Source organism: Loxodonta africana, chromosome X (assembly GCF_030014295.1).
Source record: "Loxodonta africana isolate mLoxAfr1 chromosome X, mLoxAfr1.hap2, whole genome shotgun sequence".
Classification (NCBI taxonomy): domain Eukaryota; kingdom Metazoa; phylum Chordata; class Mammalia; order Proboscidea; family Elephantidae; genus Loxodonta; species Loxodonta africana.
In genome coordinates, this window is record NC_087369.1 from 52,645,227 (window position 1) to 52,789,405 (window position 144,179).

The 144,179-nt window shown below is 41.2% G+C and overlaps 1 protein-coding gene across 1 annotated transcript; it reads right to left on the reverse strand.

The window, feature by feature from the left end:
* Positions 1-22,655: 22,655 nt before the first annotated feature.
* Positions 22,656-85,753, reverse strand: DIPK2B (divergent protein kinase domain 2B). The gene is made up of 5 exons (XM_003417973.3): positions 85,521-85,753; positions 75,959-76,223; positions 27,116-27,289; positions 24,154-24,442; positions 22,656-22,996 (listed from the first exon to the last, which is right to left on the reverse strand). Exons 1-5 carry the CDS (start codon positions 85,751-85,753, stop codon positions 22,656-22,658), a joined length of 1,302 nt encoding a protein of 433 aa, XP_003418021.1.
* Positions 85,754-144,179: the final 58,426 nt, after the last annotated feature.

Genomic DNA, 144,179 nt, shown 5'->3' on the forward strand with positions numbered 1-144,179 from the left:
CCTTTCGTGACAATTTTGCCAGCTTCCCTCTCTCTCTATCCTCCCATCCCCCCTCCAGACAAGAGTTGCCAACACACTCTCAAGTGACCACCTGATATAATTAGCTCACTCTTCATCAGCATCTCTCTCCCACCCGCTGACCAGTCCCTTTCATGTCTGATGAGTTGTCTTCGGGAACGGTTCCCGTCCTGTGCCGACAGAAGGTCTGGGGACCATGGCCGCCGGGATTCCTCTAGTCTCAGTCAGACCATTAAGTATGGTCTTTTTATGAGAATTTGGGGTCTGCATCCCACTGATCTCCTGTTCCCTCAGGAGTTCTTTGTTGTGCTCCCTGTCAGGGCAGTCATCGGTTGTGGCCGGGCAGCATCTAGTTCTTCTGGTCTCAGGATGATGTAAGTCTCTGGTTCATGTGGCCCTTTCTGTCTCTTGGGCTGTTAGTTGTCGTATGACCTTGGTGTTCTTCATTTTCCTTTGCTCCAGGTGGGTTGAGACCAATTGATGCATCTTAGATGGCCGCTTGTTAGCATTTAAGACCCCAGACGCCACATTTCAAAGTGGGATGCAGAATGTTTTCATACTAGAATTATTTTGCCAATTGACTTAGAAGTCCCCTCAAATCATGTTCCCCAGACCCCCGCCCCTGCTCCCCTGACCTTTGAAGCATTCATTTTATCCTGGAAACTTCTTTGCTTTTGGTCCAGTCCAATTGAGCTGACCTTCCATGTATTGAGTGTTGTCTTTCCCTTCACCTAAAGCAGTTCTTATCTACTGATTAATCAATAAAAAACCCTCTCCCTCCCTCCCTCCCCGCTTCGTAACCACAAAAGTATGTGTTCTTCTCAGTTTTTACTATTTCTCAAGATCTTATAATAGTGGTCTTATACAATATTTGTCCTTTTGCCTCTGACTAATTTCGCTCAGCATAATGCCTTCCAGGTTCCTCCATGTTATGAAATGTTTCACAGATTCGTCACTGTTCTTTATCAATGCGTAGTATTCCATTGTGTGAATATACCACAATTTATTTACCCATTCATCCGTTGATGGACACCTTCGTTGCTTCCAGCTTTTTGCTATTGTAAACAGAGCTGCAATAAACATGGGTGTGCATATATCTGTTTGTGTGAAGGCTCTTGTATCTCTAGGGTATATTCCGAGGAGTGGGATTTCTGGGTTGTATGGTAGTTCTATTTCTAACTCTTTAAGATAACGCCAGATAGATTTCCAAAGTGGTTGTACCATTTGACATTCCCACCAGCAGTGTATAAGAGTTCCAATCTCTCCGCAGCCTCTCCAACATTTATTATTTTGTGTTTTTTGGACTAATGCCAGCCTTGTTGGAGTGAGATGGAATCTCATTGTAGTTTTAATTTCCATTTCTCTAATGGCTAATGATCGAGAGCATTTTCTCATGTATCTGTTGGCTGCCTGAATATCTTCTTTAGTGAAATGTGTGTTCATATCCTTTGCCCACTTCTTGATTGGGTTGTTTGTCTTTTTGTGGTTGAATTTTGACAGAATCATGTAGATTTTAGAGATCAGGCGCTGGTCTGAGATGTCATAGCTGAAAATTCTTTCCTAGTCTGTAGGTGGTCTTTTTACTCTTTTGGTGAAGTCTTTAGATGAGCATAGGTGTTTGATTTTTAGGAGCTCCCAGTTATCGGGTTTCTCTTGATCATTTTTGGTAATGTTTTGTATTCTGTTTATGCCTTGTATTAGAGCTCCTAGGGTTGTCCCTATTTTTTCTTCCGTGATCTTTATCGTTTTAGTCTTTATGTTTAGGTCTTTGATCCACTTGGAGTTAGTTTTTGTGCATGGTGTGAGGTATGGGTCCTGTTTCATTCTTTTGCAAATGGATATCCAGTTATGCCAGCACCATTTGTTAAAAAGACTTTATATTCCCCAATTAACTGACACTGGGCCTTTGTCAAGTATCAGCTGCTCATACGTGGATGGATTTATATCTGGGTTCTCAATTCTGTTCCATTGGTCTATGTGCCTGTTGTTGTACCAGTACCAGGCTGTTTTGACTACTGTGGCTGTATAATAGCTTCTGAAATCAGGTAGAGTGAGGCCTCTCAGTTTTTCCTTCTTTTTCAGTAATGCTTTGCTTATCCGGGGCTTCTTTCCCTTCCATATGAAGTTGGTGATTTGTTTCTCTATCACCTTAAAAAATGACATTGGAATTTGGATCGGAAGTGCAATGTATGTATAGATGGCTTTTGGTAGAATCCACATTTTTACTATGTTAAGTCTTCCTATCCATGAGCAAGGTATGTTTTTCCACTTAAGTATGTTCTTTTGAATTTCTTGTAGTAGAGCTTTGTAGTTTTCTTTGTATACGTCTTTTACATCCTTGGTAAGATTTATTCCTAAGTATTTTATCTTCTTGGGGGCTACTATGAATGGTATTGATTTGGTTATTTCCTCTTCGGTGTTCTTTTTGTTGATGTAGAGGAATCCAAGTGATTTTTGTATGTTTATTTTATAACCTGAGACTCTGCCAAACTCTTCTATTAGTTTCAGTAGTTTTCTGGAGGATTCCTTAGGGTTTTCTGTGTATAAGATCATGTCATCTGCAAATAGTGATAACTTTACTTCCTCCTTGCCAATCTGGATACCCTTTATTTCTTTGTCTAGCCTAATTGCCCTGGCTAGGACTTCTAGCACGATGTTGAATAAGAGCGGTGATAAAGGGCATCCTTGTCTGGTTCCCGTTCTCAAGGGAAATGCTTTCAGGTTCTCTCCATTTAGAGTGATATTGGCTGTTGGCTTTGCATAGATGCCCTTTATTATGTTGAGGAATTTTCCTTCAATTCCTATTTTGGTAAGAGTTTTTATCATAAATGGGTGTTGGACTTTGTCAAATGCCTTTTCTGCATCAATTGATAAGATCATGTGGTTTTTATCTTTTGTTTTATTTATGTGATGGATTACATTAATGGTTTTTCTGATATTAAACCAGCCTTGCATACCTGGTATAAATCCCACTTGATCAGGGTGAATTATTTTTTTGATGTGTTGTTGGATTCTATTGGCTAGAATTTTGCTGAGGATTTTTGCATCTATGTTCATGAGGGATATAGGTCTAAAATTTTCTTTTTTTGTAATGTCTTTACCTGGTTTTGGTATCAGGGAGATGCTGGCTTCATAGAATGAGTTGGGTAGTATTCCGTCATTTTCTATGCTTTGAAATACCGTCAGTAGTAGTGGTGTTAACTCTTCTCTGAAAGTTTGGTAGAACTCTGCAGTGAAGCCGTCCGGGCCAGGGTTTTTTTTTGTTGGAAGTTTTTTGATTACCGTTTCAATCTCTTTTTTTTTGTTATGGGTCTATTTAGTTGTTCTACTTCTGAATGTGTTAGTTTAGGTAGGTAGTGTTTTTCCAAGAATTCATCCATTTCTTCTAGGTTTTCAAATTTGTTAGAGTACAATTTTTCGTAGCAATCTGAAATGATTCTTTTAATTTCATTTGGTTCTGTTGTGATGTGGTCCTTCTCGTTTTATTCGGGTTATTTGTTTCCTTTCCTGTATTTCTTTAGTCAGTCTAGCCAATGGTTTATCAATTTTGTTAATTTTTTAAACGAACCAGCTTTTGACTTTGTTAATTGTTTCAATTGTTTTTCTGTTCTCTAATTCATTTAGTTCAGCTCTAATTTTTATTATTTGTTTTCTTCTGGTGCCTGATGGTTTCTTTTGTTGCTCATTTTCTATTTGTTCAAGTTGTAGGGACAGTTCTCTGCTTTTGGCTCTTTCTTCTTTTTGTATGTGTGCATTTATCGATATAAATTGGCCTCTGAGCACTGCTTTTGCTGTGTCCCAGAGGTTTTGATAGGAAGTATTTTCATTCTCGTTGCATTCTATGAATTTCCTTATTCCCTCCTTGATGTCTTCTATAACCCAGTCTTTTTTCAGGAGGGTATTGTTCAGTTTCCAAGTATTTGATTTCTTTTCCCTAGTTTTTCTGTTCTTGATTTCTAGCTTCATTGCCTTGTGGTCTGAGAAGCTGCTTTGTAATATTTCGATGTTTTGGACTCTGCAAAGGTTTGTTTTATGACCTAATATGTGGTCTATTCTAGAGAATGTTCCATGTGCGCTAGAAAAAAAAGTATACTTTGCAGCAGTTGGGTGGAGAGTTCTGTATAAGTCAATGAGGTCAAGTTGGTTGATTGTTGTAAGTAGGTCTTCCGTGTCTCTATTGAGCTTCTTACTGGATGTCCTGTCCTTCTCCGAAAGTGGTGTGTTGAAGTCTCCTACTATAATTGTGGAGGTGTCTATCTCACTTTTCAGTTCTGTTAAAATTTGATTTATGTATCTTGCAGCCCTGTCATTGGGTGCATAAATATTTAATATGGTTATGTCTTCCTGATCAACTGTCCCTTTTATCATTATATAGTGTCCTTCTCTATCCTTTGTGGCGGATTTAAGTCTAAAGTCTATTTTTTCAGAAATTAATATTGCTACTCCTCTTCTTTTTTGCTTATTGTTTGCTTGATATATTTTTTTCCATCCTTTGAGTTTTAGTTTGTTTGTGTCTCTAAGTCTAAGGTGTGTCTCTTGTAGGCAGCATATAGATGGATCGTGTTTCTTTATCCAGTCTGAGACTCTCTGTCTCTTTATTGGTGCATTTAGTGCATTTACATTCAGCGTAATTATAGATAAATAAGTTTTTAGTGCTGTCATTTTGATGCCTTTTCATGCGTGTTGTTGGCAATTTTGTTTTTCCACCTACTTTTTTGTGCTGAGACGTTTTTCTTAGTAAATTGTGAGATCCTCATTTTCATAGTGTTCGACTTTATGTTAGTTGAGTCGTCACGTTTTTCTTGGCTTTTATCTTGAGTTATGGAGTTGTTATAGCTTTTTGTGATTACCTTATTATTTACCCCTATTTTTCTCAGTAAAAACCTAACTTGTATCATTCTATATCGCCTTGTATCCCTCTCCATCTGGCAGTTCAATGCCTCCTGTATTTAGTCCGTCTTTTTGATTATTGTGATCTTTTACATTTTGACTTCAGTGATTCCCTGTTATGAGCATTTTTTTTTTAATTAATCTTAATTTGTTTTTGTGATTTCCTTATTTGAGTTGATATCAGGATGTTCTGTTTTGTGACCTCGTGTTGTGCTGGTATCTGATATTATTGGTTTTCTGACCAAACAATACCCTTTAGTATTTCTTGTAGCTTTGGTTTGGTTTTTGCAAATTCTCTAAACTTGTGTTTATCTGTAAATCTCTTAATTTCGCCTTCATATTTGAGAGAGAGTTTTGCTGGATATATGATCCTTGGCTGGCAGTTTTTCTCCTTCAGTGCTCTGTATATGTCGTCCCATTCCCTTCTTGCCTGCATGGTTTCTGCTGAGTAGTCTGAACTTATTCTTATTGATTCTTCCTTGAAGGTGACCTTTCTTTTCTCCCTGGCTGCTTTTAAAATTTTCTGTTTATCTTTGGTTTTGGCGAGTTTGATGATAATATGTCTTGGTGTTTTTCTTTTTGGATCAATGTTAAATGGGGTTCGATGAGCATCTTGGATAGATATCCTTTCGTCTTTCATGATGTCAGGGAAGTTTTGTGTCAGGAGTTCTTTAACTATTTTCTCTGTGTTTTCTGTCCCCCCTCCCTGTTCTGGGACTCCAATCACACGCAAGTTATCCTTCTTGATAGAGTCCCACATGATTCTTAGGGTTTCTTCATTTTTTTTAATTCTTTTCTCTAATTTTTTTTCAGCTATGTTGGTGTTGATTCCCTGGTCCTCCATATGTCCCAGTCTGCATTCTAATTGCTTGAGTCTGCTCCTCTGACTTCCTATTGCGTTGTCTAATTCTCTAATTTTATTGTTAATCTTTTGGATTTCAACATACTGTCTCTGTATGGATTCTTGCAACTTATTAATTTTTCCACTATTTTCTTGAATAATCTTTTTGAGTTCTTCAACAGTTTTATCAGTGTGTTCCTTGGCTTTTTCTGCAGTTTGCCTTATTTCATTTGTGATGTCTTGAAGCATTCTGTAAATTAGTTTTTTATATTCTGTATCTGACAATTCCAGGATTGTATCTTCATTTGGGAAAGATTTTGATTCTTTTGTTTGGGGGGTTGTAGAAGCTGTCATGGTCTGCTTCTTTATGTGGTTTGATATGGACTGCTGTCTCCGAGCCATCACTGGGAAACTAGTTTTTCCAGAAAATCCGCTAAAAAAAAATGCAGTCAGATCCCTATCAGAGTTCTCCCTCTGGCTCAGGCTATTCGGATGTTAATGAAGCCGCCTGGGGAGGGTGGGGGAGGGATCAGAGAGATAGGAGAGTAGCACCTCATAATATAGCCAGAGTTGCTTGTCTTGCTTGGAATGACTATTATATCTGAGATATCTGCGGGGCGCGTCGCCTATGTGTGCTGGCTGTGTGGAGTTTGCCCCCGGGGGGTCTGGCCTGCTGGAGTCACGGTCAGATCCTCAGCTGTCAGCCCCACGCCCAACGTCAAGTTTGCCCTACTGGGACGGTGCACTCCCGACTCCAAAATCAGTCGCTGCCTCCCGGGGACTCCCCGTCCTGCCAGCCGCGTCGCCGCACCGCCCCCGCGAACCGGCTGGCCGCCCCCTGGGGTCCGCTCAGGCGAGCGGAGCAGCTCCCCGCCCCTGCGCCAGGACTGCGCGTCCCAGCTGGGACGCCGCTCTCCCCACTCCAAGACCAGTCGCTGCCCCCCAGGGACCTCCCCCACTGGCCGCTTCACCTCGCCGCCCGCGCGAAACGGCTGGGCCCCCCCCGGGGCTAGTTCAGGGGGGTGGAGCAGCTCTCCGCGCCTGCGCCGCGACCATTTGTCCCGGCTGGGACGCCGCTCTCCCCGCTCCAAGACCTGTCACTGTCTCCCGGGGACTTCTCCCACCGGCTGCATTGCTACGTCACCCGCATGAACTGGCTGGGCCCCCTCCCGGGGTTAGTTCAGGGGGGTGGAGCAGCTCCCCGCGCTTATGCCGTGCCCGCGGCCCGCCAAAATCCCAGCGGGACGGCTCCCCGGCTGGGACGCTGCTCTCCCTGCTCCAAGAGCAGTCACTGCCTCCCAGGGACTTCTCCCACCGGCTGCATCACCACGCCGCCCACGCGAACCGGCTGGGCCCCCTCCCGGAATGAGTTCGGGGGTCAGAGCTGGGCCCCTTGTTTGTGCCGTCTGCCCCCCTGGGCTCTGCCCCAAATCGGGCGCCGAAGGTCACCTGACTGGTACGCTGGCTCCAGGCTCTGAAAACAATCGCTGTCTCCCCGTATTTGTTCGTTCTCCGTCTCTAAATCTGTGTTTGTTGTTCAGGGTTCGTAGATTGTTATGTATGTGATCGATTCACTTGTTTTTCCGAGTCTTTGTTGCAAGAGGGATCCGCGGTAGCGTCCACCTAGTCCACCATCTTGGCCCCGCCTTCACAACCGTCACTCTTAACAGAAACTCAGCGCCCCTTAAGCAAGAAGTCCCACCCACTCATGGTAACCACTGATAAACTTATCTCCACATATGTGCCTATAGATAAGATTTTATTGAGACATGCAATCATAGAATTTCCCCCACTTCTGACAGCATCCAATCCAGAGCAAAGCCCTGCTTCCTTGAGCCTTCCCCAGTCATCTAATGAGTCCAAATTCTATGTCATTTCTCACACCCTCTTACTCAGATGACTCTTGTATCCTCCTGGTGTGTGTTTTCCATTGTGGGAATGAGAAATAAACCCAACCTATTCATTATAACAGGTATGTTCCTGGTGGTTTTCGGCTGTGGAGTATTGATACCACTGATGTCTTTTGTCTGGTCCAGGATCCCACATTGCATGTAGTTCTCATGTCTCCTTAGTCTCCTCCAATCTGGGGTAATACCTTTGTCTTTGTTTTTCATGGCTAGTTATTCTGTAGAATGCCCCTCCACTTGTCTGATGTTATCTTGTGATGAAATTGAGTTTATGCATTTAGGACAGAAATGATGTCGTGTCTTTCTCAGTGCATCATAGCAGGTGGTACATGGTATCAATAAGTCTTACTACAGATGATGTTGACTTTGTTTACTTAATGTGATGTCTGTCAAGTTTCTCCACTGCAAAGTTACTATTTTTCTCTTTATAATTAATAGTATTTTTTAGGGAGATAACTTCGAGACTATGCAAATATCCTGTTTCTCGTTGAGCGCTCATCCACTAGGTCCACTAGCCTCCACTGGTAATTCGTGCTTGCAATGATTATTACTGTAGCTTTTTTTTTTTTGCCTAGTGGTGATTTTCCACTTCCATCATTCCTTCTATGTTTATTAATTGGAATTCTCCTATAACGTGAAGCTCCTGTCTTCCTATTTATTCAGTTATTTATTTATATCGGTATGGTCGGACGGCATTGGTGATTCAGTGGTAGAATTCTCACCTTCCATTTTGGAGATGCAGGTTTGATTCCTGGCCAGTGCACCTCATGTGCAGCCACCAACCATATGTTAGTGGAGGCTTGTGTGTTGCTATGATGCTGAATAGGTTTTTTTTTTTAATTGTGCTTTAAGTGAAAGTTTATAATTCAAGTCAGTTTCTCATACAAAAACTTATACACACATTGTTATATGACCAGGCTTGTTCTCCCTATAATGTGACAGCACACTCCTCCTCTCCATCCTGTATTTCTTGTGTCCATTCAACCAGCTACTGTCCCCCCTGCCTACTCATCTCACCTATAGACAGGAGCTGCCCACATAGTCTTATGTGTCTGCTTGAGCTAAGAATACTTGAGCTAAGAAGCACAGTCCTCATCAGTGTCATTTCATGTCTTATAGTCCAGTCTAATCTTTGTCTCAAGAGTTGGCTTTGGGAATAGTTTTAGCTCTGGGCTAACAGAGAGCCCGGGGACCATGACCTCGGGGGTCCCTCAAGTCTCAGTCAGACCATTAAGTCTGGTCTTTTTACTAGAATTTGAGGTCTGCAGCCCACTTTTCTCCTGCTCCATCAGCGATTCTGTGTTGTGTTCCTTGTCAGGGCAGTCATTGGTGGTAGCTGGGCACCATCTAGTTCTTCCGTTCTCAGGCTGAGGGAGTCTCTGCTTTATGTGGCCCTTTTTGTTTCTTGGGCTAACATTTTTCTTGTGTTTTCAGTACTTCATTCTCCTTTGCTCCAGGTGGGTTGAGGCCAATTGATGCATCTTAGATGGGCGCTTGCTAGCTTTTAAGACCTCCGGTGCCACTCACCAAAGTGGGAGGCAGAACATTTTCTTAATAAACTTTGTTATGCCAATTGACCTAGATGTCCCCTGAAACAGTGGTCCCCAGACCCCTGTCCCTGCCACTCTGTGCCTTGAAGTGTTTGTTTGTATTCAGGAAACTCCTTAGCTTTTGATTTAATCCAGTTATGCTGACTTCCCCTGCATTGTGTGTTCTCCTTCCCTTCACCTAAAATAATTCTTGTCTACTATCTATTTTTTTTTTTTACTATCTAATCAGTGAATACCCCTCTCCTTCCCTCCTTGCCCTCGTAACTATCAAGGAATGTTTTCTTCTGTGTTTAAACCTTTTCTTAAGTTCCTAGAATAGTGTTGTCATACAATATTTTTCCTTTTGTGACTAATTTCACTCAGCATAATGCCTTTCAGATTCCTCCATGTTATGAAATGTCTCACGGATTCATCATTGTTTTTCATCATTGCATTGTATTCCATATGTGTGGATATACCATAATTTGTTTATCCATTCATCCGTTGATGGATACCTTGGCTGTTCCCATCTTTTTGCTACTGTAAACAGTACTGCAAGAAACGTACGTGTGCATATATCTATTCGTGTGAGGGCTCTTATTTCTCTAGGATATATTCCAAGGAGTGGGATTGCTGGATTGTATGGTAGCTCTATTTCTAGCTTTTGAAGGAAGTGCCAGATCAATTTCAAAAGTGGTTGTACCGTTTTACTTTCCCACCAGCAGTGCATAAATGCTCCAGTCTCTACACTCCCTCTCCAACATTTATTATTTTGTGTTTTTCGGATTAATGCCAGCCTTGTTGGGGTGAGATGGTATCTCATTGTAGTTTTGATTTCCATATCTCTAATGGTTAATGATCGTCAGCATTTCCTCTGTTAGTTGCCTGAATGTCTTCTTTGTTGAAGTGCTTGTTCGTAGTCTTTGCCCATTTTTTAACTGGGTTACCTGTCTTTTTGCCATTGAGCTTTTGCAGTATCTTCTAAATTTTATAGGGTTGCTGTGAGTCAGAATCGACTCAATGGCAATTTTTTTTTTTTTTTTTTGTAGATTTTAGAGATTGGGCACTGATCGGATTTGTCGTAGCAAAAAAATTTTCCCAATCTGTAGGTTGTCTTTTTACTTTCTTACTGAAGTCTTTGGATGAGCATAAGTGTTTGATTTTTAGGAGCTCCCAGTTATCTAGTTTCTCTTCTGGTGTTTGTGCATTGTTAGTAATGTTTTGTATACTGTTTGTGCCATCCTAGCATTGTCCCTATTTTTTCTTCCATGATCTTTATCATTTTAGATTTTATATTTAGGTCTTTGATTCATTTTGAGTTAGTTTTTGCACATGGTGTGAGGTATGGGTCTTGCTTCTTTTTTTTTGCAGGTGGATATCCAGTTATGTCAGCACCATTTGTTAAAGAGACTGTCTTTTCCTCATTAAGCAGACTTTGGGCCTTTGTCAAATATCAGCTGCTCATAAGGATGGATTTATGTCTGGATTCTCAATTCTCTTCCATTGATCTATGTTTCTGCTGTTGTACCAGTACCAGGCTGTTTTGACTACTGTAGCCATACAATAGTTTCTAAAATCAGGTAGAGTGAGGCCTCCCACTTTGTTCTTCTTTTTCAGTAATGCTTTACTTACCCAGGGCCTCTTCCTTTTGCATATGAAGTTGGTGATATGTTTCTCCACCTCATTAAAAAATGCCATTGGAATTTGAATCAGCATTGCATTGTATGTATAGATCGCTTTGGATAGAATAGACATTTTCACAATGCTAAGTCTTCCTATCCATGCGTAAGATATGTTTCCATTTATGTAGGCCTCTTCTGGTTTCTTGCAGTAGTTTTCTTTGTATAGGTCTTTTAACATCTCTGGTTAGATTTATTCCTAAGTATTTTATCTTCTTGGGATATTTAAATGGTATTGATTTGGTGATTTCCTCTTGGACATTCTCTTTGTTGGAGTAGAGGAATCCAACTGATTTTTGTATGTTTATCTTGTATCCTGATAGTTTGCTGAACTCTTATTAGTTCTAGTAGTTTTCCTGTGAATTCTTTAGGGTTTTCTGCTTGTAAGATCATATAGGTCTGCAAATAGAGATACTTTCACTTCTTCCTTACAAATCAAGATGCCCTTTATTTCTTTATCTAACCTAATTGCTCTGGCTAGGACCTCCAGAACAATGTTGAATAAGAGGTGATAAAGGGCTTCTTTCTCTGGTTCCTGTTCTCAAAGGGAATGCTTTCAGACTCTCTCCATTTAGAATGATGTTGGCTGTTGGCTTTGTAAAAATATCCTTTATTATGCTGAGGAATTTCCCTTCTATTCCTATTTTGCTGAGAATTTTTATCATGAATGGGAGTTGGAGTTTGTCCAATGCCTTTTCTGCATCAATCGATAAGATCATGTGGTTCTTGTCTTTTGTTTTATTTATGTGATGGATTACACTGATTGTTTTTCTAATGTTGAACCATCCATGCATACCTGGAATGAATCCCACTTGGTCATGGTGAATTATTATTTTTTTTTTGATATGTTGTTGAATTCTACTGGCTAGCATATTGTTGAGGATTTTTGCATCTAAGTTCATGAGGGATGTTGGTTTTTATTTTTCTTTTTTTTTGTGGTGTCTTTACCTGGTTTTGGTATCAGGGTTATGCTAGCTTCATAGAACGAGATCGGGAGTATTCTGTCCTTTCTTATGCTCTGAAATACCTTCAGTAATAGTGGTGTTAACCCTTCTCTGAAAATTTGGTTGAGTTCTCCAGTGAAGCCATAAGTGCCAGAGGTTTTTTTTTTTTTATGTTGGGAGTTTTTAAATTACCTTTTCAATCTCTTCATTTGTTGTAGGTTTATTTAGTTGTTCTATCTCTGTTTGTATTAGTTTAGGTAGCTAGTGTGTTTCTAGAAATTTGTCCATTTCCTCTAGGGTTTCAAATTTGTTAGAATACAATTTTTCATAGTATTCTGTTATGATTCTTTTAGTTTCATTTAGGTATGTTGTGATATATCACCCGTTTCATTTCTTTTTCAGGTTATTTACTTCCTCTCCTGTTTTTCTTTTGTCAGTTTGGCCATTGGTTTATCGATTTTGTTGATTTTTTCAAAGAACCAGTTTTTGATCTTGTTAACTCTTTCAACTATTTTTTCTGTTCTCTATTTCATTCAATTCTGTGTAATTTTTGTTATTTGCTTACTCTGGTGCATGAAGGCTTCTTTTGCTGGTCTCTTTCTATTTGTTCTAGTTGTAAGGATAATTCTTTGATTTTGGCCCTTCTTTTTTTTTTTTTTTTAGATGTGAGCATTTATTGCTATAAATTGATCTCTGAGTACTGCTTTTGCTGTGTCCCAAAGGTTCTGAAAAGAAGTGTTTTCTTTCTCATTTGATTCTATGAATTTCTTTATTCTGTCCTTAATTTCTTCTATAACCCAGTAGTTTTTGAGCAAGATGTTGTTCAGTTTCCATGTGTTTGATTTTTTTTTTTTTCCTGGCTTTTTCTGTGATTGATTTCTACTTTTGTGGCTTTATGGTCAGAAAAGATGCTTTGCAGAATTTTGGTGTTTTGGATTCTGTTAAGACTTCCTTTATGAACTAATATGATGTTTATTCTGGAGAATGTTCCATGTGTGTTGGAAAAGAAAGTGTACTTGGTGCTGTTGGGTGGAGTGTTTTGTATATGTCTATGAGACCGGTCAAGTTGGTTGATTGTGGCACTTAGATCTTATGTGTCTTTACTGAGCTTCTTTCTGGATGTTCTGTCCTTCACCGAAAGTGGTGTGTTGAAGTCTCCTACTATTATTGTGGAGCTGTCTATCTCACTTTTCAATGCTGATAGAGTTCATTTTATGTATCTTGCAACCCTGTCATTGGGTGCATAAATATTTAATACGGTTATATTTTCTTGGTGTATTGTCCCTTTAATCATTATATAGTGTCCTTCCTCATCCTTTCTGATGGATTTAACTTTAAAGTCTATTTTGTCAGAAATTAATATTGCCACTCCTGCTCTTTTTTGATTTTTGTTTGCTTGATATATTTTTTTCCATCCTTTGAGTTTTAGATTGTGTCTTTAAGTCTAAGGTGTGTCTCTTGCAGGCAGCATTTAGATGGATCATGTTTTTTTCATCCATCTGCCACTCTGTGTCTCTTTATTGGTGCATTTAGTCTATCTCAGGCCTAGGGATTTCAGCCGCTGAAGCTGGCTTGGGGGTGGGGGGGGCGCGGTAAAACATACACAAGTACTTATCTTTTGCCCAGAGTGCCCTTCTCCTCAGGTTCTGGAGGTGTGAGTGGGCTGTGTGGCTGGCTGATTCTCCCGGAGGAAACTGCGGCCGAATGCTAGGACCAGCCTGCAGCAGCAGCAGCTGCTCCAGGAATGGTGCCTGAGGGCTCCCCACTGTTCGAGTCCGGTAACTCCTCTCTGCTTCTGAATGGTCTCTTCCTTCCCCTTGCCCCTCAGTTCGTTGTCTAAGCTTGCCTTTGATGCTCAGGGCTCTCAGCCTGTCACAAATATACTAGTTTCACTTGTTTTTGGGGGTCTTTGTTGTAAAGAGTGCTCAACGGAAGCGTCTGTCTATTCCTGCGTCTTGGCTCTGCTGACATTCTGATGTATTTTTGTGTGTGTGGTTGACAATTTTTTTTCCACTTCACTTAATTTTTATATATTGTCTTTTCCTCTTTTTCATTGTTGTTGCTTTTGTATCTGCTGAGTCTTTATGTTTTGTTTGTTTTTTATTTTGATGTGTAGGGTTGTTAGTTTCCACTGTGGTTACCTTAATATTTATCCCTATTTTCTAAGTTTAAACCAAACTTTTATTTCTTAACTTCCTCTCCATATGAAAAATCTATAACTACATTTTTTAGTCTCTCTTTTTTTATTTAATCTGGTCATGTTTTACATAATGACGTCTCTTTTCCTTGTTTTGAGCGTTTTAGCTTTATTTTTATGATTTGCATATCTGGGTTGATATCTGTTTGTTCTGTTCTGTGTTCCAGTCTTGGGTTTTTATCTGATGTTAACTATTTTCTAACCGGAGGACTTCCTTTAGTGTTTCTTGTAATTTTGGTTTGATTTTTGCAAATTCCGTAAACTTCTCTTTATCTGGAAATGTCCTAGTTTCATCTTCATATTTGAGAGACAGTTTTGCTGGATATATAATTCTTGGCTGGCAGTTTTTTTCCTTTAAGGCTTTAAATATGTTGTCCCATTGCCCTCTTTCCTGCATGGTTTCTGCTGAGTAGTTCGAGCTTAATCTTACTGACTCTCCTTTGTAGGTGACTTTTCGTTTATCCCTAATCCCTAGCCACTCTTAAAATTCTTTATCTTTGGTTTTGGCAAGTTTGAATACATCTTCATGATTTTCTTTTGGGATCTACCTTGTGTGGAGTTTGATGAGCATATTGGATGGGTATCTTTGATGCTATCAGGGAAGTTTTCTGCCAACAGATCTTCAACAATTCTCTCTGTATTTTCTGTTATCCCTCCCTGTTCTGGTACTCCAATCACTGGTAGGTTATTTCTCTTGATGGAGTCCCACGTAATTCTTAGGGTTTCTTCATTTTTTAACATTCTTTATCTGATTTTTCCTCAGATATGTTGGTGTCAAGTGCTTTATGTTCATTCTCACTAATTCTGACTTCCATTTCCTCAGTTCTTCTCCTATGACTTTCTATTGAGTTGTGTAATTCTGAAATTTTATTGTTAATCTGAGTTTGATTGCTATCTCTCTATGGATTCTTGCAGCCTATTAAATTTGTCATTATGATCTTCTCTAATCTTAAGTTCCTTTAATGCTTTGTCTGTGTGTTTCTTGGCTTGTTCTGCATTTTGCCTGAGCTCCTTCCTGATCTCTTGAAGAGTTCTGTATGTTAATCTTTTGTATTCTATGTCTGGTATTTCCAGGAAGTTCTCTTCATCCAGAAGATTTCTTGATTCTTTGTTTTGGGAGCTTGCTGAAGCCTTCATGGCCTGCCTGTTTATGTGATTTGATATTGACTGTTGTCTCTAAGCCTTCAATAAGTTATTGTATTTATTTATTTTATGTTTGCTTACTGTGTCCTAGCTTCTTGTTTTGTTTTGATATCCCCAAATAGGCTGCTTAAATGATCTAGTTTAATTATTGATGCTTTTGAAGCTCTCATATCTTGTCACCAGGTGGTTAGAGGTATTACCAGGTATATGATTCCAGGAATCTGTTTACTTTTCTTGTGTGGATTCAGTCAGTCACCAAGTGCGTAGAGCAGGCTCTCACCTACAAAGAGCAGGTGTAATTGGTATAGGCACAGGTGTCTTGCTGTGGTAGGGGGTCAAGCACTGAGCAAGGCAAGGGACTGACAACTGCCACTGGTCGTCTGTGAGGAAAGCAAATCCCTGTTTCCTGGAGTGCCTAGGCGGATGGATTTTGCAGCTGGACTATGGGCACCCAGTGCTGTTGGCTGTAAGGGCTGGGAGGCACCACTTATCCTTGGATTCCTGTTGAGGGTGGCTACATGGTGTGGGTGGAGCCACCAGCCCTCAGACCCCTGATGTGGGTAGGTGAGGACCCTGCTTAATAGGCAGAGCAGTGTCAAATGTCACGAACCTACCTCTCCACCATATAGCTGAAACAGTTGAAGTTAGATTTCAGGTTTATACCCTGTTGTACTGTGCTAATGAGGGCCTACACTGTCGAAATGGGCCCACACAGGTTAATGCAGGGGTGAAAAGCAAAGTCTGTGGACCACTTATGCCTGTGCCTAGGCAAAGGAACTGTTTCTGCCCTGAGTTCTCAGCTTAGGGGAGCTGGCAGATTATTTTCCCCCCTCTATTTGTTAATTCGTTTCTTGTCCAAGGCCGGGAGAATGGTTTAGGGTGTGTGACAGGTCCTACTTCCAGCCCAAAGTTGCTATAACTGAAGCCGGCTCAGGACCTGGTGCAGAGTGGGGAGGGATCAGTTAAATGGGAGAGAATTTTTTCCAAATGGGTGTTTTTTGGTCTGCGTGATAGATTAGACACAAGTACTCATCTTTTGCTGAGAATGCTGCTTTTCGCTGATTCTGGAGGTGTGAGTGAACTCTCTGCAGCTCAGTCTCTCCTGATGTAGAGAATGCTTCCTGAACGCCTCTGCTTGCTTCACTGTGCTCACACCAGTGGATCCAACCTGTAGGGTGCTGGTTCCTGCAGGGTCAGGTCTGGCAACTCTTCGTTGCCTCTGAACCATCTCTCCATTCCCTGCCACTCAGTCTGATTCCTCAACTTTGCCTTTGATGTTCAGGGCTCCTAGATTGTCATGTATAATCAATTCATTTGTTTGTTTGGATCTTTATTGTAAGAGTGACCACCAGAAGTGCCTGACTACTCCACCATCTTGGCCCCGCCCTTCTGAACAGGTTTCAGTGGAGCTTCCAGACTAAGATGGAGTAGGAAGAAAGGCTTGGTGATCTACTTCAGAAAAATCAGCCAATACAAGCCTTATGGATCACAATAGTCTGATCCACAACTGATCATGGAGATGAAGCAGGACTGGGCAGCATTTCGTTCTGTTTTGAATGGGATAACCATGAGTTGGGGGTGACTTGACAGCAAATAACAACACAATAACAAGCAGTATGGTTTCATAAAAATTAATTTTATTCTATGGATAATAATCCATTACTGTCATTTATTTCATAGCTCAAATTGTCCCAGCTTTGGCCACTGGGAGCTTCTTCAAGTTGACTCCTGTGTCCTTTCAACATGTCCCCCCAGTTTTTCGAGCACTTCCTTTCTTTCTGGCAACAGAAGTATTCCAGGCTCATGTTGTACTTTCCCTGCCCTAGTACTGGAATCAGCCATGTCTCCAAGGAGCTCTGGTGCCTTTTATTGGAGAAACCAAGACTGGGCACTAGATACTGGGGTATCACTGCTTATAGGTCCTCTTGGCAGGTTTGAATTTTGTCCCCGCAAAACATATGTTGAAATCCTCACCCCGTACCTGAATGTGACCCTGTTTGAAAAGAAGACGTTTTGTTTTGTTATGCTAAAGAGGCAGTACTGGAGTAGGGTGGGTCCTAAACCTAATTATTATTAGTATTATTATTTGGGGTAGTTGGCTTTTTTTTATTGTGCTTTAGGTGAAAGTTTACAGCTCAAGTTAACTTCTCATTTAAAAATTTATACGCATATTGTCTTATGACATTGGTTGCAATCTCCATAATGTGACATCATGCTCCCCCTTTCCACCCCAGGTTTCCTGTGCCTATTTGTCCAGCTGCTGTCCCTTCCTGCCTTGTCATCTTTGCTTTTGGACAGGAGTTGCCCATTTGGTCTCATATATTTGATTGAACTAAGAAGCATGTTCCTCCTGTATGTTATTTTTTATTTTATACCCGTTGCTGTCGAGTCAATTCTGACTCATAGCAACCCTATAGGCCTGTCTAATTTTTGTCTGAAAAGTGGGCTTTGGGAATAGTTTTGGTTCTGGGTTAGCAGAGTGTCTGGGGGCCGCAGTTTTGGGGGTTCCTCCAGGCTCTGCCAGACCAGTAAGTCTGGTCTTTTTTCATGAATTACTTCAGAGTTATAAAAAGAGCAGAATAGACACAGACACACACAGGGGTAAACACCCTGTGAAGATGGAGGCAGATGAATCTACAACCCCAGGAATGCCAAAGATTGCTGGTAGCTACTAGAAGCTGAAAGAGCCAAAGAAGGACCTTCCTCTACAGCCGATTCCCTGAATTCAGACTTCTAGCTTCCAGAATTATCTCATGAAATCACTTATAGCAAGAAGTTACAGGGGAGGACCGGAAAGCAGGAGACCTATAAATTGTCACTTTGAGCAAATCACTTAACCAGTTTCCTCATTTAAAGAATAGCACTAGCTGACTTGAGACCACAGGGTCCAGTCACTGACGGATTGTAGAGGAAAAGTTGGACATGAACTCCAAGGACCAACAGGGGCAGGGCTTTGGCAGGAGCTGAGGCAATTGATGTTTTGTGAAACACACTCCAAATGTTTATGTAGATAGTAGCTGCAAAATAATGGGAGAGATGGTGCACAAGCTGGATGTAGAGTTTACTGGGGACCCAGTAACTCTCTAAATGTAGGTGAGAGGGTTTCTGGATGACAGACAAACCAAATGGTAGAACTGAAGGCAGCCCACAAAGCAAATGAACAAGCAAAGAGCCAAAATATGGATAAACTCATCTTTGAAACTGATAGCAAGTTTGTCATCAAAGGCATGATGGAATGGATTGTTAACTGGAAACAAAATGGTTGGAAAACAACCTCTGGAAGAGATGTTGTCAACAGAAATTATTTTGGGAAGATTGATCAAGCTTCTGAAGGCATGGATATTCAGTGGAAGTATGTTCCTGGTTATTGAGGCATCAAAGACAATGAAGAAGCTGATAGATTGGCCACAAAAGGGTCCAGAAAATAAGATTCATTTTCATCATAGGTGTTACCTTCTCTCTTGGAGTTATATCTGCTGATGCCAACTTCCCTTTTTCTCATGGGCATCTGGAATCTCCATATAAAACTTTTTTCATTTTTGTTTCTGCCTTTTTCTACCATTGATATTAACAACTTCTTTGTCAATTAATTACAAGAGACTTTCTGCTTGGAAAAAAAAAAGTAGCACTTGCCTGCAAGAATGTGGTTATGCCCTCCTGCTAGCTGCTGCCAATGGAGTCTGTTCTAATACGTCAGTTCTTTTACTGTGATGGGTGTGGGATATTCTGAATCTCCCCCCTGGTCCCACACCTACTCCCCTTGGTTGTGGAGGCTAAATGAGACCCCAGTAAACCTCAAGAATACTCTACACCAAGCTTAAGGAAATTAGTATTCTCAGGTAATCAGGGCTGGCTTCATGGGTGTAGAACCTGGGCAGTTTAGTGCTCCGCTGTCACCATCTTGAAATTCAGGGGACCCCACATTTTCATTTTGCACTGGGCCCCACAAATTGTGTAGCTGGTCCTGCAGGTGATAAGACAATGACTAGCAAAAGTCAGAAAAATAATGTCCCCAATTAGATTCTTGGGGGCTTAGAATATACCACGATAATTTCGTTCCGGCTGAAGCCATTTAAGTGTTGACTCTGTCTCCTGGCTGTTGAGGGGAAAGAACTGTTCTGCTCTAGGAAGTGGCTCTGTCCTGTATATGGCCAGCATGGTACAGGTATGTGAAAAACACCGAGCCAATAGGGCTGAAGATAATCATTATCCTCAGCAAGAACATTTCCTGAGCATCAGCTCCATGGCTCTCCCTGTGCCAGTGGCTGTAGGAAATACACAGGGTCTCACACTACTGCCATCTTCAGAGAGCTCCCAGCTGGATGAAGAAGGTGGGACACAGATATGTCTGAGATAACCTTGAGATTAGCTCCAAATGAGGCACAGCTCTATGGCTCAGGAGTTCAGAAATGGGAAAGGGATCGCTGGTCACTGGGCTTTCAGGAAAAGCTTCAGGCAGGGTCTTAAGTGATACATGGAACTTTCTAAGTGGAAGAGTGAAACAATCCAAGCCTCAGTCCTGGATATGGACACAGAACACATTCCCTCATCTGTGTCCACCACGGTGAGTGAGTGGGAGATAGGGTCAGCAGATGGCCAGGGCCCAGGTCAGGGGTGGGGAGGAGGATGTCCCCTGAAGGCCTGTGTTGTGGAGTCATGGGCTCATGGTTTTCAGGCAGTTGGCAAGAAAAAATTTGCTCTGTAGGAAAGTGTTTCAGAAGGGGGACCCCGAAACCTCCTGAACCTGGGGAAAGATTCTAGCTGGCGAACAATTTCTAAGTCATTCCTAAGTATATGTAGGCCTTGCCTAACATCGGCCCTGCCTTATCAGCATTCTGCCTGCACTGTAGGTATGAACACTGCTGCTCACACAGTTTATTATTTATACTAAAAACTCATCTCCCAACAGCCCCAGAGTGTGCCCTGATGTAGTTTTGTTCTTTGCTTTCTTCTGGGATTGTGTAAGTAGGATAGAGGATCTCTTTATCCTGATTATGGAGGAGTCCAGGGGGTGCATTTCCTGCGTGGACTCAGGAGCTCCAGGGGGAAGAGGATGACTTTGAGGATTCTTCAGAGTTTCAGGCGACTGTTCTGGAGGAGAGAAAGGGGCAGCTGCTTTCTCTACACCTGTGCAGATTGGATAAACATGTGGTTGAGGAGTTAGACGAGGGTTACCTCAAGACCACAAGCCTGCACCGAGCAGGGGCCATTTCCAGAACTTACTGGGAACCTCACTCAAAGTCACTCATCGAGTAGAAGCACTTTGTGGTGCAAAAACACCCAGGCCCAGCACCTGGCTGGTGCATCAGAAGGTCTCTGTGCAAACAGGGGGCAGCATGGCTGCTCTTATTTCTCTGTGGAACTCTAGAGGATCTGGAAGCTGCTGTCTCTTTTCTGGTTTCTGGTCAGGCAGCAGGCTAGGACACTCTGCAGCCAAGCCTGCAGGGAGGAGGAAGCGTGACTATGCACCCAACAGACAAAAATCAAAAGAGAACCTTTCAAAGACCCTTAGGCAGCCCAAGCCAGCTCTTCCAGAAGCTTCATTTGCCATTATCACTGTCATGGTTGCCCTGGGGGCAGTGCCTGGAGTAGTGGAAAGACAACACCAAAGACAACCTATTGTACCACAAAATAGGATGTTTCTGGGTCCATCTTTCAAAGTGGTTGGTGCAGTGGAGCCCTGGTGGTGCAGTGGTTAAGAGCTCAGCTGCTAACGAAAAGGTCAGCAGTTTTACTCTGTCCTATAGGGTCACTATGAGTCAAAATCAACTCTACAGCAGCAGGTTTGGCTTGGTTTGGTGGAGTGAAGGGACCAGAATTGGTTAGAACAGGTGAGAGTCAAAGGCTGAAGGGGAAGGCAAGAGGGGCATAGATTAGTAGTAGGAGTTCTGGAACTGCCCGAGCAAATCACTCTTCCTCTCCAAGCCTCAGTTTCCCCATTTACAAAGTGAAGGTGGCGATTCACTTTAAGGTGGCAATTAAGAGGTAGAAAAGAGGAGGTAGACCGTTAGGTCCCTGGGGGTAGATTGTTGGCACGGAGGCTGGGCACAGGCCCAGAAGAGTCCTCCACTAATGTTTGAGGGGCCAAGGCAAGAGTATAAATGAAGTGTTTAAATATTTAAAAGGTATAAAGCAAACTAACAAACTGTTAAATAAAATATGTTCTATTTGCCAACTTTGAAAAAATATTTTCACGTTGAGCTGGGAGGTCAGGCTTCAATGAGAATTCTTGGACTCCTCAGAGAATTCTGAGCATGGAGCATGGCAGTGTGGAGAGAGCCGACCCCTGGGCCCTGGCTATGGCTCTGGTAAGAATGTTCTCCCACTAACAGACCTCCTGTCCCAGGGAACAGAACTAAGTGCCCCAACCCCTGTCCTTTGAAGTCCATCTTTGCTTCCTAAGAGCTGTTCCCCATCAATGGTAAGTGTGATATGGATGCTAAGGCGGCCTGTTCCTGGGAGACATGGGACTACCCTGATGGCCAACTTTGGCTCAAGGACCCCTGAGAGCTTGGCTGAACCTTTCTTAGACTGCACAGCCAGAAGTCTATGGTACCTCCACCTAACTTTCTCTCCCTCTCTTCTTTACTCAAACTCAGGTTTACAGCATGGTCACAGTCTGAACACTCTCCCAGCTTTCTCTAGCTCCTTCCTTATTTCCTTGCACACAGACATCTCGCTTGATAAAATCCTTGCACAGTTCACCCTGCCTTGACACCTGCTCTTGGAGGACCTGAAATAACATGTTGACCCCCAACCCACTCCCCTCCTTATCTTATCCCTGGCTCCTTCCCACACCATGAGGTACCTCATGTGCGTGTCTAGGGAGTCCCAGGTACCCAGAAAATGGTCTAGAAGCAGCCCCTAGTAGGCAAGTCCCCTCGGTCTGCAGTCTCTTTGCCCTGTCGTGGTATGGGGGGGGGGCGTGGTGGAGGGCTAGAGCAGGGCCCTCTAAAGTGTGGGAAACAGGCAGGGGGCTTCCCTTGTCCAAGTCTAACATGATACTGGCCAGGAGCCTCCCCTTCACACTGCCTTCCTGCCATGCTCTGGCTGGGACAGCTCATAGAGTCATGCTCTTGACCTCCATGGTTCTTTCTCATTTGCCGTGCCTGTGTGGCTCCTGGACCATGCTTTGTAACCTCCTGGGCTAGGGTTGTGATCATTGTCACAGGCCCTTCACATCTTTTGTCTTCTTTCACTTTAACGAGAGTCTATGGAAAACATAGGTTTTCCTCTGTTACCAGGGAGAAAACTGAGGCTCCAAGGTCAAGTGAGTGTCCATACTCGGGTCTTCTGATGCCCACTCCTGTGCTTAGCCATGACCTGCCAGCCAGTGGTGGCATTCATGTGGTATCACAGAACTCCCCTCTGGTAGTTCAAGTATTCCCTAATCCCTGGGAAATCAATGTGCATTTGAACTGAAGTTCTTCTTTCAACCTTGCAGCAACCTCACTGGGGGAATGGAAGGTCAAGACTGTTGTCCCCCAAGCCAGCTAGTTCCAGCCCCTCAGAACTTAGCATTATACCTGCAGTCTGGGTAGCGGTAAGCAAATCTGGGGTCACAGGTCCTCAGGGGCCTCAAGATGTCCTTCAGCCGGCTGGCGGCCCCCAGGACTTCAGGATCTGGGCGAGTACCCTCCGCACACTGAGTGAGCGCAGCATCTATCTCCTCCTGCACGGGGGAAGGGAATTTCCCCTGGAGAAGTCGGGGCAGCAACTGCCGACACACCAGCACCAGGCTCTGCTTCTCTGGGATGGCATTACAGGAGGGCAGCTCGGCCTGGCAGCCAGAAACCAGGCAGCTAAAGATGTCTTTATTCTCTTCTGCCCTGGTGGCTACCTGGCTGCCTGGAAGAGAAACGGAAAATATTACATGCCCCACTGCCTGTTCTCCTTGGGGAGAGTGCCACTAATCAGAATCCATGGGCAAAGCAGGTTTCATTTCCTAGCATTTCCCTATCATCAGGGCTCAGGGTCACAGTGGCCCCTGATGAGATCAACATGGGAGTTCTCTCTGCTATAATGTCTGTCTGTGTCATAATAGTCATGGAAAATCCACTTCTCCCTCTCAGAAGCTGGGCCTGTAATTGTAGGAATCACATCCATGTTGTTCTACTCCTGTAAGTACTGAATTAAGGAACTCAGGAAAGTATTAAGACTGGTATTACTTGGCCTTTTTAAATAAAAAATCAGGAGAAAGTACAGGTAACCCAGAATATGCATCCAGTGGTTGTACTGGAGTGGTGTTCAGTACTGATGTCCTGAATATTCTGGAATCAGCCTGATTTCTTCTAATTTTATTCTCCTTGATAAAGGCAAATCAAGAAATGAGTAAGCACGGTTTAATTTGTCTATGTTTGTAGACCTACTCATATAAATACAATAAAAAATCAGAAAAATTTTGGGCTCAGAAAATTTGGTCACTGTTAGAGATGGGGATGTTCAAAGGGTTCTAGAACCCTGGATGAGCCCCTGCACATATGATTCACTCATGCATCTCCTTTGGTGCCATGCCTTTTAATTAGAAAACTTTATATTAAAAAAAAGTGCCAAAATAGATTGTGAAGTATACCAGCAAGTCAGCCAGATATTTAAATTTTAGATAAAGACTAAAAACATCTGATGAGAAAGGCTCTAAGAGAGATAGACCTGTGAGTTGTGTGTGTATATGGTGGGGAGGGAGGCACGTCCCTGGGCCACCTCACAGACCGAATTGGACAACAGCACTGCCCCTGGTGGGCACAGTCGGGGTTGTGCAGGATGGGAAATGCCTCTCATGGACAGGGCTAAGTCCAGGTCCCCTTTGGAGTTGGAGGTGGAGCAGAGACTCAAATGGGTAAGGGGAATATTTTACATGGCAGCTAACATCCCCGAACTTGGGTTGCTCTTTCTGTGTCACACAGAGACTGGAAAGGCCCGTGGTATAACCCCTGACTACCCCTCCCTAGCTTCTGTCACCCTGAATTCTCCTCTGACAGCCACTCATCCAGGCCCATGCTGGTTACCTTCCTGCTTGTCAATGACACCCAGTGTGCTGGCATTCCGGATGAACAGATGCCCGTTGCTGAAGATGCCAAACATGCCTGCATCGATGTGGGTGAAGTAGAAGAAATAGTTCAAATCGTTGTTCCTCAGAGACTCCAGGACACCAAGGAGCTGGTAGGCGAGGTCGGCTGCCTGGTCTGGGGGTGCACCATAGAATTCCTGCAGTGGTCTGGTGCTGGTGCTGACAAGGAATCTGCCACAGGAGCCCAGATACTTGGGCAGCGGCCATCCCTCTGCCCCAGGGAAGATCTGCCAAGCCAGAAGGAGGAGGCAGGAGAAGACACTCAGAAATCTCAGTCTCTGCCTGTCACCATGAGCACACAGAAAGATCAGCCTTACCCAGGCATCCTCCGTCTCCAACCCCCTCTGTCTCCAAACCCGTCAGCAAAAGTCTCTCAACCCTTTCTATACCTCTTTGAAACTGACAATACCCCCATCCCTCCCTCCACACACATTTTTTTTTGTTCAATTATTAAAAGATTTGGAAAAGGAGGCACTAATTTCCACACTGTGGATTGTATTTCAACAGAGTTTCTCCAAATGTGGAGTCCCTGGGTGGCAAAAATGGTTAAATGCTTGGCTGCTAACTGAAAGGCTGACGATTCATACTTGCCCAGAGGCACCTCAGAAGGAAGGCCTGGCAATCTGCTTCCAAAAGGTCACAGCCATTGAAAACCCTATGAAACAGTTCTACTTGTGCACCTGTGGAGTGGCCGTGAGTCAGAATCGACTTAACAGCAACTGGTTTTGTTTTGGTCTCCAAGTGTGGTACAAGCCTCCCGATGGACTTGCTGTGTTTTTAGATGGCATACAGGATTTAAGGGAATACGTTTTAAGAGTTGTGTAGTTGACAAAACATGAATAATATTTGAGATTTGACAGATATCATTGCTTAGGAAGAGACTATGGGAAAAAAAGAGCATCAACTTAAGGCTTATTTAAAGAAAAATATTACAAAATAACACTATAGGTGGTTTTGGGATATGGCAAAAATCATGAAGCTGGCCCTTGGATGACCCACATTTAGGAAATCACTGTACTGGCCTGAAATCTTTCCTCCTGGCCCTGGGTGGATCAGCCTGGCTTGGGTAACTAGACACTCACAGATGCTCTCCCACTGACTGGGAGACAGCTTAAGCTGGTCTACGAAGCACACAGCCCCAGGCCTGTCTCTTCTGTCTCCTTGTAAGAGCTCCAAGCATGTGGATATGTGAGGTGAAAAAGCAGGAAGGGAATCCTGCCTGGTCTTTTCTTGACTATTTATTGAAGCAGGTATATCTAGAATGGCATTTCTTTAAACTATGAGAGAAATGAAGTAGCCCTGGTGATGCAGTGGTTAAGAGCTTGGCTGCTAACAAAAAGGTCGGTGGTTTGAACTCACCAGCTGCTCCATGGGAGAAAGATGTGGCAATGAGGGAAATAACAGAAACTTTAAATACGTAGCACCTTCTTCCTTGCTTTTCCTTCTTCAAAAAATGAAGCCATCCCCCTCTCTGATGAGTTTCTGTTATCTTCTGTGCATGCTCATCTACCTGTCGCTTTTGTAAAGAACCCATGTCCAAGTGCTTCTTGGCATTTCCCATGCCCAGAGGGGGCGTTGGGCCTGCTGGTGATGCCCACATATGTGTCCACAGAGCCATCCCCAGGTGGGTGGCAGGTCCCTGCCAGGCTGAGTGGAGGGTCCCAGCCCCATGGTCCCCATCCCAGGCCTCTCAGGAGCCAGGGCTGTGAGTAGCTAGTGTCTGCTGCTGCTGCCAAGGTTAGAAGGATGGGAGAAAAGACCTCTGAGACAACACGCATTCCTTCTCCTCTAGTGTCTAACATGCCAATTTTCCTAGAATCGTTTTTGTAAAGAGTCAGAGAGCTCTGGGTTTGGGTTTCATCTTTGACTTTGGCTAAGTACTTAACATCCCTGAGCCCCAGTTTCCTCATCTGGAAATGGGGACAATAATGATATTCCTGTGGGGTTAGCATTTTTTTTTTTTTTTTAGCATAAGCATTAAACGAGACAACGATGTAAAACCCCAACATAATGCTTGGCACATAGCAAGTGCTCAATAAATGAGAGCTGTTATATATTCGGTTGTCATCCATTTGGCCTATATTTTATTAACTGTTTTTACTGTGGCTTCCTCTTTTCCCTCTCCTCTTTATCTCCTTCCTCCTCTTTCTCCTCTCCGCCTCTCTTTCCTCCTCCTCTCTCTAACTTCCCTCTTCTTCCTGTTGCTCCCTCCCACTTCCTAGTTTCCTTTGTGCCTATTATGTGACCCCTGTATTGTGACCCTTGGGGTTTGGGGGAAATTGGTGTGGTTGGACTGCACATGGTCCACGAATGCTTGTTTATGTAACTGCCTGTCTACTACTGGACTGGAAGCTGCAAGAAGGCAGAGACCTGTGCCTGTTTTGTATCCCCAGGCCCTAATGCATCTTCATTTATTCAACTATTTCCCATATTGACGGACATTTAGGTTACTTCCATTTTCCTCTCTTTTCCAAGTGTAGCTTCAGGGCACACTTCTGCAAGGGTTTCTTTGGCTCCTTTCTCTGGAGTCTCCAGAACTTGCTCAAATCTTGCTACTCTTTGAGGCACAGGTCAAACTTACCCTTCAGGGCAGCCTCAGACAGTGAAGGTGGCCATTTAGCCACCCCACCCTTCACCTACCCGCTCCCCTCCACCCCCTTGAGCTCTCCTACCGTACTTCCACAGTGAAGAAGCCAAGGAATGCCACAAAGATTCTAAAATGGGCAGGTGGCCCCAAGGCATGCAGTAATGGATAGAGCGCTCAACCCTGGGCCCGCCTGAAAGTCTGAGGAGGCTGCTCCCCTGAATTTATGCTCATACCCTCCCGGGCCCACAGCAGAGTTGAACCCCTCTTTTGAGAGGCTTTCCCAGGTCTGCGGCGTTGGAGGGTCGCTGCCTACCTGTAGAAGGATGGGGTGCGCGTTGACTGCCAGCGTGTAGAGCAGTCGCAGCTTGTCGCGGTCGGTGAAGTGGTCCATGAAGATGCTGCCGGCGTCTGCCACCTCAGCATACCGACGGACCACGCGGTCCAGGAGTCGCTGCGACGGGCAACGCAAAAGGGGGCTGGGCAGGCCCTGCGGGGGTGTGGGCGAGACCCCCAGGACGGGGAAATGGGTGTTGAGCGCTGGCGGGGGCCGGCAGGAAGGGCGGATGAACAGGCGCTGCGTGTGGGGGAGACCCCGCAGGTGGGGGCCTGGGAAGGAGCGGGCTGATTGCTACTAGAGGGCGGGGCAGGAGGGGGAAAAGACCCCTGGGGCAAGGAAAGGGGGCGGAACCCTCGTGGGGGAGGGGGAGTTACTGAGGGGCGGGGGAGGGGGGATCACCACGGGGCACGAGGTGGGCAGCGAAGGGCGAGAGGGAAATTACTGCGGGGCAGGAGGAAGCGGGCCCCTTATCCTCTTAGTGGGCTCTCCTCACCCCACCCCACCCCTCACCCGGCAATCCAGCCTTAGAGCGCCAGTCTGTGTCTCCTTCCACCATCACACTCCCACCCTGCCCATGTTATCAGGCTGAATTAATCAGAGCGCCCTCCTGTGATCAGCTCTTTCGATTTCTTCCACCATTTCACTGCCAAGTTGTTATTGTGGATTTGGACTCATAGCGACCCTATGTGACAGAGTAGAACTGCCCCATGGGATTTTCTAGGCTGTTTTTTTTTTAAATCTGTACAAGAACGGATCTCTAGGTCTTTCTGCCACGGAGCCGCTGGGTGGGTTCAACTGCCAACCTATTGGTTAGCAGCTAAGCGCTTAACCATCCCCTTTTTCACTGCTACAGCGCCGCCATTATTATGTCACGCATGAGCATCTTTATATGTGCCACTTTGTTCTTTTTGTGGGGATTAAAATTTAGAGATATGAACCTAGGCTTATTTTCCATAACCTTTCAGCCCTCCTCTATACCTTTCTTCACACTCTGAACAAAAAAGATAATGAGCCTGTTAATAAAAGAAAAGAAATATAGTTATGGACACGGCCCTGGTGCCAGTCAGCCAGAATTCAACCTGGCTTCCACGCTTGCCAGCTGTGTGACCTCGAACAAGCTACTGAGTCTCTCTGTACCTTGGGTTCCAATCTTAAGTGAGGGTGACAATTGTAACACCCTATTTTTTTAAGGAGACACAAGGATCAAATAAGTTAAGAGATGTAAAATATCTAGAACAATGTCTGGCAGGTAGTGAGTACTCAGTAAATGCTAGCTATTGTTATTAAATTAATTAAGGAAGAAAAAATTCCCAGCAGAGAGAGCAGTTGGTGATAGCCAAGGAACGCTGGCTTTATGAATTGAGAACAAGATTTTCAAGTTCTGAGAAGCTAGCTTTGAAGATCACAAACCAAGCCCGAAAGATCCAGGACATAAAAGTGTGTCCGCAGGCTGTGGGTTTGCAGGATGCTGGCCTAGTGGAGGCCTGGCTAACTGAGTTGTTGGGGTAGGCAGCTAAAGGCAGTCTCCAGAGCCCTGGGCACCCAGCACGGGGTGGGGACAGCAGCCTGGAGCCCTGGGTCCCCCCCAGTAGGGGCACAGGAGGGTGGGAGGACCTCTGAGAGACTTGACGTAGGAGTTTGGAGGTTGGAGAGGATATGACCAGCCATCCCAGTTTGCCTGAGACTGAAGGGTTTCCTGGGAAACAGAGCTTTCAATGCTAAAACTAGGAAAATGAGTGGGTTGGTCACACTACAACCAGGCCACTGCTGGCATGGCTGTGGTCAGAATATGCTCCTGCCACCAGATGAGGACTAGAACAGTCTGATAGAGGCTAATGTGCATGCTCGTCAAACCACCATAGTGTGCGCAATTGGTGAGCCCCTGGACTCCCCAGGGAGGTGGGGAGGGGACTGGTCAAGATTCTGAAGTGACTGGGCAAGATGAGATGTGACTGGGGTTGCCTAACAGTGCTTGGATAACTCTTTCCATGCCTGAGAGGAGCGGGGCACAGGAAGCTCAGCTCAGGCAGAGAAAATTAAAGAGGCTCTCAGTCTTCGAGCTTCCAATTCATGTGTGCTTTGTCCTGTGGAAGTGTTTACAGTTGGGAGGAGAGGGAACTAACCCACCACGTGCCAGGCAGTGGGCTGGGTATTTCCTGTACAGTTCCCTGTTTAATACTCTCGGGTACCCCACTCCGCGTGCATCTGGCAGTTTGTCATACTGTGGGGGCTTTCGTGTTGCTGTGATGCTGGAAGCTATGCCACGAGTATTCAAATACCAGCAGGGTCACCCATGGTGGACAGGTTTGAGCTGGGTTTTCACACTAACATAGACTAGGAAGAAGGACCTGATGGTCTGCTTCTGAAAAGAATTAGCCAGTGAAAACCTCATGAATAGCAGCGGAACATTGTCTGATACAGTGCCAGAAGATGAGCCCCTCAGATTGGAAGGCACTCAAAAGATGACTGGGGAAGAGCTTCCTACTCAAAGTAAAGTCTACCTTAATGGCATGGATGGAGTCAAGCTGTCAAAACCTTCATTCGCTGATGTGGCACGATTCAAAATGAGAAGAAACAGCTGCAAACATCCATTAATAATCGGAACATGGAATGGACAGAGTATGAATCTAGGAAAATTGAAAATTGTCAAAAATGAAATGGAACCCATAAACATTGATATCCTAGGCATGAGAGAGCTGAAATGGACTGGTATTTGGTCATTTTGAATCAGACAATCATATGTTATACTACGCTGGGAATGACAACTTGAAGAGGGATGGCATTGCATTCATTGTCAAAAATAACATTTCAAGATCTATTCTGAAGTACAACGCTGTCCGTGATGGGATAATGTCCATATGCCTACAAGGAAGACCAGTTAATAGACTATTATTCAAATTTATGCACGAACTGCTAAGGCCAAAGATGAAAAAGTTGAAGATTTTTTACCAACTTCTGCAGTCTGAAATTGATCAAACATTCAATCAGGATACATTGATAATTACTGTTGACCAGAATGCAAAAGTTGGAAACAAAGAAGAAACAGTAGTTGGAAAATATGGCCTTGGTGATAGAAATGATACTGGAGACTGTATGATAAAATATGCAAGACTAATGACTTCTACATTGCAAATATCTTTTTCAACAACATAAATGGCAGCAACCCTACGTATGGACCTAGCCAGATGGAATACACAGTATCAGATTGACTACATCTGTGGATAAAGGTGATGGAAAAGCTCAGTATCATCAGTCAGAACAAGGCCAAGAACTGACTGCGGAACAGAACATCAATTGCCATGTGCGAGTTCAAGTTGAAGCTGAAGAAAATTAGAACAAGACCATGAGAGCCAAAGTATGACCTAGAGTATATCCAACCTGAATTTAGAGACCATTTCAAGGATAGATTTGACGTGTCAAACACTAATGACTGAAGACCAGATGAGTTATGGAATGACATCAAGGACATCATACATGAAGAAAGCAAGAGGTCATTAAAAGGACAAGAGAGAAAGAAAAGACCAAAGTTGATGTCAGAAGAGACCCTGAAACTTGTTCTTGTATGTTGAGTAGCTAAAGCAAATGGAAGAAATGCTGAAGTAAAACAGCTTAACAGAAGATTTCAAAGGGTGGCTCGAGAAGACAAAGTAAAGTATTATGATGACATGTGCAAAGACCTGGAGATAGAAAACCAAAAGGGAAGAACACTCTCGGCATTTCTGAAGCTGAAAAAATTCAAGCCTCAAGTTGCAATACTGAAGGATTCTATGGGGAAAATATTAAATGATGAAGGAAGCATCAAAAGAAGATGGAAGGAATTCACAGAGTCACTATACCACTATACCATTTTGGGAGGCAACATATGATCAGCAACTGATAGTAATGAAGGAAGTCCAAGCCGCACTGAAGGCATTGGCGAAAAACAAGGCTCCAGGAATTGACCGAATACCAATTGAGATGTTTCAACTAATGAATGCAGCGTTTGAAGTGCTCACTCATCTATGCCAAGAAATTTGGAAGACAGCTGCCTGGCCAACCGACTAGAAGAGATCATATTTATTTATGCCCATTCCCAAGAAAGGTGATCCAACTGGATTCGGAAATTATTGAACAATATCATTAATAACACATGCAAGCAAAATTTTGCTGAAGGTCATTCAAGAGTGGCTGCAGCAGTATATCGACAGGAAACTGCCAGAAATTCAAGCCGGATTTAGAAGAGGACGCGGAACCTGGGAGATCATTGCTGTTGTCAGATGGATCCTGGCTGAAAGCAGAGAATACCAGAAGGATGTTTGCCTGTGTTTTATTGACTATGCTAAGGCATTCGACCGTGTGGATCATAACATAACAAATTATGGATAACATTGCAAAGAATGGGAATTCTGGAACAGTTAATTGTGCTCATCAGGCATCTGTACCTGGATCAAGAGTCAGTCACTCAAACAGAACAAGGGGATGCTGCATAGTTTAGAGTCAGAAAAGAGGTGCTTCAAGGCTGTATCCTTTCACCATACTTGTTCAATCTGTATGCTGAGCAAATAATTTGAGAAGCTGGATTATATGAAGAAGAACCAGGCATCAGGATTGGAGAAAGACTCATTAACAACCTGCGTTATAAAGATGACACAACCTTGCTAGCTGAAAGTGAAGAGGACTTGAAGCATTCACTGATGAAGACCAAAGACCACAGCCTTCAGTAGGGATTACACCTCAACATAAAGAAAACAAAATTCCTCACAACTGGACCAATAAGCAACATCATGATAAACGGAGAAAAGATTGAAGTTGTCAAAGATTTCATTTTAATTCGATTCACAATCAACACCCATGGAAGCAGACATCAAGAAATCAAAAGACACATTGCATTGGGTAAATCGGCTGCAAAAGATCTCTTTAAAGTGTTAAAAAGTAAAGATATCATTTTGAAGACTAAGGTCTGCCTGACCCAAGCCATGGTGTTGTCAGTCACCTCATATGCATGCGAAAGCTGGACAATGAATAGGGAAGACTAAAGAAGAATTGACGCTTTTGAATTGTGGTGTTGGAGAAGAATATTGAATATACCATGGACTGCCAAAAGAATGAACAAATCTGTCTTGGAAGAAGTACAACCAGAATGCTCCTTAGAAGCGAAGATGGTGAGACTATGTCTCACATACGTTGGATATGTTATCAGGAGGGACCAGTCCCTGGAGAAGGACATCATGTTTAGTAAAGTAGAGGGTCAGTGAAAAAGAGGAAGACCTTCAATGAGATGGATTGACGCAGTGGCTGCAACAATGGGCTCAAGCATAGCAACGATTGTGAGGATGGCGCCGCACTAGGCAATGTTCGTTCTGTTGTATATAGGGTGGCTATGATTTTTATTTATTTATTTATTTTATGATTGGAACTGACTTGAGGGCACCTAACAATAACAACAACAAGGTATCCCAGGAGCTTCATTTTGCAAATAATGAATTAGAAGTTTGCAGGGTGTAGGTAAGGATTGGAGGGGTTGGATACAGGATTTGAATCCAATGGGTCAGACTCTAGTATCCACACCTTCTTCACTGTAATAGGCCCTGTCCCACCCCCATCCCCATAAGCTACCTTAGAAGATGATTTTAGAGGCTATGGGAACATCTCTTTGCTTCTGAACGTCTTATAACACACAGCCTGAAATTCTCCCATTACAGATGATCATAGAGGGGGAGGAGTAAGTAATTCTTTCTTCTCCAAGAGCCAACTCTTAAATGAGAATACCTCTGGGAGAGGTAGTAATCATTATCTATTATTATTGCTGTTCTTGTTATGGCCAATCAGCATCCTACCTCTGATTGGCCATAACAAGAACAGCAATAATAACAGATAATGATTAGTGAGAACTTGCTATACAACAGGAACTGTTCAAAGTCCCTCACAGGTACAGTGTCTTCTTTCATTTACTCCTCACAAGAACCTAATGAGGTAGATACTATTATTACTTCCATTTTACAGATGGCAATACTGATATTTAGGGAGATTAAGTGAGTTGCTCAAGGTCACACATACCTAGTATTTATACCAAGACAGCATGCTGGGTAAGCGATAGGTGTAGCCAGGTAAAACCTGCACCATTTGTCTTTACTGGGAATGAGATGACCACATCATGTAACACCATAGTTAGCTGAGATCTGGTCATTCATTCATTCACCCCATCAATTTTTTGGAGCATCTACTAAGCATTAGGCTGTATTCTAGGCACTGGGGATAGAAAGGGGAACAAAATAGGCCCTACCCTCCTGGGGCTCCTGTCCAGTGGGGGAGACCAACAAGCGTCCAGCAGTCACAATGTGGTGTTGGAAGTGCTGTGACTGGAGTGAAGCCAGGGAACTACTGGAGCCCATGGGAGCAGAGCCACATTATAAGTTTCGTAGGCCCCAGGTACTTTTGCCTTCATGGGCTTCTTCCTCCACTAAAAAGAAATTTAAAATTGCATTTTACAACTGCATTGGCATAAAGACAAATACATTAATATTATGTATTAAAACATTTTCTTGGACCTGAAAGTTCATTTTTTTATTTTAAAAGAAAATAAAACATTTTTGTGGGCTCCTAAAAGGCTTCTTGGGAGACAAGGAAGTCTAAGCTGAGGGCTGAAGCATGGGTAGAGTAAACTTGCAAAGTGGGTGGAAGGGTATTTTATGCAGAGGAACAATGTATGCAAACACTTCAAGATGAGAGAGAATGTGCTGGAAGCTATAAGTAGGACAGTCAGTACTCCTTGAAGCTAGAGTGTCCCTAGTAAGAGTGGACAGAGAAGTCCAAACAGGAAGAACATTGAAGTCATTCTAAGGAATTTTGATTTTATCTAGATGGGATATTTTTGGGATAGGGACCCATTAAAGGCTTTAAGCAGGGACATACTTTGATATACATTTTAGGAAACTAATTCTGGATGCGATGTGGAGAATAGATTCAGAGAAGTGTGGCCAAGACTGTTCTTAAGTTTTGGTCTGTCCTGAGGGAAAACGCCCTCTCTTGTGCTACCAAAGGATGAACTTTCTTATCTATAGCTTCTAGAGAAAAACCACATGAATGACACCTGGATTTTAGCCAGGCATATGGCTGCCCAGAGTAAAGATTCCATTCTCAGCTTCCCTTGCAGCTGGGTGTGGTAACGTGACTGGGTACAGGTCAATAAGCTATAAGAAGAAATTTCAGAGAAAGGCCTTTAAAGAGAAAGGGTGTGGCTATCTTCACCCCTTTTTAACTCCTGGCTGGAATGTGGAAGCAATGATTGGTGCTTGGACAGCTATCCTGGACCATGGCATGCTAAGAAATGTGGGTCAGTAAAATTAAAATAGGCTGGATCTCTGACAATCACAGAGCCTCTATCCCAGCCCTGGGCCACTTATTTATTTATTTGATGTTAGTACTTTATTTTTATTTATTGCACTTTAAGTGAAAGTGTACAAATCAAGTCAGCCTCTCATATAAAAACTTATTCACACCTTGCTATGTACTCATAGCTGCTGTCCCCCTAATGAGACAGCACATTTCTCCTCTCCACCCTGTATTCCTCATGACCATTCAACCAGCTCTTGTCCCCCTCTGCCTTCTCATCTCACCTCCAGACAGGAGCTGCCCACATTGTCTCATGTCTCTACTTGAGCAAAGAAGCTCACTCCTCACCAGTACCATTTTCTGTCTTATACTCCAGTCCAATCCCTACTTGAAAGGTTGGCTTTGGGAATGGTTCCAGTCTTGGGCTAACAGAGGATCTGGTGACCATGACCTCTGCAGTCCCTCTAGCCTCAGTCAGACCATTAAGTCTGGTATTTTTGTGGGACTTTGAGGTCTGATTCCCACTCTTCTCCTGCTCCATCAGGGATTCTCTGTTGTGTTCCCTGTCAGGGCAGTCATCCGTGGTAGCCGAGCACCATCTAGTTTTTCCGATTTCAGGCTGATGGAGTCTCCGGTTTTTGTGGCCCTTTCCGTCTCTTGGGCTCATATTTACCTTGTGTCTTTGGTGTTCTTTATTTCCTTAGCTCCAGGTGGGTTGAGACCAATTGGTGCATCTTAGATGGCCAGTTGCTAGCATTTAAGACCCCAGATGCCACTCACCAAAGTTGGATGCAGAACGTTTTCTTAATATATTTTGTTATGCCAATTGACCTCAATGACCCCTGAAACTATGGTCCCAGACACCCACCCCTGCTACTCTGGCCTTTGAAGCATTTGGTTGTATTCAGGAAACTTTTAAACTTTTGTTTTAGTCCAGTTGTGCTGACCTTCCCTGTATTGTATGTTGTCTTTTCCTTCACCTAAAGTAGTTCTTATCTATTATCTAATTAGTGAATACCCTTCTACCTCCCTCCCCACCCTCATAACTATCAGATAATGTTTTCCTATGTGTTTAAACTTTTTCTTGAGTTCTTATAATAGTGGTCTCATGCAATGTTTGTTCTTTTGCAACTGAATAATTTCACTCAGCATAATGCCTTCCAGATTCCTCCATGTTATGAGATGTTTCACAGATTCATCGTTGTTCTTAATCATTGCGTAGTATTCCATTGTGTGAATATACCATAATTTCTTTATCCATTCATCCATTGGTGGGCACCTTGGTTGCTTCCATCTTTTTGCTGTTGTAAACAGTGCAGCGGGAGGTGGTGCCAAGATGGCAGAGTAGTCAGATGCTTCCAGTGAACCTTCTTACAACAAAGACACGAAAAAAACAAGTGAAATGATTATATTTATGACAAGCTAGGAGCCCTGAACTTCAAAGGCAAAGTTAGAAAACAGACTGAGTGGCAGGGGGAGGGAGAGACAGTTCAGAAGCGGAGAGGAGTTGCCGGACCTGAATTACTGGGAACTCTTAGGCTGCAGTGGGCTGGTGGTAGTGTTCGGCCTCGGTTTCCTCAGGGAGAAACAGCCAGCCGCAAAGCCTACTCACACTTCCGGAACCAGAGAAGAATGGCGCTCTCAGCAAAAGCTAAGTACTTGCGTGTATTTTACCGTACCCCCAGCCCCCAATCTGACTTTAGTGGCTGTCGATTTCCCTGGGCCTGAGATAGGTTCTGCTGCACGTCCTGAGCCATTCTCCCAATCTTGGAGAAGAAATAAATTCACAGTTGGGGAAAAGATCATCTGCCAGCTCCATTAACCTGGGGAGCTCAGGACAGAAATGGCTCCTGTCCAGGCACAAACAGTCCATGGACTTTGAATAACTTTCCCCCCGCATGGACCTGTGTGGGTCTATTTCAGGAGAACAGGCCCTTGTTGGCAGACTGTAACTGTTTCAGCTATGTGGTGGAGTGGTGTGTGTTTGATATTTGACACCACTTTGCCTATTAAACAGGGTCTTCACCTACCCACATGAGGAGCCTAAGGACTGGTGGCTTCACTCAGTTCACCCAGCCACCAGCAACTGGGGTTGAAGGATAACTGGTACCTCCCAGTCCTTAAAACCCAAAGTTTTGGGTGCCCATGGTCCATCTGCAGAACCCACCCACCTGTCCACTCTAGGGAACAGGGACTCACTTTCCACACAGACACTTGGGGGACAGTTGTCAGCCCCCTGCCTTGTTCAGAGCATGACCCCCTGCTGCAACCAGATACAGGTACCTATACCAATCACTCCTGGCCTTCTAAGACTGTAGGACCGAGGCTGTACCACACACTTGGTGACCAACTACCAGGACACTTGAGCTGAAACCATACAAGAAAAATGAATGGACTCCTTAGGCTCATATACCTGATAACAGCTCTAGCCATCTGAAGACAGGACATTAGATCTTCAAAGGCAAAAATAATCAAGCTGGCTCACTCAAGCAACCTATCTGGACATATCAAAACAAAACAAAGCAAGAAGCTAGGATACAGTAAGCAAATGAAAAATAAACTAATACAATAACTTATAGATGGCTTGGAGACAACAGTCAATATCAAATCACATAAAGAAGCTGACTGTGATCGCTTAAACAAGCTCTCAATACAAATAATTAAGGGATCTTCTGGATGAAGGTGCCTTCCTGGAATTACCAGATGCAGAATACAAAAGATTAATATACAGAACTCTTCAAGACATCAGGAATGGGATCTGGAAGGAGATCAGGCAATACACTGAACAAGCCAAGGAAAACACAGATAAAGCAGTTGAGAAATTTAAAAAAGGTTATTCAAGAAAATAATGAAAAATTTAATAAGCTACAAGAATCCATAGAGAGACAGCAATCAGAAATTCAGAAGACTAAAAATAAAATTACAGAATTACTCAACTCAATAGAAAGTTAGAGGAGCAGAACTGAGCAAGTGGTAGGCAGAATTGGTGAGATTGAAGATAAAGCACTGGGCACCAATATACTTGAAGAAAAATCAGATAAAAGAATAAAAAAAAAAAATGAAGAAACCCTAAGAATCATACGGGTCTCCATCAAGAGAAACAACCTATGAGTAGCTGGAGTACCAGAAAAGGGAGGGATAACAGAAAATACAGAAAGAATGGTTGAAGTTTTGTTGGCAGAAAACTTCCCTCATATCATGAAAGATGAGAAGATATCTATCTAAGATGCTCATCGAACTCCACATAAGGTAGATCTTAAAAGAAATTCACCAAGACATAATGAAATTTCCCAAAACCATAGATAAAGAAAGAATTTTAAGAGCAGTTAGGGATAAACGAAAAGACACCTACAAAGGAGAATCAATAAGAATAAGCTTGGACTACTCAGCAGAAACCACGCAAGCAAGAAGGCAGTGGGATGACTTATATAAAGTAAAAGAAAAAAATTTTTTTTTTTTTTTTTACTGAAGGAAAAAAATTACCAGCTGAGAATCAGATATCCAGCAAAACTGTCTCTCAAATATGAAGGTGAAATTAGGACATTTCGAGAAAGACAGAAGTTTAGTGAATTTGTAAAAACCAAACCAAAGCTATAAGAAATACTAAAGGGAGTTCTTTGGTTAGAAAATCAATAATATCAGATATCAACCCAAGACTAGAATGCCGGACAGAGCAATCAGATGTCAACACAGAAAGGGAAATAACGAAAATAAATCAAGATAAAAGAATGCTCAAAACAGGGAAACAGTGATGTAACTAGGTAAAAGAAGACAACATTAAAATAATAAAGAGGACTAAGAAACGTAGTCTTAGATCTTTCATATGGAGAAGACAAGGCGATATAAAGAAATAAAAGTTAGGTTTAAACATAGAAAAATATGGGTAAATATTAAGGTAACCATTAATGAGATTAACAATCCTACTCATCAAAATAAAATACAAGAAAAAAATACTCAGCAGAGAAAAAGATCAACAACAACAAATAAGAAGAAAAGACAATATATAAAGATAAACTACTCAGCACAAAAAATTAAGTGGGAAAAACAAACTGTCAACAACACACAAAAAACGACATCACAATGACAGCACTGGACTCACACCTACCCGTAATTACGCTGAATGTAAATGGACTAAATGCACCAATAAAGAGAGAGAGAGTGGCAAAATGGATAAAAAAACACAATCTGCCTATCTGCTGCCTACAAGAGACACACCTTAGAGACACAAACAAACTAAAACTCAAAACATGGAAAAAATATACCAAGCAAACAACAATCAAAAGAGCAGGAGTGGCAATATTAATTTCTGAAAAAATAGACTTAAAGGGCGCCAAGATGGCTGACTAGGTAGACGCTACCTCGGATCCCTCTTGCAACAAAGACTCGGAAAAACAAGTGAATCGATCACATACATGACAATCTACGAACCCTGAACAACAAACACAGATTTAAAGAGTTGACATGAGTGACAGAGACAGAGAACGAACAACTACGGGGAAGCAGCGACTGTTTTCAGAGCCTGGAGCCAGCGCCCCAGTCAGGTAACCTTGGCACCAGGCTTAGGACTGGGCACAGGGGAGCTGAACACAACATCCTGTGACAGCGCAAACACGGGGCGCAACCCTACCCCCCTGAACTGACCTCGGGAGGGGGCCCAGCCGGTCAGCGCAGGCGGCGCGGCGACGCAGCTGGCAGGAGGAGAAGTCGCCGGGAGCCAGAGACTGGTTTTGGAGCCGGGAGTGCAGCGTCCCAGCTGGGGAACCTTGACGCTGGGCTTTGGATTGGCAGTGGAGGAACTGACCGCGGCTTCTGCGGGCCAGACCCTCGGGGGCAATCTCTTCACAGCCAGCACACATAGGTGACACGCCACTCGGGAATCTCAGATAAAATAGTCATCCCAAGCAAGATAAGCAACTTTGTCCATATTCCGGGGTGCTACTCTCTCCTGTTTTACTGAACCCTCCCCTCGCCTTCCCAGGCGGCTTCATTAACATTGGAATTTCCTGAGCCAGAGGGAGAACGGCTCCACGGCTTTTCTTTCCCCCTTTTTTTTTGGTCTTTTCCTAACCCATTCTTCCGGCCTGAGAGAAGGAACCACAAAAACACCAGGGAACAAAAATCCTTCCCTAATTGGACTAAAAACACAGAACCAGCTCCAGCCAAGCATATGTGATCCATATCTCCGGCTACAGGGAAAAAGGTGGCTATTATAATGCAAAGGCATTTCTTATAGGGATCTGACTGCATTTTTTTTAGCGGATTTACTGGAAAAACAGGTTTCCCAGGTCTGATACCTCTGCGCATTCAACAGAGCCCTCACTGACCCACAACAGGGAACTGAGGGCTGAAGCTACCCCCAGACCGCCTAGCCTCCTGCCTTAGGGGTCTAAGGAGGGTGACACCTACCAATCTGTAGAGGTACTTGCACTGGGGGCCTAAGGTACAGCTGCAGAGCCCTCCCACCGAGGTGCTTTAGGAATAGAGACACACCTACCTCACTGACACTTGGGGGAAGCCTGTCAGCATCCTGCCCCCCCTGGAGTGTGAACCCCAGCTGTTAATAGAATCTGGTGCACACAACTATCACCATTACTTCTCAACGTGGATAAGTGTTAGGGTGCAGCACACACTTGATGACCCAAAATCAGATTCTACTCAAGAATAGTGAACAGACTCAGGCATATATATCTGGCAACAGCCCAAACCAGCTGGTAATAGGTCATAAGTAAGTCAAGGGCTACAACAATCAAGACAGCACAATCTAGTAGCCCATCCACGTATATTGAAAGAAAACAAACCAAGATAAGACTCAGTGAGCAAATATAGAATAAATCACTACAATATCTTAGTGATGGCTCAGAGACAGCAGTCGATATCAAACCACATAAAGAAGCAGACCATGATTGCTTCTACAACCCCCCAAACAAAAGAATCAAAATCTTTCCCAAATGAAGATACAATCCTGGAATTGTCAGGTACAGAATATAAAAAACTAATTTACAGAATGCTTCAAGACATCAGGGATGACCTCAGAAATGAAATAAGGCAAACTGCAGAAAAAGCCAAGGAACACACTGATAAAACTGTTCAAGAACTCAAAAAGATTATTCAAGAACATAGTGGAAAAATTAATAAGTTGCAAGAATCCGTAGAGAGAGAGCATGCAGAAATCCAAAAGATTAACAATAAAATTACGGAATTAGACAATGCAATAGGAAGTCAGAGGACCAGACTCGAGCAATTAGAATGCAGACTGGGAAATCTGGAGGACTAGGGAATTATCACCAACACAGCTGAAAAAAAATCAGATAAAAGAATTTAAAAAAATGAAGAAACCCTAAGGATCATGTGGGACTCTATCAAGAAGGATAACCTGCATGTGATTGGAGTCCCAGAACAGGGAGGGGGGACAGAAAACACAGAGAGAATAGTTGAAGATCTGCTGACAGAAAACTTCCCTGACATCATGAAAGACGAAAGGATATCTATCCAAGATGCTCATCGAACCCCATTTAAGATTGATCCAAAAAGAAAAACACCAAGACATATTATCATCAAACTTGCCAAAACCAAAGATAAAGAGAAAATTTCAAAAGCAGCCAGGGATAAAAGAAAGGTCTCCTACAAGGGAGAATCAATAAGAATAAGTTCAGACTACTCAGCAGAAACCATGCAGGCAAGAAGGCAATGGGATGACATATACAGAGCACTGAAGGAGAAAAACTGCCAGCCAAGGATCATATATCCAGCAAAACTCTCTCTCAAATATGAAGGCGAAATTAAGAGATTTACAGATAAACACAAGCTTAGAGAATTTGCAAAAACCAAACCAAAGCTACAAGAAATACTAAAGGAAATTGTTTGGTCAGAAAACCAATAATATCAGATACCAGCACAACACAAGGTCACAGAACAGAACATCCTGATATCAACTCAAATAGCGAAATCACAAAAACAAATTAAGATTAATTAAAAAAAAATGCTCAAAACAGGGAATCATTGAAGTCAATAGGTAAAAGATCACAATAATCAAAAAGAGGGACTAAATACAGGTGGCATAGAACTGCCATATGGAGAGGGATACAAGGCGATATAGGACAATACAAGTTAGGTTTTTACTTAGAAAAATAGGGGTAAATATTAAGGTAACCACAAAGAGGTATAACACCTCCATAACTCAAAATAAAAACCAAGAAGAATGTAACAACTCAGCAAACATAAAGTCAAATACTATGAAAATGAGGATCACACAATTTACAAAGAAAAACATCTCAGCACAAAAAAGTAAGTGGAAAAATGAAATTGTCAACAACACACATAAAAAGGCATCAAAATGACAACACTAAACACTTATCTATAATTACACTGACTGTAAAAGGACTAAATGCACCAATAAAGAGACAGAGAGTCTCGGACTGGATAAAGAAACACGATCCGTCTATATGCTGCCTACAGGAGACACACCTTAGACTTAGAGACACAAACAAACTAAAACTCAAAGGATGGAAAAAAATATATCAAGCAAATAATAAGCAAAAAAGAAGAGGAGTAGCAATATTAATTTCTGACAAAATAGACTTTAAACTTAAATCCACCACAAAGGATAAAGAAAGACGCTACATAATGATAAAAGGGACAATTGACCAGGAAGATATCACCATATTAAATATTTATGCACCCAACGACAGGGCTGCAAGATACATAAATCAAATTTTAACAGAACTGAAAAGTGAGACAGACACCTCCACAATTATAGTAGGAGACTTCAACACACCACTTTCGGAGAAGGACAGGACATCCAGTAGGAAGCCCAATAGAGACACGGAAGACCTAATTACAACAATCAACCAACTTGACCTCATTGACTTATACAGAACTCTCCACCCAACTGTTGCAAAGTATACTTTTTTTTCTAGCGTACATGGAACATTCTCTAGAATAGATCACATATTAGGTCCTAAAACAAACCTTTGCAGAATCCAAAACATCGAAATATTACAAAGCATCTTCTCAGACCACCAGGCCATAAAAGTGGAAATCAATAACAGAAAAATTAGGGAAAAGAAATCAAATACTTGGAAAATGAACAATACCGTCCTGAAAAAAGACTGGGTTATAGAAGACATTAAGGAGGGAATAAAGAAATTCATAGAATGCAACGAGAATGAAAACACTTCCTACCAAAACCTCTGGGACACAGCAAAAGCAGTGCTTAGAGGCCAATTATATCGATAAATGCACACACACAAAAAGAAGAAAGAGCCAAAATCAGAGAACTGTCCCTACGACTTGAACAAATAGAAAGTGAGCAACAAAAGAATCCATCAGGCACCAGAAGAAAACAAATAATAAAAATTAGAGCTGAACTAAATGAATTAGAGAACAGAAAAACAATTGAAAGAATTAACAAAGCCAAAAGCTGGTTCTTCGAAATAATTAACAAAATTGATAAACCATTGGCCAGACTGACTAAAGAAATACAGGAAAGGAAACAAATAACCTGAATAAGAAACGAGATGGGCCACATCACAACAGATCCAACTGAAATGAAAAGAATCATATCAGATTATTACGAAAAATTGTACTCTAACAAATTTGCAAACCTAGAAGAAATGGATGAATTCTTGGAAAAACACTACCTACCTAAACTAACACAATCAGAAGTAGAACAACTAAATAGACCCATACCAAAAAAAGAGATTGAAATGGTAATCAAAAAACTCCCAACAAAAAAAAGCCCTGGCCCGGATGGGTTTACTCCAGAGTTCTACCAAACTTTCAGAGAAGAGTTAACACCTGTACTACTAAAGGTACTTCAAAACATAGAAAATGACGGAATACTACCTAACTCATTCTATGAAGCCACCATTTCCCTGATACCAAAACCAGGTAAAGACATCACAAAAAAAGAAAATTACAGACCTATATCCCTCATGAACATAGATGCAAAAATCCTCAACAAAATTCTAGCCAATAGAATTCAACAACATATCAAAAAATTAATCCACCATGACCAAGTGGGATTTATACCAGGTATGCAAATAAAAAAAAGGCTGGTTTAATATTAGAAAAACCAATAATGTAATCCACCATATAAATAAAACAAAAGACAAAAACCACATGATCTTATCAATTGATGCAGAAAAGGCATTGACAAAGTCCAACACCCATTTATGATAAAAACTCTCACCAAAATAGGAATTGAAGGAAAATTCCTCAACATAATAAAGGGCATCTATACAAAGCCAACAGCCAACATCGCTCTAAATGGAGAGAACCTGAAAGCATTTCCCTTGAGAATGGGAACCAGACAAGGGTGCCCTTTATCACTGCTCTTATTCAACATTGTGCTAGACATCCTAGCCAGAGCAATTAGGCTAGACAAAGAAATAAAGGGCATCCGGATTGGCAAGGAGGAAGTCAAATTATCTCTATTTGCAGATGACATGATCTTACACACAGAAAACCCTAAGGAATCCTCCAGAAAACTACTGAAACTAATAGAAGAGTTTGGCAGAGTCTCAGGTTATAAGATAAACATACGAAAATCACTTGGATTCCTCTACATCAACAAAAAGAACATCGATGTGGAAATAACCAAATCGATACCATTCACAGTAGCCCCCAAGAAGATAAAATACTTAGGAATAAATCTTACCAAAGATGTAAAAGACCTATACAAAGAAAACTACAAAGTACTACTACAAGAAACTAAAATGGACCTACTTAAGTGGAAAAACATATTTTGCTAATGGATAGGAAGACTGAACATAGTTAAAATGTCTATTCTGCCAAAAGCCATCTATACATACAATGCACTTCCGATCCAAATTCCAATGTCATTTTTTAATGTGATGGAGAAGCAAATCACCAACTTCTTATGGAAGGGAAAGAAGCCTTGGATAAGTAAAGCATTACTGAAAAAGAAGAAGAAAGTGGGAGGCCTCACTCTACCTGATTTCAGAACCTGTTATACAGCCACAGTAGTCAAAACAGCCTGGTACTGGTACAACAACAGGCACATAGACCAATGGAACAGAATTGAGAACCCAGATGTAAATCCATCCACATACGAGCAGCTGATATTTGACAAAGGACCAGTGTTAGTTAATTGGGGAAAAGATAGTCTTTTTAACAAATGGTGCTGGCATAACTGGATATCCATTTGCAAAAGAATGAAACAGGACCCATACGTCACGCCATGCACAAAAACTAACTCCAAGTGGATCAAAGACCTAAACATAAAGACTAAGACGATAAAGATCATGGAAGAAAAAATAGGGACACCCTTAGGAGCCCTAATACAAGGCATAAACAGAATACAAAACATTACCAAAAATGACGAAGAGAAACCAGATAACTGGGAGCTCCTAAAAATCAAACACCTATGCTCGTCTAAAGGCTTCACCAAAAGAGTAAAAAGACCACCTACAGACTGGGAAAGAATTTTCGGCTATGACATCTCCGACCAGAGCCTGATCTCTAAAATCTATATGATTCTATCAAAACTCAACCAGAAAAAGACAAACAACCCAATCAAGAAGTGGGCAAAGGATATGAACACACACTTCACTAAAGAAGATATTCAGGCAGCTAACAGATACATGAGAAAATGCTCTCGATCATTAGCCATGAGAGAAATGCAAATTAAAACCATGGTGAGATTCCATCTCACTCCAACAAGGCTGGCATTAATCCAAAAAACACAAAATAATAAATGTTGGAGAGGCTGCGGAGAGATTGGAACTCTTATACACTGCTGGTGGGAATGTCAAATGGTACAACCACTTTTGGAAATCTATCTGGCGTTATCTTAAAGAGTTAGAAATAGAACTACCATACAACCCGGAAATCCCACTCCTCGGAATATACCCTAGAGAAATAAGAGCCTTCACAGGAACAGATATATGCACACCCATGTTTATTGCAGCTGTGTTCACAATAGCAAAAAGCTGGAAGCAACCAAGGTGTCCATCAACGGATGAATGGGTAAATAAATTGTGGTATATTCACACAATGGAATACTACGCATCGATAAAGAACAGTGACGAATCTGTGAAACATTTCATAACATGGAGGAACCTGGAAGGCATTATGCTGAGCGAAATTAGTCAGAGGCAAAAGGACAAATATTGTATAAGACCACTATTATAAGATCTTGAGAAATAGTATAAACTGAGAAGAACACATACTTTTGTGGTTACGAGGGGGGGAGGGAGGGAGGGTGGGAGAGGGTTTTTTACTGATTAGTTAGTAGATAAGAACTGCTTTAGGTGAAGGGAAGGACAATACTCAATACATGGAAGGTCAGCTCAGCTGGACTGGACCAAAAGCAAAGAAGTTTCCAGGATAAACTGAATGCTTCAAAGGTCAGCAGAGCAAGGGCAGGGGTTTAGGGACCATGGTTTAAGGGGACTTCTAAGTCAATTGGCAAAATAATTCTAGTATGAAAACATTCTGCATCCCACTTTGAAATGTGGAGTCTGGGGTCTTAAATGCTAACAAGCGGCCATCTAAGATGCATCAATTGGTCTCAACCCACCTGGATCAAAGGAGAATGAAGAACACCAAGGTCACAAGATAACTAAGAGCCCAAGAGACAGAAAGGGCCAAATGAACCAGAGACTTACATCATCCTGAGACCAGAAGAACTAGTTGGTGCCCGGCCACAACCGTTGACTGCCCTGACAGGGAGCACAACAGAGAACCCCTGAGGGAGCAGGAGATCAGTGGGATGCAGACCCCAAATTCTCACGAAAAGACCATACTTAATGGTCTGAGACTAGAGGAATCCCGGCGGTCATGGTCCCCAAACCTTCTGTTGGCCCAGGACAGGAACCATTCCCGAAGACAACTCATCAGACATGAAAGGGACTGGACAGTGGGTAGGAGAGAGATGCTGATGAAGAATGAGCTATTTATATCAGGTGGACACTTGAGACTGTGTTGGCATCTCCTGTCTGGAGGGGGGATGGGAGGATAGAGAGAGTTGGAAGCTGGCAAAATTGTCACAAAAGGAGAGACTGGAAGGGCTGACTCACTAGGGGGAGAGCAAGTGGGATTACGGAGTAAGGTGTATATAAACTTATATGTGACAGTCTGACTTGATTCGTAAACGTTCACTTGAAGCTCAATAAAAGTTAATAAAAAGAAAATAGACTTAAAGTTAAATCCACCACAAAGGATAAGGAAAACACTATATAATGATTAAAGGGACAATATACCAGATTTTTTTTTTATACCAGAGGGATATAACCATATTAAATATTTATGCACCCAATGACAGGGCTGCAAGATATATAAAACAAACTGAAACAGCATTGAAAGTGAGACAGACAGCACCAAAATGATAGTAGGAGACTTCAACACACCACTTTTGGTGAGGGACAGAACATCCAGAAAGCAGCTCAATAAAGACACCGAAGATCTAAATGACACAATCAACCAACTTGGCTTCATAGACGTATACAAAACACTCCACCCAACAGCAGCCAAGTATACTTTCTTTTCTAGTGCACATGGAATAGTCTCTAGATAGACCACATATTAGGTCATAAAGCAAGCCTTAGCAGAATCCAAAACACTGAAATATTACAAAGCATCTTCTCTGACCATAAGACCATGAAAGTAGAAATCAATAACAGAAAAAGCAGAGAAAAGAAATCAAACACTTTGAAACTGAACAATATCCTGCTCAAAACGATTGGGTTATAGAAGACATCAAGGATGGAATAAAGAAATTCATAGACTCCAATGAGAATGAAAACATTTCCCATCAGAACCTTTGGGACACAGCTAAAGCAGTGCTCAGAGGTCAATTTATATAAATAAAAGCACACGCACAAAAGAAGAAAGGGCTAAAATCAAAGAATTATCCCTTCTACTTGAACAAATAGAAAGAGAGCAACAAACGAAACCCTTGGGCACTAGAAGAAAGCCAGTAATAAAAATTAGAGCAGAATTAAATGAAATGGAGAACAGAAAAACAATTGAGTTAACAAGACAAAAAGCTGGTTCTTTGAAAAAATTAACAAAATTGATAAACCATTGACCAAACTGACAAAAGAAAAACAGGAGAGGAAGCAAATAAGCCAAATAAGAAATGAGATGGGCCATACTACAACAGACCCAACTGAAATAATAAGAATCATATCAGATTACTATGAAAAATTGTACTCTAACAAATTTGAAAACCTAGATGAAATGGATGAATTTCTAGAAACACACTACCTACCTAAACTGACATAAGCAGAGGTAGAACAACTAAATAAACCCATAACAAAAGAAGAGATTGGAAAGGTAATTAAAACACTCCCAACACAAAAAAAGCCCTGGCCCTGATGGCTTCACTGCAGAGTTCTACCAAACTTTCAGAGAAGAGTTAACACCACTACTACTAAAGGTCTTTCAGAGCATAGAAAAGGACGGAATACTCCCAAACTCATTCTATGAAGAGAGCATACCCCTGATACCAAAACCAGGTAAAGGCACCACAAAGAAAGAAAATTACAGACCTATATCCATCATGAACTTAAATTTAGATGCAAAAATCCTCAACAAAATTCTAGCCAATAGAATTCAACAGCATATCAAAAAAATAATTCACCATGACCAAGTGAGATTCATACCAGGTACGCAGGGATGGTTCAACATTAGAAAAACAATTAATGTAATCCATCATGTCAATAAAACAAAAGACAAAAACCACATGATCTTATCAATTAATGCAGAAAAGGTATTTGACAAAGTTCAACATTCATTCATGATAAAAACTCTCAGCAAAATAGGAATAGAAGGAAAATTCCTCAACATAAAAAAGGGCATTTATACAAAGCCAACAGCCAATATCATCCTTAATGGAGAGAGTCTGAAAGCACTCCACTTGAGACTGGGAACCATACAAGGATGCCCTTTATCACCACTCTTATTCAACATTGTGCTGGGGGTCCTAGCTGGAGCAATTAGGCTAAAGAAATAAAGGGCATCCAGACTGGCAAGGAAGAGGTAAACGCATCTCTCTTTGCAGATTACACAGAAAACCCTAAAGAATCCTCCAGAAAACTACTGAAACTAACAGGAGAGTTCAGCAGAGTATCAGGATACATGATAAACATACAAAAATCAGTTGGATTCCACTACACCAACAAAAAGAACATCAAAGAGGAAATCACCAAATCAATACCATTTACAGTGGCTCCCAAGAAGATAAAATACTTAGGAATAAACCTTACCAAAGGTGTAAAATACATATACAAAGAAAACTACAAGACACTACTGCAAGAGACCTACATAACTGGAAAAACACACCTTGCTGATGAATAGGAAGACTTAACATTATAAAAATATCTATTCTACCAAAAGCGATCTATAGATACAGTGCAATTCTGATCCAAGTTCCAATGACGTGTTTTAATGAGCTGGAGAAACAAATCTCCAACTTCATATGGAAGGGAAAGAGGCCCCAGATAAGTAAAGCATTACTGAAAAAGAAGAACAAAGTGGGAGGTCTCACTCTACCTCATTTTAGAACCTATTATACCGCCACAGTAGTCAAAACAGCCTGATACTGGTACAACAACAGATACATAGACCAATGGAAGAGAATTGAGAATCCAGACATAAATCCATCCACATATGAGCAGCTGATATTTCACAAAGGCCCCAAAGTCAGTTGAATGAGGAAAAGACAGTCTCTTTAACAAATGGTGCTGGCATAACTGGATATCCATCTGCAAAAAAATGAAACAAGACCCATACCTCACACCATGCACAAAAACTAACTCTAAGTGGATCAAAGACCTAAATATAAAGTCTGAAACGATAAAGATCATGGAAGAAAAAATAGGGACAATGTTAGGAGCCCTAATATATGGCATAAAGAGTATATAAAACATTACTAACAATGCAGAAGAGAAGCTAGATGACTGGGAGCTCCTAAAATTCAAGCACCTATGCTCATCCAAAGACTTCACCAAAAGAGTAAAAAGGTTACCTACAGACTGGGAAAAAGTTTTTAGCCATGACATTTCTGATCAGCATCTGATCTCCAAAATCTATATGATACTGCAAAAACTCAAGTACAAAAAGACAACCCAATTAAATAATGAACAAAGGATATGAACAGGAACTTCACTAAAGAAGACATTCAGGTAGTTAACAGATACATGAGGAAATGCTCATGATCATTAGCCATTAGAGAAACGCAAATCAAAACTACAGTGAAATTCGATCTCACTCCAACAAGGCTGGCATTAATCCAGAAAACACAAAATAATAAATGTTGGAAAGGTTGTGGAGAGACTGGAACACTTAATACATTGCTGGTGGGAATGTAAAGTGGTACAACCACTTTGGAAATTGATTTGGCGCTTCTTTAAAAATTAGAAATAGAAGTACTATACGATCCAGCAATCCCACTCCTTGGAATATACCTTAGAGAAATAAGAGCCTTTACATGAACAGATATATGCACACCCATGTTCATTGCAGCAGTGTTTACAATAGCAAAAAGCTGGAAGCAACCAAGGTGCCCATCAACAGATGAATGGATAAATAAATGATGGTGTATTCACACAATGGACTACTATGCATTAATAAAGAACAATGATGAATCCATGAAACACTTCATAACATGGAGGAATCTGGAAGGCATTATGCTGAATGAAATTAGTCAGTTGCAAAAGGACAAATATTGTATGAGACCACTCTTATAAGAACTCAAGAAATAGTTTAAACAGGGAAGAAAATATTCTTCATGGTTATGAGAGCGGGGAGGGAGGAAGGGAGAGGGGTTTTCACTAATAAAAAAAAAATTAAATTGTAGTTAAGAAATATTTTAGGTGAAGGGAAAGACAGCACACAATACAGGAGAGGTCAGCACAACTGGACTAAACCAAAAGCAAAGAAGTTTCCTGAATAAACTGAATGCTTCGAAGGCCAGTGTAGCAGAGGCGGGGTTTGGGGACCATGGTTACAGGTGACATCTAAGTCAATTGGCATAATAAAATCTATTAAGAAAACATTCTGCATCCCACTTTGGAGAGTAGCACCTGGGATCTTAAAAGCTAGCAAGCAGCTATCTAAGATGCATCAACTGGTCTCAACCCACCTGGATCAAAGAAGAATGAAGAACACCAAGGACACAAGGTAATTATGAGCCCAAGAGACAGAAAGGGCCACATAAATCAGAGCCTACATCATCCTGAGACCAGAAGAACTAGATGGTGCCCGGCTACCACGGATGATTGCCCTGACAGGGAACACAACAGAGAACCCCTGAGGGAGCAGCAGAGCAGTGGGATGCAGGCCTCAAATTCTTGTAAAAAGACCAGACTTAACGGTCTGACTGAGTCTACCCCAGAGGTCATGGTCCCCAGACCTTCTGTTAGCCCAAGACAGGAACTATTCCCAAATGGTTGGGCTTGACTCTGGAATAGAAAATGATACTGGAGAGGAGTGAGCTTCTTGCATCAAGTAGACACATGAGACTATGTGGGCAGCTCCTGTCTGGAGGGGAGATGAGAGGGCAGAGGGGGTCAGAAGCTGGCCGAATGGACACGAAAATAGAGAGTGGAGGGAAGGAGTGTGCTGTCTCATTAGAAGGAGAGTGACTAGGAGTTTTTGTATGAGAGACTGTCTTTGCAAACTTTCACTTAAAGTACAATAAAAAACTTTAAGTACAAAAAAAAAACAAAGTACAATAAAAAAAAAACTGTGCTGAAATGAACATGGATGTGCATATATCTGTTTGTGTGAGGGGTCTTATTTCTCTAGGATATATTCCAAGGAGTGGGATTGCTGGTTGGTATGGTATTTCTATTTCTAAGGAAGCGTAAAATCGATTTCCAAATTCTACATTTCCACCACCATTGTGTAAGTGTTCCAGTCTCTCCACACCTCTCCGACATTTATTATTTTGTTTTTTTGGATTAATGCCAGCCCTATTGGGGTGAGATGATATCTCATTGTAGTTTTGATTTGCATTTCTCTAATGGCGATGATCGTGAGCATTTCCTCATGTATCTGTTAGTCCCCTGAATGTCTTCTTTGGTGAAGTGTCTGTTCATATCTTTTGTCTGTTTTTTAATTGGGTTATTTGTCTTTTTGTTCTTGAATTTTTGAGGCGTTTTAGAGATTAGATGCTGATTGTAGTTGTCATAGCCAAAAAGTTTTTTGCCTTCTGTAGGTAGTCTTTTTACTCCTTTGGTGAAGTCTTTGGATGAGCACAAGTGTTTGATTTGTAGGAGCCCCCAGTCATCTAGTTTCTCTTGTGGTGTTTGTGCATTGTTAGTAAAGTTTTGTGTACTGTTTATGCCAAGTATTAGGGCTCCTAGCATTGTCCCTTTTTTTTTTTGCTTCCATGGTCTTTATCCTTTTAGGTTTTATATTTAGGTCTTTGATCTATTGTGAGTTAGTTTTTGTGCATGGTGTGAGGTACGGGTCTTGTTTCATTTTTTTGCAGATGGATATCCAGTTATGTCAGCACCATTTATTAAAAAGACTGTCTTTTCCCCATTAAACAGACTCTATGCATTTGTCAAATATCAGCTGCTCCTGTGTGGATGGATTTATGTCTGGATTCTCAATTGTTTTCCATTGTTCTATGTATCTGTTGTTGTACCAGTACCATGGTGTTTTGACTACTGTAGCGGTATATGTTCTAAAATTATGTTGTGTGAGACCTCCCACTTTGTTTTCCCCATTCAACTGACTTCGGGCCTTTGTCAAATATCAGCTGCTCATATGTGGATGGATGCAAATGAACATGCATTCTTGATGGCAGGGTGTGGACGCTTGGTGAAGACACGCTCCCATCCCCGCCCCCACTCTTCAGACATCCATCACCTTTCCCTAAAACATTTTGGCTGCTAAAACTCCATAGAGCTCTCCTTTAAACAGGGGTTGTTGTTGTTGTTAGTGGATGTTGAGTTGGCTCTGACTCATGGTGACCCCAAGCACAACAGAATGAAATGTTGTGTTGTCTTGTGCCATCTTCATGATTCTTGGTATGCTCCAGCCCATCATTGTGGCCACTGTGTATTTTGAGTGCTTTCCAACATAAGGGACTCATCTTCCAGCACCATATCAGACAATATTCTGCTGTGATTCACAGGGTTTTCATTGGCTGATTTTTGTAAGTAAATTGTCAGGCCTTTCTTCCTAGTCTGTCCTAGTCTGGAAGCTCCACTGAAACCTGTTCAGCAGGTGACCCTGGTGGTATTTGAAATAATGATGGCATAGCTTCCAGCATCATAGCAACATGTAAGCCACCACAGTAAAACAAACTTTCAAATGGGTGGTGGTTAAGTGGGAGTATACACACTGTAATAAGGGTGCTCCAAAAGACCAGACAACCATTGAAACCTAACCAAATGAATATCTCTGATGCTTGGAGGAGACATGGATGAGCTGACCTCTCAAATTACATCACAGAGCCTGCTCTGCCTTCTCAGGAGGTTTGATTCTCTCTTCCAGAGAGCAAGGAGGGCTCAAGCTAAAAGAAGAATCCAGAAGACCAAGTTGCAGCTGGAAAGGCATCAACTCTCCAAGGGCCACATATTGACTCAAATTAGCCTTTAGTCCCATGCTACAGCTCTGGGTTACAAGAACAAAGGAGAGCTGGAATCCTAGTTGCCTTGATTTTTATGCTTCCTTTTTTTTTTTTTATGTTGAGTCAGGAAAGGGTAAAGATACTAGGATTGTCGTTTTGGTCATTTCACTCAGAAAGAGGTGTCAGAAGTCATGCTACTGAACAGTACATTTCAACGTGGTGGAAAGACTGGAGCAGTTCGAATTCCGTACTACTGCCTGTCCTACCAGCCCTTTGGGAATTGAGCACAGACTTAGCTTCAGGGCTTCGAACCAGTTAGAAGCCCTGCTGATAATCTGCATTTCTAACAAGTTTCCAGGGGATACTAATGCTGCTGGTTAGGGACCAATTCTGAGAAGCACTAATAGAGCCGTGGTTCTCAAAATTTATCATATGTAAGAATCACCTAGGGATCTTGTTAAAATGTAGATTCTGATTCAGTGTATCTGAGGTGGAAATGCAAATTCTCAGCAGGGGTTTGAACTGGGAACAAACTGGTTTGAAGCCCTGCCCAGTTTACAAGCCTCCCAGAACATGCATGTGAAAGGCTTGGTGTGGTGAGAGGCACATACTTTGCACTTGGTACCCATCATGGTCACCACCATCATCATCATCATCAACATCAGCATCATCACTGTCATGTTATAGATGTGCCTTCTAACCAATCATGATATTTTCCATGCCCTATGTCCCCTTCTTGCTGAAGTTTCCCCTCCCATGGCCCCTTGCTTAGGGAAGCAGGGTGAAGCTGTCCTTGATGGGGTGGGGATGAGGTTGCCTGATGTGACAAAGCTCTGCTTAATGAGGTGTTGATGAAGAGTTAGGCCAATTATTCAGACTCCTTTTGAGATTTAGATTTGGGATCCATCTGAGAAGGAGGGGACTGGGCAGACCAATGGAAAGAAGCAGAGACACCATGAGCCAGGGTGACTGGGGGCCATGAAAGAAGGGTTGAAGTACTAGATGCATGGCTGCTAGATGCCAGAGCTGCCTCAACTTCTGGAAGCTTCCAGGCCTGATTCAGGATCAGGGATGGCCTTACCACAAACCCCATTTCCAAAGAGTAATCTTACTGAGTCTTTGTTCCTCACCCCCAGGAAAGCCAAGCAGCCCAAGAACCCAGAGAAATGTGGCTTCACTGAGGCACGAGGAAATGGCAATGGGTTAGGAATGGAAGTCCTGGGCCTACTGGGACTCAGCTCCCACCTCTGTAAGAAGGCATGATGATGTCTCTCCTCCTACCTCACAGGAATGGCAGGAGGAGTGAAGAAAATGATGTATGTAAACCTCTTTAAGGCATTCAACATCCTGGATCCCCATATACCCGTTGCTGTTGAGTTAATTCTGACTCATAGCAACCCTATAGGACAGAGTAGAACTGTCCCATAGGGTTTCCAAGGAGTGGCTGGTGGATTCAAACTGCTGATCTTTTGGATAGCAGCCTAGCTCTTAACTACTGCACCACCAGGGCTCGATCCCATATAGCCATATGATTATCAAGCTCATTTCCCATATTAATCATCCAACTTGGTTCTGATTTGGCTGTTTCCAAAAGCAAATATTACTTAAAAGATTTTACCATCGCTGAACATATTTGAGCATTTGCTCCAATGGAAATAAATGTGTGGAAGAAAAGAACACCAACTGCTCTTAGAAAGAAAATATAAGACCAAAGAAATAGAGATTTTCTCTTTAAGATTGAAAGTCAGCTTTTCTCAAGAAGAAAGTTGCCCTGGCCAGCTAGATTTGGCAGGCTGAGGCAAATCTCAAAAAAATGAATTTTTTACTTTGCATGGACTTACTGTTCTCAAGCTTCCCTGGCACCAAGAGAGAAGAAGATAAAGTTCTAGCACTGATAAACCTGTGAGTTTACTTTCCGGTTACATACATTAGCACGTTTTATATGATTAGTTGTTAAATATGCTTGCGAAACACAGCTTAGGTTAATTATGTGACTTAGCTTATCAGTGAGTCCCTGGGTGGTAGAAACAGTTAACATGCTCAGCTGCTAACCAAAAGGTTGGTGGTTTGAGTCCACCCAGAGACACCTTGGAAGAAAAGCTTGGTGATCTACTTCTGAAAAATCAGCCATTGAAAACCCTGTGGAACACAGATCTACTCTGACTAACATGGGGTTGGTTGTCAAGAGTCAGGGCTGACTCCGTGGCAGCTAATGACAACTACAGTTAATGTGTCATCATTAAAACAATGATGATTCAATAACTGTATCAGTTGTTGTGGATAATTACACCAAAAGTTACTGAAAATATCTTCAAGCCTAATTGTATTTAAACCCATGGGAACCCCTGTTTGGTATATGCTATCAAAAGTAGCATATACCAAAAGTCAAGAAATCAAAAGACGCATTGCATTGGGCTAATCTGCTGCAAAGGGCCTCTTCAAAGTGTTGAAGAGCAAAGACGTCACCCTGAAGACTAAGGTGTGCCTGACCCAAGCCATGGTATTTTCAATCACATCATATGCATGTGAAAGCTGGACAGTGAATAAGGAAGACCGAAGAGTTGACACCTTTGAATTGTGGTGTTGGTGAAGAATATTGAATATACCATGGACTGCCAAAAGAACAAATAAATCTGTCTTGGAAGAAGTACAACCAGAATGCTCCTTAGAAGCAAGGATGGCTAGACTGAGTCTTACATACTTTGGACATGTTATCAGGAGGGATCAGTCCCTGGAGAAGGACATCATGCTCGGCAGAGTACAGGGTCAGCGGAAAAGAGGAAGACCCTCAATGAGGTGGATTGACACAGTGACTGCAACAATGAGCTCAAGCATAACAACGATTGTCAGGATGGCTCAGGACTGGGCAGTGTTTCATTCTGTTGTGCATGGGGTCGCTATGAGTCGGAACTGACTCGACGGCACCTAACAACAACAACAAATCAAAAGTAGATGGATTTTTTTTTTCTTTTCACCACAAGCCCTTCTGAAAAATTTTCCCCTCTGAAACCCAAATATGATGTGAGGCTTTTTGGTCTGTTAATTTTTTATTCTACAAGTGCCTGGCCACCACAGTGATTCTTTTGGATGATTATTCATTTGGATGATTTTAAGTTCAGAAATCCAGAAATGTTCTCATAACTCTTAGTCACCTTACGTTATAGGCATAACTCATCCTTTTAGCTCACTGTTACTGATACCACAGGAGGGAGGGAATTGTGTACAGAAGAGAGTCTCCAAATAATTTCAACTTTGCTTTGAAATATATAAACTATGGTAACCAGTATTGGGGTATGGGTGGTAGTGGTGGTTCAATTGTAGAATCCTTGCCTTCCATGTGAGGGACCCGGATTCAATTTCCAGCCAATGCACCTCATGCACAGCTGCCACCTGTCTGTCAGTGGAAGCTTGTGTGTTGCTATGTTGCTGAACAGGCTTCAGTGGAGCTTCCAGACTAAGACAGACTAGGAATAAAGGTCTGGCAATCTACTTTTGAAATTTATCCAGCAAAAACCCTATGGAGCACAACGGTCTGACCTACAACTGATCACAGGGATGGCACAGGACTGGATAGCATTTTGTCCCATTGTACATGGGGTCACCATAAGTCAGGGCCAACTTGATGGCAGCTAACAACAACAACAACAACAATAAGATATGGTAGATTTACGATAGGACCCTTCCCCTCTTAGGGAGTTTCTCTCTCCTACTTTTGTTTGCTCAGGCTGATCAACTAAGGTTTCCTGAAGCCTGGTCACTACTGAGAAGCCAAGCAGAAAGGGTAGAAGCAGAGAGGGGAAATGAACCAGAAGTGGGTCCAGAATTTAGAGTTTACCTTGGATCATCTCAGAGTGGATAATAAACTCAGGAGGGTTTAATAGATGTTAAAACAACATTAAATTAAAAACTAAACAGACTTGGGTGTGTGTGTGGCGGGGGGGGCAAAGAATATGAAGTGTTTTGCTTGGCACCATAAGTCCTATCTTTCACAGAGCTCTGGCTTCTACATAAAACACATCCTCTAACTCTCAGTGACACCCTTTCCTTGGGCAGGGCTTCTGTTTGTTCGTTGTTGTTAGTTGCCTTCCAGTCATCTCCAACTCATGGTGACCCGATGTACAACAGAAAGAAATGTTGCCTGGTCCTGTGCCATCTTCATGATCATTGTTTCGTATGTTTAAGTCCATTGTTGTGGCCATTGTGTCAATCCATTTCATTGAGGGCTTCCCTTACCTTCACTGTCCTTCATCATATCCTGATGATGTGTCCAAAGTAGGTGAATTGAAGTCTTGGACAAATCTGTGATCCATAATGTTTTCATTGGCTAATTTTCAGAAGTAGATCACCAGGCCTTTCTTCCTAGTCTGTCTTAGTCTGAAAACTCCACTGAAAACTGTCCACCATGGGTCACCTTGCTGGTATTTGAAATATTGGTGGCATAGCTTCCAGTATCACAGCCACGCGCAAGCCACTACAGTATGACAAAATGACAGAAGGGTGGTGGTCTGTTTGTTCAGATTCTTCTTATTCCCCAGAGTTTCTGGGCCAAACTCTTAGGAGCAGAGGACTTAAGAGAAGCTCTGTTTAAAGTGTTGGAAAGAGTTTCCGGGAGAGGAGTAATGAAGTTAGCCTGAGCAATGGAGTTCCAGGGCTTTATTCTGAGAGGTCATCATTCTCCTGCCTTACCTCCTCCTGGTGGGTCTTCTTCATGCTTGACCACTCCAGCCCAACTGCCAGCTTACATTCATTCTAGTTTGTATTCCATCAGCCTGTGGAGGGACCTCTCCCTGGATGGATGGCGAGCTTCGCCTCAAACTTCAAAGGTGAAAAACTGGATTCGACACCACCTTTGGAGGCAGTATGATGAAGTAGTTAAAAGTATGTCCTTTAGAGTTACACCATCTGGCTTCAAATCCCAACTCTGTCCCTTAATAACTGTGTGACCTGGGGGAAGTTATTTAATATATTGGTGCCTCAGTTAATAATAATTAAGGTACCCATATGTCTTGGTCATCTAGTGCTGCTACAACAGAAATACCACAAGTGGATGGCTCCAGCAAAGAGAAATTTACTCTGTCACAGTCCAGCAGGCTACAAGTCCAAACTCAGGGAGTCAGTTCCAGGGGATGGCCCTCTCACCCTGCCGGCTCCAGAGGAAGGTCCCTGCCATCAATCTTCCCCTGGTCTGGGAGCATCTTTGCACAGGAACCCCAGGTCCAAAGGGCGCACTCTGCTCCAAGTACTTCTTTCTTGGTGGTATGAGGTCCCCAACTCTCTGCTTTCCTTTTATCTCTCGTAAGATAAAAGGTTGTGCAGGCCACACCCCAGGGAAACTCCCTTTACATTGGATCAGGGATGTGGCCTGAACAAGGGTGTTACATCCCACCCTAATCCTCTTTAACTACAGGCAGACATTATGATTTATAACACATAGGAAAATCACAAAATATAGGACAACCACACAATACTGGGAATTATGGCCTAACCAAGTTGACACATATTTTGGGGCGACACAATTCAATCCATGACACCATATAACTTATCTTCTAAACCAACATATTTTTGAGAATGAAAAGGGTGATATTAATAATTAAGTTAAGACAACGGGCATAAACTGGGACTGTCTCAGTCAAACCTGAATGTATAGTTATCCTAATAATTACAACACCCATTTCATGAGGGTGTCGGGAGGGTCAAATCTGTGAGAACTGTCTGCTACATGGTGAGGGGTCTGTAAGTATTAGCTGTTATTATTTGTCCCAAAGACAATATTCTTTCCCAATTTTTCCATTTCTGTAAGTGGCCCCATCATTCCCCCAGTCTTCCAGGTTAGAGTAGTTGGGGCTATTTTTGACTTCCTTATCTTAATCACTGTCGTAGTCACCTCTTCCACAGCTTGCACTCTGGGCATAGGTGTCTGGGGTGTGTGCCTTTAGACAAGTCACTTTCCCTATCAGAGCCTCTGTTTTCTCCTCTATCACATGGAGATAATGGTAGATTCTCTGCTGACATCCAGAACATCATTTCATTGCCTGGCTCTAGGTTGGTCTCTGGGACATAGTAGGCACCTGATACTATGCATAATAAACATGTTGCTGTGCTTACAGACTGTGGAGTGCTTTCCAGACATAAGGTACTTGTCAGTTTAAGGGGTTGATGGTAACATGCTCCCTCCCAAAATTTGGCAATAAGGTGGATCTCTGGGTAGGAAACAAGGTAGCTTTCACCACTGTGTCCCTAAGCACCTGGTAGAAAGTTCACATGCAATACATATTTGCTATATGTATCAGTGAAGGAATTATTGAAGGCCAAAGTCTGGACAGATTAGGAAGGAAGGCCTGGCAATCTTCTGAAAATCAGCCAATGAGAATCCTATGAATCCTAACCATCTAATCTGCAACCCGTCATGGGGATGATGTAGGACTGGGCAGCATTTAGTTTTGTTGTACATGGGGTGGCCATGATTCAGGGGCTGACTTAACAGCAGCTAACAACAATGAAATCTGGACTATGATGAATTTACCATGGTAAAAAAAAAAAAAATTTTTTTTTTTATATGCCAGCTGGAAACCCTGGTGGTGTAGTGGTTAAGTGCTATGGCTGCTAACCAAAGGGATGGCAGTTTGAATCCACCAGGCGCTCCTTGGAAACTCTATGGGGCAGTTCTACTCTGTCCTATAGGGTCGCTATGAGTCGGAATCGACTTGACCGCCCTGGGTTTGGTTTTGGTTTATATGCCAGCTTCTGAGCCCCTTTGGAAGCCAGCAGAAAGGGTGGCTTTCTAGTGACACACCTGTGTGTTGGTGTGTATCATGACCTTTCACATTGACGCTAATAAAAGCAATAGGTACCATCCGTGGAGTGTTTGCTCTGTGTCAGGCATGGTGCTCTGCACCTTACATGTGCTGCCTCAGTTCATTCTCATACTTCCATGTGGTAGGCACTGTGATAGCTCCCAATGAGGGGTCTAGGTGCTAGGAAATTTCAGAATGTACCCAGGGTTTCATACTTAGTGGTGGAACTAGGTTCAAACTCAGACTTGTTGGAGCCCCAGGCCAGGCCAGACTGCCTTCTTACCTTGAACCTGCTGCAGCTTCCTTGTTGGGCCTTCTCTAATACTGCCAGGTGGTCCATGCCTCAAGCTCAGGACTTGAGTTCCACACTCCTCATTTCTATAGGAAGCCTGGGTATCATCTGGCCTCTGGCCCATGCCTCATCTCTTGGATGTGCCCTTCCCTCCCTCCTTCCTGTGTCAGCTGTGGCCCTGCCCCACTTTTGCCACGTAGCTTCCCTGACGCCATTCTGGTCCCTTGGCCATTCACCCTGCATACCATTTGTGGAATGAGCCACTGTCCTCAAGTCACTTTTCTTTAGAAAAGCAAATTCTCGGGCCCTGCCCCAGACCTGAGTAATCAAAACCTCTGGGGCTGAGGCCCAGTGATCTGTGCATTAACAAGCTCTCCCTGTGAGTCTTGATGCACACTCAAGTTGAATAATCCCAGTCCTATAGAATGAAGTTTAAACACCCACCCCCCTGCCCCACCCAGTCCTGCCGTTTCAGCATTTACCCACTGCTCTCTGACACTTGCTATAATTGTGGGTCATGACACTCACTACTTCCTGCAATTGCAACTTATTCCTACGTCCATGCCTTTGGCTGGAATGCTCTTCCTTTTATCCAATGGACGATCTATAACTGACATTTTCGCTATTCTATACTTCCGCTCCCAGTTCAGGCTGCACCTACTCCAAACAGCTGTCCTGTCTCCTCCAGGCCTCATGTTCTTCCCTCTCCTGGAGTCCCTTCATAAGCAAATACTCGTTTACAGACTGATGGGTGTGCTGCAGTGGGCTTACTGGGGGTGTCTGCCTCAACCCAGGCAGCTGGGGGAAGGCCAGGAACTGTGCCATCATGTAATGTTGGGGGGGGGGCAGGGGGCATGATATAAAGAGAGATCCAGTCTGCAGTTTGCTGAGAAGGTAAAGGAACAGACATCCAGAAAGGAGCAGTGATGAGAAGCTCTCCCTGGAGACAGAGAGGTGGACCAAGTAGGTACCTTACAAAGTTCTAGTTTATATGATGTGTTGAATGGATGTACTTCCAGTGCAATAAACCCTTCTCTGCCTTTAGTTGATCTGAGGAGGCTTCTGATCCTCCCAACCAGTGATCTCTGATTAAGACATAAGCAAATGGTTCCTTTTTGTAGATATGCATTATTGTGGTTAAGTAGGTGACCAACTTAGCTGAGGAGGTGAGCAATTCCCAACAACGTTACTCACTGATAGGGCTACTTCCCCTCCCTACCTGTGCCCCTTGCTGTCAAACTTTCTGTAGCCAGAGGCTTATGTGGTAGGGATCATGCCTCCCCCCGACTCATTTTAAAGAAAATCTTGGTAAAATACACACAACATAAAATTTATCATTAGTGACATTTAGTACATTCCCAATGTTGTGCAACTATCACCACTATGTTCCAGAACATTTTCATTACCCCCAAAGGAAACCCCATACCTATTAAACAGCCACTCTGCATTCCCACTCCCCCATCTCCTGGCAACCGCTAATCTGTCTTCACAGCCTCCTTTTTCATGAGGTAGCCAACATCTTGGACGACCATGATGGTGGAAGTGGTGGCTAGCTTTCCCCTCTTATTGGAGTCTCTCTCTCTCTTTCCTTTTCACTTCCCACTTTCTGCTCCACCTCCTTCCATTCTAGGGTCCCTGAGGCTTTACTATTGAAGCATTTATGGACTGCTTAAAGATTTTCACTGTGGCAGATGAGATAATCATTGTGGCAGGCAATTCAGCTGATAGTTGGGGAGGCAGGGCTGCTGACGCAGAGCATAACACATTATTTCATGGTCTGTCATTTTGATTCAGGTATGCTAAGGCTGGTCATAATTCTCCATTGGGCATTTCATTTTATAGGCTGCTGTTTTTTATTTTTCTTTCTCTGTTTTTTTAAATCAAAAGACTGGAAGCCAAGTGCTTCTGACAACTTCTCTGTGCATCCAAGCTCGCAGAAATTTTCATAGGAGCTCAGTGGCTTCTGCTGCACAAAGGTCCTGTAGTCCTGAGGCCCAGAGAGAATTCTGATTATCAGGAAACCCTCCAACCAGCCTCCAACCAACCAGCCTCCTGTCTTGGGGAAGGGAGTGAGCGGGCTTCAAGTCTCTTCTCCCCCTTAGCCTTTCTGTTGAAGTTGTACAACATGTATCAGCTAGGGTTCAATCAGAAAAAAATTTTTTTACAACAATTTGGCATTACACAATTGTGAGAGCTGGTTAAGCAGTGTCTGTAAGGTTGTTGTCTTCTCTTCTAATGCTGGAGCTTGGAGTCCACAGGTCAGGCAGTCAGGAGAGGGAAATGGATATAAAGTGGGGGAGAGCAAGAACAAGGTAGAACCCACAAGCAAGAACTGGTGCTCATGAGAACAGACTGGAACCCCTATCAGTTCTTGTTGCCTCTGACTGTGATGGTGTGGGTGTCCTGCAGAAGCCAAGGTCCCTTGTCATGGAGCTAAACCATACACACTTGGTCCAGAAGTCACAGAAGCCAAAGAAAGACCAAGGGGAAGTGAAGTAGTTGCAGACCCAGCTGCTACCACACACCAATAAGGTGAGTCAACAGATCAGCAACAACTTGTGTGAGCTACAAAATGGTTGCTGCCTCCCTTCCGGCCTTCAAATCTCCCAATAGAATTTCTTTGTGGCCCACCCTAACAGGGAACATACAGGGAAGGGAATTCTGGGAAATATAGTTTGGCCTGGGCAAGTTGACACCTTATAAATCCATCATAACACCTTTGGCTTTCTTTGCCTGTCTCATGGTTACTTTTGTTTTCTTTAGCCTGATGGAGGTATCTCACTGGTGCCTACCTGCCCTGGGTATATATTTGGGGTGTGTGTCTGTAGCAGGTCTCAGGTGAGGTACTCTCCATCAGACTGACAGAGTGTAGACAGCTCAGAGGGGAGCTGGTGATGTATTCTCTGGGTACCTTAGAGAAGCTCCTAGCAGGCTAAGCCTCCTTATTATTTATTCTCCCCCTCTTTACTACCCCTGGAGCCCTGGTTGCTCAGTGGCTATTTGGCTTAGGCCTCCTCTCCTGGCCCTCAGCCCCTGCTCGGGCCTTGCCTCTGCCCTTCTCGGTCAAGTGTTACGAAGATTTTTAGCTCTACAGATAATTGCCCATAGTCACCCCACTCTGTCAGTAATTCTTGGGCCCAAAGACACTCAGCTCTCTCTGTGGGTCAGCATGCCCACTGTAGCTGCCTTGCTCCATGGGTTGGAAAGCCTACCACACTGTCTCGTGCCAGTCTCCTGGTTCTGTTGCTGCGATTTCTCTGCTGCTACTTCTCTCCGTCTCCAGTGTTACAGCTCTGTCTCTCTGTTTCCTGGGTCTAGGAGGTTCTCAGCACAGGGACCCAGGTCCAAAGGACATGCTCTGCTCCTGCCTCTGTTGGTGGTAGTGAGATCCCCTCTTTCAGTTCCGGGATTGGCTTCCTTTAAGCTTAGCGGGATGGCAAAACTGACAAATCCCCTTGTTAGGGTTCCATACACCTTATTTGCATGGTCCACCTCCCCTCTCAGCAGAGATTCCATGCACCTTATTTGCATTATTAGCAGGCTGCCCAATCCCCCTGGTGGGCCACAAGCACTTTATTTGCATAGTCCCACCCAATCATTGTGTGGGAGTCACAAAGACTATGGCTAGAAGGAACATATTGAGTAACTGGCAGATGGAAATAGCTCTAAAGCCTGGATAAAATATACAAAACAACTGTTTACAGGCATTGGACCACCACCACTTAGGGCCATGATCCTTTAGAGAAAGGCTGCACATGAAGTGTGCCCCATATTCACACTATCTTTCTCCCTGAGTGTGAAAGGTATTCACACTAACTTTTCCTCACTTATAATAGCATCAAAAATCACAAACATCCAAGACATCTAACAATACCATTTATAATAATATTAAAAACATGAGATATCTATCAAAAGATGTGCAGGATTGCCTGCTGAAAACTACAAAACGTTACAAAAAAACAAAATCCACTGCTGTCGAGTCAATTCTGACTCATATCGACCCCAACGGGTTTCCAAGGCTGTAAATCTCTACAGAAGCAGACTGCCACATCTTTCTCCTGTGGAGCTGCTGATGGTTTCAAACTGCTGATCTTTCAGTTAGCAGTCGATTGCTTTAATTCCTGCACCACCAGAGTTCCTTTTATAAAACATTAGGAGACAAATTAAAGGTGACGTAGATAAATAGAGCCTTATTCCGTGTTCATGGATTGGGGGTCTAAATAATGTAAAGACGTCACTTCTATCCAAATTGCTCTACATACTTAATGCATCAAAATCACAGCAAGTTTTTTGTGGAAACTGACAAAATGATTCTAAGATTTATGTGGAAATACAAAGGAGCTATAATTTCCAAGGTAATATTGAAGGTGAAAGCTGAAAGCCTTACAGTACTGGTTATTGCTATAAAAAAAAATAGGTCTACAATAATTAACACTGTTTGGTATTGGCACAAGGATGGATTATACAAAACAATGGAATAGAATACATAGTCCAGAAAAGATTCACACATTTATCATCACCTGATATCTCACAAATAGTCCACCGAAATTTAGTGGGGAAAGTATTGTCTTTTCAAAACATGGTGCAGGGTCAATTGGATATTCAGATGGGAAAAAATACTTTGACCCTTACCTCACACTATTTACAAAAATTAATTTGGGACAAATGGTAGACCTGTACACTAGAGATCAAACATCAAAGCTTCTGAAGGTAATCAGGAGAATACTTTCTTGACCATAGGATAAACAAGACAGTAAAAGCACTAACCATAAAATGAAAGATTGATTAGTTGGACTTCATTAAAATTAAGAATTTCAATTCATCAAAAGACACCAGTAAGTTAGTGAAAAGGCAAGTCAGAGACTGGGAGAAGATATTTGTAATACATACATCCAACAAAGAACTTGCATCCAGAATATAAAAATAATTTGTACCAACCAACAGGAAGAAAACAGACAACTCAATAAAAAATGGGCAAAAGACTTTAACCAGCACTTTATGAAAGAAAAAATCAAAGCAGCTAATAAATATTTGAAAAGGGGCTTCACTTCATTAGTTATCAGAAAAATGGAAATTCAAACCACATGGTGAGATACTGCTAGATACCCACCAAAATGACAAATTAAAAACTAAGAATATCAAGTGTTGACGAAGATGAGAAAAAATGAAACTTTCTCTTTCATTGTTTATCGGAGGAGATCAGTACAGCCACTTCAGAAAATTTTTTGGCAGTATCTATAAAATCTGACCATATATACATGCTGTGACCCAGCAGTTCCATTTGTGTGCTTATGTTCACCAGCAGACTTGTACAAGAATGTTAGTGGCAGCTTTAAATATTTTTTTGTCTTTTTCCCCCAGCAACATTAGTTATGTTTATAGTGTTGTTCAAGCATTACCATTATCCACTTCTAAATTTTCCCAATACCCTTAACAGAAGCTCAGTGTCCCCTAAGCAATGAGTCCCCCTTTTGCCCTCTCTCCCACACACCTCTGGAAACCATTAATGAGCCTTGGTCTCTATACACTTGCCTATCCTAGATGTTTCATATACATACCCACCAAAATTTCGTATACATACATAGCAGCTGTAATTCTTAGTAGTTAAAACTAAGTACAATCCAAATACTCATCAACAATAAAATGAATACATAAATTGTGACACTTAGCACTAATGTGGGAACAATTTCAAGCAAACTGGGATGGTTGGTCACCCTAGGAGAGGGATCTTTTAAAGGAGGGGACCTGAAAGAGCCTTCTGAGGTGCTGGAAATGTTCGCTATCTTGGTACGGATGGTGGGTACATGAGTGAACACGTTTAAAAATTTATCTAGCTGTACACTTCAGGTTTGTGCTTTTTATAGTATATAATTTATACTTTGATTAAAAATCTTTAAAAATAGCTATTTTTTTCTTTTTTTATTGTGCTTTAGATGAAGGTTTACAGAACAAACTAGCTTCTCGTTAAACAGTACACTTATTGTTTTATAACACTGGTTAAGAACCCCACGACATGTCAACACTCTCCCTTCTCAACCTTAGGTTTCCTATTACCAGCTTTCCTGTTCCCTCCTGCCTTCTAGTCCTTGCCTCTGGGCTGGTGTGCCAATTTAGTCTCATTTTTGTTTTATGGGCCTGTCTAATCTTTGGCTAAAGGGTGAACCTCAGGAGTGACTTATTTACTGAGCTAGAAGGGTGTCTGTGGGCCATACTCTCTGGTTTCTCTAGTCTTTGTCAGGCCAGTAAGTCTGGTCTTTTTTTTGCGAGTTAGAATTTTGTTTTACATTTTTCTCCAGCTCTGCCTGAGACCCTGTATTGTGATCACAGCAGTCAGTGGTGGTAGCCAGGCACCATCTAGTTGTACTGGACTCAGTCTGGTGGAGGCTGTAGTAGTTGTGGTCCATTAGTCCTTCGGACTAACCTTTCCCTTGTGTCTTTAGTTTTCTTCATTCTCCCTTGCTCCCAAAGGAGTGAGACCAGTGGAGTATCTTAGATGGCAACTCACAGGCTTTTAAGACCCCAGATGCTACTCACCAAAGTAGAATGGAGAACATTTTCCTTATAAACTATGTTATGTCAATTAAGCCAGATGTTCTCCCAGACCATGGTCCTCACAGCCCTCAGCCCAGTAATTTGGTCCCTCAGGGAGTTTGGATGTGTCTAGGAGCTTCCATGATCTTGCCTTGTACAAGTTGTGCTGGCTTCCCCGGTATCGGGTACTGTCTTATTCTTCACCAAAGTTACCACTTATCTATTGTCTATTTAGTATTGTTCCATCCCCACCCCTCCCCTCCCTCGTAACCATCAAAGACTGTTTCTTTTTGTGTGTAAACCTTTTCGTGAGTTTTTATAGTACTGGTCTCATACAATATTTGTTTTTTTGTGATTGACTTAAAAATAGCAATATTTTACAAAGTACAGAGTACAAAGAAACTAAAGACCTGTTGAGTGGCAGGATGGGGAGAATTTGGGTGGATAACAAAATGGAGGCCCAATTTTCATTCCTAATGTTTGTTTGTCTTCTGTGGTCAGGTGTTGGGCCTTTGATCTGAAAAGGAAGGAGCAAAAGTAGTGAACAGCAATGGAAAGCCAGGATGGGTAAAGGAAGCCTTCATTGTTCTGAGTGAGTTTCCTGGCCTGGAAAATTCACAGAGACCTTGCAAATGATATTGCTGAACCATAGGCAGTGAAATACAGAGAATAGAAAAGGCATAAAAATCCATTTCTTATATTCAAAAGGAGCAAGGGTGTAGATTTCACGAATTAGTGGACTGATCCTGGATCACAGGAAATATTCTAAAACAGATTATTAAAAGGATGATTTGTGAACCTCTAGAAGAAGGAATGATCCTATGGCAGTACTGGGAATTCATTTAATCAAATCATGCCATACTAATTTCACTTTTTTTCTTCGACTTGGCTCTTTGATTTTTAATCAGAGAAATGCAATAGCCTTAGGCTATACAGACTTCAGTGAGACATCCAACAGTGATTTTCATGATAACCTTGTAAAGGAGATGGGGAAGGAAGATTTTGGCTGCGTGGAAATTAAGATGATTAGTTAACTAAGTTTACCTAACAATTAATGGATTAGTCCCCATAGAGAAAGAAGGCTTTCTCTTTGGTCCTATCCCATTTAGCATTAAAAAAAATTTTTTTGCATTAGATGAAGGTTTACAGAGCAAATTAGTTTCTCGTTAAACAATACACATATTGTTTTGTGACATTGGTTCTCAACTCTACAACATGTCGACACTCTCCCCTCCTCAACCTTGGGTTCACCATTACCAGCTTTCCTGCCCCCTCCTGCCTTCTTGTTCTTGCCCCTGGGCTGGTGTGCCCATTTAGTCTTCATTTTGTTTTATGGGCCTGTCTAATCTTTGGCTGAAGGGTGAAACTCAGGAGTTACTTCAGTACTGAGTTAAAAGGATATCCAGAGGCCATGCTCTCAGGGTTTCTCCATCTGTTCAACATTTTTATTAATGAGTATGACATATATATAAATTGCCTTCATCAAAATTGAGGATGATATGTGGTTGAGGTGATAGTGAATATGATAAGCTGGAGCAATGTATTTCATCTAAAATCATACATAATGAGATAAATCAAAGGTTCTGTCTTGAAAAATAAAATCTAGCCTCATAAGGGGTTTTCATTGACACATGTAATATGCATCAGTAGGAGGAGAATGACCAAGATGGGAAAGGAAATTGAGATGTTTAAGCTGGGGAAGCCAGGATTTAGGAGGAAGATACATGGAAGAAGGAAATGTCATATGTACGGTAATCTGTGTAACTCCAAGGAGTAGAAATAATTTAAATGAATGAAAGCTACAAGAAGACAGATTTGAGAAGAACTTTCTAACAATCTGTTCTGTCCAAAGAAGGAATGGGCCATCTCTGAAGATAGTAAGTTTCCTGTCGCTGTATGATCCTTATAGAAAGGATTCGAATGTTTTGAAAGTTTGAATTGATGAGCTTTTTAAATTTATTTCAAGCACAAGAATCTATGACAGTGGGTAGAAACCTACTTTGATCTTTAACAGATTGAGATATTATTCTCTTATATATAAGCCAGGATAAATATACTTGTTCCCCATTTTGCTCACAGATCAAGTCTTCTATAGAACTCTTGGTAATCATTAGAAAAGCTAACAAAACTGGAAAAATTATTATTGTTTCCTGAGGCCCTGAATGAGGACCAAATTGAAATGCAATTTCCAATTTTTATAACTTTTTGTATTACTCCTCCACATTAATGATCAAACTTGTAGACAGTGACACAACTCTGGATTGATTTCCAGTTTTCCTCTGAGCAGTGATTCATTGTTGTTGTTAGGTGCTGTTGAGTCAATTCTGACTCATAGCGACCCTAGAATGAAACACTGCCTGGTCCTGGGCCATCCTCACAATCGTTGTTATGCTTGAGCCTATTGTTGCAGCCACTGTGTCAATCCATCTCATTGGGAGTCTTCCTCTTTTTCACTGACCCTCTACTTTACCAAGCGTGATGTCCTTCTCCAGGGACTGTCCCTCCTGATAACTTGTCCAAGGATGTGAGACAAAGTCTTGCCATCCTTGCTTCCAAGGAGCACTCTGGCTGTATTTCTTCCAGGACAGACTTGTTTGCTATTCTGGCAGTCCATGGTGTATTCAACATTCTTCACCAACACCATAATTCAAAGTTGTCAATTCTTCGGTCTTCCTTATTCATTGTCCAGCTTTCACATGTTATATGAGGCAATTGAAAATATTATGGCTTGGGTCAGGTGCACCTTAGTCCTCAAAGTGACATCTTTGCTTTTTTTAACATGTTAGAGAGATCTTTTGCAGCATATTTGCCAAATGCAATGCAGTGATTTAGCAAAGGCTAAATAATAGATTAGGAGTCCACGGGTGGTACAAATGGTTCAGGTACTTGTCTGCCAACTGAAATGTTGTAGGTTCAAGTCTACCCAGAGGTGCCTTGGAAGAAAGGCCTGGCAATTTACTTCTGAAAAATCAGTCATTGAAAACCCTATAGAAACACAATCCTACTCTGACACACATGGGGTCACCATGAGTCAGAGCTGACTCCATGGCAATTGGTTTCAAATCATAGATTGACGATATATAAAATTTTTGTCTTTGTATTTTCTTGATATTATTACAATGTCAGTTATTTATGTTGTGGTTCAAAAGATAATGTTTTTAAATTCCAGGTTTGGTAGGGTTTTTTTTTTCTGCCTTTTTATTGTTGTTAATGTCTAACATTACTGCCTTTTGATCACAGAAAATGATCTTTAAGTATTTCTACTTCTTAAAAATTTTTGAGGCCTAATAAAAAGTTTTTAGAACATAACCAACAAATCAATTAGTTCTATCATTAATTTTTCCAAGTGAATATCCTTATAGGCATATATATTATATAGTTTAACCCTGTTTACTTCATATTATGTGGACATCTGTAGAGGCACAGCCAATCCACGGACCTCTAAGCCAAGTCACATTGATGGCAAAAGCATTTATTCCAGGATATATCAGAATAGGGATAGTGAGATATCACAGGAAGAAATTTGTAGTAAGAACAAAGGATGGTTTGATTTAAGAAGGGACTTGGTTGGTTAGCATCTATATTCAGGACAAGCTGAGAGCTCTGTAAGGCAAACCTGCTTGGGGTAGTCTGTTTTGATGATGGTCCAGGCTTACGTTATGTTTTGGGTGGGGGTTACCACCCAAAGAGACTCATCAGGAAGGAGGAAGCCACTGGTGTGACCTGTCTCTTTCTACCTTTCTCCAACTTGTCTGTGTCAATGCTGGCAAGCCTTTCACTGTCCCCTTTTCATTAATGAGATTAATCAAGAATGATTTAGTGGTCATTTTAGCAGACAGAGTAGGTGATCTGTTAATCCCTTTTCTACTATTCTATGACATGGTGGCCACCACCTGTCAGATTGTCATACTGTGGTGGCTTGCATACTCCTGTAATGCTGGAAACTATGCCACCAGTATTTCAAATACCAGCAGAGTCAGGTGGTTTCAGTAGAACTTCCAGACTAGGACAGACTAGGAAGAAAGGCCTGGTGATTAACTTCCAAAAATTAGTCAACGAAAACTCTATGGATCACAATAGAATATTGTCCCATATAGTGTTGGAAGATAAGTTCCTAAGTTGAAAGGTACTCAAAATACACAGTGGCTGCAACGATGTAGCTAAGCATATGAACAATGGTGAAGATGGCACAGGACTGGGCAATACTTCATTCTGTTGTACATAGGGTTGTCATGAGTTGAAGCTGACTCAACGGCTACTAACAACAACAAAATGATATGATGGAGGCCTGGAAATTAATAGGTTATTCTTTGCCCCATTCAAAAAACCCCCTTGCCACAAATGCTGAGGTGGTGGAGTCTCAGGGGTTCTAACCCTAAACAAATTCTATGATTTGAAGTCTTAGGTGTTTCAACTCTCAATGATTCAATTATTTGAAAGAGAAAGTGGACTGTGGGGTGCTCTCTCATACACGCTCCTCTGTGGACAATAAACAAGGCACTGTAACTACTTCCTAAGGATCACAGGGAAAGAGGCCTAAGGATCTCACAGTCACAGAATACCTCTGATCAGGCTTGGCTTTCTTGAGACTGTTCATCCAGAACATGCACTGATGTGGGGGGAATATTGCCCATGGGGGTATTGGCAAGGCATTTCTAGCTGCTTAAATTTCCCCTTTCGCTAATTGTCATTTGATCTTTGACTCCAATATAGATGAGCATGAAAATGATACAGCCAAGAGTCAGCTGTTTTGTTTTTAATCAGCATCAATATAGTCATGTTATTTTTTAAAACATAATGTAACTTTTTAGAAGCATCCTTGACTTGATAGCTTGTGAAAGATTAAAATATTTATAGTCTGAAAACTAGTTGAGAAATCAAATATAAATTTTCCATCCCTATAAAAACAATCATAACCTGCCTTATGTCAGAATAAATCAGATATGGTATGTCTCCCTCATTGAGGTGTGGTGAAATGAGTTCCTTTATGTGGCCTTTTGCCTTGGTTCTTTGGAAAAATAGCTTGAGATATTTTCCCCTTAAGTCCTGAGAAGTTAACTTTGCCCTAGTTTCTACCACAGAGGGTTTGTTACTTTTGTCCCGGTTGATAGTCATTTCCTGGGTAAGCTGTAAACAACTTGACTTTTTGTCTGCCCCTGGGCAGCAGCCTGCCCTGTGATTCGTATGCACCTTGCAAGGGTTGGTCAATAGACTATGCAAATGAGGTGAGTTGTAGCCTACTATGCAAATGAAGTGTCTGTGGCCTACCAAGAGGGAACTGGTTAGTTCATGGTCCTGATAGGAGTGTAATGCCTTGAAATCAACAAGGAGTATTTAAGCAACCAGCCACAACAGAGGTTTTTCAGACAGAAAGAAGCAGGAAGAGAGGCAGCAGGAAGAAGCAGAAGGAAGAAAGAAGAGAGAAGAAGCAGAGAGAGAGAGAGAGAGGAGGCAAGGCACCTCCTAAAAGAGCTGCAGTACATGGTCAAGGGCTATAACACTGAAGACAGCAAGAGGCTGGGAAGGGGCCCAGCGGAAGAGCTGGCAGTGACAGATGGCAGGGCCAAGAGGAGCCTGTTTTCAGGGGGCTAAGAGGAGCTGGGAGAGCTGTTCTGCACTGAAGAAGGGTGACTGATCCCGAGTTGTAGCCTGTTGATTCTGATCCTGAGTTGTACCCCGTTCCTTAATAAACCACTTAACTCTAAGAACAGTTTGCGAGTTCTGTGAGATGTTGGAGAGAATTACCGAACCCAAAAGGGGGAAGAGGAGTGCTGAGGGGAGGGAAAGTGGCCAGTGTGAGAGATGGAGTGGTCCAGCAGCTTGGAGAATGTGGACATCCGGGGTCTCTTTGACCTCCACCTCATAGGAATTGGCTTTGTGCTGATTCTTATATTTGAAGTTATTCGTACAGGGTGTAATCTCCAAGAATTCAGGGACCTTGTCTTGATACTCTGATACCTTTCTAGTGCCTAACATCTTGTTGTTAGTTGCTGTCATGTTGGCTGTGACCCATGGCGACCCCATGTGCCTGGTTTTGTGCCATCTTCATGATCATTGGTATGCTCAAGTCCATTGTTGTGACCACTGTGTATTTTGAGTGCCTTCCAACCTAGAAGATTCATCTTCCAGCACTATATCAGGCAATATTCTGTTGTGATTCATAGGGCTTTCTTTTCATTGGCTGATTTTTGGAAGTATATCACCACGTCTTTCTTTCTAATCTGGAAGCTTTGCTGAAATCTGTCCACCATAGGTGATCCTGCTGGTACTTGAAATACCAGTGGCATAGCTTCTGGCAGCATAGCAACACAGAAGCCACCACAGTACAACAAACTGACAGATGGGTAGCAAGTGCCTAGCATAGGTCTTGTAAACACGCCTTCAGTATTTTTTGAATTGAATTTAAGCAAGTGAATTTTCCTTGTTTAGTAGCTACTTTTAAATGTTATAATTTAGACCCATATTTAGGTTAAATGATTCACGTGCATTTTGGTTGATGTGCTTATTTCCCTTACTCTATTTATTTAAAAAATAATTGAGGCTTGGGAAGTAAAATTGCAGAAGTCCTTGTTTAAACAAACCTGCCTGAACACTCTTTATTTACTGCCATCTAGTGGGAGGAATGGCTCCATTGCTGTCTAGTCCGTTCCCCTTTGAGGAAGTAACATGGTCTGTGTTTAGAACAATGTCAGAAGGATATCATCATTGAGGGGATGGGAGGGGAACACGATGGAGGATATGTTTTTTCCACTGATTTATCAGATGCTGCTTATGCTGGTTGCCTTTGTGCTTGGCATAATAGCAAAGGAAGCCTTCTTTGTGGTTTTGCAAACAAACACATCATGATTAACTCTGGGTGGTGTTCTTGGCTGTGGTTCTATTTATGGGTTAGTAATTGAGGCTCTTGGATAGTCCCATCACAACAATGCAGCTTTTAGAGGAGAAAAGGCATAGTTAATTAGCATAAATGCTACATGCGTGCACGCACAGTGCATTGTTTCACCCTCTTCCTGAATTTAGGTCCTGTTGCTGCCTCTCCTTGGCAGCCCTGGCCATAGTATACTGCCTGTGACTCAAGAGACAGTGTTCTTAATACAAAGCTGCATTTGGCCCTGCAGAAGGGGAGCCACAGCCTCCCTAGCTCAGCCTCTGATGATGACTACTGGGGCTTTTCATCCAAGCTGACTTTATTCATAAGCAGGACTGCCAGTCAAAGTTCTGAGGCCCCTGCTCCAGTCAAATCCCTCCTCCTTTCAATTTTCTTTCATTTTTTTGATTTCTCTCCTCTCTTCTCTGCTCGTGGACCCTTGCCAGTTCTCTGAACAAAGCCTGTGAGTTCCTTGTAGCCTCTTTTTCACCCCCAAACCACACACCAATACACACACACACACACTCACACACTTTAGGGTGCTGGCCTAGATCCGTGTTGGAATGTGGCTCTTGAGGAAATCAGGGAAAATCCACTTAAGCCACACACCGAGAGAACCCCAGGCCTGACCTTTCTGATGAGCTGAGCTGGCACTGGGCCATTTGGTATGAGTTAAAGGAGAAGGCAAGTTTCCCTAATGACCACCCTATAATATCTTCTCTGTTGACTCCTGAAACTCATATAAGCATAGAAAGCCCATGATTTCCAAACCAGAAATTAGGACCCATGTCTGACAAATTATCAGAAAAACAAATAAAAAAACCAAACCCATTGCCACTGAGTTGATTCTGACTCGTAGAGACCCTATAGGACAGAATAGAACTGCCCCATAGGGTTTCCAAGGAGTGGCTGGTGGATCAGAACTGCTGACCTTTTGGTTAGCAGCTGAGCTCTTAACCACTGTGCCACCAGGGCTCCTAGATCAGAAAAATAGGGCAGAGCTATTCTGCTGAATCTGGGATGAATGGTCGCTCAGGAATAGATTTCCTCTCTTATTCCAACTGAGATCAAAGGCAGAGGCCACCTGCTTGGAAGAAAATCGAGAAGGATTCTGGGGACAGATCTGGATTTAGTGGGGGAAGAATGCAGGGATGAGATATAAAAATCAATTGTATTTCTATATTCTAGCAACAAATAATAGGGAAGGGAAATTAAAAAAAGTACCACTTACAGTAGCATCAAAATGATCAAATATTCATGTTATCAACTCCCAGATTAAAGAGTACAGCTCTCTTAAGGCCCTCTCTTCAGACTAACTCCACCTGGGACCCTGGACAACATACTGAAGAGCAAAACCTTCTGGTGCCCAAGATGCACTTGAAACCCCAAAGAAGGTGGGTAGACTGGCCTTAAGCTTTGAACTAAGGAAAACTCCCACTTTCTGTCACCTTCTGGATACTTCCATAACAACTATACAGTGAGGAATATTCCAGGGGGCTGGAAAATTCAAAGCAACCTTCCAGGTACATCTAATGTCACCTGCCTTGATAGGGAAAAGGTCCCTGGGGCCTAGAAACTGTGGTTTAGTCCTGGCTCTGCCACTAAAAGCTGTGGCAGAATGAGAAGTAGGGGCAGCTACCCAGGAAAAACAGAGAGGTTCCAGTTCCTGTTCATCCATTCAACAAGTTTCAACAACTGTGTTACATCCTGGGGATACAGAGTTGAATAAGATACAAGAACACAAATCTTCACAAAGCAATGTAGGTGATATTTTGACATTTTGCACAGAGACATGGGACAGACTATTGATGCAGGTCTCTTTCACTCATCGACCGGTTGACTTTGTATTTAAACTCAGGGTATCCCCATTCTTGCTCTGACGTTCATTCTCCAAAAATGGACAGGGGAAGGGCTTCTGGAAGATCTCAGTGACCCTTCCAGCTCTGATACTCTTTGACTTGACATGACTCTGCTCCATTTATTTCACAAATATTTACTGAATGCCTACTATCCCCAGCCACTGTGCTGGGTATCTTAATTTTCTTGTTTCTCAAATGGCAGCAAATAATACCTGCTCTACCAGATCCATCCATCTTACTGAGATGGGAAGATGCTTTAGAAAAAGTCCATCGCTATAGAAATGCATGACTGTGTCCTTGTAATAAGTGGGTCCCTTTCTTCAGTTTGTAGTGCTAAAACACGCTCTACCAATTTTGTTACCTTTCATTAAAACAAAATTTCCTTCTTTCTGCCAAAGAAGCATCCATTAACAACAGCCTGTGAAGACACAGCCAGAACCATAACCATTTGAACAGTACTTTGGCCCTCCCGTAACCCTTGTTTTCATCCCTCCCGGAGATTCTTCCCTTCCTTATAAAAAATAGAAAAATACCAGCAGCTATTTTATGAATCTTGGACAAACTCTATTTTGCTGCCATGTACCACCTCTTCCCCCAATGGCCTGCACACTTACCTGCACCAGGTCTGGCGTGAGGCGCTTGGCCTGCAGCCATTTCTGGAACCTCCCAGTTTTCCGCAGGACTCGCTCAATGCTGCAGGTCTTTGGGGCTGATGCGGAGGCACAGATTCTCCTGTCAGAGAGTTCATTTTGGTATTTGCTGACCAACCTAGTGATCTCCACAGGGCGCCAGGTTTTGGAATCATCTGAGTAATTGGCAGGGTAAGAAGGCAAGTAGTCAGGAGGAAGTTGGAGGGGGGAAGCCAGCCAGTTGCCAAACCTGTTGGAAGAATAGCCCTTTTAGGATTGGCCTGAGAGCTGGAGAGGTGAGGCAGGGACTAGCAGGGGTAAGCAGCATTGCCAGAGCCAGAGGCCAGCACAACCAGGGCACAGGGAGACAGGGGATGAAGCTGATCTCATCCATTTCTCCTCCTAAGGCTGGAGTGCTTCAAACTATTTTGGTGAGATCATTTTTGTTTCCTCAAACTAAAAAAAAAAAAAAGTCGTTGAGTCGACTGACTCCCGGTGACCCCATGTGTGTCAGAGTAGAACTGTGCTCCATAGGGTTTACAATAGCTAATTTTTTAGAAGTAAGACCACCAGGTCTTTCTTCTGAGGTGCCTCTGGGTGGACTTGACTCAGCAACGTTTTGATTAGCATCCCAGTGCATTAACTGTTTGCATCACCCAGGGACACCTCCTCAAGCTTAGGGAAATGTATGTGTGATTTCAGAAAAAGTTAGGGAGGTGTATGGTGGGTACAAACTTTATCCTCTTCATGCAACTAGTACGGAAGGAACTAAAACCAGCATCAGTTGCCATGAAGTCAATTCCAACTCATGGTGACCCCATGTGCTTCAAAGTAGAACTGTGCTCCATGGGGGTTTTCAATGGCTGATTTTTTTGGAAGCAGATTACCAGGCCTTTCTTTCAAGGTACCTCTGGTGGACTTGAACTGCCAACCTTTCAGTTAGCAGCTGACCACGTTAACTGTTTGCACCACCCAGGGACTCCCAGAAGGAACTAAAAACCCCAAAACCAAACCTGTTGCTGTCGAGTCGATTCTGACTCATAGCGACCCTATAGGACAGAATAGAACTGCCTACCATAGGGTTTCTAGGGTAGACTGCTAACCACCACTTATTAAACTCCTACTCCTACTCCTTTATGAGTCGGAATTGACTCGAGGGCACTGGGGTTTTTTTTTTTTTTTTTTTGGTTCCTACTGCTTTACACATGCTGTCACTTTTAATTCTCCTAATACCTTATTCCCACTTTACAAGTGTGGAAACTGAGGCTTACAGAGCTTAAGTACCTTGCCCAAGGTCAGACAACATTTTGCCAAGCCGAACCACAAACCCAGGGTGGTCTGTCAGCAAAACTCATGATCTTTCCTTTTTGCTGCACTGGTTTACACAGCTGTCCACTCTCTGAGCTGTTGCTGCGTCTTGGAAATGTAGTTCTTTCAGGCTTCTGGAAGAGTTCACTGCCCCTCCCTATTCAACCCCAGGAGCCCTGGTGATACACTGGTTAAGACCTCGGCTGCTAACCAAATGGTTGGTAGTTTGAATCCACCAGCGGCTCCTTGGAAACCCTATGGGGCAGTTCTAATCTGTCCTATAGGATCGCTATGAGTCGGAATTGACTCAATGGAAAGGGGTTTGTTTTTTTTTTAATCCAACTCCAAGGAGCCCTATCAATTTTGCTTTCAGACCCAAAATTTAAGTCATTAGTACCAACCAAGTCTCAGGAAAGAGTGGCTGCTAAATAGTCACCAAATTCAAAACTATCTGGGGATTCAGGAGGTATGCAATTCCACAAAATGGCTTCATCAGTACTTAGTCACCTCAGGAGGTGCACTGGCCTGTAATAATCTGCCGATTTCCTAGGTCCACATTGACCCTTTTCTCCACAGTCATTTCTCCAGCTGTGTGCCAACATTTCAATTAGGGAAGCATGTTAAATCTTCTTTTGACTTATGTATGAAAAATTACTAAGAAAAAGTTTACCCCCATCATTCTTAAAAATTGAGGGTCACACTGCAAATGAAAATTGGGCTTTATAAGATATATATATATATATAATTTAAATAAGAATCTTTAAATTCTTCTTATTGGGCAACCCCATGGTAATGAGTTTTGGATAAGAAGTTTTGGAAGAACTAGCATTTTCATTAGTCAAAAACCCTAGATTGTTTTATTTTCTAACTTATATGACACAGCTTTACCCTAAGAGACCATAAGCTTTTTCTAATGTTTTGATGGCAGAGAAAGCTACCAAAAACTTACAAGGGCAAAGAGGTCGAGAGACTTTTCCAGGGAGCTGGAGAACCTGGGACAAGAGCCTGGGCCTCTGAATCTCTGAGGAATGCACTAGTGCTCCTGGGACTCTAGCATTTTGGAAGGTGGCTATTATGGATTGAATTGTGTCCCCCCAAAATATACATTGAATTCTTAACCCCTGCACCTGTGAACATGACCCTGTTTTGGAATAGGGTGTTTCTTTGGTTGTGGTAATGAGGTCATACTGGAGTAGGGGGGATCCTAAACACAATCCCTCCTGAGTGGTGTCTTACGAAAAGAGCAGAATAGACACAGACACACACAGAGGGAGACACCATGTGAGGGTCCTTCTACAAGCTAAGAAATGCCTGGGGCTACCAACAAGAAAGGACTCTTTCCTAGAGCTAATGCCCCGATTTGGGCTTCTAGCCTACAAAACTGTGAGACAATAAATTTCTGTACTTTAAAGCCACACACTTGTGGTATTTTTGCTGTGGCGATCCTCGGAAACTAAGACAGTGGCCTATCAGAAACTGCGTATAAGCAACTTCTGCAATGCAGGACAATCCAAATTGCAATTGAAGTAAGCATAAAGAATTATGTTCAAGAACATTGCCACAAATATATTTTTAAAAAATGAAGCACTGTAAACTTGCAACTTGGCTATGAGTCGGAATCAACTTGGTGGCAATGGGTTTGGGTTTTTTTTTTTTTGGTTAAACTTGCAACTAGCCAGTTTTCCTGGAAGTTTCACATAACCATGGGAAATGATTGCTCATCCTCTCTAGGAGGATAAGGAAGGGCCCAGGGCCTGTTTCCTTCAACTGTTCTTGATCATGGGGGCTCAACTCACAAAGTGCCTGTTATTGAGGATTAACAACTAAGTGGCTCATTTAGATAATGGCTGTGATGGTTAATTTTATGTGTCAACTTGGGGAGGCTATGGTGCCCAGTTGTTGTTCAAACACCAGTCTAGATGTTGCTATGAAGTATTTACATGTGATTAACATTTACATCAGTTGACCTAAAGTAAAACAGATTACCTTCCATAATGTGGGTGGGCCTCATCCAACCAGGTGAAGGCCTTAAGACCAAAAAATGAAGTTTACCTAGGGACAAAGGATTCTGCCTCAAGACGGTAACATAGAAATGCCACATGAGTTGCCAGCCCACTGCCTGGTCTACCAATTTCAGACACATAACTGCCAGAATTTCTAGTTCGTCACCTGACCAATAGATTTAGGACTTGCCAGCTCCCAGTCCCCAGAGTCATGTGAGCCAATTCCTTAAAATCTCTCTCTCACTCTGTATTATTGATTCTGTTTCTCTGGAGAACCCCAACTAATACAATAATAATAGCAACAAACATTTATGGAACACAAGTGTGCCAGTCACTTGGCTAAACACTTTACTTATATCAATTCATTTAATCCTTTCAACAAACCTATGAGGAAGGTACTATTATTAACATCATACAGATAAGGCAACTGAGGAACAGAGAGGTTAAATAACTTGCCCATGATCACGCAACCAGGAATTAGAGGAAGCAGCCTTTGAGGCTCCAGAACTTGCAATCTTAACCACTTTGCTGTTGCTTATTCCTCTATCATTCATTTTATTAATTAGCTCTTGGGAAGAGATAGGTAGATTACAAGGGGTTATAGCTGGCAAGGCCCTTAAAATTTATTTTGTTCCAATCCCCTTCCCCATCTTGTTTTGAGGATGAGATATACATACACACATTACACACACACACACGTAAATTCTAAAAATTTTGCCATATTTTGACCTAGAAATTTAACTGTTAATTATGAAGAATTAATTACTGATGTGTGCAAAAGTCTAGCCACAGGGATATTCAACTTAGTACTGTTTATAATACTGAAAAGTGAAAAAAAAAAAACAAAACCCTAACGGTCTCACAGTAGTGGACTGGTTAAATTATGGTTCATTGATGCAATTGAATAATATAAAAAAAAAAATTTTTTTTTTAATATAAAGCCATTAAAAATCAAATTGTGGAAGAATATTTAATGATGTGGAAAGCTATTCCTGGTATATTGTTAAATAAAAGTTTATAAAAGAGTATACATAGTATGATCCTATTTTTGTTGAAATTTATTTTTATCCATACTTAGAAAAAGGTGGCAAGGATATGCATCAAAGTGTTAACTAAGTGGTGATATCTTGGTGGAGGAATTATACATGATTTTTATGTTGTACTTTCCTTAATGAATATTTCCTAAAGATTATAAAATAAAATGATTAATTTGTAATAAGAAAGTCATTTAATTTGGAAACAGATGGTGGTGATGGTTAAATAACAAGATGAATGTGATCAGTATCACTGAATTGTACATGTAAAAGCTGTCAAAATGGCAAATGGTTTGTTACATATATATTTACCACAATAAAAAAAAGCTAAAAAATATCTCACCCTGACACTACTGGCACTAAAAATAAAACAAAAAACCAGAAAATAAATAAATGTTGGAGAGGTTTCGGGAAGAATGGAATTCTAGGAGTGTAAAATGGCACAGCCACTGTGGAAAATGATATGGCACCTCCTTAAAAACCTAGAAATACCATATGATCAGCAATCCCACTCCTAGGAATATATCCTAGAGAAATGTCGTGGATTGAATTATGTCCCCCCAAAATGTGCATCAACTTGGTTAGGCCATGATTTCCAATATTGTGTGATTGTCCACCATTTTGTCATCTGATGTGATTTTCCTATGAGTTGTAGATCCTACCTCTATGATGTTAATGAGGTGAGATTAGTGGCATTTATGTTAATGAAGCAAGACTCAGTCTACAAGATTAGGTTGTGTCTTAAGCCAGCCTCTTTTGAGATATAAAACAGAGAAGCCAGCAAAGAGACATAGAGACCTCATGCCACCAAGAAACAAGAACCGGGAGAATAGCCCATCTTTTGGACCTGGGGTCCCTGTGCTGAGAAGCTCCTCAACCAGGGAAGATTGATGACAAGGACCTTTCCCCAAAGCCGACAGAGAGAGAAAGCCTTCCCCTGGAGCTAGCACCCTGAATTTGGACTTCTAGCCTCCTAGATTGTGAGCGAATAAATTTTTCTTTGTTAAAGCCATCCACTTGTGGTACTTCTGTTATAGCAGCACTAGATGACCAAGACAAGAAATAAGAACTGTCACATGAATAAACATATGCACACCCATGCCCATTGCAGCATTATTCACAGTAGCAAAAGATGGAAACAACCTAAGTGCCCATCAACGGATGAATGGATAAACAAATTATGGTACATACACACAAGAAATACTATGCAACAATAAAAAACAATGATGAATCCTTGAAATATTTCACAACATGGATAAATCTGGAGGGTATTATGCTGAGTGAAATAAGTCAATCACGAAAGGCCAAATACTGTAGGAGACCACTATTATAAAAACTCAAGAAAAGGTTTACACACAGAAAGAAACAATCTTTGATGGTTACAAGGGAAGAAAGTGTTGGGGAGGGTAAATCATTAACTAGACAGTAGCTAAGTGGTAACTTTGGTGAAGGAAAAGACAGTACACAATACTGGGGAAGTCAGTACAACTTGACCAAGGCAAAGTCATAGAAGCTCCATAGACACATCCAAACACCCCGAGGGACTGAGTTACTGGGGCTGAGGGCTGAGGACCATGGTCGAGGAGGGTCATCTAGGTCAATTGGCATAACATAGCTCATAGAGCAAATGATATACATCCAACTTTGGTAAGTAACACCTGGGGTCTTAAATCTTGGGAGTGGACATCTAAGATACATCTACTGGTCCCATCCCATCTGGAGCAAAGGAGAATGAAGAAAACAAAAGACACAAGGGAAATATTAGTCCGAAAGACTAATGGGCCACAAGTACCACAGCCTTCACCAGCATTAGCCCAGAAGAACTAGATGATGCCTGGCTACCACCACCGGCCTCCCTGACAGGGATCACAATAGAGGGTCCTGGACAGAGCAGGAGAAAAATGTACAGCAAAATTCAAATTTACAAAAAAAAAAAAAAAAAAAAAAGACCAGACTTACAGGTCCAACAGAAACTGGAGGAACTCCAGAGACTACGGCCCCTAAAAACGAAAAGCTCTTTGCCGTAGAGTCTATTCTGATTCACAGTGACCCTATAGGACAGAGTAGAACTGCCCAGTAGGGTTTCCAAGGAGCGCCTGGTGGTTTCAAACTGCTGACCTTTTGGTCAGCAGCAGAAATCCTAACCACTACACTACCAGGGCTTCCTAGACACCCTTTTAACTCAGTACTGAAGCTACTCCCAAAGGTCACCCTTCAGCCAAAGATTAGACAGGTTTATAAAACAAGCAATAACACGTGGGAGGAACGTGCTTCTTAGTTCAATCATGTATACGAGACGAAATGGGCAACACCTGCCCGAAAGCAAAGATGAGAGGGCAGTAAGGGACAGGAAAATGGGATGGATGGAAATGGGGAACCCAAGCTGGGGAAGGGGAGAGTGTCAACACATCATAGGGATTGCAACCAATGTCACAAAACAATGTGTGTATAAATTGTTGAATGAGAAACTAATTTGCTCTGTAAACTTTCACCTAAAGCATAATTTAAAAAAAAAAAAAGCAACAATAAAAAATCTACATTTTTTTCTAATTTCTGTTGTTTAAATTTAACTTTTCATATATCTGAAATTAATTTGTGTATATCATATGAGGTAAGCTTCTATATTTATTTTCTTCCAAATGGAAAGCCAGTTGTTCCAGAATCCTTTGTTAAATAAACTATGCTTTTTCTATTGAACTGAGAAAAAAAGACTAAAAAAAAAGTTATTTAAAGTTTAGAGAAAAGGATTATGAACAAATCCATGTCCCCAGACCCTCTGCCCCTCTTTCTTCTTTGTGCTGATGGATAGGCATTCTCAATAAGGGGGGATGTAAGCACAGACCTGCCCAGCCTCGTGTTTTCCTGCTTGCATCTGCACATTTCCCTTTCAGGTTCACATGGAAAATGAATTCTAAGGGAGGTGAAGTAATATCCTGAACACAGTGGAACAGAAAACTATTTAGGGAGAAGCTTTCTGAATTTGCCCAATACTTGCCAGGTGAGAAACAGTTTATCTCCAGTAGGAGAGGAACAGTCCCTGAGTAGTGCAAACAGTTAAATGCTTAGCTACTAACCGGATAGGTGGAGGTTCAAATCCGTACTCTCCTTTCTCAGAGGAATCAGCACTACTTTCCCTGTATTCTTGGTCCTCTCCATCCCCTGCCTTAGGTTGGAATCTTGAATTCACTTTCAAAATCTCCATCATTATTTTCTTTTACATCCAGGGGGTCAACAAAGTGAGTATCTATCTGAACCAACTTAAATCCCTGCTGCCCTACTCTGTTCCTGATTGCCTTTCTCCTGGACTAGGAGAACTGGTCCCACAACCTCCTATCCCAGTTTCACCATCCTGCACACTTGCTTTCCCTGAGATCTTTCTGAGACACAGGTCTCATCTTGCCCCTACCCAGCTTAACACCCTCCATTGCCTGCAGCAGAGCTTCTCCAACTGAGCATCTTTCACATTTTCAACATTCAAAAATACCTAAAAACAATGCCTAATAAGAAAATCAGTTGCCGTCAAGTCGATTCTGACTCATGGAGACTCCATGTGTGTCAGAGTTGAACTGTGCTCCATAAGATTTCCAATGGCTGATTTTTTGGAATCAGATCGCCAGGCCTTTCTTCCAAGGCACCTCTGGGCAGACTTGAATCTCCAACCTTTTGGTGAGCAGCAGAAGGCCCAAAACAAACAAACAAACAAACAAACAAACAAACAAACAAACAGAAAACCAAACCCATTGCCATCAAGTCAACTCCAACTCATAGAAAACCTATAGGACAGAGTAGAACTGCCCCACAGAGTTTCCAAGGAACATGTGGTGGATTCAAACTGCCAATCCTTTGGTTAGCAGCCGTAGCACTTAATCACTACGCCACCAGGGTTTCCTTTGTATCACCCAGGGACTCCTTAATAAGAAAAGCCCGCATAAACTCCATACGATACTTGCTATCTCACAAAAGAAGTTTAACATTTTTTTAAATAATATTTTCTGTTCATTATGTCTGTTTAATAATTTAGTTGAATAATCCAATATGTCTTTCAGTAACACCTGCTGAAAATAAGATTATTGTTAATTAATGCTTTTTGTTTGGGGAAGGAGAAGGAAGGTGTTACAAAAGTTCTTTGATACTGAAGAGGCTGGGGAGCAACTGGTCTACAGATTAAGGGTCAAATTCAAATGGCATTCAAGGCTCCCTGTTCCATCTTACCCTTCTAACCTCCTCCTCTGCCAGGCCTCCCATATACACCCCATGCTCCAAGCATTAAGTACTTCTCATCATTTCCCACACCTCTGGGGCTTTGCTTAAGTTTGTCCTTCTGCCTTAAGTCTTTCCCCTCCCACTAAATTCCAGTTCATCCTTTCAGACCTTGCTCAGGATACCTCCCCTTAGAGAAGACCTTTCCAAAGGCCCTGTTTAGAATGCCTCCTCCCTGGAGCTCCTGGAGGTCCTTTACACTTTGCTTCTGGCCTGCATCAGACCAAGCCTGACCCTCTGGAGGAGAATGACCAGAGTTATAGTCTGCCCTGAAAGCACCTGCTGGGTCTCTGCTGCTGTAGATGCTTCATTGACCATGTGCTGAATGGGATTGAGTCCCAGAGTGTGATACCATTTTTTGGTGAGCCACATGCTTCGTAATTTACTAAACTCAGGTTTTCCTCTGATCAGTGCAACATCTCTTAACAGAAAACTGGTTCAGAAACTTTGGAACAAACTGCCCAGGTTTGAATTCCAGATCTGCCACTTATGTGGTGACATTGGGCAAGTCACTTAATCTTGCTATATCTCAGTTCGCTGTCTGAATGATGGGTGCAAAACTCTATCTCCCAAGATGCTGGTAAGGAGTAAATAAAATAACTTTAAAATGCCTGTCTTATAGTAGGTGTTTCACAAATTTTATTTCCCTCCTCCTGTTACAAATGAATTTGATGAATTCAACAGTCCCAGGCTACTCCCTTCATGGAATTGAAAACTTTACGTTCCCACTTCAAAAGGAAACTTTGGAGTTAGCGTTTAGGGCTGGAATTTGCCCTCACACTCCCCCAGCCCCAATTTCAAACCATTACCACAATGATTAAATGACTTTGTTTCAGTCCCCGCCCATAAATTACAGTCTGATTTGTTTTCAACAAACTCCTGGACATTTTCACATGAAGAGAACTGAATTTTCCCCCTCAGTTATTTCATTGAGATTCTGACCTTATTTCTTCTTTAAAGAACTTCTTGCAAATAGATGTCCCGATGCAGGCATTGCATTTATCAAGCCCAAGGAATGTCCTTCCAGAATTGTAGCTGCTTCGGACTCGGGGCACCAGAGAAGGAGAGAGAGAAACTGGTGAGGAAAAAGAAGAGCTCAGGGCTGAGAACCACAGCAGCAGGGACGGCCAGCCTGGGCAGATGGTGGCAGTCTCGGGCCCCAGCCTGGGCTCCATGCCTGGGTCTAGACTCCAGCTGCAGCTTCAGCTCCCCACTCAGAGCTGCACAGAGGCAGGTCTAAGCAAAAGAGGAAGCTGTCAAAGGGGCAAGCTTCAGGCGTGCTGACCCCATCCCAGCTTCCCAGGGTTCTGTTTGAGGATGCTAAGGAACTTGGGCTTAATGGGGCTGGGGAGGAGGTGAGGAAATCCATGGAGGATGCTGATAAGCCATTTCCAGTGTTACTCTTCCTCTGCCTGGGGCGGCTGCCTCAGGCTGGGGAGGAGTTCACTGCAGATTTTGGGAAGGATAATGGTCAGGGCTTCTCTGTGCAGTCTTTCGACAAACACAGGATATCCTGGCTGGGCAGGAAAGGTCCACACAGGATGTGTGTCTGACCTGGGTCCCACCTGGGAGTTTCAAAGGATCTTGAAGGACTCCGCCCTCCACTGTTTTATTCTGGATATATTTGTCCCTGTGGATTACACACTTGTGAGTGCGTGCACACGTGTGCGCTTGCGCGCTCGCGCACACACACACACACACACACACATACACACAAACAAAACTATTGTTTCCCTCCTCTGCAGTGAATAATTTGGCCTGCCCTTAGCCAGTCAAACCTCTCCAATTTTACCATGTTTGGCTGTGAGAGGTTAACTTGTTGGCAATTAAGTGGCATATTTAACAGTGATTTGAAAGGTGAAGGGTTTTTGCTGCTTAGGGAACAGAAAAATTCAGGGTAGCCCGTGCTTCAGCTTCTTCTGCTGATCTGAAAACTAGAGTGGGGAAAGGACCTGGTGGTGTCTGTGGTGTGATGAAGGGAGCACTAGAAAGATCTCTTGGCCTGCCTGCAGTTGTGTCTGTCTCCCTCACACCGGAAACTTCCTCTTCCCTTTACAACCCTGCCCCACTTCTCCGTGATTTTTGCCCTTCAGAGTTATTTGATGAAGAGTCTCACATTATTTCTTTTACTTTTTAATTGTGGTGAAAAAACATAAAACATATACCATGCCAACAATTCCTACATGTATAATTCGGTGACATTGATTACATTCTTCAACTTGTGCAACCATTTCCAAATCCTTTCACCACCATTAACATAAACTCAATGCCCCCTAAGCAAAAACTTCCCTTTTCTCTCTCCTTCCTACCCCTGGTAACCACTAATATGTTTTGGTCTCTATACATTTGCCTATATCATATAAGTGCAATCATACAATATTTGCCCTTGTGTGACTAACTTATTTCACTCAGCATAATGTTTTAAAGGTTCATTCATGTCATAGCATATATCAGAACATTATTTCTCTTTATGGCTGACTAATATTCTGTTGTTATCCATAATTTGTTATGATCCACACAGCCGAATGCCTTTGCATAGTCAGTAAACCACAGGTAAACAGATTTCTGGTATTCTTTGCTTTCAGCTGAGATCCATCTGTCTTAGTTATCTAGTGCTGCTATAACAGAAATACCACAAGTGGATGCCTTTAACAAAGAGAAATTTATTTCTTCACAGTAAAGTAGACTAAAAGGCTAAATTCAGGGAGTCAGCTCCAGGGGAAGGCTTTCTTTCTCTGTCAGCCTTCTCATCAATTTTCCTCCAGCCTAGGAGTTTCTCTGTGCAGGGATCCCAGGCCCAAAGGATGTGCTCTGCTTCCAGCACTGCTTTCTTGGTGGGATGAGGTTCCCTCCTGCCCCCCACTTCCCTCTGCTGGCTTCTCTCTTTTATATCTCAAAAGAGATTGTCTCAAAAAGTAGTAGGAGGCAGGGCCAAGATGGCAGAGTAGTCAGATGCTTCCTGTGGTCCCTCTTACAACAAATACCCCCCCAAAACAAATGAATCTATTATATATGACAATCTAGGAGTCCTGAACATCAACACAAAGTTGAGGAATCAGAATGAGCAGCAGGGAGTGGGAGACACAGTTTAGAAGCAGCGAGGAGTTGCCAGACCTGACCCAGCGGGAACTGGCACCCTGCAGGCTGTATTGGCTGGTGCCTCCACAGTGAAGCAAGCAGTGGTGCTTGGGACACGTTTTCCACGTAGGGAAAGACTGAGCGGTGGAGGGTGTGGCCAACCCTCCAGAACCAGCAAAAAGTGGCACTCAATTGGCAAAAGATAAATACATGCATCTAACCTACCACGCGGATCAAAAAACACCTTTGGGAAAAATCTCTCTCCCATTTACCTGTTCCCTCCCCACTCTACACCTTCCCGGGCTGGCTTCAGTGATTGCCATATCCCCTGGGCCAGAAGTAGGACCCACCACATGTCCTGAGCCATTATCCTGGCTTGGGAGAGGGAACAAATTAACAAACAGGAAAAAAAAATCTGCCAGCTCCCCTAAGCTAGGACCCCAGGGCAGGTACAGCCCCTTTACCTACGCACAGGCAAAAAGGGTCCATGGACTTTGAATGCCTTTCATCTCTGCATAGACATGTGTGGGCCAATTTCAATAGTGTAGGCCCCCATTAGCACAGTACCACAGAGTATGTACCTGAAGGATAACTTTAACTGTATCAGCTATGTGGTGGAGTGGCAGATTCGTGATATTTAAACAGCGCTCTGTCCATTAAGCAGGGTCCTCACCCACCCACATCAGGGGCCTGATACTTTGCTGATCTCTTCTATTAGGTCTAGTAGTTTTCTTGTGGATTCTTTAGGGTTTTCCGTATATAAGATCATACCACCTGTAAATAGATACTTTTACTTCTTCCTTACCAATTTAGATGCCCTTTATTTCTTTTTCTAGCCTAATTGTTCTGGCTAAGATCTCCAGCACAATGTTGAATAAGAGTGGTAATAAAGGGCATCCTTATCTGGTTCCTGTTCTCAACTGGAATGCTTTCAGACTCTCTCCATTTAGGATGATGTTGGCTGTTGGCTTTGTATCAATGCCCTTTATAATGTTGGGGAATTTCCCTTCTATTCCTACTTTGCTGAGAGTTTTTGTCATGAATGGGTGTTGGACTTTGTCAAATGCCTTTTCTGCATCAATTGAAAAGATCCTGTGGTTCTTGCGATGGATTGCATTAATTGTTTTTCTAATGTTGAACCAACCATGCATACCTGGTATGAATCCCACTTGGTCACGGTGAAATATTTTTTTGATATATTGTTGAGTTCCATTTGGCTAGAATTTTGTTGAGGATTTTTGCATCTAAGTTCATGAGGGATATAGGTCTATAATTTTCTTTTCTTGTGGTGTCTTTACCTGGTTTTGGTATCAGGGACATGGTGGCTTCATAGAATGAGTTTGGGAGTATTTCTATGCTCTGAAATACCTTTAGTAGTAGTGGTGTTAACTCTTCTCTGAACATTTGGTAGAATTCTCCAGTGAAGCTGTCAGGGCAGGGCTTTTTTTTTTTTTTTTTTTTAATAATTTTTATTTTACTTTAAGTGAAAGTTTACAAATCAAGTCAGTCTCTCACACAAAAACCCATATACACCTTGCTACACACTCCCAATTACTCTCCCCCTAACGAGACAACCTGCTCTCTCCCTCCACTCTCTCTTTTCATGTCCTTTTCGCCAGCTTCTAACCCTCTCCACCCTCTCATCTCCCCTCCAGGCAGGAGATGCCAACATAGTCTCAAGTGTCCACCTGATCCAAGAAGCTCACCCTCACCAGCATCCCTCTCCAACCCATTGTCCAGCTCAATCCATGTCTGAAGAGTTGGCTTTGGAAATGGTTCCTGTCCTGGGGCAACAGAAGGTCTGGGGGCCATGACCACAGGAGTCCTTCTAGTCTCAGTCAGACCGTTAAGTCTGGTCTTTTGAGAATTTGGGGTCTGCATCCCACTGTTCTCCTGCTCCCTCAGAGGGCAGGGCTTTTTTGTTGATGTTGTTGGGAGATTTTAAATTGCCTTTTCAATCTTTTCTTTTGTTACAGGTTTATTTAGTTGTCCTATCTCTGTTTGTGTTAGTTTAGGTAGGTAGTGTGTTTCTAGAATTTTGTCCATTTCCTGTAGGTTTTCAAATTTATTAGAGTACAATTTTTCGTAGTATTCTGTTGTAATTCCTTTAATTTCAATTGAATCTGTTGTGATATTACCGATCTCATTTCTTATTCAGGTTATTTGCTTCCTCTCCTGTTTTTCTTTTGTCAGTTTGGCCAGTGATTTATTGATTTTGTTGATCTTTTCAAAGAACCAGCTTTTGGCCTTGTTAACTCTTTCAATTGTTTTTCTATTTTCTATTTTCACTAGTTTTTTTTTTTCTTTTAATTATGCTCTAGTTTTTATTATTTGCTTTCTTCTGGTGCCCTAGGGCTTCTGTTGCTGCTCTCTTTCTATTTGTTCCAGTTGTAGGGATAATTTTTTGAATTTGGTCCTTTCTTCTTTTTGGATGTGTGCATTTATTGCTATAAATTGACCTGAGAGCACTACTTTTGCTGTGTCTCAAAAGTTCTGGTAGGAAGTGTTTTCATTCTCATTGGATTCTATGAATTTCTTTTTTCCGTCCGTAATTTCTTCTATAACACAGTAGTTTTTGAGCAAGGTCTTGTCTCTTGCTTTTTCTGTTATTGATCTCTACTTTTATGGCTTTATGGTCTGAAAAGATGGTTTGTAATATTTCAATGTTTTGGGTTCTGTTAAGTCTTGCTTTATGACCTAATATGTGGTCTATTCTGGAGAATGTTCCATGTGCATTGGAAGAGAAAGCGTACTTGGCTGCTGTTGGGTGGAGTGTTCTGTATATGTCTATGAGGTTAAGTTGGTTGATTGTGTCATTTAGATCTTCCATGTCTTTATTGAGCTTCTTTCGGGATGTTCTGTCCTTCATCAAAATTGGTGTGTTGAAGTCTGATACTATTATTACATTTCTTGGTGCCAGCCAAGAATTATATATCCAGCAAAACTGTCTCTCAAATATGAAGACAAAATTAGGACACTTCCAGATAAACAGAAGTTTAGGGAATTTGCAAATTCAAGCTAAAATTACAAGAAATACTAAAGAGAGTCCTCCTGTTAGAAAATCAATAACATCAGATAGCCTAAGACTAGAACATAGGACAATGCAACCAGATATCAACCCAAATAGGCAAATCACAGAAATAAATGAAAGCTAAAATGCTCAAAACAAGGAAACAGAGACATCATTATGTAAAAGATGACATGAAATCACAAAAGAGGGACTAAAAAATATAGTCATAGATCTTTTATGTGGAGAGGAACTCAAGGCGATATAAAGAAATAAAAGTTTCATTTACACTTAGAAAAATAGGGGTAAATATTAAAGTAACCACAAAGGAAACTGAAAATTGTACACATCAAAAGAAAAAAAACAAACAAAACATGAAGACTCAGCAAATACAAAACCAGCAACAATGAAAATGAGGAAAAGACAATATATAAAGAAAAACTACTCAGCACAGAAAATTAAATGGAAAAAAGAAACTGTCAACAACACATACACAAAAAAGATATCAACAGCACTAAACTCACACCTATCAATAATTACTGAATATAAATGGACTAAATGTACCAATAAGGAGACAGAGTGGCAGAATGGATTTAAAAAAACATGATCAGTCTATAGGCTGCCTACAATAGACACACCTTAGACTTAAAGACACAAACTAAAATTCAAAGGATGGAAAAAATTATATCAACCAAAGAATGATCAAAAAACAACAGAAGTGGAATTATTAATTTCTGACAAAATTGGCTTTAAAGTAAAATCCACCACAAAGGATAATGAAGGACACAATGTAATGATTAAAAGGTCATTATAGCCGGAGGATCCAAACAAACTAAACGAAACCCAATGTCATCAAGTCGATTATGACCCATAGCGACCCTATAGGACAGAGTAGAACTGCCTCATAGAGTTTCCAAGGAGCGCCTGGTGGATTTGAACTGCCGGCCCTTTGGTTAGCAGCTGTAGCACTTAACCACTATGCCACCAGGGTTTCCGAGCCAGAGGACATAACTGCAATAAATATTTCTGCACCCAATGACAGGGCTCCAAAATACATAAACTCCAACAGCACTGAAAAGAGAAATAGATAGTTCCATAATAATAGTTGGGGACTTCAACACACCACTTTTGGTGAAGGGCAGAATATCCAGAAAGAAGCTCAATAAAGACACGGAAGATCTAAATGCCACAATCAACCAAGTTGACCTCATAGACATATATAGAACACTCCACACAACAGCAGCCAAGTATACCTTCTTTTCTAGTGCACGTGAAACATTCCGACCACATACTAGAACATAAAGCAAGCCTTGACAGAATCCAAAACAGTAAAATATTACAAAGCTCCTTCTCTGACCATAAGGCCATAAAAGTAGAAATCAATAACAAAAAGCAGGGAAAAGAAAAGGAGCACTTGGAAACTGAGCAATATCCTGCTCAAAGCCGACTGGGTTATTGAATAAATTAAGGATGGAATAAAGAAATTCATAGAATCCAAGGAGAATGAAAACACTTCCTATCAGAATGTTTGGGACACAGCTAAAGCAGTGCTCAGAGGTCAATTTATATCAATAAGTGTACACATACAAAAAGAAGAAAGGGCCCAAATCAAAGAATTATCCCTACAACTTGAACAAATAGAGAGCAAAAAAAAAAAAAAAAAAATGAAACCTGCAGGCACCAGAAGAAAGCAAATAGAAGTTAGAGCAGAATGAAATGAAATAGAGAACAGAAAAACAATTGAAAGTGTTAACAAGGACAAAAGCTGGTTCTTTGAAAAAATTAACAAAATTGATAAACCACTGGCCAAACTGACAAAAGAAAAACAGGAGAGGAAGCAAATAACCTGAACAAGAAGTAAGATGGGCGATATCACAGCAGACCCAACCGAAATTAAAAGAACCATAACAGAATATTATGAAAAATTGTTCTCTAACAAATTTGAAAACCTAGACGAAATGGATAAATTTCTAGAAACACACTGCCTACGTAAACTAACACAAACAGAGGTAGAACAACTAAATAGACCCATAACAAAAGAAGAGACTGAAAAGGTAATCAAAAAACTCCCAACAAAAAAAAGGACCTGGCCCAGATGGCTTCACTGCAGAGTTCTACCAAACTTTCAGAGAAAAGTTAACACCACTACTACTAAAGGTATTTCAGGGCATAGAAAAGGGTGGAATACTCCCAAACTCATTCTATGAAGCCAGCATAACCCTGATACCAAAACCAGGAAAAGACAACACAAAAAAAGAAAACTACAGACCTATATCCCTCATGAACTTAGATGCAAAAATCCCCCCACAAAAATTCTAGCCAATAGAATTCAACAATATACCAAAAAAATAATTCCCCATGACCAAGTGGGTTTATGAAGGGATGGTTCAACATTAGAAAAACAATCAATATAATCCACCACATAAATAAAACAAAAGACAAGAACCACATGATCTTATCAATTGATGCAGAAAAGGCATTTGACAAAGTCCAACACCAATTCATTATAAAAACTCTTGGGAAAATAGGAATAAAAGGAAAATTCCTCAACATATTAAAGGGTATTTATGCAAAGCCAACGGCCAACATCATCCTAAATGGAGAGAGTCTGAAAGCATTCCCTTTGAGAACGGGAATGAGACAAGGATGCCGTCTATCACCACTCTTATTCAATATTGTGCTGGAGGTCCTAGCCAGAGCAATTAGGCTAGAAAAAGAAATAAAGGGCATCCAAACTGGTAAGGAAGAAGTAAAAATATGTCTGTTTGCAGATGACATGATCTTATACACAGAAAACCCTAAAAAATCCTTAAGGAAACTACTGAAACTAATAGAAGAGTTCAGCAGAGTATCAGGATACAAGATAAACATACAAAAATCAGTTGGATTCCTCTACATCAACAAAAAGAACATCAGAGAGGAAATCACCAAATCATTACCATTTACTATAGCCCCCAAGAAGATAAAATACTTAGGAATAAATCTAACCAGAGACGTTAACAGTCCTATATAAAGAAAACTTCAAGGCACTGCTGTAAGAAACCAAAAGAGATCGACATAAGTGGAAAAACATACCTTGCTCATGGATAGGAAGACTTAACATTGTAAAAATGTCAATTCTACCACAAGCGATTTATACATACAATGCAATTCCGATCCAAACTCCAACGACATTTTTTAATGAGATGGAGAAAAAAGTTACGAACTTCATATGGAAGGGAAAGAGGCCCCAAATAAGTAAAGGATTACTGGAAAGGAAGAAAAAAGTTGGAGGCCTCACACTACCTGATTTTAGAACAGATTGTACTGCCACAGTAGTCAAAACAGTCTGGTACTGGTACAACAACAAATACATAGACCAATGGAACATAATTGAGAATCCAGACATAAATCTATTCACATATGAGCAGCTGATATATGACAAAGGCCCGAAGTCAGTTAAATGGGGAAAAGACAGTCTCTTTAACAAATGGTGCTGGCATAACTGGATATGCATCTGCACCATGCAGGAAAACTAACTCAAAGTGGATCAAAGACCTAAAAATAAAATCTAAAATGATAAAGATCATGGAAGAAAAATAGGGGCAATGCTAAGAGCCCTAATATACGGCATAAACATTATACAAAACGTTACTAACAATGTACAAACTCCAGAAGAGATACTAGATAACTGGGAACTTCTAAAAATCAAACACCTATGCTCATCCAAAGACTTCACCAAAAGAGTAAAAAGATTACCTACACACTGGGAAAAAGTTTTTAGGTATGACATTTCCGATCAGTGCCTGATCTCTGAAATCTACATGATACTGCAAAAACTCAACTACAAAAAGACAAATAGCCCAATTAAAAAATGGGCAGAAGACATGAACAGACACTTCACCAAAGAAGACATTCAGGTAGCTCACAGATACTTGAGGCAATGCTCACAATCATTAGCTATTAGAGAAATAGAGAAATGCAAATCAAAACTACAATGAGATTCGATATCACTCCAAAAAGGCTGGCATTAATCCAAAAAACACAAAATAATAAATGTTGGAGAGGGTATGGAGCGATCGGAACACTTATACACTCTGGTGGGAATGTAAAATGGTACAACCACTTTGGAAATCAATTTGGCACTTCCTTAAAAAGCTAGAAATACAACTGCCATACGATCCAGCAATCCCACTCCTTGGAATATATCCTAGAGAAATAAGAGCCTTTACATGAACAGATATATGCACACCCATGTTCACTGCAGCATTGCTTACAGTAGCAAAAAGATGGAAGCAACCAAGGTGCCCATCAATGGATGAATGGATAAATAAATGATTATTTTTTATATTCACACAATGGAATACTATGCATTGATAAAGAACAGTGATGAATCTGTGAAACATTTCATAACATGGAGGAATCTGGAAGGCATTATGCTGAGTGAAATTAGTCAGTTGCAAAAGGACAAATGTTGTATGAGATCACTATTATAAGAACTCAAGAAATAGTTTAAACAGAGAAGAATATATTCTTTGATGGTTACGAGAGGGGGGAGGGAGTGAGTGAGAGGGGTATTCACTAATCAGATAGTAGGCAAGAACTATTTTAAGTGAAGGGAAAGACAACACACAATACAGGAGAGGTCAGCACAACTGGACTAAACCAAAAGCTACGAAGTTTCCTGAATAAACCGCATGCTTTGAAGGCCAGCGTAGCAGGGGTGGGGGTTTGGGCACCATGGTTTCAAGGGCCACCTAGGTCAATTGGCATAATAAAATCTATTAAGAAAACATTCTGCATCCCACTTTGATGAGTGGCATCTGGGATCTTAACCGCTAGCAAGCGGCCATCTAAGATGCATCATTTGCTCTCAACTTACCTGGAGCACAGGAGAATGAATACCAAAGACAGAAGGTAATTATGAGCCCAAGAGACAGAAAAAAAAAAAAAAAAAAGAGAGAGAGAGAGACAGACAGAAAGGGCCACATAAATCAGAGACTACATCAGTTGATTCCAGAAGAACTAGATGGTGCCCGGCTACAACTGATGACTGCCCTGACAGGGAACACAACAGAGAATCCCTGATGGAGCAGGAAAGCAGTGGGATAAAAAAAAAAAAAAATTATGCAGACCTCAAATTCTCTTAAAAAGACCAGACTTAATGGTCTGGCTGAGACTGGAATGACCCTGGAGGTCATGGTCCCCAGACCTTCTGTTAGCCCAAGACTGGAACCATTCCCAAAGGCAACTCTTCAGACAAGGATTGGACTGGAGTATAAGATAAAAAATAAAAAATGATACTGGTGAGGAGTGAGCTTCTTGGCTCAAGTAGACACATGAGACTATGTGGGCAGCTTATGTCTGGAGGGGAGATAAGAAGGCAGCGGGGGACAGAAGCTGGCTGAATGGACACGGGAATACACGGTGCAGAGATGGAGTGTGCTGTCTCATTAGAGGGAGACTAACTAGGAGTATATAAAGGTGTATATAAATTTTTGTATGAGAGACTGAATTGATTTGTAAACTTCCACTTAAAGCACACACACAGAAAAAAAACTAAAAAAAAAAAAGAAACCAGGAAATAACAAACACTGGTGAGGATGTGGGACAATTGTAACCCTCATCCATTGCTAGTGAGAATGTAGAATGGCACAGCTGTCGTGGGAAACAGTGTAGGAGTTACTAAAAAAAACTAAAAATAGAGCTACCATATGATCCAGCAATTTCACTCCTAGGTACATACATGCCCAAAAGACTGGAAAGCAGAGACTCAGACAGAGACTTGTACACCAGTGTTCATTGCAGCACTATTCACAGCAGCCAACTGGTGGAAATAACCTAAATGCACATCAACATATGTATGGATAAGCAAAATTTGATAAATATATACGATGGAATACTCAGGCGGTAAGAAAAATGATGTCTTGTTAATGCTACAATATAGATGGAGCTTGAAGACATTATACTGAGTGAAATAAGTTAATCACAAAAGGATAAATGTTTTATGACCTCACTTGCATAAAAAGAGAAGAATAGGCAGAAGTATAGAGACCAAAGTTTGTTGATGGTTGCCCAGGCGGGAGGGAGGGGTAAGAGGAGGGCTTGTTGCCTATCGAATGCTGAGTTTCAGTTTGTGGTGATGGAAAAATCGCATTGGTTAAGGGTAGGGTTGCACGCCCAATTAATGTAATTCCTGTCCATAAGGTGTACAAATGTAAAAAGTTAACTTGGCAAAAGTTATGTGATACATATATTTACTATGATGACAAAAACAAAAAAAAGTAGCTGCTCAGGTGGTTTATGTACAGCCAAATACCTCATGGGATTTGATTCCTTACTCTGGAAGTTTAGGGTCATGAATTCATGAGACATTCCAGTCAATCAGCCTAAGAAAGTGTTTAGTGCTTCTGTTCTACTTCCTAGTTCATTACCTAGTGCCTGGGGTCTCAAAAGCTTGCAAGTTGCCATCTGAGGTACAACAATTGGTCTCTATTTGCCAGAAAAAGAAGGAGAATCAGGAATAAGAGGAGGAAATGGATGTGTGGTGAATTGCCTCCATGAATAACTGTCTCCTTTGCTTTTTTTTTTTTTTTTTGCTTAGAAGACCAGAAGAGGTGGATGGTGCCCGGCTACAACGTGAACATTTTGATCAAAGATTCTATAGAAGAATCCTGAACGAAAGGGGGAAAATGCAGAATAGCATTTCAAATTCTCATGGAATCCAGATTTTCTGGAGCCATAAAGGCTGGATGAACCACTGAAACTATTGCCCTTGAAACTATTAGCTACTTGAATGTCTTCATTGGTGAAGTGTCCGTTCATTTCCTTTGCCCATTTTTTAATCGGATTATTTGTTTTTTTGTTGTAGAGCTGTTGGATTTTCATGTAGATTTTAGAGATTAGAGATTAGACCTTTGTCAGATTTGTAATAGCCAAAAGTTTTTCCCAGTCTGTAGGTTCTTGTTTTACTCTTTTGGTGAAGTTTTTTTGATGAGCATAAGTGTCTAGTTTTTAGAAGATCCCAGTTATCTAGCTAATTTTCTGGAGTTTGTGTGTTGTTAATTATGGTTTGTATCCTGTTAATGCCGTGTCTTAGGGCCTCTAGCTTTGATCCTATTGTTTCTTCGATGATCTTTATAGTTTTTGGCTTTATATTTAGGTATTCCATCCATTCTGAATTAGTTTTTCTGTATGGTGTGAGGTATGGGTCCTGTTTCATTTTTTGCAGATGGGCATCCAGTTTTGCCAGCACCATTTGTTAAAAAAGACTGTCTTTTCCCTATTTGATGGATTTTGGGCCCTTGTCAAAGATCAGGTGACAGTTGGTGGATCGATTTACACCTGAGTTCTCAGTTCCGTTCCATTGGTCAATGTATCTGTCATTGTACCAGGATCAGGCTATTTTGACTACTGCAGCTGTATAGTAGGTTCTGAGGTCAGGTAGTGTGAGTCCTCCTACTTTATTCTTCTTCTTCAATAGTGCTTTAATTATCTGGGGCTTCTTCCTTTTCTGTACAAAGTTAATGATTAGTTTTTCCATCTCTTTAAAGAATGTTGTTGGTATTTGGATCAGGATTGCATTGTATTTGTAGATTGCTTTGGTCATTTTCACAATGTTAAGTCTACCTATCCATGAGCATGGTATGTTTTTCCATTTATGTAGATCTCTTTTGGTTTCTTGCAGTAGTGTTTTGTAGTTTTCTTTGTGTAGGCCTTCTACATCACTGGTTAGATTTATTCATAAGTATTTTTTAGGGGCTATTATAAATGGTATTGTTTTCCTGATTTCCTTTTCATCATTCTCTTTATTGGTGTACAGGAATCCAACTGATTTTTGTATGTTTATTTTGTATCCTGCTACTCTGCTGAATCTTTCTATTAGTTACAGTAGTTTTCTCATGGAGTCTTTTGGGTTTTCTATGTATAATATCCTATCATCTGCAAATAGGAACAGGCTTATTTCTTCATTACTAATTCAGATTCCCTTTATTTCTTTTTCTTGCTTTATTGCTCTAGTTAGTACTTGCAGCACAGTGTTAAATAGGAGTGGTGATGTAGGGCATCCTTGTCTTGTTCCTGTTCTCAAGGGGAATGTTTTCAGCCTCTCTCCATCAAGAATGATGTTGTCAGTTGGTTTTGTATATTAAAAAAAATGCCCTTTATTATGTTGAGAAATTTCCCTTTTTTTATGTACCTATTTTATTGAGAGCTTTTATCAGGAATTAGTACTGGACTTTGTTGAATGTCTTTTCTGTGTCAATTGAGATAATCATGTGATTCTTTTATTTATGTGATGGGTTACATTGATCGATTTTCTAATGTTGGACCATCCTTGCATACCTGGTATGAATCCCACCTGGTTGTGGTGTATTATTTTTTTGATATGATTCTGAATTCTATCGGCTAGAATTTCGTTGAGAATTTTTCATCTATATTATTCATAAGAGATATTGGACTGTAATTTTCTTTTTTTGTGATGTCTTTTTGTCGGGTTTTGATATCAGGATTATGCTGCCTTCATAGAATGAATTCCAAAGTATCCCTTCCTTTTCTATGTTCTGAAATAGTTTGAGTAGTACTGGTGTAAATTCTTCTCTGAATGTTTTGTAGAATTCTCCAGTGAAGCCATCTGGGCCAGGGTTTTTTTTTGCGGGGGGGGGGGGGAGTTTTTTTTTTTATTATTATTACCTTTTCTATCTCTTCTCTTGTTATAGGGTCTGTTCAGATTTTCAGCATCATTTTGTGTTAGTTTGGGTAGGTAGTGTATTTCTAGAAATTTGTCCATTTCCTCTAGGTTTTCAAATTTGTTGGAGTATAGTTTTTCATAATACTGTGTTATGATCCTTTTTATTTCTTTTGGGTCTGTTGTAATGTCCCCTATTTCATCTCTTATTTGGGTTATTTGCACCCTCTCCTGTTTTTCTTTTTTCAGTTTGGCCAGTGATTTGTCCATTTTGTTGATTGTTTCAAAGAATGAACTTTTCATTTTGTTGATTCTTTCTATTGTTTTTCTATTCCCTATTTCATTTATTTCTGGTCTGATCTTTATTATTTCCTTTCTTCTGGTGCCTGTGGCTTCTTTTGCCTTTCTCTTTCTATTTGTTCCAGTTGTGTAGCTAATGTTTTGATTTTGTCCCTTTCTTCTTTTTTGATGTGTGAATCTACTGCTATAAATTGAACTCTGAGCACTGCCTTTGCTGTGTCCCAAAGGTTTTGGTATGATGTATTTACATTCTCATTTGAGTCTAGAATTTTTTTTATTCTATCTCTGATTTTTTCTATTACCCAGTAGTTTTTAAGCAGGGTGTTATTCAGTTTCCATGTAATTGATTTTTTCCCCTTGCTCTTCCTGTTGTCAATCTCTACTTTGATGGTGTTGAGGTCAGAGAAGACACTTTGTATTATCTCAATGTTTTGGATTTTGTTGAGTGTTGCCCTGTGGCCTGCAATGTGGCCTATACTGAAGAACATTTCCTGTGTATTGGAAAAGAATGTGTACTTTGCAGCTAGGGGGTGGAGTGTTCCATATATATCTATGAGGTTTAGTTGGCTGACTACATCCTTTAGATCTTCTGTATCTTTGTTGAGTTTCTTTCTAGATGTTCTGCCCTTTACTGAAATTAATGTGTTAAGGCCTCCTACTATTATTGTGAAACTGTCAATTTCTCTTTTCAGTGCTGTTAGAGTTTTTTTTCTGTATTTTGGAGCCCTGTCATTGGGTGCTGTCTTAGTCATCTAGTGCTGCTATAACAGAAACACCACAGGTGGATGGCTTAAAAAAAGAGAAGTTTATTTCCTCACAGTAAAGTAGGCTAAAAGTCCAAATTCAGGGTGTCAGCTCCAAGGGAAGACTTCCTCTCTCTGTCACCTCTGAAGAAGGTCTTTGTCATCAATCTTCCCCTATTAGCTTCTCTGCACAGAAACCCTGGATCCAAAGGAAGCACTCTACTCCTAGCACTGCTTTCTTGGTGGTATGAGGTCCCCAACTCTCTTCTTCCTTCTTTTTCCTTTTATCTCTTGTGAGATAAAAGGTGGTACAGGCCACACCCCAGGAAAACTCCCTTTACATTGGGTCAGGGATGTGACCTGAGCAAGGGTGTTACATCCCACCCTAATCCTCCTTAGCCAGAAGCAAGATTATGATTTGTAACATGTAGGAAAATCACAAAATGGAGGACAACCACACAATACTGGGAATCATGGCCTAACCAAGTTGACACATATTTTTAGGGGACACAATTCAATTCAAGACAGGTGCATAGATATTTATCATTGTTATGTCTTCATGAGAGATTGGCTCTTTAATCATTATATAGTGCCCTTCTTTGTCTCCAGTTTGGTGTTTTGTTTTAAAGTCTATTTTATCTAAGATTAGTATTGCCACTCCTGCTCTTTTTTGGTAGTGGTTTGATGATATATTTTTTTCCATCCTTTGATTTTTAATAAATTTATGTCTTTGCTTCTAAGGTGAGTCTCTTGTAGACAGCATATTGATGGATACTGCTTTTTTATGCACTCTGTCACTTTCTGTCTCTTTATGGGTGCATTTAGGCTGTTTAGGTTCAGTGTAATTATTGATAGGTGTAAGTTTACTGCTGTCATTTTGTAATGCTTTTTTATATGGTGCAGACTTTTTCTTTGTTCCTCTTACTCTCCTGTGCTGAATTCTTTTTGTTTGTGGATTTTTAAAAATTTCTATTGTTTTCGTAGATTTTGTTTTTTACTGAGACTTTATGTTTTTCTTCTTTATTTTGATGAGTAGGTTTGTTAACTTTCTTTGTGGTTACCTTGAACTTTACCCTTATATGCCTAGGTTTGAACCAGTCTATTATTACTTGGTATCGTCTTGCCTTCCACTACAGTCTTCTTAAAGCGAAACAATAGTGTAGCTGAACTTGTAAAGAACGTCTGCCTTGAGCGTTATGCTCTTTTAAGATCCATCAATATGGGGTCAAATCAACAATAACAACTCAAAAGATAAACTTAGGGGGAGAGAAACAACTTGGAAAAGAAGGGTGAAAATGGTCACACAACTCAAAGAATGTAATCAGTGTCACTGAATTGTACATGTAGAAATTGTTGAATTGGTGTATGTTCTGCTGTGTATATTCTCATCAACAACAATAAAAATAAAATAAATTTTATTAAAAAGATTACAGCCAAGAAAAAAAAAATACTCACCTTTGACTTAAAGAAATTTGCTGCTACATGTTCCATGTCCTAGGGAACATGTGGAAGGAGCAGGAGACGAATCCAAAGCCAAGATCAATTTCTGGCAGAACCTTTGTAAAGGAGATGGACTTTCACACAGCACAGGGTTAAAGAAACTTCTTTCAGAAGGGCAGAACTGAGAACAGGAGTGCATGGCCAGGAATTAGAATATGGCCAGGAACTTGAATATGTCCCTGAAGGTACAAAGCCAAGATTTGGAGTGTCCCCCTTTGGAAAGAATTTTTTTTTTTCACTTTTGACCACAGAGACAGATATTTGAAATATTCCAGTTGTTATTTCTCCTCTATAATCACCCCTGGACCTTCAGAAAAGTCTGATCAATATTGTTTGGTAGTGGTAAGAAGAACAAAAGGAAGTGTGATCTTCTGCATACTCACCCCTTTGCTGACACCTGAGGCAGGGGAAATGGCATATTATAAACAGCACCATGTCCAGGAACTCTTCCTAGGAACCAGTACAACAGGGAAAAGGGGAAATGCTGGAAGATATGAGTAGGGGCAGAACACCCAGATAAGCATTGTTGTGAGACCAGCTCAGCCATGTGACCTAAACCCCTCTCCCCACTACATGCCAGAATAAGGAGACCAGAGAGAAGGGTGTTCTGGTGATCCAGATTCATTTATTTGTTCTTTCAAAAATATTTTTGAACACTTATTGTGTGCAAGGCAGTGTACTAGGTTCTGGGGATATGAAAGGAAAGAAACAGACAAGGTCCCTGCCCTTCACTGTAGTGGAAGAAACAGACGATGATCAAATGAATATATAATATAAAAGGAACTGAAAGAAAAATGTAGAAACACCAAACTGGAGTACGGGAGTAGTGAGTGAAGGAAAGGTAATATTTCAGATAGAATGGTGACAGGTGGTCTCTCTGAAGAGGTGAGTTTGAGAGAAATCTGAATGAAGTGAGGAAGTGAACCAGGCAGGGATCATGGAAAAACATATAGCACACACACAGGCACACAAACACACAGAGACAGAGAGAGAGAGAGAAAGATTTCCAAAAGATCCATATTAATTCTCAGATTTGGTTTTGTGTCAGACACAGAGATCTACGTCTCAGATCCTCCTTTAAGAAAGAATTTGCTGTCCAGCTGCAAGAAGTGTGGTTAATACAGTCTCTACCTGTTAGCTTCATCAGGGCTCAACTCAGCTTTACAATACTTTCTCAGAGTATGACAGTCATTGCCCCTGGCCAATAACTGAGAAAGGAGGTGGTAGCTGAGAGCACGCTCTTTTGGGGGCATCCCCGCAATTGATTAAGCAAGGTGCTGGTAAAAGGATCTAGCCATTTCCACCCAATGTGGGACTTCTCTGATGGAGAGCGCTCTACCAGGCTGACAGATACTATTCCAGTCTGACAGTTCCCCCTGCCCAATCCTGTTTCCTCCCTTTTCCTTTCAATATTACTCCCTGTTAGGTGCAGAAAGTAATTTGGCCTTATGTTGTAGATTCCTGAAAGCCAGACCATCTTGGGGCCTGATGTTGACTAAGCCTCATGAGTCATGATGTAATGTATCATGGCAACGTGGTGAAGCCAATAAAGATTTGGAAGATGGAGACTCAGTGGAGCTTCTGGGTTGGAGAATATCTCCTCTCGGGAGGGTGAGCATATCCTCTGGGGACACAGAAGCTCTGTGTTGGGACACCTCCCACACCTTGCCCTATGTATTTCTTCCTTTGTATCTTTGTTATTGTTATAGTAAAGCTGCTATCACTGGTATGATGTCTCCTGTGACCTCTGTGAGCCATTCCAGTGAATTATCAGACCCAAAGGAGCAGATGGAGCCAATCAGGCTGAAGTGGAGAGAGTCATGTGGACTTCTGGGCTTGTGGCTGGTACCATGAGGAGGTAGAGGAAAACTCCAGGTTTGTGACCACTGGTCCGAAGTGGACTCTCAAGCTTGTGGCTGGTACCCACTGACCCAGCCTGGGGTGGCTGGGGGTGCTGTGTGAGCAGCTGGGGCTTGAAGCGAACAGGAAAGGGAGCCTGAGATTTCCAAACGAAGCAGCTGGAGTGTGGAGTAGGATTTGTTATCCACCACACAATTTGACATCGAAAGTGGGTGATCTTAGTTTTCCTGAACTGGTTTGATACAGTTGGCCATGAAGGTAGAATCTGCTTGAGTGGTCCTGACTGTGTAGACTCCCCAGTGGGATTTTTGCACTCCTAACTCTGTTTCAGCATCTGCTTTCTGGGGAATCCAAATTGTGACAATTTTACAGAAGAGTGTGAGACTTCATCTTGCTTATTTTGCATGTTGTCAGGAGGGACAAATCCCTGGAGAAGGACAACTTGCTTGGTAAAGTAGAGCATCAGTGAAAAAGAGGAAGACCCTCAATGAGATGGGCTGCAACAATGGGCTCAAACATACCTACTATTGTGAGAATGGTGCAGGACTGTGCAATGTTTCTTTCTGTTATAAGGACACTGTGAGTCAGAGCTGACTAGACATCACCAAACAATAAGTTCAAAGAAATCTACTGGAACGAAATGTTAAATGAAAATTTTATCCAAGACCATAAGACCATAGATCTGACACTCAAAGTAAGTCGTGAGATTTCAAGACAGGATCCAAAAAGCAGATTATTTACTTTCATTCAAAGAGTAAAAGAATTGTAGATTAAGAGAACAACTTTAGACAGAATTTCTCTGGAGACAACTGTGTCCCGAGTAGTCCCCCAACCCAAAAGAGGAGAAGGTGCGGGTGCCTGTTCTTCACTTCAAGCCTATGAAATGTTTTAACAGGATCACTTGCAGTGCTTGAAATGTGTTCCCTGGAACTTAGGGTAGAAACACTGGCCCAGTGACCAAGTCATGCCAAAGAATTCTCACAGGAGAGACACATTCCCATTAGTCTCTCATGAGCCATTTTAAATTCCATAGGGAGAATCTGAGTTGACTGGATTGGGGGGTGGAGGAGAACATAGGGACTGAGGAAAATGTATTAGCCACTTATAGAAGTGTCGTTAAATATCCTTATGGGGCCCTCTGAAGAGCTCCCCCAGAGAAGGCGTCAGCTTAAAATACACCCGCCAGACCTGGAGGACCTTAGTTAAAAGCTCCAGAGAGGTGTCAGTTTGGAGGGAAGTTTACATGCTTTTCAACTTGCTGCCATCTCCATACCACACTTCCATTTGTCTGTTGATGGGCACCTAGGCTGTTTTCATCTTTTTGTGATTGTGAACAGTGCTGCAATGCACATGGGTGTACCTATATCTATTTGTCTGATGGCTCTCATTTCTCTAGAAGGAGTGAGATTACTTTATCGTGTGGTACTTCTACTTCTAGCTTTTTTAGGAAGTGCCAAATCAATTTCCAAAGTGGCTGTACCATTTTACATTCCCACCAGCAGTGTATAAGTGTTCCAGTCTCTCTACATCCTCTCCAACATGTATTATTTTGTGTTTTTTGGATTAATGCTAGCCTTGTTGGGGTGAAATTGTATCTCATTGTATTTTCGATTTGCATTTCTCTAATGCCTAACGATTGTGAGCATTTCCTCATGTATTTGTTAGCCTTCTGAATGTCTTCTTTGGTGAAGTGTCTGTTCATATCCTTTGCCCATTTTTTAATTGGGTTATTTGTCTTTTGTTGTTGAGGTTTTGCAGTATCTTGTAGATTTTAGAGATTAGACCCTGATCCAATATGCTGTAGCCAAAATTTTTTTCCCAGTCTGTAGGTTGTCTTTTTACTCTTTTGGTGAAGTCTTTTGGTGAGCATAAGTGTTTGATTTTTAGGAGCTTCCAGTTAGTTTTTTTACTTTTTTCTCCAGTTGTCTAGTTCCTCTTCTGGTGTTTGTACATTGTTAGTATGTTTTCTATTCTGTTTACGCCATGTATTAGGGCTCCTAGCATGGTCCCTATTTTTTCTTCCATGATCTTTATCGTTTTACATTTTATGTTTAGGTCTTTGATCCATTTTGAGTTAGTTTTGGTGCATGGTGTGAAGTATGGGTCTTGTTTCATTTTTTTGAAGATGGATATCCAGTTATGCCACCACCATTTGTCATCATTGCTGTCCATCCTCCCAAACCAAGGTGCCATCGGTCAGCTTAGGAGTTTCTGGACAAGCATAACTCTGAAAAATGAGTATATTTTATGAAACCTACCTGCATTTTCATCCCAACTGGGGACTTGAGGAAAGTGTGAAGAGCATCTTATTTCTTCCCAAAGACACATATTCCACTCTCATTGACCAAAAGAAATTGTGCTGAATGTTTCTAGCAGCATTATTCTTAACAGCCAAAGGGTGGAGACTGCCCAAATGCCATCAACTGATGAATGGATAAACAAAATGTGTTTTATCTATACAATGGAATATTTTCAGCCTATAAAGGAAAGGAGTACTGATACATGCTACAACATGGGTGAAACTTGAACAGATTATGGTAAGTGCAAGAAGCTAGTCACACAAAATCACATATTGTATGATTCAACTCATATGAAAGTCCAGAACAGGAAATCTATAGACATAAAATAGATTAAAACCATTGTCATTGAGTCGATTCTGACCCATAGCAACCCTATAGGACAGAGTAGAAGTGCCCTATAGGGTTTCCAAGGAGTGGCTGGTGGATCCAAACTGCCAATCTTTTGGTTAGCAGCTGAGCTCTTAACCATTGAGCCACCAGGGCTTCCAAAACAGATTAGTAGTTGCTTAAACCTGGGAGGGGGACACAGGGGGAAGATGGGGGAGAAGAGAGTTAAAGGGTGCAGGATTTCTTTTTGAGGTGATAGAAAATGTTCTAAAATTGGCTGTGTTGGTGGTTGCACTTTCTGTGAATATACTAGAAACCATCGAATTGTACACTTAAATGAGTGAATTATATGGTATGTGAATCACAGCTCAATAAAATTGTTTTAAAAAAAATAAAAGAACCAATGGCTCTCTTGTGAAATGCCACAGCTCCCTTCTCTAATGCTGTGGAATCTTTTGCCAATTTCATGGCCCGTGACAAACAGAAGTGCCACAGGGTACAATGAGCCATAAAGTTGTTTCCAATTACAGTATTAGCTAAATCTACAAGGTGATAATATGCCATGCTGGGAGCATGCACTGCGACCATTAGCCAGAGCATCCTCACGTAGTTTTGTGTCTGAAAGTTTGGGCCTGTGAGAAGCTGGCGGGAGCAGCCCAATTTACTCTTTCTCTTCCAACAAAGGGTCAAGGTACAAACACCAACTTTGTCCTCCACAGCAAGAAGCCACCTCCCTTGACTCCTTCACAAGAAAGGAAAGGACACTGCAGTTGGAAAGTGCTTTGGGTAGGAGAAAACTTCTGAAGAAAGCACCAAGGGCCTACCTGTACCAGACAGTCTGCTGCTAACAGTCCTGGGCAATTTTGGAGAGACATTGCCTGTGGAATCTCATCTTCTTGCCCAGCAAAGAACCTTGTAAGTAGGAGGCACTAATTGATTGATCACATGTAAAATAAGACTCCAAAATCACAGAAACCTTTTTTAAAGAAGATGGTTAGGAAACATAATTTTTAAAAATCTGGAAGAATTTTCCCCAGTCCCAGTCTCTCAGGGCCACTGACACTTAACTGCTTAAAACAGAACTCTGCAGCTCATCTGATTTCACAGTTCACCTGGTGCTGGTCAGCTAGTTTTTTTTATATAATTTTTATTGTGCTTTAAGTGAAAGTTTACAAATCAAGTCAGTCTCTCACACAAAAACCCATATACACCTTGCTACACACTCCCAATTACTCTCCCCCTAATGAGACAGCCCACTCTCTCCCTCCACTCTCTCTTTTCATGTCCTTTTCACCAGCTTCTAACCCCCTGTAACCTCTCATCTCCCCTCCAGGCAGGAGATGCCAACATAGTCTCAAGTGTCCACCTGATCCAAGAAGCTCACTCCTCACCAGCATCCCTCTCCAACCCATTGTCCAGTTCAATCCATGTCTGAAGAGTTGGCTTTGGGAATGGTTCCTGTCCTGGGCCAACAGAAGGTCTGGGGACCATGACCACAGGAGTCCTTCTAGTCTCAGTCAGACTGTTAAGTCTGGTCTTATGAGAATTTGGGGTCTGCAACCCACTGGTCTCCTGCTCCCTCAGGGGTTCTCTGTTGTGTTCCCTGTCAGGGCAGTCATTGGGTTGTAGTTGGGCACCATCTAGTTCTTCTGGTCTCAGGATGATGTAGTCTCTGGTTCATGTGGCCCTTTCTGTCTCTTGGGCTCATAATCGCTTTGTGTCCTTGGTGTTCTTCATTCCCCTTTGATCCAGGTGGGTTGAGACCAATTGATGCATCTTAGATGGCTGCTTGCTAGCGTTTAAGACCACAGATGCTACTCTTCAAAGTAGGATGCAGAATGTTTTCTTAATAGAGTTTATTATGCCAATTGACTTAGATGTCTCCTGAAACCACGGTCCCCAGACCCCTGCCCCTGCTACGCTGGCCTTCGAAGCATTCAGTTTATTCAGGGAACTTCTTTGCTTTTGGTTTAGTCCAATGGTGTGGTCAGCTAGTTTTGATTACAAGGTAAGCAACATAAACAACTGGAGGTGGAGCGACAAAAACCCTCAACTGTTCCTGGAAAACCAAGCAAAAATCATACTCTTTGGCAGCATCAATAATATCATGTTCTTTTTGAAAAAAAAAACATAGCCAGGGTTTCAATTCCTCACCCAGGGCATTCCCTATTGTAAGATGGATCAGGCAACCTAAGACATTCACAAGAAGACTGGTTAGGTAGAGACCATATGAACATTTTCTAAGAGGGTTGTGAGGAACACTAGCCTGTGAAGTGTTCTACTAGAAAAAGTGCTTCTTGTTCAAAAAATTGTGGGGAACATATCGCCTTCTCTTGAAATTTCATTGACGGTTTTAACATCTTAAAGGCCCAAAATGCCCCTCAGTTGAAAACAACAACCAGCGTACTTACACAACCATGGAAGCCTTTATTCTTATTTGTTTATTTATTTTATTTTTTTAAGTGAAAGTTTACAGCTCAAGTTAGTTCTCATACAAAAATTTATACACACATTGTTATGTGACCCTAGTTGCTCTTTCTATAATGTGACAGCACATTCCTCTTTTCCACCCTGGGATTTCCTGTGTCCATTCAACCAGCTCCTGTCCCTTTCTGCCTTCTCATCTTGCCTCTGGACGGGAGCTGCCCACACAGTCTCATGTGTATACTTGAGCTAAGAAACATACTCCTCACCAGTGTCATTTTATGTCTTATAGTCCAGTCTAATCTTTGTCTGAAGAATTGGCTTTGGGAATGGTTTTAGTTTTGGGCTAACAGAAAGTCTGGGGGCCATGTCCTCTGGGGTCCCTCCAGTCTCAGTCAGACCAGTAAGTCCAGCCTTTTTACTAGAATTTGAGATTTGCATCCCACTTTTTTCCTATTCCATCAGGAATTCTCTGCTGTGTTTCCTGTCAGGGCAGTCATTATTGGTAGTCAGGCACCATGTAGTTCTTCTGGTCTCAGGTTGATGGAGTTTCTGGTTTATGTGGCCCTTTCTGTTTCTTGGGCTCATACTTTCCTTGTGTATTTGGTGTTCTCCATTCTCCTTTGCTCCGGGTGGGTTGAGACCAATTGATGCATCTTAGATGGCCGCTTGCTAGCTTTTAAGACCCCAGACACCACTCACAAAATGGGATGCAGAACATTTTCTTAATAAACTTTGTTATGCCAATTGACCTCAATGACCCCTGAAACCATGGTCCCCAGACCCCCGCCCCTGCTATCCTGTCCCTTGAAGTGCTTCGTTGTATTCAGGAAACTTCTTAGATTTTGGTTTAGTCCAGTTGTGCTGACTTTCCCTGTGTTTGTGTTGTCCTTCCCTTCACCTGCAGTAATTCTTGTCTTCTGTCTAGTTGGTGAATACACCTCTCCCTCCCTCCCCAACCTCGTAAGCGTCAAAGAATGTTTTCTTCTGTGTTTAAAACTTTTCTTGAGTTCTTATAATAGTGGTCTCAAACAATTGTCCTTTTGCGACTGACTAATTTCACTCAGCATAATGTCTTCCAGATTCCTCCATGTTATGAGATGTTTCTTGGATGCATCATTGTTCTGTATCATCGTGTAGTATTCCATTGTGTGGATATACCATAATTTGTTTATGCATTTGTCCATTGACGGGCACCTAGCTTGTTTCCATCTTTTTGCTGTTGTAAACAGTGCTGCAATAAACATGGGTGTGCATATATCTCTTCCTCTGACCGCTCTTATTTCTCTAGGATATATTCCAAGGACTGGGATTGCTGGATCATATGGTAGTTCTATTTCTAGCTTTTTAAGGAAGTGCCAAATCGATTTCCAAAGTGGTTGTACCATTTAACATTCCCACCAGCAGTGTATAAGTGTTCCAGTCTCTTCAAACCTCTCCAACATTTATTCTTTTGTGTTTTTTGGACTAATGCTAGCCTAGTTGGGGTGAGATGGCATCTTATTGTAGTTTTGATTTTTATTTCTCTAATGCCTAATGATCGTGAGCATGTCCTCATGTATTTGTTATCCACCTGAATGTTTTCTTTTGTGAAGTGCTTGTTGATATACTTTGCCCATTTTTTAATTGGGTTATTTGTCTTTTTGTTGTTGAGGTTTTGCCATATCTTATAGATTTTAGAGATTAGACCCTGATTGGATATATCGTAGCCAAAATTTTTTTCCCAGGTGGTCTTTTTACTCTTTTGGTGAAGTCTTTTGGTGAGCACAAGTTTTTGATTTTTAGAAGCTTCCAGTTTCTGGAAGTTTCTCTTTTGGTGTTTGTAAGTTGTTAGTAATGTGTTGCATTCTGTTTATGCCATGTATTAGGGCTCCTACCTTGTCCCTATTTTTTCTTCCATGATCTTTATTGTTTTAGATTTTATATTTAGGTCTTTGATCCATTTGGAGTTAGTTTTTGTGCATGGTGTGAGGTATGGGTCTTGTTTCATTTTTTTGCAGATGGACATCTAGTTATGCAAGAACCATTTGTTAAAGAGTATGTCTTTTCCCCATTTAACTGACTGTGGGCCTTTGTCAAATATCAGCTGCACATATGTGGATGGATTTATGTCTGGATTCTCAATTCTGTTCCATTGGTCTATGTATGTGCTGTTGTACAAGTACTAGGCTGTTTTGACTAACATGGAGGTATAATAGGTTCTAAAATCAGGTAGTGTGAGGCCTTCCACATTGTTCTTCTTTTCCAGTAATGCTTTACTTATCCGGGGCTGCTTCTCTTTCCATATGAAGTTGGTGAGTTGCTTCTCCATCTCATTAAAAAATGCCATTGGCATTTGGATCGAGATTTCATAGTATCTGTAGATCGCTTTGGGTAGAATTGACATTTACACAACATCGAGTCTTCCTATCCATGAGCAAGATATGTTTTTCCACTTTTGTAGGCCTCTTTTGGTTTCTAGCAGTAGTGTCTTGTGGTTTTCTTTGTATAGGTCTTTTATGTCTCTGGTTAGATTTATTCCTAAGTATTTTATCTTCTTGGGGGCTTTAGTACATGGTAATGATTTGGTGATTTCCTCTTCGATTTTCTTTTTGTTGGTGTAGAGGAATCCAACTGATTTTTTGAATGGCTATCTTGTATCCTGATACTTTGGTGAAATCTTTTATTAGTTCCAGCATTTTCTTGTGGATTCTTCAGTGTTTTCTGTGTATAAGATCATATCATCCACAAATAGAAATACTTTTACTTCTTCCTTACCAATTTGGATGCCCTTTGTTTCCCTTTCTAGCCTAATTGCTTTGGCTACGACCTCCAGCCAATGTTAAATAAGAGTGGTGATAAAGGGCATCCTTGTCTGGTTCCTGATCTCAAGGGGAATGCTTTCAGACTCCCTCCATTTAGGATGATGTTGGCTGTTGGCTTTGTATAAGTGCCCTTCATTCTGTTGAGGAATTTCCCTTCTATTCCTATTTTGCTGAGAGTTTTTATCACAAATGGGTGTTGGACTTTGTCAAACGCCTTTTTTGCTTCAATTGATAAGATCATGTGGTTCTTGTCTTTTGTTTTATTTATGTGATGGATTACATTGATTGTTTTCCTAATGTTGAACCATCTGTGCATACCTGGTATGAATCCCGCTTGGCCACGGTAAATTGCTATTTGTTTTGATATATTGTTGAATTCTATTGGCTAGAATTTTGTTGAGGTTTTGAGTCTATGTTCATGAGGGATAGAGGTCTGTAATTTTCCTTTTTTGTGATGTGCTCACTCATCTATGCCAAGAAATTCGGAAGACAGCTACCTGGCCAACCGACTGGAAGAGATCCATATATATGCCTATTCCCAAAAAAGGTGACCAAGCCGAATGCAGAAGTTATTGAATGATATCAATATCACATACAAGTAAAATTTTGCTGAAGATCATTCGAAAGAGGCTGGGAACTGCCAGAAATCAAGCCAGGTTTAGAAGAGGATGTGGAACCAAGAATACTGTTGCTGATGTCAGATGGATCCTGGCTGAAAGCAGAGAATGCCAGAAAGATGTTTACCTGTGTTCTACTGACTATGCTAAGGCATTTGACTGTGTGAATCATAACAAATTATGGATAACGTTGCAGAGCATGGGAATTCTGGAACACTTAATTGTGCTCATGAGGAATCTGTACTGGATCAAGAGGCAGTTATTCAAACAGAGGAAGGGGATACTGCATGGTTTAATGTCAGGAAAGGTGTGCATCAGGGTTGTATCTGTTCAATCCGTATGCTGACCAAATAATTAAAGAAGCTGTAGAACGGGGCATCAGGATTGGAGGAAGACTCATAAAGAACCTGTGTTATGCAGATGACATAACATTGCTTGCTGAAAGTGAAGAGGATTTGAAACACTTACTGATGAAGATCAAAGACCGCAGCTTTCAGTATGGATTACACCTCAACATGAAGAAAACAAAAATCCTCATAACTGGACCAATAAGCAATATGATAAACGGAGAAAAGATTGAGGTGGTCAAGTATTTCATCTTACTTGGATCCAGAATCAACATCCATGGAAACAGCAGTCAAGAAATTGAAAGACGCATTGCATTGGGCAAATTGGCTGCAAGAGATCTCTTTAAAGTGTTAAAAAACAAAGATGTCACCTTGAGGACTAAGGTGCACCTGACCCAAGCCGTGGTTTTGTTTTGTTTTTTAATTTTTATTGTGCTTTAAGTGAAAGTTTACAAATCAAGTCAGTCTCTCACCCAAAAACTTACATACACTGTGCTACGTACTCCCAATTGCTCTCCCCCCTAATGAGACAGCCTGCTCCCTCTCTCCACTTTCTCTTTTCGTGTCCATTTCGCCAGCTTCTAACCCCCTGTAACCTCTCATCTCCCCTCCAGGCAGGAGATGCCAACATAGTCTCAAGTGTCCACCTGATCCAAGAAGCTCACTCCTCACCAGCATCCCTCTCCAACCCGTTGTCTAGTCCAATCCCTGTCTGAAGAGTTGGCTTTGAGAATGGTTCCTGTCCTAGGCCAACAGAAGTTCTGGGGGCCATGACCGCCAGGATCCTTCTAGTCTGAGTCAGACCATTAAGTCTGGTCTTTTTATGAGAATTTGGGGTCTGCATCCCACTGCTCTTCTCCTCTCTCAGGGGTTCTCGGTTGTGTTCCCTGTCAGGGCAGTCATCCATTGTAGCAGGGAACCATCTAGTTCTGGTCTCAGGATGATGTAGTCACTGGTTCATGTGGCCCTTTCTGTCTCTTGGGCTCATAATTACCTTGTGTCCTTGGTGTTCTTCATTCTCCTTTGATCCAGGTGGGTTGAGACCAATTGATGCATCTTAGATGGCCGCTTGCTAGTGTTTAAGACCCCAGATTCCACTCTCCAAAGTAGGATGCAGAATGTTCTCTTAATAGATTTTATTATGCCAAATGACTTAGGTGTCCCCTGAAACCATGGTCCTCAAACCCCCTGCCACCTCTACACTGGCCTTCAAAGCATTCAGTTTATTCAGGAAAATTCTTTGCTTTTGGTTTATTCCAGTTGTGCTGACCTCCCCTGTATTGTGTGTTGTCTTTCCCTTCACCTAAAGTAGTTCTTATCTTCTATCTAATTAGTGAATACCCCTCTCCCACCCTCCCTCCCTACCCCCTCTCTTAACCATCAAAGAATATTTTCTTCTCTTTTTAAATCATTTCTTGAGTTCTTATAACGGTGGTCTTATACAATACTTGTCCTTTTGCAACTGACTAATTTCACTCAGCATAATGCCTTCCAGATTCCTCCATGTTATGAAATGTTTCACAGACTCATCACTGTTCTTTATCGAAGCATAGTATTCCATTGTGTGAATACACCATCATTTATTTATCCATTCATCCATTGATGGGCACCTTGGTTGCTTCTGTCGTTTTGCTATTGTAAACAATGCTGCAATAAACATGGGCGTGCATATATCTGTTCATGTAAAGGCTCTTATTTCTCTAAGATATATTCCAAGGAGTGGGATTGCTGGATCGTATGGCAGTTGTATTTCTAGCTTTTTAAGGAAGTGCCAAATTGATTTCCAAAGTGGTTGTACCATTTTACATTCCCACCAGAGTGTATAATTGTTCCAATCACTCCATAGCCTCTCCAACATTTCTTATTTTGTGTTTCTCGGATTAATGCCAGCCTCGTTGGAGTGAGATGAAATCTTGTTATAGTTTTGATTTGCATTTCTCTAATGGCTAATGATTCCTCGTGTATCTGTTAGCTACCTGAATGTCTTCTTTAGTGAACTGTCTGTTCATATCTTTTGCCCATTTTTTAATTGGGTTGTCTTTTGGTAGTTGCGTTTTTGCTGTATCATGTAGATTTTAGAGATCAGAAGCTGATTTGAAATGTCATAGCTAAAAACATTTTCCCAGTCTGTAGGTAATCTTTTTACTCTTTTGGTGAAGTCTTTGGATGAGCATAGGTGTTTGATTTTTAGGAGCTCCCAGTTATCTAGTTTTTGTCTGCATTGTTAATGTTTTGTATACTGTTTATGGCATGTTTATGGTATGTATTAGGGCTCCTAAAGTGGTCCCTATTTTTTCTTCCATTATCTTTATTGTTTTAGAATTTATATTTAGATCTTTGATCTATTTTGAGCTCGTTTTTGTTCCTGGAGAGAGGTATGGGTCTTTTTTCATTTTTTTGCAGATGGATATCCAGTTGTTCCAGTAGCATTTGTTAAAAAGACTCTCCTTTCCCCTTTTAACTGTTTTGGGGGCTTTGTCAAATATCAACTGCTCACATGTGGATGAATTTATGTCTGGATTCTCAACTGTGTTCCTTTGGTCTATGTATCTGTTGTTGTGCCAGTACCAGGCTGTTTTGACTACTGTGGTGGTATAATAGGTTCTGAAATCAGGTAAAGTAAGGCCTCCCACTTTGTTCTTCTTTTTCAATAATGTTTTACTTATCCGGGGCCTCTTTCCCTTCCATATGATGTTGGTGATTTGTTTCTCCATCCGTTAAGAAGTGTCATTGGAATCTGGATCGGAATTGCATTAAATCTGCAGATCGCTTTTGGTAGAATAAAAAAAAAAAGCCCAGTGCCGTCAAGTCAATTCCGACTCATAACGACCCTATAGGACAGGGTAGAACTGCCCCATTGAGTTTCTAAGGAGTGCCTGGCGGATTAGAACTGCTGACCCTTTGGCTAGCATCTGTAGCACTTAACCACTACGCCACCAAGGTTTCCTTTGGTAGAATAGACATTTTTATAATGTTAAGTCTTCCTATCCATGAGCAAGGTATGTTTTTCTACTTCTGTAGGTCTCTTCTGGTTTCTTGCAGAAGCGTACTGTAGTTTTCTTTGTATAAGTCTTTTACATCTCTGGCAAGATTTATTCCTAAGTATTTTATCTTTTGGGGGGCTACTGTAAGTTGTATTGATTTGGTGATTTCCTCTTCAATGTTCTTTTTGTTGGTGTAGAGGAATCCAACTGATTTTTTGTATGTTTATCTTGTATCCCAATACTCTGCTGAACTCTTCGATCAGTTTGAGTAGTTTTCTTGAGGATTCTTTAGGGTTTTCTGTGTATAAGATTAAGTCATCTTCAAGTAGAGAGACTTTTACTTCTTCCTTGCCAATCTGGATGCCCTTTATTTCTTTATCTGGCCTAATTACTCTGTCTAGGACCTCCGGCACAATGTTGAATAAGAGCAGTGATGAAGGGCATCCTTGTCTCATTCCCGATCTCAAGGGGAATGCTTTCAGACTCTCTCCATTTAGGATGATGTTGGTTATTGGCTTTGTATAAATGCCCTTTATTATGTCGAGGAATTTTCCTTCTATTCCTATTTTGCTGAGAGTTTTTATCATGAATGAGTGTTAAACTTTGTCCAATGCCTTTTCTGTGTCTATTGATAAAATCATGTGATTCTTGTCTTTTGTTTTATTTATGTGATGGATTACATTAATTGTTTTTCTAATGTTGAACCATCCCTGCATACCTGGTATGAATCCCACCTGATCATGGTGAATTATTCTTTTGATATATTGTTAGATTCTATTGGTTAGAATTTTGTTGAAGATTTTTGCATCTGTGTTCGTGAGGGATATAGGTATGTAATTTTCTTTTTTTGTGGAGTCTATACCTGGTTTGGGTATCAGGTATATACTGGATTCATAGTATGAGCTTGGGAGTATTCCATCCTTTTCTATGCTCTGACATACCTTCAGCAGTAGTGGTGTTCACTTTTCTCTGAAGGTTTGGTAGAGCTCTGCAGTGAAGCCATCCGGACCAGGGCTTTTTTTGTTGGGAGTGTTTTGATTACCTTTTCAATCTCTTCTTTTATTATGGGTCTATTTAGTTGTTCTACCTCTGTTTCTGTTTGTTCAGGTAGGTAGTGTGTTTCTAGAAATTCATCCATTTCTTCTAGGTTTTCAAATTTGTTAAGAGTACGATTTTTCATAGTAATCTGATATGATTCTTTTAATTTCAGTTGGGTCTGTTGTAATATCGCCCATCTCATTTCTTATTTGGGTTATTTGCTTCCTCTCCTGTTTTTCTTTTGTCAGTTTGGCCAATGGTTTATCAATTTTGTTGATTTTTTCAAAGAATCAGCTTTTGGTTTTGTTAATTCTTTCAATTGTTTTTCTGTTTTCTATTACATTTAGTTCTGCTCTAATTTTGATTATTTGTTTCCTTCTAGTGCCTGAAAGTTTTATTTGTTGTTCTCTGTCTAGTTGTTAAAGTTGTAGGGATAATTCTTTGATTTTGGCCTTTCTTGTTTTTGTATGTGTGCATTTATTGATATAAATTGACCTCTGAGCGCCACATTTGCTGTGTCCCAAAGGTTCTGATAGGAAGTGTTTTCATTCTCATTGGATTGTATGAGTTTCTTTATTCCATCCTTAATGTCTTCTATAACCTAGTCTTTTTTTTTTTTTTTAGTTTTAAAACAACCAATAAAAGGGAATTTATTCTGGTTTTTTTTTTTATTAATTTTTATTAAGCTTCAAGTGAACATTTACCATTCCAATCAGTCTGTCACATGTAAGTTTACATACATCTTACTCCCTTCTCCCACTTGCTCTCCGCCTATTGAGTCAGCCCTTTCAGTCTCTCGTTTCGTGCCAATTTTGCCGTCTTCCCTCTCTCTCTATCTTCCCATCCCCCCTCCAGTCAAGTGTTGCCAACACACTCTTCAGTGTCCACCTGATTTAATTGGCTCACTCTTCATCAGCATCTCTCTCCCCCCCACTGACCAGTCCTTTTCATGCCTGATGAGTTGTCTTCGGGGATGGTTCCTGTCCTGTGCCATCAGAAGGTCTGGGGAGCATTGCCTCCGGGATTCCTCTAGTCGCAGTCATACCGTTAAGTATGGTCTTTTTATGAGAATATGGGGTCTGTATCCCATTGGTCTCCTGCTCCCTCAGGAGTTTTCTGTTGTGCTCCCTGACAGGGCAGACATCGATTGTGGCCCGGCACCAACTAGTTCTTCTGGTCTCAGGATAATGTAGGTCTCTGGTTCATGTGGCCCTTTCTGTCTCTTGGGTTCTTAGTTGTCGTGTGACCTTGGTGTTCTTCCTTTGCCTTTGCTCCAGGTGGGTTGAGACCAATTGATGTATCTTAGATGGCCGCTTGTTGGCATTTAGGACCCCAGACGCCACATTTCAAAGCGGGATGCAGAATGTTTTCATAATAGAATTATTTTGCCCATTGACTTAGAAGTCCCCTCAAACCATGTTCCCCAGACCCCAGCCCCTGCTCCGCTGACCTTTGAAGCTTTCATTTTATCCCGGAAACCTCTTTGCTTTTAGTCCAGTCCAATTAGGCTGACCTTCCTTGTATTGAGTGTTGTCTTTCCCTTCACCCAAAGCAGTTCTTATCTAGTGATTGATCAATAAAAAAACCTCTCCCTCCCTCCCTCCCTCCCCACTTTGTAACCACAAAAGTATGTGTTCTTCTCCGTTTTTTCTATTTCTCAAGATCTTATAATAGTGGTCTTATACAATATTTGTCCTTTTGCCTCTGACTCATTTCGCTCAGCATAATGCCTTCCAGATTCCTCCATGTTATGAAATGTTTCACAGATTCATCACTGTTCTTTATCGATGCGTAGTATTCCATTGTGTGAATATACCACAATTTATTTACCCATTCATCCGTTGACGGACATCTTGGTTGCTTCCAGCTTTTAGCTATTGTAAACAGAGCTGCAATAAACATGGGTGTGCATATATCTGTTTGTGTGAAGCCTCTTGTATCTCTAGGGTATATTCCGAGGAGTGGGATTTCTGGGTTGTATGGTAGTTCTATTTCTAACTGTTTGAGATAACGCCAGATGGATTTCCAAAGTGGTTGTACCATTTTACAATCCCACCAGCAGTGTATGAGAGTTCCAATCTCTCCGCAGCCTCTCCAACATTTATTATTTTGTGTTTTTTGGATTAATGCCAGTCTAGTTGGTGTGAGATGAAATCTCATCGTAGTTTTAATTTGCATTTCTCCAATGGCTAATGATCGGGAGCATTTTCTCATGTGTCTGTTGGCTTCCTGAATATCTTCTTTAGTGAAATGTGTGTTCATATCCTTTGCCCACTTCTTGATTGGGTTGTTTGTCTTTTTGTGGTTGAGTTTTGACAGAATCATGTAGATTTTAGAGATCAGCCGCTGGTCTGAGATGTCATAGCTGAATATTCTTTCCCAGTCTGTAGGTGGTCTTTTTACTCTTTTGGTGAAGTCTTTAGATGAGCATAGGTGTTTGATTTTTAGGAGCTCCCAGTTATCTGGTTTCTCTTCATCACTTTTGGTAATGTTTTGTATTCTGTTTATGCCCTGTATTAGGGCTCCTAGGGTTGTCCCTATTTTTTCTTCCATGATCTTTATCGTTTTAGTCTTTATGTTTAGGTCTTTGATCCACTTGGAGCTAGTTTTTGTGCATAGTGTGAGGTATGGGTCCTGTTTCATTCTTTTGCAAATGGAGATCCAGTTATGCCAGCACCATTTGTTAAAAAGACTATCATTTCCCCAATTGACTGACACTGGTCCTTTGTCAAATATCAGCTGCTCATACAAGGATGGATTTATATCTGGGTTCTCAATTCTGTTCCATTGGTCTATGTGCCTGTTGTTGTACCAGTACCAGGCTGTTTTGACTACTGTAGCTGTATAATAGCTTCTGAAATCAGGTAGAGTGAGGCCTCCCACTTTCTTCTTCTTTTTCAGTAATGCTTTGCTTATCCGGAGGTTCTTTCCCTTCCATATGGAATTAGTGATTTGTTTCTGTATCCCCTTAAAATATGACGTTGGTATTTGGATTGGAAGTGCGTTATATGTATAGATGGCTTTTGGTAGAATAGACATTTTTACTATGTTAAGTCTTCCTATCCATGAGCAGGGTATGTTTTTCCACTTAAGTATGTCCTTTTGAATTTCTTGTAGCAGAGTTTTATAGTTTTCTTTGTATAGGTCTTTTACATCCTTGGTAAGATTTATTCCTAAGTATTTTATCTTCTTGGGGCTGCTGTGAATGGTATTGATTTGGTTATTTCCTCTTCGGTGTTCTTTTTGTTGATGTAGAGGAATCCAAGTGATTTTTGTATGTTTATTTTATAACCTGAGACTCTTCCAAACTCTTCTATTAGTTTCAGTAGTTTTCTGGAGGATTCCTTAGGGTTTTCCATGTATATGATCATGTCATCTGCAAATAGTGATAGCTTTACTTCCTCCTTACCAATCTGGATACCCTTTATTTCTTTGTCTAGCCTAATTGCCCTGGCTAGGACTTCAAGTACGATGTTGAATAAGAGCGGTGATAAAGGGCATCCTTGTCTGGTTCCCGTTCTCAAGGGAAATGCTTTCAGGTTCTCTCCATTTAGAGTGATATTGGCTGTTGGCTTTGCATAGATGCCCTTTATTATGTTGAGGAATTTTCCTTCAATTCCTATTTTGGTAAGAGCTTTTGTCATAAATGGGTGTTGGACTTTGTCAAATGCCTTTTCTGCATCTATTGATAAGATCATGTGGTTTTTATCTTTTGTTTTATTTATGTGATGGATTACATTAATGGCTTTTCTGATATTAAACCATCCCTGCATACCTGGTATAAATCCCACTTGATCAGGGTGAATTATTTTTTTGATGTGTTGTTGTATTCTATTGGCTAGAATTTTGTTGAGGATTTTTGCGTCTATGTTCATGAGGGATATAGGTCTATAATTTTCTTTTTTTGCAATGTCTTTACCTGGTTTTGGTATCAGGGAGATGGTAGCTTCATAGAATGAGTTGGGTAGTATTCCGTCATTTTCTATGCTTTGAAATACCTTCAGTAGTAGTGGTGTTGAGTCTTCGCTGAAGATTTGGTAGAACTCTGCAGTGAAGCCGTCTGGGCCAGGACTTTTTTTTGTTGGAAGTCTTTTGATTACCGTTTCAATCTCTTTTTTTGTTATGGGTCTATTTAGTTGTTCTACTTCTGAATGTGTTAGTTTAGGTAGGTAGTATTTTTCCAAGAATTTATCCATTTCTTCTAGGTTTTCAAATTTGTTAGAGTACAATTTTTCATAGTAATCTGAAATGATTCTTTTAATTTCATTTGGCTCTTGTGATGTGGTCTTTCTCGTTTCTTATTCGGGTTATTTGTTTCCTTTCCTGTATTTCTTTAGTCAGTCTGGCCAATGGTTTATCAATTTTGTTATTTTTTTCAAAGAACCAGCTTTTGGCTTTGTTAATTCTTTCAATTGTTTTTCTGTTCTCTAATTCATTTAGTTCAGCTCTAATTTTTATTATTTGTTTTCTTCTGGTGCCTGATGGGTTCTTTTGCTGCTCACTTTCTATTTGTTCAAGTTGTAGGGACAGTTCTCTGATTTTGGCTCTTTCTTCTTTTTGTATGTGTGCATTTATCGATATAAATTGGCCTCTGAGCACTGCTTTTGCTGTGTCCCAGAGGTTTTGATAGGAAGTATTTTCATTCTCGTTGCTTTCTAAGAATTTCCTTATTCCCTCCTTGATGTCTTCTATAACCCAGTCTTTTTTCAGGAGGGTATTGTTCATTTTCCAAGTATTTGATTTCTTTTCCCTAGTTTTTCTGTTATTGATTTCTAGCTTCATTGCCTTGTGGTCTGAGAAGATGCTTTGTAATATTTCGATGTTTTGGATTCTGCAAAGATTTGTTTTATGACCTAATATGTGGTCTCTTCTAGAGAATGTTCCATGTGCGCTAGAAAAAAAAGTATATTTTGTAGCAGTTGGGTGGAGAGTTCTGTATAAGTCAATGAGGTCAAGTTGGTTGATTGTTGTAAGTAGGTCTTCCATATCTCTATTGAGCTTCTTACTGGATGTCCTGTCCTTCTCCGAAAGTGGTGTGTTGAAGTCTCCTACTATAAATGTGGAGGTGTCTATCTCACTTTTCAATTCTGTTAAAATTTGATTTATGTATCTTGCAGCCCTGTCATTGGGTGCATAAATATTTAATATGGTTATGTCTTCCTGATCAATTGTCCCTTTTATCATTATATAGTGTCCTTCTTTATCCTTTGTGGTGGATTTAAGCCTAAAGTCTATTTTGTCAGAAATTAATATTGCTACTCCTCTTCTTTTTTGCTTATTATTTGCTTGATATATTTTTTTCCATCCTTTGAGTTTTAGTTTGTTTGTGTCTCTAAGTCTAAGGTGTGTCTCTTGTAGGCAGCATATAGATGGATCGTGTTTCTTTATCCAGTCCGTGACTGTCTCTTTATTGGTGCATTTAGTCCATTTACATTCAGCGTAATTATAGATAAATAAGTTTTTAGCGCTGTCATTTTGATGCCTTTTCATGTGAGTTGTTGGCCATTTCATTTTTCCAGATCCTTTTTTGTGCTGAGACGTTTTTCTTAGTAGATTGTGAAATCGTCATTTTCATAATGTTTAACTTTATGTTAGTTGAGTCATTACGTTTTTCTTGGCTTTTTTCTTGAGTTATGGAGTTGTTATAGCTTTTTGTGGTTACCTTATTATTTACCCCTATTTTTCTAAGTAAAAACCTAACTTGTATCATTCTGTATCGCCTTGTATCCCTCTCCATCTGGCAGTTCAATGCCTCCTATATTTAGTCCCTCTTTTTGATTATTGTGATCATTTATCTATTGTTTTCCATGATTCCCTGTTATGTGTATTATTTTGTTTATTTATTTATTTTTTAGAATTAATCTTAATTTGTTTGTTTTTGTGCTTTCCCTATTTGAGTTGCGTTGATATCAGGACGTTCTGTTTTGTGACCTTGTATTGTGCTGGTACCTGATGTTATTGGTCATCAGGCCAAACAATCTCCTTTAGCATTTCTTGCAGTCTTGGTTTAGTTTTTTTGCAAATTCTCTAAACTTGTGTTTATCTGTAAATATCTTAATTTCTCCTTCATATTTCAGAGAGAGTTTTGCTGGATATATGATCCTTGGTTGGCAGTTTTTCTCCTTCAGTGCTCTGTATACATCGTCCCATTCCCTTCTTGCCTGCATGGTTTCTGCTGAGTAGTCTGAACTTATTCTTATTGATTCTCCCTAGAAGGAAACCTTTCTTTTCTCCCTGGCTGCTTTTAAAATTTTCTGTTGTCTTTGGTTTTGGCAAGTTTGATGATAATATGTCTTGGTGTTTTTCTTTTTGGATCAATCTTAAATGGGGTTCGATGAGCATCTTGGATAGATATCCTTTCGTCTTTCATGATGACAGGGAAGTTTTGTGTCAGGAGTTCTTCGACTGTTTTCTCTGTGTTTTCTGACCCCCCTCCCTGTTCTGGGACTCCAATCAGTCGCAAGTTATCCTTCTTGATAGAGTCCCACATGATTCTTAGGGTTTCTTCATTTTTTTAAATTCTTTTATCTGATTTTTTTCCAGCTATGTTGGTGTTGATTCCCTGGTCCTCCAGATGTCCCAGTCTACATTCTAATTGCTTGAGTCCGCTCCTCTGACTTCCTATTGCGTTGTCTAATTCTGTAATTTTATTGTTAATCTTTTGGATTTCTACATGCTGTCTCTCTATGGATTCTTGCAACTTATTAATTTTTCCACTATTTTCTTGAATAATCTTTTTGAGTTCTTCAACAGTTTTATCAGTGTGTTCCTTGGCTTTTTCTGCAGTTAGCCTAATTTCATTTGTGATGTCTTTAAGCATTCTGTAAATTAGTTTTTTATATTCTGTGTCTGATAATTCCAGGATTGTATCTTCATTTGGGAAAGATTTTGATTCTTCTGTTTGGGGGGTTGGAGAGGTTGTCACGGTCTGTTTCTTTATGTGGTTTGATATGGACTACTGTCTCCGAGCCATCACTGGGAAACTAGTTTTTCCAGGTAATCAGCTAAAAAAAAATGCAGTCAGATCCCTATCTGAATTCTCCCTCTGGCTCAGGGTACTCGGATGTTAATGGAGCCGCCTGAGGATGGTGGGGGAGGGATCAGAGAGCTAGGAGTGTAGCACCTCAGAATATAGAGCTGATCCCCTCGTTCCGCCTGCGCCTGCCAAAATCCCGGCGGGACGGCTTCCCGGCTGGGACGCTTGTCTCCCGGCTCCAAGACCTGTCACTTCCTCTCGGGGACTTCTCCCTCCAGCGCGCCGCTCCGCTCGCGCGAACTGGGTGGGCGTCGCCCACATGAATGGCTGGGCCCGCCCCCGGGGTCAATTCAGGGGAATATAACTGATCTCCACGCTCACGCCCTGCCCGCATCCGCCAAAATCCCAGCGGGACGGCTCCCCCGCTGGGACGCTGCTCTCCTGGCTCCAAGACCAGTCATTTCCTCCCGGGGACTTCTCCCTCCGGTGCGCCGTGCCACATGCGCGAACTGGGTGGGCGTCGCCCATACGAAGGTCTGGGCCTTCCCCCGGGGTCGCTTTAGGGAAATATAGCTGATCCCCACGCTCACGCCACGCCCGCTTCCCGCCAAACTCCCGACTGGACGGCTCCCCGCCTGGGACGCTGCTCCCCCCCGCTCCAAGATCAGTCACTGCCTCCCGGGTGCTTCTCCCAGCGGCTGCGCCGCCTGTGCCAACCGGCCAGGCTCCCTCCTGGAATGAGTTCGGGGGGTAGGGCTGGGCCCCTTGTCTGTGCCGTCTGCCCCCCTGGGCTCTGCTCCAGATCGGGCTCCGAAGGTCACCTGGCTGGTACGCTGGCTCCTGGTTCTGAAAACAATAGCTGTCTGCCCGTATTTGTTCGTTTTCCGTCTCTAAGTCTGTGTTTGTTGTTCAGAGTTCGTAGATTGTTATGTATGTGATCGATTTACTTGTTTTTCCGAGTCTTTGTTGCAAGAGGGATCCGCGGTAGCGTCCACCTAGTCTGCCATCTTGGCCCCGCCTCTCAACCTACTCTTTTTTGAGCAGGGTGTTGTTCAGTTTCCAATGTTTGATTTCTTTTCACTGCCTTTTCTGGTATTGATTTCCACTTTTATGGCCTTGTGGTCAGAGAAGATGCTTTGTAATATTTCAATGTTTTGCATTCTGCTAAGGCTTGCTTTATGACCTACTACATGGTCTATTCTAGAGAATGTTCCATGTGCACTAGAAAAGAAAGTGTACTTGGTTGCTGTTGGGTGGAGTGTTCTGTATATGTCTATGAGGTCAAGTTGACTAATTGTGGCATTTAGATCTTCTGTGTCTTTATTGAGCTTCTTTCTGGATGTTCTGTCCTTCACGGAAAGCAGTGTGTTGAAGTCTCCTACTATCATTGTGGAGCTGTCTATCTCACTTTTCAGTGCCGATAGCGTTTGTTTTATGTATCTTACAGCCCTGTCATTGGATACATAAATATGTAATATGGTTATATCTTCTTCATATATTGTCTCTTTAATCATTATATAGTGTTCATCCTTATCCTTTTTGATGGGTTTAACCTTAAAGCCTATTTTATCAGAAATTAATATTGCCACTCATGCTCTTTTTTGATTGTTATTTTCTTGATTTTTTTTCCACCCTTTAAGTTTTAGTTTGTTTGTGTCTCTAAGTCTAAGGTGTGTCTCTTGTAGGCAGCGTATAGACGGATTGTGTTTTTTAATCCATTCTGCCACCGTCTGTGTCTTTATTGGTGCATTCAGTCCATTTACATTCAGCGTAATTACAGATAAGTATGAGTTTAGTCCTATCATTTTGATGTCTTTTTTTGTGTGGTGTTGACAGTTTCTTTTACGCACTTAATTTTATGTGCTGAGTAGATTATCTTTGTATATTGTCCTTTCCTCATATTCATTGTTGTTGATTTTGTTTCTGCTGAGTCTCTATTTTTTTCTTGTATTTTATTTTGATGTGTGGGATAGTTTGTCTCCTTTGTGGTTACTTCATTATTTGCCCTTATTTTTCTAAATTTAAACCTAATTTTTATTTCTTTGTATCAGCTTATCTTCCTCTCCATATGGAAGATCTGTGACTACATTTCTTAGTCCCTCTTTGTTGTTTTAATATTGTCTTCTTTTACTTAATAACATTGCTGTTACTGTGTTTTGAGCTTTTTTTAATCTTGCTTTATTTTTTTGATTTCCCTGTCTGGGTTGACTTCTGATTGCTCTGCCCAGTGTTCTAGTCTTGGGTTGATACCTGATATTATTGACTTTCTAACTAGAGAACTCCCTTTAGTATTTCTTGTAGTTCTGGTTTGCTTTTTACGAATTTCCTAAACTTTTGTTTATCTGGAAATGTCCTAATTTCACCCACATATTTGAGAGACGGTTTTGCTGTATATGATTCTTGGCTGGCAATCTTTTTCCTTCAATTTTTTATATAAGTCATCCCATTGCCTTCTTGCCTGCATGGTTTCTGCCGAGTAGTCCAAGCTTGTCCTTATTAGCTCTCCTTTGTAGGTGACTTTTCGTTTATCCCTAGCCACTCTTAAAATTCTCTCTTTATCTTTGGTTTTGGCAAGTTTGATTATAATGTGTCTTGGTGACTTTCTTTTAAGATCTACCTTACATGGAGCTCGATGAGCATCTTGGATAGATATCTTCTCATCTTTCACAATATCAGGGAAGTTTTCTGCCAACAAATCTTCGACAATTCTCTCTATATTTTCTGTTATCCTTCCCTGTTCTGGCACTCCAATCACTCGTAATTTCTTTCTCTTGATAGAGTCCCACATGATTCTTAAGGTTTCTTCATTTTTTTTTTTTAATTCTTTTATCTGATTTTTCTTCAAATATATTAGTGCCAAGTGATTTATCCTCAAGTTAGGGAATTTTGCCTTCCACTTGCTCAAATCTGCTTCTCTGACTTTCTATTGAATTGTCTACTTCTGAAATTTTGTTGTTAATCTTCTGAATTTCTGATTGCTGTCTATCTATGGATTTTTCCAGCTCATTAAATTTTTCATTATGTTCCTCAATAATCTTTTTAATTTCTTTAATTGCTTTACCTGTGTTTTCCTTGGCTTGTTCTGCGTATTTCCTCATTTCCTTCTTGATGTCTTGAAGAGTTCTGTATATTAATCTTTTGTATTCTGCCTCTGGTAATTCCAGGACGGCACTTTCATCTAGAAGATCCCTGGATTCTTTATTTTGAGAGCTTGTTGAGGCGATCTTGGTCTGTTTCTTTATGTGACTTGATATCAACTGTTGTCTTCGAGCCATCTATGTTATTGTATTAGTTTATTTTATGTTTGCTTACTGTATTGTAGCTTTTTGCTTTGTTTTGTTTTGATAGGCCCAAATGGGTTGCTTGAGTGAGCTAGCTTGATTATTTTTGCCTTTGGAGCTCTGACGTCCTGTTCACAGTCGGCTAGAGCTTTTATCAGGTATATCAGCCTAGGAGGCCATTTACTTTTCTTGCATGAATTCAACTCAGGTGTCCAGGTAGCTGATATCAAGTGTGTGGTATAGACTCTGTCCTACAGTCTTAGGGGGCAGGGGTGATTGATTTAGGTACCAGTATCTGGTTGCAGCAGGGGGTCACACTCTGAACAAGACAGGGGCTGAGAATCATCCCCCAAGTGTCTCTCAGGAAAGTGTGTCCCTGTTCCCTAGAGAGTACAGGTGGGTGGGTTCTTCAGACAGACCCAATGTTTTTGGTTGTAAGGACTGGGAGGTACCAGTTATCCTTGGACCCCTGTTGTGGGTGGCTGGGTGACCTCAGTGGAACTATCAGTCCTTAGGCCCCAGATGTGGGTAGGTGAGGACCCTATTTAATAGGCAAAGCAACGTCAAACATCAAACATCCACCTCTGTGCCGCACAGCTGAAAAGGTTGGAGTCTGTCCACAAGGGCCTTTTCTCCTGAAATAGACCCACACAGGTTCATTCAGAGGGGAAAGGTACTCAAAGTCCACGGACTATTTATGCCTGGACAGGAGCCACTTCTGTCCTGAGTTCTCCCAGTTAGTGGAGTTGGCAAATAATTGCAAATTTATTCCTTCTCCAAGGCCGGGAGTATGGCTCTAGGCACTCAACAGGTCCTATCTCATGCCCAGGGAACTCAGCCACTGAAGCTGGCTTAGGGGCGGGGGCGGGGGGGGAGTAAAATATACGCAAGTGCTTAGCTTTTGCTGAGAGTGACTTGCTTCTCTGGTTCCGGAGGTGTGAGTAGGCTGTGTGGCTGGCTGCTTGTTCCTGAGGAAACTGTGGCCAAATGCTAGTACCAGCCTGCTGCCGACGCTCCCGGGATGATGCCTGAGGGTTCCTCGCGATTCAGGTCCAGTAACCCCTCTCCACTTCTGAAATGAGTCTTCCTCCCCCTCCCCTCAGTTCATTTTCTAAGCTTGCCTTTGATGTTCAGGGCTCCTAGCTTGTCTTAAATATACTTGTTTCATTTGTTTTTTTGGGTCTTTGTTGTAAAGAGGGCTCACCGGAAGCATCTGTCTATTCAGCCATCTTGGCTCCTCCTCCAGCCATGGTGTTTTTAATCACCTCGTATGCATCCCAAAGCAGGACAATGAATAAGGAAGACCAAAGAATAGTTGACACCTTTGAATTGTGGTGTTGGCAAAGAATATAGACTAAACCGTAGGTTGCTGAAAGAATGAACAAATCTGTATTAGAAGAAGTGCAACCAGTTCCTTAGAAGCAAGGATGATGAGACTTCATCTCACTTTGGACATGTTATCAGTAGGGATCAGTCCCTGGAGAAGGACATCATGGCTGGTAAAGTAGGGGGTCAGTGGAAAAGAGGGAGACACTCTCAGGAGATTGATTGATAAAGTGGTTTGAACAATGGGCTCAAGCATAGCAATGATTGTGATGATGGCACAGGACTGGGCGTTGTTTTGTTTCTGCTGTACTTAGGGTGGCTATGAATCATTACTGACTCAACGGCACCTAACCACAACAACAATTACCTGGTTTTGCTTTCAGAGTTATGCTGTAAGCCTTTATTCTTGTAAAACCCATGAACATTCCTGCAGATTTTTTTTTCATAGAACACACTTCAAGAAACACTAAACCTCAATCACATGTATCATCCTACTCAACTGTGTAATTCTTTTGTGTTTGTGTGTTTTAAGTGAAAGTTTACAGCATAAATTAGTTTCTCATTCAATAATTTGTACATGAATTGTTTTGTGACTTTCATTGCAATCCTTGCGATGTTTCAGCGCTCTCCCACTTTCTCTTTACACCCCAGGTTCCTCTTGTCCATTTGTCCAAATTTCCTGTCTTCTCGTCTTTGCTTTTGGGCAAGTATTACCCATTAGGTTCTTCTATTTCAGCACTGTAATTCTTGATGCTAAGAGGATCCTGAGGACAATACTCTCAGAAGAGCATGGTGCGCCCCCTGCCCCGGCCCATTCATATAAACCTGGCATCCACAACAGCTCCAGCACAGAGCAGTGAAAGTTCTTTCCGTGGGAGAAGCAGCCTGGTGTTCTGCAGTGCTCACTAGCCTGAGACCCCAGAGACTTGGGTTTAAGTCCAAGTCAGGAACTTCAGGAGCACAAGATCTTAAAACATTATGATGCCCCACCCCATATATACTATTCCCAAATTGTAAAATAAACATAAGTGAGCTTAAAGTTCTGGTGATTCCATAACGACAACTTCAATATTTTAACTATCAAGTATGAAATTCTTTCCAAAAAAGTAATACTCTTGCTTTGCCAATACCCTAATGACACGCTTAGTCTGAGTTAGGTTACTAGTCCTGTCAGAATTCCCTCTTTGGATCTGCCATTCATTGACCTGAAGATAACCAATTCACTTCTCGTTGTCTGAGTTAAAACGGAATAGCTGAAACTAGTCTACTACACTGCTAAGCTTATTTTCAGCTCTCAACTTCTGTGATTCCTCCAGGCTTATTAACTAGTCCTTGGACTTCAACCTGACTTTGGGGGTTGAAACCCTTTCCTGCAGCAATTTCCCAGGTGCCTACTGTAGTGCACACAGTTAGCTTCTCACTTTAGCAGACAGCGTGGGCGCCTAGCCCATTTGCCCTTGGCACTTCCTTCATTCCCATACTTGCCACCTAACTGATGGCTTCCGACTGTAGACACTTGCACCTCTTTGCCTGAGACCTTCCTCTTTCGCGAACTTACTCAGACTGTGTAGGGCAGGCTGGAAATCCCAAGGAGTTAATACCCCCAGAGAAGCCCTCAACTAATAACTGATGAGAGTTTTATGTAAAGATCCCAGCTCCCTGTGCTTCAGTTGGGGTAACTCTGACATGTCTCCCAGAGTTCACCAGCAGGATTGAACTCCAGTTTCCCACAGTTATAGCTGACTTGATAATGCGCTCTTTATTGACTTCTTCTTTTTCCTATGTCTGTTCACTTCTCTTCTACCATTATTTCCTAGGACCACCTCCCAGATAAACTACTTGCATTCAAACCCCTCTTTGAGAGTTTGTTTCTGGGGAATCCAACTCAAGACACTAGCCAGCATTCGTTTCCCCACTTTCTCTTTCTCCAGCCACACCTTGTTTTGGTTTAACTATCCACCCTGCAAGAGAATGTATTCCTATCTCCAGCTGTATGGATAGAACCAAGCCAACCAAGGTAATCTCAGTCCTCTTCCCAGTGACAGGGTAGGAATTGATTCAATTCTAGACAACGAGACTTAAAGGAAGAATTCTGGAAAAGAGTTCCTTACTCCAAAGGGGAAAAAAGGCAGGGGGAAAGATGTCCCCTACCCTACCACTGGAAATTGACATGTCTGAATGTGATGCCAAGAACTGCAGTCACCAACTGGTGGCTTGGAGAGCCAGCCTGAAGGGAAAGCTGACTCATCTAAGGACCATTGGTCTCTACTTGTCTGGAGCATAAGAGAAAGGAGGAAACCAAAGACTCAAAGAAAAAATTAGTTTCAGGACAAATAGTCTGCATGGGCCATGGCCTCATCACTTTGAAACCAGAAGAACTAGATGGTGCATGGCTACCACTACTAACCGTTCTAATCAGGGCCACAAGATGGACCTGACAGAATGGGAGAAAAATGTGGAACAGAACCTCAAATTCCTAAAAAAAAAAAAAAACAGCCAGACCTCCTGGATTGGTTGAGACTGGAGGACTCCTCAAGATTATTGCCCTGAGATACTCTTGAAACCTTGAATCGAAACTAACCCCTGAGGTCACCTTGAGGCTAAACAACAAATTGGCAAAAAAAAATATCACCCATATATACTGTGGTCCTTTAAGAAGTCACCTTTATGAGACCAAATAATCAACAATTACTTTAAAATAAAGATGAGAATGAAAGGAGGCAGGGAAACTAATGAAAATGAAACAACCAGAACAGAAATAATGAGAATGTTCACACATTGTGAAGAACATAACCAATGTCACTGAACCACTTTTGTAGAAATTGCTGAATGGGAACCTAAACTGCTGTATAAACCTTCACTGAAAACACAAGAAAATATCATTTAAAAGCAACAGAGTTACGTACTGACTTCCCATCCATATTTTCAGGCTTTTATGGCAGAACAAATGGGCTTCTCTGTTGTAACTCAGGAAACCCTTGTGACGTAGTGGTTGAGAGCTATGGCTGCTAACCAGAAGGTCGGCAGTTCGAATCCATCAGGCACTCCTTGGAAACCCCATGGGGCAATTCTACTCTGTCCTATAGGATCGCTATGAGTTGGAATTGACTTGATGGCAATGAGGTTTTTTTTTTGGTTGTAACTCAATGGCAAAACTAAAGCCAATAATTGGAAATTACTCAGAGGCAAAATTGAGCTTATCATTAGGACACACCTTGTGTTAGAATTATCCAGAAGTAAAATGGATTAAGTTAAAAAACAAAAACAGCAACAACAAAAAAACAGGTTACAGAATTGTAGGTATAGTATAATCCATTTTTATGAATGGATTTAAAAAAAAAATCTGGAATGACATATACCAGGAGATTAGCAGTGGTTATCTTTTGGTGGTGTTAGTAAGACAGTTGATAGGGAACTGCTAGAAATCCAAGCCAGATTCAAAAGAAGATGTGGAACCAAGGATATCATTGCAGATGTCAGATGGACCTTGGCTGAAAGCAGAGAATACCAGAAAGATGTTTACCTATATTTTATTGACTGCACAAAAACATTCGACTGTGTGGACCATAACACATTATGGATAACATTTCAAAGGATGGGAATTCCAGAACAGTTAATTGTGCCCATGTGGAGCCAAGAGGCTAGTCATTCGAACAGAACAAGGGGATTCTGCATGGTTTAAAATCAGGAAAGGTGTGTGTCAGGGTTGTATCCTTTCTTCATACTTATTCAATCTGTATGCTGAGCAAATAATCCCAGAAGCTGGATGACATGAAGAAGAACAGGGCATCAGGATTGAAGGAAAGCTCATTAACAGCCTGTGATATGCAAATGACACAATCTTACTTGCTGAAAGTGAAGAGGACTTGAAGCACTTACTGATGAAGGTCAAAGACTACAGCCTTCAGTATGGATTGCACCTCAACATAAAGAAAACAAAAATCCTCACAAGTGGACCAACAAGCAACATCATGATAAAAGGAGAAAAGATTGAAGTTGTCAAGGATTTCATTTTACTTGGATTCACAGTCCACACCCACGGAAGCAGCAGTTAAGAACTCAAATGACATATTGCATTGGGCAAATCTGCAAAAGGCCTCTTTACAGTGTCAAAAAGCAAAAATGTAACTTTGAGGACTAAGGTGCGCCTGACCCAAGCCATGATGTTTTCAGTTTTTCGTTCTGTTGTACACTGGATGGCAGCTAACAACAATATTCCGTTGAATGGATTTAACTCATTTTGTTTATCCACTCATCTGTTGATGGACATTTAAGTTGTTTCTACCTTTTGGCTATTGTGAACAGTGCTGCAATGAACATGGGTTTACAGGTTCTGTTTGTGTTCCTGCTTTTAATTCTTTTGGGTGTATACCTAGGATTGGCATTGCTGGGCCATATGATAGTTCTTTATTTAAGTGTTTGAGGAATTTCCAAACTGTTTTCCACAGTGATTGTACCATTTTACATTCCCACTAGCAACGGATGCAGGTTCCAATTTTTCCACATCCTCCAAAACATCTGTTATTTTCCTTTTGTGTTTTTCTTGATCATGCCCATTCTGTTGAGGGTGCTTGTTTCTTCTTTAAAGAACTACTTGTAAATAGATGTTCCAGTGCATTTAACTTGAATTTAACTTCCCAAGTATGGTTTTCCTCTTAATGCTAAAATGAGGACCACAGCATGGGGTCAATGGGAGTGATAACTTGGGAGTAGAGAGAGCCCCTAAGGACCAAATCAGGGAATGCAGGTTTGCCTGCCTTCCTGTAGGAAGGGTGAGGAACTTTGCTAAAGATTGTTTTGGTGGGAAGAGCAGGATAAAGGCAGTTCTCTGACAGTTAATCATGTGCTTATTAGCCATCTGTATATCCTCTAAGGTGAAATGTTTGTTCATTTTTTAATTCTAATTGTTCAGTTTTGACACTTCTTTATTCTAGATACTGGTTCCTTGTTGGATTTGTGGTTTGCAAATATTTTCTTCTAGTAGTCTCTTCTCTTTTCATCCTCTTAACAGGGTTTTTCTAAGAGCATAAGTTTTAAATATTGATAAAGTCAAATTTATTAATGTCTGCTTTTATAGATTGTGCTTTTGGTGTCAAGTCTAAGGAGTCTGCCTAGCCCTAGGTCCCAAAGATTTTCTCCTGTAATTTCTTATAAAAGTTTTTAGTTTATATTTAAATTTATGATTCATTTTGAGTTTTTGTACAAAATGTGAGGCTTAAGTCAAGGAAACCTTATATAGAAGTTCATTTGTTGAAAAGACTATCCTTCCTCCATTGAATTTTGTTTGTATCTTTGTCAAAAAATCAGATGCCTGCCCTGAGGGAGCAGGAGAGCAGTGGGATGCAGACCCCAAATTCTCATAAAAAGACCAGACTTAATGGTCTGACTGAGACTGGAAAGACCCCCGTGGTCATGGCCCCCAGACCTTCTGTTGGCTCAGGACAGGAACCATTCCTGAAGCCAACTCTTCAGACATGGATTGGACTGGACAATGGGTTGGAGAGGGATGCTGGTGAGGAGTGAGCTTCTTGGATCAGGTGGACACTTGAGACTATGTTGGCATCTCCTGCCTGGAGGGGAGATGAGAGAGTGGAGGGGGTTAGAAGCTGGTGAAAAGGACACGAAAAGAGAGAATGGAGGGAGAGAGCAGGCTGTCTCATTAGGGGGAGAGTAATTGGGAGTGTGTAGCAAGGTGCATATGGGTTTTTGTGTGAGAGACTGACTTGATTTGTAAACTTTCACTTAAAGCACAATAAAAATTATAAAAAAGAAAAAAATCAGATGCCTGTTCTTGCGTGTGGCTATTTCTTGGTTCTTTATTTTGTTCCATTGATCTATGTGTCTATCCCTCTGCCAATACCATGCAGTCTTGACTACTGTAGCTATATAATGTCTTGAAATTAGGTAGAATAACTCCTCTCATTTTCTTCTTTTTTGAAATTATTTTAACTGTTCTTTTTCCTTTCCTTTTCCACATAAATTTTATAATAATCTTGTCTATATCTACAAAACAATCGTGAAGATGGCACAGGACCAGGCAATGTTTTTTTCTGTTATACATAAGGTCACCACAAGTTGGAGCTCACTCAACAGCAACTGACAACAACATCTACAAAGAATCCTGAGATTTTCATAGGAATTGAATTAAACCTGTATATGAACTTGGGGACAATTAACATCTTTATTATGTTGAGCCTTCCAATCCATGAATACAGTATGTATCTCCATTTATTTAGATTTTCTTTGGTTTCTTTCACCAGTTTTTTGTAAATTGCAGCAACTAAATCCTGTAAATGGTATTGTATTTTTAAATTTAGTTTTCATGTGTTTATTGCTAGTATATGGTAATAAAATTGCTTTTTTTAAAAAAAAATTATTTACTTTGTTGTTGAGAATATACCCAGCAAAACATACCAGTTCAACAGTTTCTACATCTGCAGTTTAGTGACACTGATTACATTCAAGTTGTGCAACCATTCTCACTTTTCCTTTTCTGAGTTGTTCCTCCTTTATTAACATAAACTCACCGCCCCCTAAGTTTTCTATCTAATCTTTCAAGTTGCTATTGTCAATTTGATCTCGTATAGTTCTTAAAAGTGCATAATGCTCAAGGCAAACCTTTTTTTTACTAGTTAAGCTAAACTATTATTTGGTTTTAAGATGACATCAGGATTTATTTATTTATTTCCTTTAGGTGAAAGTTTACAGAGCAAATTAGTTTCTCATTAAACAATGAATATACAAATTGTTTTGTGACATTGGTTGCCAACGCCGTGATGTGTTAACACTCAGACCTTCTTGATCTCATGTTCCCCATTTCCCTTCGTCCACTTTTCCTGTCCTCTCCTGTCTTCTCGTCATTCCTTTTGGGTTGGTGTGACCATTTAATACATGGTTGAGCTACATGTGTTGTTGTTTGTTCTATAGGCTTCTCTAATCTTTGGCTGAAGGGTGAACTTCAGGAGTGACTTCAGCACTGAGTTCAAAGGGTATCAGGGGGGCATACTCTCAGGATTTCTCTAGTCTCTGTCAGACTAGTAAGTCTGGTCTTTTTTGTGAATTTGAATTTTGTTCTACATTTTTCTCCAGCTCTGTCCAGGACCCTCTGCTGTGATTTCTGTCAGAGCAGTCGGTGATGGTAGCTGGGCATCATCTAGTTGTGTTGGACTCAGTCTGGTGGAGGCTGTGGTAGCTGAGGTCCATTATCCTTTGGACTAATCTTTCCCTTGTCTCTTTGGTTTTCTTCATTCTCCTTTGCTCCAGATGGGGTGGGACCAAGACTTATCTTAGATGGCCACTAGCAAATTTTTAAGACCCCAGATGCTACTCACCAAAGTAGGATGTAGAGCAATTTCTTTATAAACTAAACTATGCCAATTGAGCTAGATGTCCATCGAGACCATTGTCCCCAGCCCTCAGCCCAGTAACCTGGTCCCTCAAGGAGCTTGGGTGTGTCTATGAAGTTTCTATGACTTTGCCTTGGTAAAGTTGTGCTGATTTCCCCAGTATTGTGTACTGTCTTACCCTTCACCAAAGTTACCACTTATCTTTTGTCTAGTTAGTGTTTTTCCCTTCCCAACCCTCCCCTCCTTCAATACTATCAAAGATTGTTTCCATGTGTAAAACATTTCATGAGTTTTTATAATAGTGGTATCATACAGTATTTGTCCTTTTGTGATTGACTTATTTCACTCAGCATAATGACCATCAGATTCATCCATGTTGTGAGATGTTTCACAGATTCATCATTGTTCTTTATCGTTGTGTAGAATTCTATTGTATGCATGTACCATAGTTTATCCTCTCATCTGTTGATGGGCACTTAGATTGTTTCCATCTTTCTGCTATTGTGAGTATGCTGCAATGAACATGGGTGTGCATGTGTCTATTCCTGTGACAGCTCTTATTTCTCTAGAATATATTCCTAGAAGTGGGATAGCTGGATAGAATGGTACTTCTATTTCTAGCTTTTTAATGAAGCACCATATCGTTTTCCAAAATATTTGTACCATTTTGTACTCCCACCAGCAGTGTAAAGGGTTCCAATCGTCTCACAGCCTCTCCAACATTTGTTACTTTCTGTTTTTTTTTTTCTTATTCATGCCAGTAATGTCGGGGTGAGATAATGTCGGGGTGAGATGGTATCATTGTGGTTTTGATTTGCATTTCTTTAATGGCTAGTGATTAAGAGCACTTCTTCATGTGTTTGTTAGCTGGCTGGATGTTTTCTTTGGGGAAGTGTCTGTTCGTATCTTTTGCCCATTTTTCAATTGAATTATTTGTCTTGCTGTAGAGGTGGTGGTTTTTCCTATAGATTTTAGAGATTAGACCTTTGTTGGATATGTCACAGTCAAATATTTTTTCCCAGCCTGTAGGCTCTCTTTTACTCTTTTGTGAGGTCTTTGGATAAGCATAAGTGTTTAATATTTGCAAGACCCCACTTATCTAGCTTATTTTCTGGTTTGTATCCTGTTTATACCATATATTAGGACCCGTTGTGTTGATTCTATGTTTTCTTCCATGATCTTTATAGTTTATGGTTTTATATTTAGGTCTCTGATCCATTTTGAATTAGCTTTTGTGTATGGTGTGAGGTATGGGTCCTGTTTCATTTTTTTTTTTTAACAGATGGACATCCAATTTTGCCAGCACCATTTGTTAAAAAGACTTTCTTTTCCCCACTTAATGGATTTTGGGCGTTTGTTGAAGATCAGGTGAGCATAGGTGGATGGATTTACATCTGGGTTCTCGGTCCTGTTCCATTGGTCAATGTGTCTGTCATTGTACCAGTACCAGGCTGTTTTGACTACTGTTGTTGTACAGTAGGTTCTGAAGTCAGGTAGTGTGAGTCCTCCTACTTTATTCTTTTTTTTCAGTAGTGATTTACTTATCCAGGGCCTCTTTCCTTTCTATATAAAGTTAATGATTAGTTTTTCCATCTCATTAAAAAATGCTGCTGGTATATGGATCGGGATTGTGTTTTATTTGCAGATTGCTTGGAAAGTCTGGTGACGTAGTGGTTAAGAGCTACAGGTGCTAATCAAAAGGTCGACAGTTTGAATCTACCAGGCACTCCTCGGAAACCCTATGGGGCAGTTCTACTCTGTCCTATAGGGTCCCTATGAGTGGGAATCGACTCGAGAGCAGTGAGTTTTTGGGTAGAATTGACATTTTCCCAGTGTTGTGTCTACCTATCCATGAGCATGGTGTGTTTTTTCATTTATGTAGGTCTCTTTTGGTTTCTTGAAGTAGTGTTTTGTAGTTTTTCTTTGTATAGGTCTTTTATGTCCCTGGTTAGATTTACTCCTAAATATTTTATTTTTTTAGGGGGTATTAAAACTGGTATGAAAACCCAAAAACCCAAACCTGTTGTCGTTGGGTCAGGGAAGAAGGGTAGGGGTTAGGGAAGCATATATCGCTCGTTACTGGGGGCTCTGTCTCCTGCTGGGAGCTTCTTGAAGCTGCTTTCCTGTACTCCCTGTCTGCCGATCTGCAATGTGGTTGGGGCGAATCCAAGTGGCACCAATGTTGCACTTGCCAGCGGGCTGAGCCACTGCAGCCAGCCAGGAAGCTCAGAGGTAGAGTAGCAGGGAGAGAATGGGGGGTAGGAAAGCATGTATTGCTGGTTACTGGGTGCTCTGTTTCCCGGTGGGAGCTCCATGAAGCTGCTTTCCTGTGCTCCCTGTCCGCCAATCCCCAACAGGAGTCCCAGATGGCGAATCTATGCTTCGTTAGCTGATAAGGGACCTCGGCATGTGTGTCTTCTCGCTCTGTCCTCTGTCAGTTTCTTATTCCATTCGTTGTTTGGCTGAGCTCTTTATCTCTTCATTTGACACTTTGGGTTCCAGGAATGACGTTTGTCTCTGTTTTACTTAGTTTTTAGGGTCTTTGCTGTGGAGGGATGGTGTGGTGCTACTGTCTATGGTGCCATGTTGGCCGGAAGTCTTTGTTGAAGTTTTTAAATGAGCATAGGTGTTTGATTTTTAGAAGCTATTTTTTTTCCCCAGGTATCTAGTTCCTCTTCTGGAGTTTGTGTGTTGTTAGTTATGGTTTGTATTGTTTATGCTAGCATTTCCCTATTTTTTCTTCCATGATCCTTATCGTTTTAGATTTTATATTTAGGTCTTTGATTCATTTTGAGTTAGTTTTGTATGTGGTTGTGAGGTATGAGTCTTTCATTCTTTTTGCAGATGGATATCCAGTTATGTCAGCACCATTTGTTAAAGAGACTGTCTTTTACCCATTTAGTGGACTTTGGGACTTTGTAAAATATCAGCTGCTCATGAGTGGATGAATTTACATCTGGATTCTCAATTCTGTTCCATTGGTCTATGTATCTGTTGTACCAGTACCAGGCTGTTTTGACTACTGTAGCTGTGTAGTAGGTTCTGAGGTTAGGTAGTGCGAGTCCTCCTACTTTGTTCTTCTTCTTCAATAGTGCTTTACTTATCCAGGGACTCTTCCCTTTCCTTATGAAGCTAGAGATTAGCTTTTCCATCTCTTTAAAGAATGCTGTTGGTATTTGGATCAAGATTGCATTGTATTTGTAGAGTGCTTTGGGTAGAATTGACATTTTCACAATGTTGAGGCTACCTAACCATGAGCAAGGTATGTTTTTCCATTTATGTAGATCTCTTTTGGTTTCTTGCAGTAGTGTTTTGTGGTTTTCTTTGTATAGGTCTTTTACTTCTCTGATTAGATTTATTCCTAAGTATTTTATCTTCTTGAGGTCTATAGTAAAGTATGTTTATCTTGTATCTTGCTACTCTGCTGAATCTTTCTCTTAGTTCCAGTAGTTTTCTTGTGGAGTCTCTTGGGTTTTCTATGTTTAGTATCATATCATCCACAATTAGAGACAGTTTTACTTCTTCCTTGCCATTTTGGGTGCCCTTTATTTTATTTTTTTGCCTTATTGCTGTAGCTATGACTTCCAGGACAATGTTAAATAGAAGTGGTTATAAAGGGCATTCTTGTCTTGTTCATGTTCTCAGGGGAATGTTTTCAGCCTCTCTCCATTGACAGTGATGTTGGGTGTTGGTTTTGTTAAATGCCCTTTATTATGTTGAGAAATTCCCCTTCTACTTTTATTTTATTGAGAGTTTTTATCAGAAATGAGGGTTGAACTTCATCAAATGCCTTTTCTGTGTCCATTTAGATGATCATTTGATTCTTTTGTTTTATTTATGTGGTAGATTATGTTGATTGATTTTCTAATGTTAAATGATCCTTGCATACCCAGTATGAATCCCACTTGATCATGGCGTATTATTTTTTCATATGATGCTGAATTCTATTGGCTAGGATTTTGTTGAGGATTTTTGTGTCTATATTCATGAGAGATATTGGTCCATAATTTTCTTTTTTGTGTGTGTCTTTGCCTGGCTTAGGTATCAGGGTTATGGTGGCTTCATAGAATGAATTCAGAAGTATCCCTTCCTTTTCTATATTATGAAACAGTTTAAGTAGTACTGGTGTAAACTCTTTTCTGAATGTCTGGCAGAATTCTTCATGAAGCCATCTGGGCCAGGGCTTTTTTTCGTTGGAATTTTTTTTTTAACTACCTTTTCAATGTCTTCTCTTGTTAAGGGTCTATTCAGATTTTCTACCTCAGTTTGTGTTAGTTTAGGTAGGTAGTGGATTTCTAGAAACCTGTCCTTTTCCTCTAGGTTTTCAAATTTGTTGGATAGTTTTTTCATAATACTCTGTTATGATCCTTTTTATTTCAGTTAGGTCTGTTGTAATGTCTCTCATTTCATTTCTTATCTGGGTTATTTGCCTCCTGTCCTGTTTTTCTTTTGTAAATTTGGCTAATGGTTTTTCAATTTTCTTGATCCTTTCGAAGAACCCACTTTTTGTTTTGTTGATTCTTTCTATTCTTTATTTTATGTCTTCTCTTATCTTTATTATTTCCTTTCTTCTGGTGGCTGTGGGCTTTTTTTGGTGTTCTCTATTTGTTTAAGATGTAGGGCTGGAGTTTTGATTTTATCACTCTTTTTTTTTTTTTGCTGCATGCATCTATAGCTATAAATTGACCTCTGAGCACTGCCTTTGCTGTTTCCCAAAGATTTTCATATGATGTGTTTTCATTTTTGTTTAATTCTAGGAATTTTTTGTTTCATCTTTGATTTCTTTTATTACCCAGTGGTTTTGAAGCAAGGTGTTATTCAGTTTCCGTGCTTTTGATGGTTTTTCCTTTCTCTTTCTGTTATTAATTTCTCCTTTTATGGCATCGTGATTTGAGAAGATGCTTTGTATTATTTCAATGTTTTGGATTTTGTTAAGGAATACTTTGTGTCCTAAGATGTGGTCTATTCTGGAGAATGTTCCATGTGCATTGGAAAATAACGTGTATTTTGCAGCTGTTGGGTGGAGTGTTCTACATATGTCTATGGGGTCAAGTTGGTTGATTGTGTTCTTTAAATCTTCTGTATCTTTGTTGAGCTTCTTTCTAGATGTTCTTTCTTTTATTGAGTGTGGTGTGTTGAAGTCTCCTACAATTATTGTGGAATTGCCAATTTCTCTTTTCAGTATTGTTAGAGTTTGTTTGATGTAGTTGAAACCCTGTCATTTGGTGGGTAGATATTTATTACGGTTATGCCCTTATGGTGGATTGTCTCTTTAATCATTATGTAATGCCCTTCCTTCTCTTTTATGGTAGATTTTGTTTCAAAGCCTATTTTATCTGAAATTAGTATTGCACTCTTGCTCTTTTTTAGTTGTTTGCTTGATATGTTTTTTCCCATCCTTTCATTTTTAATATATTTGTGTCTTTGTTTCTAAGGTGTATCTCTTGCAGATGGTATATTGATAGGTCATGTATTTTTATCCATTTTGTCACTCTCTGTCTCTTTTCGGGTTCATTTAAGCCAGTTACATTCAGTGTGATTATTGATAGGTGTGAGTTTATTACTGTTATTTTGTTGCGCTTTTTTCTGCCTTAATTTTGCTGCTGACGTTTTCTTTGTTCCCTTTACTCTCTTGTGCTGAGTTCCTTTTGTCTGTGGAATTTCTTTCCGTTTCTTTTGTTTACTGAGAATTTTTGTTTGTTTGTTTGTTTTGATGAATAGGTTTGTTAACCTTCTTTATGGTTATCTTGAAATTTATCTTTACATTCCTAAGTTTTAACCAGTCTTTTCTCACCTGATATCATCTTGACTTACTCTCCATTTGAAAGTTCTATACCTACACCATTTATTCCCTCTTTTATTGTTCTGACTTTGCTGCCATTTACAGATTGACCTCTCTTTTCCCTGTTGTAAATCTTTTAGTTTTCTTTTTTTCTTGAGAGTTCATTACCTAGTATGGTATCTGGCTGATGCTGTCCTGTGTTCTAGATTCAGTTATTGTCTGATGTTGTGGGTTCTTTAACTGAAGGACTCCCCTAAATAATCCTTGTAAGTTTGGTTTGTTTTTTATTTATTTCCTTAATTTCTGTTTATCTGAAAATGTCCTAATCATATTTGAGCAAGATTTTGCATGATATATTATTATTGGTTGGCAATTCTTTCTTTCAAGATTTTATATATGTCATCCCACCGCTTTCTTGCCTGCGTGATTTCTGCCAAGTAATCAGAGCTCAGTCTTTTTTTTTTTTGTATTTTAGATGAAGGTTTACAGAACAAACTAGCTTCTCATTAAACAATTAGTACACATATTGTTTTGTGACATTGGTTACCAACCCCATGACATAAGTCAACACTCTCAGTTCTCGACCTTGGTTTCCCTATTACCAGCTTTCCTGTCCCCTCCTGCCTTCTAGTCCTTGCCCCTGGGCTGATGTGCCCTTTTAGTTTCATTTTGTATTATGGGCCTCTCTAATCTTTGGTTGAAGGGTGAACTTCAGGAGTGACTTCATTACTGAGTTAAAAGGGTGTCTGGACCCATACTCTCAGGGTTTCTTCAGTCTCCATCAGATCAGTAAGTCTGGCCTTGTTTTGTGAATTAGAATTTTCTTCTACATTTTTCTTCATCTCTGTCCAGAACCCTCTATTGTGATCACTGTCAGAGCAGTCAGTGGTGGTAGCTGGGCACCATCTAGTTGTGCTGGACTCAGTCAGGTGGAGGCTGTGGTAGATGTGGTCCGTTAGTCCTTCGGACTAATTTCCCTTGTGTCTTTGGTTTTCTTCATTCTCCTTTGCTTCAGATGGGGTGGGACCAAGATGTATCTTAGATGGCTGCTGACAAGTTTTTAAGGCTTCAGATGCTACTCACCAAAGTAGAATGTAGAACATTTTCTTTGATGATTTAAAAAAAACTGAACTTTAGATGAAGGTTTACAGAACAAACTAGTTTCTCATCAAATAGTTAGTACACACATTGTTGTACGTCATTGGTTAACAACCACATGACATGTCAACAGTCTCCCTTCTCAACCCTGGGTTCCCTATTACCAGCTTTCCTGTTCTCTCCTGCCTTCCAGTCCTTGCCCCAGGGCTGGTGTGCCCCTTTAGTCTTACTTTGTTCCATGGGCCTTTTCAATCTTTGGCTGAAGGGTGAACCTCAGAAGTGGCCTCATTACTGAGCTGAAATTGTGTCTGGTGCCATACTCTTCATGGTTTCTCCAGTCTCTGTCAGGCCAGCAAGTCTGGTCTTTCTTTTTGAGTTGTAATTTTGTTCTGCATTTTTCTCCAGCTCTGTCCGGGACCCTCTATTGTGATCCTTGTCAGAGCAGCCAGTGGTGGTTGCTGGGCACCACCTAGTTTTACTGGGCTCAGTCTGGTGGAGCTGTGGTACATGCGGTCCATTAGTCTTTTGGACTAATCTTTCCCTTGTGTCTTTAGTTTTCTTCATTATTCCTTGCTCCCAAAGGGGTGAGACCAGTGGAGTATCCTAGATGGCTGCTCACAGGCTTTTAAGGCCCCAGACGCTACTCGCCAAAGTAGAATGTAGAACATTTTCTTTATAAACTCTGTTATGCCAATTGAACTAGATGTTCCCAGAGACCATGGTCCCCATAGCGCTCAACCCAGCAATTTGGTCCCTCAGGGAGTTTGAATGTGTCTATGAAGCTTCCATGACCTTGCCTTGGACAAGTTGTGCTGGCTTCCCCTGTATCGTGTACCGTCTTACCCTTCACCAAAGTTACACTTATCTATTGTCTATTTAGTGTTTTTCCACTCCTCCCCTCCCTCATAACCATTGAAGTTTGTTTCTTTTGTGTGTAAACCCTTTCATGAGTTTTTTTTTTATTGCACTTTAGTTGAAGGTTTATAGAACAAATTAGTTTCTCATCAGTCAGAATATACATTGTTTCATGACATTGGTTAACAACCCCATGACATGTCAACACTCTCCCCTCTCAACCCTGGGTTCCCTATTATCAGCTTTCCTTTCCCCTCTTGCCTTCCAGTCCCTGCCCCAGGGCTGGTGTGTCCCTCCAATCTCGCTTTATTTTATGGGCCTGTCCAATCCCTGGCTGAAGGGTGAACACTGAACTGAAAGGGTGTCCAGGGGCCACACTCTCAGGGTTTCTGCAGGCTCTGTCAGGCCAGAAAGTCTGGTCTTTCTTTTTGAGTTAAAATTTTGTTCTATATTTTTCTCCAGCTCTGTCCAGGACCCTCTATTGTGATTCCTGTCAGATCAGTCAGTGGCGGTAGCTGGGCACCATCTAGTTTTACTAGACTCAGTCTGGTAGAGGCCACGGTACATGTGGTCCATTAGTCTTTCCCTTGTATCTTTAGTTTTCTCCATTCTTCCTTGCTCCCAAAGGGGTGAGACCAGTGCAGTATCCTAGAAGGCCACTCACAGGCTTTTAAGACCCCAGATGCTACTCACCAAAGTAGAATGTAGAACATTTTCTTTATAAAGCCTGTTACGCCAATTGAGCTAGATATTCCCCAAGACAATGGTCCCCACATTCCTCAGCCCAGCAATTCAATCCCTCAGGGACCTTGGATGTACCTAGGGAGCTTCCATGACCTTGCCTTGTACAAGTTGTGCTGGTTTCCCCAGTATTGCGTATTGTCTTACCCTTCAGCAAAGTTACCACTTATCTATTGTCTCTTTAGTGTTTTTCCATCCCCAC

What these genes read in the sequence shown, in the direction of transcription:
- DIPK2B (XM_003417973.3), bottom strand. Translation starts at nt 85,753, where the DNA reads ATGGAGCCCAGGCTGGGGCCCGAGACTGCCACCATCTGCCCAGGCTGG. An exon ending in TCACGCCAGACCTGGTGCAG is followed by an intron (nt 27,290 to 75,958) that starts GTAAGTGTGCAG and finishes ACACCCCCGCAG; the next exon opens with GGCCTGCCCAGCCCCCTTTT. An exon ending in TGTCATTGACAAGCAGGAAG is followed by an intron (nt 22,997 to 24,153) that starts GTAACCAGCATG and finishes TTTCTCTTCCAG; the next exon opens with GCAGCCAGGTAGCCACCAGG.